Source organism: Neodiprion fabricii, chromosome 2 (genome assembly GCF_021155785.1).
Source record: "Neodiprion fabricii isolate iyNeoFabr1 chromosome 2, iyNeoFabr1.1, whole genome shotgun sequence".
NCBI classification, from domain to species: Eukaryota; Metazoa; Arthropoda; class Insecta; order Hymenoptera; family Diprionidae; genus Neodiprion; species Neodiprion fabricii.
This window is the reverse complement of record NC_060240.1, coordinates 9937160-10048759: the sequence shown is the minus strand read 5'-3', so window position 1 is coordinate 10048759 and position 111600 is coordinate 9937160. Positions and strand designations below refer to the sequence as shown.

Genomic DNA, 111600 nt, shown 5'->3' with positions numbered 1-111600 from the left:
ATAATTATTATTACATACAAACTATTGTTATATTTATATTTTTGCTTGAAGTAAATATTCCATAGCTCTATTATATCTACGTTAAAGTAAAATTTAGTACCTAATTGAAATTCTAGTGACAAAGAGCGTGATAAGGGTTGAAATACATTATATATGGCGCAGTTTTCCTCTAAGTGCGGTTTTCACAAATGGCAATCAATTTTTGAATTTTACATTTGTATTTAATAAAAGAACAAAGCTAAAATAACACAGAATAAAACAGAAAATAACGATTCGGCAGCGGGACAGAAAATAATTAAAAAAAAAAAAAAAAACAGTAAAAATTAATACTAATAATAATGTGTCGAATACCGTCGCGCTTAGTGGTAAAAACTGTTAATCGGCTAATGGTTTAGTCTAAAACATAGGAGCTCAACTACAGGAGCGGTAAATTGCTTTGATATTTTCAAATTCTAATAAAAAGGATAATAAATTGAACAAAAAAAATTTAATCATAACAATATCTACGTAGCATTTTAGTTACGATTGAAATATATTTATAGAGATCCAAGATCTTTTCACGCAGCAGCATGAATAAAAATGAATTAACGATAGCAACAACAACTATAATAATGATAATAAATAATAATAATAATAATAATAATGATAATAATAGGAGCGATGATGAATAATAATGATAATCTTAAAATAAAAACAATAGTATGAAACAAATCAACTATCGTGAGTTGAAATTACGTACCTCCATATATTGATATATATATACATGTATATGTTATATATATTCATATAACATATATGTATGTATGTTATGGTCATTAAATTTTCTAGGGTAGGCGCTTCGAGGTATAATTGTAATACGTACCTTATACATTTTCAAACTTCACTTAAAAAGTGATTATATCTCAAATTTAAATTTAATATTATTAGAAAAGAAAAAACACAAAAAAAAAAAAAAGAAATTGAAACTTCTTGAATCTATATTATATGATAAAGTAGGATAAGAAAGCCAAGAGTCAAAGACGAATAGATAATAGGAGCCGCATGGCCTAACCGCTGCCACTTTCATTAATTACATAAATTTGATGAGAACAGAAAACAAGACAAAATAATTATAAAAAAAAAAAAAAAAATGAATTAGAAGAGAAATAAAGAAGAAGAAAAAGAAAACATTACTACAACGTGTACACGTAAATAATACTTCGAAATCGAACGATACGAGGGGAGAAATGTTATGCCACTTTTAAAACGGTTTTTAGACGCAGTAAATTATTATAGATTAGCGTTATTTAAAAATCTTTCGAATCGATAATGGAATTATATAACCAGTGCTTCGGATCCAGATCCTTGATGCTTCTTATATCCTTCTACTTGCGAGTTGAAACGAATCGTTCATTTAATTCTTCGTTGATATGCATTTATTAACTGTATTATCGTCGTCTGACGGAATAGTGGAACGATAAAGAGTGAAAAAAATCAACGAAACGTAGAAATTTGTGCGAGGAAATAACTTGAAAACTGAAAAGGAATTCGAGTCGGTAAAATTAGCACAGTATTTATATTTCTTATATATATATATATTATTATATATATCAATTGACTCTTCCTATATGGCAACGGTACAGTTGACGTGCAGGGTTTAGAATCTGGATCCGACAATGTGATTCACTTTAAAGCTTATTCAGTCGAGAATCTTTAGCGATCTATCATATGAATTATAAAACAAATTTCTCAATCATTAACATTCAGGCCATTCCCTCCTATTCGATCCTCAGTAGCTTCTGGGGACGGAGCCTTTCGGATATGGCAGAACGGTAGTAATTCTTATTATCATACGGCTAGATCAGCGTGAAATCGCGAAACCTGCTACGGAGCGAAATTTCTGATCACCTATAAAATAAAATGTGCAGTTATTCTTTGACAAATTTAAAAATGACCGTATTTCAGGATTTCATCGTACTTGAAATTACTCGCTTAAAAGCTGATCGTTTTTTCAATCTGTGCTTATTATTATAATTATTCTTCTAGAAGTTGCGCAGGACTTCACAAGCTTTTTAAAAAATTTCAACTTTGCCAATATCGGCGAATATAATTAGCGGAGGTATTTACAATAATCTTGACATAGTTGAAGATGTCCTTTTTTACGAAAATTTTATACATCGTAGTTCTATAAGGAAACCCTTTATTTCCACCGAGTAAATGTATGCTGATTTAAAAAATAAAATACGTGAACATTTCTTTCTAACGAGATCTTCAAACACGGGTCTTTTTAAATTTGCCAACGAATTACTTGTTTTATTTTCAAATGATTTGGGTTTCGGTTCGCGGGAGACTGCATCGTTTCATATCTGAACTCATCCATGCATAGAATACTTGAAAGTATTGAATAAAATTAGCACCAGTCTGCAGGCGCAGTCGCTAGAGATATTTGAACTAAAGAGAGAAAGGAAGAAAGAAATCATTAAACAGGTTCATTAATAATAATTACACGTACTCGATACCTCCTAATAATACTACCTTATTACCATATTATTATACTTGCTACATTAGAGAATATACGAATTACATAAAGATTCAGGCTCGATATCCATTTATTGTAATATTTTTATTATCGCAAACCGTACTAAGTATAATTACAAATTATTCAATTATATTATACAATATATACTGTATATGTATACATATTATATACAATATACATATATGTATACACATGCGTATATATCTATCACTAACTATTATTTATTGACTAACTAAGTAACTAACTAACTAATTAACTAACATTGTAAATAATAATGAAAATATTTTATCTATATATTTCTGGGGGATGGGGGCGAGGTGATTGTCTTTATCTCATGGCAGCGCCGTTATCCCAGTTAAATCGCGACCCCCTCCCCCCCATCATTGTTACACCATTTCATCATTGCATTTAATAAATTATATATTTATTGACTTATTCACTTACTGTGCTTCACCTGCATGTTGAATTGATGATGTGCCACCAAGTTCCCGATTTGCAACCACATGAAACAGTATTATAAAGCTATATATAGATAAAAACAAATTTCAAATTCAATCAATAATTTCTATATATTTTTATATGAAATTAAAAGAGGAGTTTTTGAAAATCGTGGCATACGTTATTTGGTACGCACTGTCGCAAGTTGAACGGATTTTTTAATAACATTTTTCATTTTGCCAATCTACAATTTTCTTGTCTCTGCCAATCCGGATTTCATCATTTTGTATCCTTTTAATTTCTATCGAGCTTTCGTAACTTCGAATTCCACTTTTCAAAGAAACTAACAACGATGCTCTATATTTTCTTGAATTAGCTCACTCACCATTGCCGAGTAATTTCGGATGGTTATTGGTGAACATTAGGGAAAAAAAACTAACCAACTAACACAACAAAATGGGAATAAAAAATAACGAAAACATTGAATTAAATTTCCATGTAGCATTTACTTTCCGCAACAATTTATTCAAAGCATACAAACGGTACAAACAATGGTTCATTCTGAGTACAAATTAAATTATTTCATTTGGGTATAATGCATCTTTCTCTATATATATATAAATATACATATATATATATATACATATATATATATATATACATATATATTATATATATATAATGTATGTTTGTATGAATGACGTGTTATATAGTTGTGTGGTTCATGTGTATATAAGAGCATACTTGTGTGCCTGCTTATGTGTGTAATTTTTTACCTTTCCAATTTCCCCTTTCATGTAGGTATTTAAAGCATATTCATTAATTTTTCCGTCACGAATCGCATATTTTTTTACTCTGTGACGTGTGTTCAGGGATTTTGTGACAACGAATTGCACTCAACGCGGCGGTTTAATTTAAAACTAGTCAAGATATAACACGGCGCGAGTGAATTTGTGTCTGGTAAGTTGGATCGTCGATATACAGATATAACATGCAGGGTCTTCTTCCGGGGCTTCCCCAACAATTTATTTTCTTTTTTACCACACGCAGATAACGTCGGTTTTCCCTTTTTCTTCGCAATTCAACACGAATCTCTGCGCTGTTACACATTAATTGCATCATATAGAGTTATTAGAATTAAACGTTCCGCGGGAACGAAAGCGAGTCTACGTCGATTCTAATCGCATAGCTATCCTTATCGATCCAATTAAAACGAAGAGGAAAATAAAAGAAATACAAGAAAGTTAATGAAAATAACAAAAATCTTAGAGAATTGTAAAAAAGAAGAGAAAAAAATTAATTTCATTGACTAAATATATATATAATATTATCGTATACGAGTATACCTATACGTATCATTTTTTATAAATTATACGACTGAAGAATAGAGTAAAAAGACGCAAAAAAAAAAAGAAAAAAAGAAACTGATGGATAAGTGAACGAAGATTTAGAAAAAAAATTGACAATCAATAGTACCTCGCTGATCGGTATCAAGAAACCTGAATAATATACCTACAGAAACAATATCAACGCAGCGTATTGTACGCGTCGATGTAATTCAAATAAATGAGCATATGTATTTGTTTTATGAATGTAAATGACGATTCGACGGTGAAACGGTATGTATCTAATAATAAGCCTCTTCCTTTTTGATCCTCGTAAAATTGAATTTGCTGGTAATATTACAGAGATAATTGTAAGGAACGGATACGTAATAACGCTCGTCGACTGAAAACTGTAAAACACGGTAACCCTAACAAACTGTTCTGTTTCAGATGTTTTACGGGTTCGAGTCTTAGAATGAAACGGCTCACGTCGATAAAGAAGCTGCCAGATCGCTAGCACGGCTTCACTTACCCGCCGAGTACTGGTAAAGAAAATTTGCCCAGGTGTAACCGTCTTCAAATTCTTCCGTCAACGTAACGCTGTTTAGAAAACCTGTACACGATGATTTTCCCGGTCACAAACGACGATGTTACCGGCCGAGGTGACCGCAACACCCTCGAGTCCTCTGAACTCGCCGTCTCCGCTTCCCCAGCCGCCGAACGCTCTGAGGAAGACGCCCTCCGGGGTGAATATCTGTATCCGGTTGTTCCCCGAGTCGGCGACCACGATGAATCCCTGGTCGTCGACGGCGACGCCCCGAGGGAATTTGAACTGACCATCCTCCGAGCCCTCAGACCCAAATGACGTTAGCACCCGGCCATTCACGTCGAATATCTGCACCCGATGGTTGTTCCCGTCGCTGACGATCACCCGGTTAGTGTTGCTCACCGCGATGTAGTGCGGGTGCTCAAGCTGGCCTCTTCCGCTTCCACACGAACCGAACTTACCCACGAAGGTGCCGTCCGACTGGAACACCTAGTCAAATTGTTCCAAACATTGTTTTAACGGGTGTGTGAATGATGAAATGATGTCCGCGCAAGTTATTGGATGGAGGTAAAAAAAGAAAATGAAACATTTACCAGAATCAGAAAACGGAATGATCACATTTTCGAAATTCCAAAACATCCGAAAGGCTGTTTCATTGGATTTTAAAATGTGGAAACTCGAAGTATTATTTCAAAAGTTAAGATGTAGGTAAGTCAAAATGAAGAATCGTCGGAAAGAATAAATTGGCCTTGAAAATATTTCTGGAAGTTTTTGATTCACGCTTCTCGCAAAGTTCATGTTTGTGAGAATTATCAAACTTTTTACTGGGTTATAAAATTCCAAGTCTAATCCAGGGAAAGGTATGTTAATTTCAGTGATTTTCAGAGAAGTATTTCTTTTTTTCCGAAATCATTCCACTTTCCCTCATTCGTTTACAGTTTTCGATTTGCCTCGAAGGTGAATATTTAATTTTTTAAAGTTTTTAGAGCATTTTTAGAAAAATCTTCCATCAAGCTTTGGAGAAAAAACTTTTACTGAGATTGAATTGTAAGAAACTGACAAGTTTGGAATTGTTTGGTTCAAGTTTGTAGTGCTCAAAAGTGGCAATTACGGGTTTATAATTCTGAATTACATCCATATTTGAATTAGCGGTCTGATGAAATTGGACTCGGAGAGTGTTGATAAGTTGTGTTTCTCGGTGACTGTTCCGCGACTTGCCAACTTGAGTTGCCAGGAAATAATCGTGATACGGATCGTAGCTCCAGAAATAATTTTTCCCATATTGCAAAGAGATAAAAAGAGCCAGTTGTCGAGTTGGATCGTGTAAGACTGTGCGTAAAAAACACTAATGGTCGATTTATCAACAGTTGTAACGTATGCAAAGTTACAAGGTAGATTTTGGTCAACTTATTCGCACCTGAGCAATCTAATAGAAGAGTGATTACTTTTACAAGATTTGGACGGAATTATTCTAAATTGTTTAAAAAGAAGTTACGACAAGCTTAAGTCGTACTTACATACTAACCATTACGCAATGGTACAGAAATGAGCATTGTTCCCTTTCATTACAAATGCAATCACTGTGAACTAAAATATGAGATGTGAACTTGAATTTGGTGTCGACCTGGGTCTATCTGATGTTGAATTTCCAATCAGCTCTTGTCAATTCTAACGTCATCAGTATTTCAATGCACCCATCACCCAGATCAGGCTGCAGAATAAGAAATAAAGGTACCTGTACACGGTGGTTCTCCTTGTCGCAGACGTAGATGAATCCCAAAGCGTCCGTTGTGATGCCCCAGGGGTAATTGAGCCTCCCGTCTGCGCTGCCCTGGGAGCCAAAGGCCCTCAGGAACCTTCCGGAAGGGTCCAGGACTTGAATCCGATGGTTATATCGGTCAGCTATTATGAACTGACCGATCCTGTTGACGGCGACTCCAGCCAGACAGTCGAACTCGCCTTCTCCGCTACCGTACGTTCCAAACTCCTTGACGAAGTTTCCGTTCCCGTCAAACACCTGTGGAGTTTCAAACATCCAATAATTTTTTCAACTGACTTCAAAATATGGAAAGCTATCGCGATTGAATGATAGAGTCTTTCATCGTACTTGAATTCGATGGTTGGAGCTGTCGGCTACGACGATGGAATTGTCAGGGCCGACGGCCAGGCCTCGCGGCCAGGTAAAGCATCCGGCTTCGCTCCCCCGCATCCCAAATTTGAACAGCTGTCGCCGCTTCAGCAGGTACTGACCTCTGAAATAAGAGTAATAGATGATTACGGAAAAGGGAATGTAGGTACGGAATTGAGGAGCAGAGATATTCACGAGTAGTGTGCGGTACTCACCTAGTGGAGGAACCTGCTGCCGCGTGAATAGCGGGAGCTGCTGTAGGGGATGTGGGGGAGCCTGACGGGTTTTTTTGGTCCTCGTCAGAAGATTCGAATGAGGTCTGGCCGGTGTGTCTCAGTGGCAACCCTAGCGAAAGCCTTCGCGAGGCGGCACTCGCACTGCGTTAGGTGAAAAAAAATTGGTGTCAAAGTTTTTAAAAAGACTTTTTCTTGCCCAATGAGCCAACAGGAACTTCGTGCCACGGATCATTTGTGATAATCGTACAAAAACGTCATCTCTGGTGAAGGTTATAGAAAAGCAGCCGAAGAATAAATATTGTTCGTAATGTGCAAGGACCATCATTTGGTTATTAGAAATGTATTGAAACTAGGCACAAGCATCTCACTGTTGCCCTATTTTGAGTTACGGTATTGGGACACGACTTTACCCTTCGACTTTCCGTGAAACATTTGGAAATTTGCGAGAAAATTCGACCAATGATCAAAAAACTGAGCTTGACTCGATCAGACCAATGGCAATGTTCCAGAATACCGGTTTTACGCAACCAAACGGGTCTGTACCATGCAAAAGCTGTTTGAGTTCGCCTGCCTTTCTGTCCTTGAAAATAATTCCCAGCTCATTGTCAGTTAAAACCACACCGTCATAACGGTGATCGAATACGGTGACCCAGTTGCTCCATCTTCCAGGTGAATTGTTCAGCGTAAAACACGTCGAAGATCTGAGCTTCGTACTGAAAATTGGAAGATGGAAACCCTGGAAGATGGAGTCAATTCTGAGCCCGGCTGTGTGTTCCCCAGATACCACAAACCCAATGGTGATCCAGTCGTTCCATCTTCCAAGTAAACTGATCAGCGTGAAACATATCGAAGATCCGAGTGTCGTATTAAAAGTTGTAAGATGAAAACCCTGGAAGATGGAGTCACTTTCGGCTCCGGGTTCTCCAGAGACCACAACACAGCCGGCATTGAAGAACCCTGCGATATTCGAGCGGATGTTGAAAACGGGAAAGTTGAGGAAAGGGTCTGACCTCGAAGAGGCGGCCGCTGCAGAGGCGGAAGGTGGCTCCTTGTCCTTGGTGGTGCGGTTTCCGTACTTGTTCTTGAGGTAGCGAGCCCAGGAGCTAAGGGCAGCGCCATCCTTCTCCGTGGCTCCACGGTCCCGGTCCCGGTCCCTGTGGTCACGGTCGGGACTCGGTTCCCTGGACTTGAGGGCGTGCGTGCTGCGACTTCGCGCCAGCTCGCTACCGGCCCCGTATTTGGCCGCCAGGTAGGCGTTGGGCGACTGGGTTGTGGGCGAGGGCGGGTCGTCGTCCAGGTCCAGGTCGTCGCCCCCGAAGTTGTGGGAGCTTCTCGAGCGCGCCAGACGCTGTCTGCGTTCCTTGAGGGCCGCGTAACGCGACATCGTCGGGTGGGGCTCGGGCTCCGGATCCGGTTCACGCGCTGCCGCCATGGCCGCCTGGCTTCTGCTCTTGTTGAGGAACCTAAAACCGGCGGTAGGCCTTCGATTATTACCAAATTTTCGGAGCCTCGACCTCGAAGCCGGTACGGAAGAATCCGCCTATGCCAACGCCGACGCGGCAGACCTGCAGCCATATCCCTGAACGTTCCCTAAAATCTATCTACTTTTGTCTATTTCTTTTCTTTCTCTTTTTCCGCCGACAGTGCAAGGGCCTCGAGGCGGGTCGGTGACGCTGGCAAGAAGGCTTCTTCCGTAGCTCCTCTATCCGTGCTAACTGAAAATTGCGTTCCTTATATCCTGTCTCTTAGTGGGCTAGAGGTTTTGTGCTCTTTAGACACGGTTCAAATTTCTTTAAAACAATCCCCAACATTTCTTGCGAACTATTTATTATTTGTTCAATGAAAGTCAATAGATACGTATAGGTCAATTATCTCTGTACACTATCATCGTCGATGGTACGTTACGTTGGTTGTTGAATCGTAAGCGTGCCTATCTGCTATAGTTTTGCAAACAGTGAAAAGAATTTACTTCGGCTAGCATGAGTGATAACTCGCTTTTCATTTTGACTGGCAGTGAAACAATACTTTTTACAAATTTCCCTCGAATCGTCATTTATGTACATTTCAAAGTTTAAGTTTTCAATATTCAATTCTCATGTTAATCAATATCGCTATAAGATATGTTAATCGCATAAAGTTAATCGTTATTCGTTAGCTGTGAGTAGAAATTTTTTTTTTTTTTTGTAACATCGGGAAAATCATCCCAAAGAAGTTATGTTTACAAAAACATTTACTTAAAGCTATGCTCATGTTGTAGTGTATGTGTATACTTGTAATGAGCTGCTTTCGTGAATCGTACGAGAAACAATTGTATAGTCGAGACGAAAAGAATGAACATTGAACATTGAGAATATATGTGTAAAATACATGTACAAAAAAAAAAAATTACAGTGATATCAATTGAGAATTAGGTAAAAAGAAAAAAAAATTTCAAAAAAACTGCATCTTTTGTCACATTGTATAAATAATTAGGATATGTACAGTGAAAGGGAAATAAATAATGCGAGTTATCACAAAATGCAGTTTATTTACCACACCAATAACCATTATATCCTATGCAAGTCTATATGTGCGCCTATTATGCGTAGCATATGTATATATATTTTTTTCTACGAAAGTACAAAAAGCAAAGGATTGGAAAAAAAATCATCTCTACGATAGTATAAATGCGGTGTAAAGTAACAGATAAATTGATGTAATTTGCTCGTCGTCTCAACCATCCGTTACATTTGTAAATCTATACAAGAAATACGTGATACGATTACACACTTGCAAGTTGCAGCGATTAAGCGATGAAACAACAGTGAAAAGTAGTGCAATTTGTACATACTGTACTATATTTAAGTACGGACTTGAGCAAAAGAGGTATGTATGCCGATAGGAACGCTTTCGTTTCGAAGTTTATGTATATATAATGTACGGAAACATATATATTACTATATGTGTAATGTATACGTATCGAAATATCACAATGTATATGTATAATATTACACTATGCAAGTACAAAAATACATACGCTGCATAGAATGTTTATACGGACGCGTCTGTACGTCTACAAATTGAACGTATTCATTGGGTTCAACTACATAAGATGATTAGAAAAAAAAATGCGATTTTATCTAGCGAATAGGGATAATTAACATCATCGTATCATCATTTCAATGCCTTTTCGAAGGGAAAAATCTATTTGTAAGCTCCCACCACTGTTTCAACATTCATCCTAATACCGAATCTAATTCGCTATTCTACAGGTGTATAATCTAATTATGAAATGAAACGTTGAAAGATATGGTTCAAGTTAATCGAAGTTGTATTAGATTGCAAAAATGAAGTTGAAAAATCGGGCACTCGCATTGTACAAGCTCAATTAATTACAACTTCAGTGTGATCACGTTGTTCTAATTTCTACCTACTCATGTTGTTGATAAATTAATTTTTCAGGTTTCTCTTTCGATACGTATTTTGTTTGGATAGATTGTTTGACAAAAGAGAGGAAAAATCGTGGCGTATAAAACTATCTCAGGTTTCAAATAGGAAACTTATGGAGTATCCATTTACGAACGCACAATGAGCTGTAATTCATCAGAATGAGACAAATAATAGTTTGTTTTTTGTCTGTTATAAAAAAAAAAAATATTATTTACACTCTAAGTCGATTGAACAGCTTACTGAGTTTACGCAAGCTGTTTCGTGATTTTTAGGTCAATCTTAGGGCGATCAACTCAAGCCATATCTTCCAACAACAATGTATCATTACTATTTGTTCTGCTATTGTTTGGTTAAACTATAAACCGTTGACATTATTAATTAGCGTAACCCGACGCGGTATGCGGCGAAAGCTCATGAGCGGGTGACTTTATTATTATTATTATTATTATTATTATTATTATTATTATTATTATTATTAAGATAGTGTAAAAGTAGAAAAAGAAGTTTAATTAACACGTATTTGCATGGATATATCGTGAACGGTTATACGTGTAATGTGTTATTTTTGTATTTATGGTTGTTAATATTCATTCGTGGCAAATCCGCAGAGTTTACAGACAGGAAGCGAACAATGATGAATTTTAACCGAACGAAAGACAAGGAGGACAGCATCAATGTTTTCCCTCTATAAGGGAGGAACATTTGCATATTTCACGTCTGTAATCTCGATGGATGAAAAACGATATAGTACATAACTCACACGAATAATAAATTAATGAGAACGCTGTAACACAGTACGGACACACAGAAGACGGTGGTTACCATTTGCATTTGCGTACCTATGTCTAGACTTTCGTCACTTTTTTCAGACTTAACGGATTGGTTTGCCCCCGAAGCAACGTTCGGTTTCAAGGAATCGTTTTTTACGACAGCTGCTGCGCCTATCAATAACTCGCCGTCATCGGCACCGGCCTCGTTCGAATCGGGCGCATTTTCCCCATAACGATATTTAGCGATCCTCTTTACGCCGTCGTTATCGTTATCATTAGAGCCGCGATGGCCGTCCGTCAACTCGTCAGCCTCGTCATCCTTATCGTGGACCTCATTGACCGTCGATAATTCACTCTCTAACGTTTCCTCAATTTCGTAACCTTCGTTTCCCCTTACCGACGTCAATTTATCTCCCGTGCCCGAGTCCTTCAAACTTCCGTCACCGCTATCTAGCTCGTTATCATCCCTTATTTTCGAGTCCTCTTTCACATTTTCCAAAACCACATTATCACTCGGACCAACTTCTATCTTCGCGTCAATCGGCGCTTCTCCGGCTGCGACATTACCCTCGGAGTTAGCAGCCGAGTTCGTCGATCCATCCTCGTCCGACGAACTTCCGCTCGAAGTCACCCGGTCCTCTTCTTCCTCCTCGTCGTCTTCGGGATCGTTTCGTTCGTTCATCATCGACACGTTGTCCGCATTGTTGTTGTTGTTGCTGTTATTGTTGTTCTTGTCATCGTTCTCCCCCTTTCCCAAAGCTTCGTCTAGCTCCTCAACTTCCGGTTCACTCTTCTCGGCAGATTCTTCGCCCCCCGAATCTCGCTCGTCGTTGTTCTCGGACTCCGCGCTCTTCTTCCATACTTCCGAGGTCGTTTCCGGTTCCCGTGAACTGACGTTGAATTCCTCGGCGTCGGAACTGTCGATCAGCCATCCGTTGCTGCCCAGGGTCGGTGACTTTTCCCGCTTCTTGTAGGCGATCGTTCGTCCTTTCGGCCGATCGGCCGAAGCTTTCTCCTCTTCGGCGTCCTTCGGCGTGACGTCACTCGCGTCGGAAATAGGGGGGCGGTTTTTTGGCTCCGGGGAATCCACGCGCCATCCGTTCGAGTCGAACTCGTTTTCACCGACGGTATCGCGGCGAACGAGGCGACTTTTCGGGTCGGGCGAAGCGACGGCAGCGCCTCTAATCACGGGGGAAGAGGAATCGACCGAAGACGCGTTCGGATCGGTTGCGACTTTATCGACGCCGTTACTTAATCGTGTCGCAGTGGCAATCGCCAGCTGTTCCTCATTTTCGTCACTCGATTTATTTTCACTAACGTTTACCAGCGAGCTTTTTACGTGTGTAGTAGTAACATTATTATTATCTGAGTTCGATTTCTCGCCGTCGTTAATTGAAGGCGGCGAGTCGTCGCCTACCTCGTCGGGCTCGCATTCAACGATATCGTCGAGAGTGTTATTGGTACAATAATTGAAGTGGTGAATGTCATCGTTTGCTACGAACCTGCTGGTGTAGCCGCCAGAGGTCGCGCTCGGGGTCGGCGCCGCCGATGATGTCGTTGTTGAATGGGCGGGACTTCCCCTTGACGTGTACCTACGACACGAACAACAAACACAGTCTTTAGGCGCTCAACACTCGTTTATTCACCGATTCAACCGGACATTCTCTCAGCTCTTTTTCGCGTCTATCGAGTCGGGACTATCGCCTCATCATTAATCGCGTTTTCCCCGGCCGGACTCTTTATTCTAGTAATTATAACACCATTCGCGTCGAATCCCAAGTATATGAATTATAACGCGTCAACGAACATTGATTTTCAGTTGAATGCTTTCACATCAAATACAGATATGATTACAGCTAGCAATAAACCTTTTAAGCTGTTATAAAACTCTTCTGTAGTTGGGTTAAAGTATAGCCGAGCTGTTTGAAAGCTTGCACTCTATTGACCACCGGTTCCCTTGTCATTTTCAGGAGGTGGAGATGGCGAAAAAAGTCACTCGATACTAATCGTAATACTATGTCTTCTTACGTGGCTTTTGCAGATTAACAATTTCACAAGCTGTTTTAAGCTGGGCTTAATTCTACATCGATTGCAAATTTGTTAAGAGAAACTTAACACCGTGGCAATATTTTGGGAAGATAGAATCTGAATGAGACCAAAATGCCTTTCGAAATTACTTCGGTCTGTCCAAAACTTCCCGACCCGAATATTAATAGATAATCATGGAAGAGCCATTTTTTGTTGAGCATTAAATTTCATCCTGATTATATAAACTACTTCACCATGATTATAGTACTTCAATTTTGCTACGTCAGAAGTATCTTAAAGTGATTACTTCTAGACAGGATAAAGCTTGCTCAATTGACTTGGCAAACAAATTCAAATTAAAGTCAATATTGGAATTATCAATATGTCAATTATTAAAAATATTATGTTCCTCGAATATTTAGAATCGATTGTACTTGAATTGACTAGTTAAAAATGTACCGTATGGACTCGATTTGAACATCGTTTGCTTTCTAGAGCTTTTGAGACAAAATTGTTTTCTACAATTTGAAATTCCACAGAGTTTCTTTTGACAGCTATGCATCGCCAATAGAAATCAAACCCCACACGTTACAGCCATGTTTTTTGACACTGCAGAGTAAGAAGTTTCGTTTTTTTTTTTTTTTTGGTTTTCTTTTCTAGACAGCGAGACGACCATCAAAACACACCGAATTTCAAGTGGAATATATCGAGGTAACAGATCGGATCAAGGTGTACCTGGTGGAAGGTGATTCCTCCTTGCTCCCTCGTCGGGCTTCCGCACTTCGAGCCAGAAGCGCCCCGATGTCGGTCCTTGCCATTGCTGATTCCCCGGATGTCTTTTGACTAGCGGATGGAGCCGAGCTCTGGGTGGGTGTCGAGGGATTTTCCGGCTCGGATTCCTCCTCCGTTTCAGAGTCAGTCTCCTCGGAGGAGCTTGTCGTCTCCTCTTCCTCCTCCTCTTCTTTCTTCGCCGGTTCTTCCCTCGGAGGTGGCGGTGCCGGTGCGGCACGGTTACCTACAGGATGCCAGTCATTAAAACCTTAGTTGTGGGATGGAAACACCTCTGATTAAAGTTATCACTGCCTCAAGAACGCCGTCAGCTTGGGGCCTTCAAACACCTCAGGAGGAGTCTCGGTAGACACTCGCCCAACACCTTGGCAGGTCAGAGAGACACATCGCAAATATTTGCAAATGGGTGTTTGGAAAACCTTTGCACTCGTTTGGACATACTTGACTTTCTTCCACAGATTGTCACGTGATTATATAAAAAACAGGTATACAGTACGAATAGTGAAGAAGTTGATACACATTCAGTATCTAATTTTTCTCCCTAACCAGCTACGTTGATAATGAATATGATATAATTGATATGACAATGAATGAATGCAATATCTAACTGGCAGTGCTGATATTCTGAATATGGTTGAACTCCTGAGAAACGACAAGAAGTCGTAACGTTTTTCAGAGAAAACGGTGAGCTGTTTATACTAGTCGTTGAAATTGAAGCGATCAATTTCAGAGTCTTCGAAATGTGCAGTAGAATACACATCGCGCAGCTGTTGAGCAGAGCCGAATCTAAGTTGCAGAAAAGATTATTTTCACTAGTCTAGAAGGACTACGTTGGACTAACTACTTGAATTCTACAGAAAAACAACAGTTTGTACTACGTGTACACATGGAATTCTTATAATCACATATAACATATTGAATATAAGTAATGAACAAATAAACAAATAAGTAAATAAATAAATAAACAAATATACACAGACTATATATATATGTATATGTATCTATATAGCTATATATATACGTATATATAAAGGTATATATTAACAGGGGGTGAACTATTTGTCAAACACCAGCACCGCAATAATTATATCGCAGCGTGAAATCTGCCTAAAGCGTAAGTAGGGAAGCCGACAAGTTATGTAGCTGCGGTGTCAAGCCTTGGGCACATCGAATTTCCAGCTGATTTAGCGTCGTACATAAATGAAAAAAAAAAAATAAAAAAAATATACCTCCGCCTAAAAAACGACTCTGAAACGGTCTCTGCGGCGTTGTCGTCGTCGTCGTCGTCGTCGTCGTCGGAGCCGCCGCCTCTCGGGGGATGTTCGCCGGCGGATTTGGTGACGCCGATACGGTTGTCGTCGTTCCTGTTGCCGGTGCTCGAGACAAGTACCTCTGCTTCATCTCTTCGGCCGTGAACGGAGCACCGGTGCTTCGGATACCGGAACCCGTCGAGCTTTCCGAACCGGTGCTCGAGTCGGAGGAAGCGCTTCGAGTTGCCGGCGGATGCGCATCCTGCGCTGATGTCCTTCTGGAAGAGTAAATGGATTCTCGAATCAGCGCTGAGCGAGCGTTTCATCTGTATATGGACTGGTTCGTTAAGGGCTGGGTTTGTTTGGAGGTTTGTGACCGATAAATTCAAGGAACAGTGAACCGATTTATGCGAAACTTGCGCTAATGTTTTACCTATGTCTGCAGGAGTCGCATGGACTGTATAAGTTATGCAGCGTCGGTTTATATTTAAATGGAAAAAATCATAAATATATGATAAATATGCAGACATTTTGGGATTTGGGATTCGAATCATGTAACGTATCGGTTCTGCATGTACGATATTTTCTTATAGTGTTGAACACGTGTAACCATGGCTAGAGTTTTAACGGCCCAACTCAAAATCGGATGGTAGTCGATTTTGAAGAATTCTTTTTTAGGCAGTTGATGAAACTGATGCAGAGCCACAGTATGCGGCTACAACTGAGTGTAAAATTTGAAGTGTTTATGGCGACAAGATGTGAAATATAAAAATTACTTTATGGCTAAAAATTTGAAAATCAATTTTTATGCTCTATAATATGTGACAAAAAAAAATAATTATAATACGTTCAGAGAATGTTGCAAATCTATTGACCTGGGATGAGTTTCGTGGTGAAATCTGCAGATGTTTTTTTTTAATTCTCGTCAAATAAATGGCTAGGATAAGGGTTGCAATAAGACAATTCAGACAACTCGTTCTTATCAAAATATCATTTATTTTGAAAACTTTACGGAACCATTTTCTTTTCACTTTTTAACTTCACACTGAGAGAAGTATCTGGTTAAATAAAAACTACATTCTAACTAGAATTTTTTATGAGATCTCGTGATAATTACTTAGTAATAGTATTCGTAACTTTTTGTAGTTACGAGTTACTGAGTTGTTAATTTCAGCGAAAAAAAACCCGTGAAATTGTTTACATTTTTGCGATCCAAAATTTGACTGTATCTGTAAAACGGATGTAAGAAAACCGTTGAAATCGGTACAGTTGAAATACTGCAGATCTGTATTTGCAGCATCGGAAAAATTAATATTTGCCGCGTCTCTGATTCTCAAAACAGAATTAGTGATTCGTACCGAGGGCGGTCTGTGTTGACATTTTTTTTCTACAGTTTTGAACAGGCATAGTTAGCCTGGTTATGTCAGTTTCGATCCAACCACTCTACACATCGGTCGACACAAGTATAAGCCTACAGTGCAAGACATTACTGCTTTAGAATTGGTGATTCGGACACAGTGTTGCAATTAACTATGAAATCGGAGATGGTTTACCGTGTTTAATTTTTATTTTCTTTTAATAATGATCGGTGTTTGTGGCAATTGGTGAGTAATCAATTATTATTGTGTTACCAGTGACGATGGCAGTTGTTGACTGAAATATTGAGTTTCTACTACATCGCAAATCGTTGAGTCCGGCAGAAACGGTTGGACAAGAAAAATGGCTAAACCGATGTTTAAGAAGGTAAATTGCAACAGTTAATTGGCTTTAATTTTATTTATAAATGAAGCGTGAATTTGAAGGAAGTAAATTTGTAATTGCGAATAACTGTGGAGAAATTTCGTGTCTTATTTTTCAATGTTGAGATTGTATTGTTTATACAGCTTTGATTAATCAAGACTCATAACTTTGCGTTTTGTATAATGAACTATGATTTATAAATGTTGAAGAAAAAAAACTTGGCTAGCTTTATTGGCGTGTTAACAATCTGCTTTAATAACTAGAAACTACTGCGCCGAAAGCAATTTCTATTTCTGTTTAACATACGGTATTTAGCTAGTTTTATTTTTCACCCAAAAAGAAAAATATAGTTCTGAGTACAGAATAAAAGTAAGTTTCGTATCTGTAACAAGAAAATTTAGTACGTATTATGATCTTTTTTAATCTACCACACGCAACATGTTTTCTTGTCATTTATTGTTCATGCAAGAATAAATTAATGCCAGAGCTTTGTTCAGCTGAAAAAATTTACTCAACGGAACAAACAGACGGGGCGGGTTTAAAATTCTGTATCTGCAAAGTTCCGAAAGTGCCAAATTCCAAATTTTTTGGTGGCAAAACTTAAAGCAAAGAAATCAAACTTTGACAAAACATCAAAGTGTCGAATGGTCCAAAACCCATCGCTCAAGATTCTAAAAGTGCAAAATTCCGAAAGTGACGAAATGTAAAAATCTGTAACATCGAAACTCCAAATGACCGAAGATTTTCAGTTCTGTGAATTTCTGGCTCGATGAAATTTCACCACTTTGATTTTTCCTTGTTTCGTTTTTGATTTTCGGCTTTTCTAATTTTTTACACCCACTCGTCGAAGTAAACTACGCTTTGTCAGTATACTTTAATTTTCCAAATTTCACCGTATAGAAACTTTATTTTTCGGAACTTTTGAGTCGTTGGGATTCCGGCCGTTCGGAACTTTGTTGATTCTTCAAAATTCGATTTCTCTACTTTAAGTTTCGCTGCCAAATAATTCAGAATTAGGTGCTTTCGGAACATCAGCCTCGCCTCGAACATACAAAAAATTCTACCGCAGCTGTAAGAAAAAAAAGAAAAAAAATCTTTCTCACTGCATAAATGGCAAGTTATCTCCGTTTTTGCAACACGCAAGTAAACTTGTTATTGGATTTACCTAGCGGCCGAAGTTCTCCTGAGCGATTCCTCAGATTCGCGTTCCGCCGGTTCCCTCGGTTGAGGGACTGTCGGAATAGTGACGGAAGTTGGGGGATGGACTTCTGCTAACGCCGTTTCCGAGGAAGACGGTGCGTTTTTGTTCTGCTTTTTGATCCTTGATATCTCGTCGTCCTCGCTTACCTGCCTTGCGGCAGCAGCGGGTGGCGCCTTCCTCACTTGGACCTATTGTTTTTAATCAGACATTGGTTTTTTCGGGTAAAAGGGACGTATGCAAGCGCCGGCTTTAAGCTCGGATTAGGAATATTAATTCGGGATATTATGGGCAATTGGATACCAGGGAAGAATCTGTAACGCTGACCGATCCATTCGATAAGGAATTAGATTTGATGGTTCGAAAAATATTTTGCCGACAAACGATCGAATCCCCTTTTTTTCGGAGCTTGAGGGAGAAATTCCTGTTCGTGGTTTTTATGCATTTCATAAAAAAAAAAAATCAAATGCAGACAAAATTTGAGATTGATTTCTGTTTTTCATCAAAACTTTTAAAACAATCTGATGAGATGTCCTCGATTTCTTCAGGGTGAAAATTCTCACGAAAAATTGAAAGTCACTGTGTATTTGACAAGATAGTTAAAATCGGTGAAACTTTTTATCCGACGGTCAGTTGCGAAACTGTCCAGCTATTTATTCCGTACAGCACTACGTGCTATATTCTTAACGAAAAATTTCCAAAGAAATCGTCACAACTTTTTTTTTCTGTTTTTCTAGTGTATGTGTAGGAGTGAATTTTGCAGACGGGAGCGTGAATGTGAAATTTGATGGAGGAAAAGTGTGTGAAAAATAGTGAAAATCAGAAGAGTATGAGTAAATCTTCTACCAAATATGAAATGCTGTTTGAAATGTAACGATTAAACCTTCTTTATTAGTCAATTCTGTAAACTCAGCCCTAGGCGCGCATGCTTAACACTGCTCCATATTGATATTTTTAATATTAAAAAAATAAACGCTGCTGATTAATAACTGCGATGAAAGAATAAAGAATTTTCAGCATCCTATAATAGCGAGGAAGCCGCACTCTGAATATTTATATCGAAACGAATGAATAAATAAAAACAAACGAAGAAAGTAATAGAAGTGTTTTTTTTTTTTAAAAGAAATAAGTAAATTAATGAACGTAAATAAAATACAACGTGGAAAAAAACACGATTAGATTAACAAACGAGTGGTGAATCTTTTACGTGAATATGTGCAGTATACTTAGGACAAGGTGACGTTTGGTTACTGTTACATGTCGCATTATGCGTTATGATAAACACGGTACATCGCTTCGAACTTATTTTTCGTTGCAGGTAGGCCGAAAGCGGAGGAGCAGCCGCGGCTTCGTTTTGGTCTTAGGCTTATAGGGCGGGCTTATAGGCTCGGCTAGGAATCACTGTCAAACATAAAATTCCGACAGTTTACATATGTCTCGATATTCGCTACTACGGAGGATCTTTTCTTGATCAATGATCGAGATTTTCGAGATGCCAGCTGCGGCAACTCGGTGTTAAGCGTGTTGTGTGCATGAAATATGATGACGTACGTCACTGTCTGAAATAATTTGTAACGATATTTGCAATTACTCCGTCTTCGAAGTTTGTTTCACCGTTTTGTTTGCGTGTTACGTTTAAGTTTTGATAACTGTTACTGAAAGGTGATTTTGCATAGGATCGTGAAGATTTTCGAAATCAAGTTTTAGGCGTGATTCAAAAAGCTTTTAGCAAGTTTGGCAAAAGGTTTCCACGATTTGCAGATTTCAAGAGATTCGAAATGATTTCAAAGACTTGATAACTGTTCTTTAATTTCTGGGTATTCAGTCCTCATTATTTCATCCCTTCGAGCAATCATTTTCAACATATATAACCATCGAAAGTTCAAATTTTGGCAAGAACTCGTTACCACCGTTAAAAATTCGAAAATTAGCGTCTTCGGTACTTTTGAAATTCGGAATTTGAACCCCACCCCCTAGTACGCGTACTTTTTTTTCCAACCCAGTACGCAAAACAGTGAATTCCCGCACAAGTGCGGGAATCTACTGTTTTGCCCACTCATTCGGGTACGCAAAGTAGAAATTTCCCCACTCAGCGAGGAACATGTTCTTGCGGAACGTTCGAAAAGTATAAAATCGTTTCAAACAGCGGTTGGCACGCATTTTTTTTTCAAATTGGGATTCGTGCTAACCTGAGGTTTCGGTGGCTGCGCGGGTTGCGTGGCCGCGGGAACTTCCTCCTTCTTCTTCTTCCCAACGCGCTCGCATTCCTGCAGCTTGAGCATTACACGGGGCGAGTCCGTAAGCCGGAAAATACCAGACAGCGGTCCTTTTCCCGCATCCTCCGTATCCAGGACCTTCTCTCGGGTCGGCGCAGCTCCTCCCGTCAATTCCGTTTGCGCCCCCGTGAACCTGACGGCCCTCGTATCTCCGTCGGAATCCTCCGCGTCTCGTTGGCGCATGAATCGACTCCTGTACCGAGATTTGTTTCGGGGCGGCTCGTAGTCTGGCGTTTCGTACCTACTCCGGAAGATTATGTCGAGATATCGGTTAAACGGAAATAGAAATAACAGGCTTGACGAAAATAAACATGCCGTTTATTAGGGGAGACTTCAATTGGATTGGAATACGAAAAATAGCTCAACAAGTTTTCAGCAATGTTACTTGTGTCATTGAAAGTGAACGCAAATGAAACAACAGTCCATTTTCTGTATAACGGAAATTATTCCACAAAAATTTGAATAACATAAGATATTGTCAATTTGAGAAAAGATTTTGTAATTAAAACGTTCAACATATATCGACCATAGTGTTTTTCATTCGATTGTAACGTTTTTTGCTCAAAAATCGCTTGCATTAATTAGATCTGCAATCACGTTCCGCAAAATGACTATTCAAACACAGAAACAAAGCATCAGTTGTCATAACTGGAAGTTCATGATTCTTTCTCATGGTGTAGATGAGGCTATTTATATCCACTGTGGAGACAACTGTTTGCAAAAATTTTGAGGCCATTTCCGGACATCATTGTAACGAGGAAAACAAGTATAAAAGCTTCAGAATTGGATCAAAAACAGCAGAGTTTAGTAATTGTGAACGACCCTGGAACTCTGTAGCTTTTTCTCAAATTGTCGATACCTGAGCTTGTGTAACTCGAATTTTTTAATATTCATTTTTACTGAATAACAGTAAACAGGTTTCCTCCATTCCTGACCTTCGTTTTGGACGGTTCATCGTAAAACTTGGGAGGAACGTGTATTGAAAACAAATGATTCTGCACCAAATTCCATCACAATTCTCAAAAATCAGTATTTTCCGAGATATTGGTTTCTGAAGGGGAGTGCATGGATTTTTTGGTATCCATGGATTACACGGTTTTTACGAATTACAAAGCTTCAAGGGTGACTTGAAACCAAATATATCACTCAAAAACTGCACAGTCGATGCGCGAAGACTCCGCAGCCGCGTGAAAAAAAATACAAGTCGTTTATTGCAAGAGTCTCGTTCTTCACGCGTAATCTGAGGTTGCACCTCCTTTCAGTAAATCAGCGAGTTCATGGATGGAATCAACGCATTAATGGAATCAATCACAGCTTCCTGCCTATTTTTGTGAATTACCGTGCAGTTTTTTTGAGCCATTTGATTTACTCAAAGTCCCATTGAAGTTCTATAATTAATGAAAATCACGAAATCCACAGATATCAAAAAATCTGGACACGTATCTAGTAAACTACTGATTTTTGGGACTTGAGTCAATTTTTTTTTTTTATGGTGGTGGAATAAAGCTCACTCGTAATCGGGAACGTAGCGGCTCCTCGGGGTGCGTTCATCCTCTTGTTGGCGATACTGAGAGGCGAGGCGGTGATCGCTTTTACTCCTCATAAGACCCTGAGGTCCTCCGGGAGGCGCAAGTCCTCCGGATCCTCCCAGCATGTTGCCACTTCCGGTCTCGGGTTTGATGTTCAATTCACCGTAACCGGCTAGGTGCAGCACCATCTGGTTTGGTTCGTGAGGCAGCATGAAGCGCACCCTTCGACTGTAGTCTCCTGCTTCATACTCGAAGTTTCTGCGGAGAGAAACAAGTTTTCAATTACAAACAAGTTTCATTACAGCGAACTTGCCCGGGTTGATGCAAATCGAATCGTTGAAAACGACGTGTCAATTCAACAATTCACTATCCCTGCGGTATTCTGAGGTTAGATTCGACGGTCGTGGGTTACGTTACGTTTATTGATATTGAGTTGGTTTCGCGCTCGGCCGACTGCGGCGCTGTAGGTTTCTCTGTGTTGCCAACATAACTGTCTAGCGTAAAAAATTAGCCGTCTCATTGTCAGATTCATTGTCCCCAAGTGTACCTGATGAACTCGACGGTGCGTAGAAAGAGTTCCTTGGTGTCAAGCAGCTCAGCGTCATCCCACGGGACGTTTTCGTTTATGTGGGCATCGGCGAGGTCGCAGTTGCTCTGTATGTTCGAAATTTCAAGCTCGAGATTTTCCTTGAGGTGGACGAGCCCTCTGAGCTCCGTGCCCAGATAGCGGTCCACCTCGTTTCTCAGATAGTCGGTGCGGTCTTTCAGCGCCTTGGTGAGACGTCGGTAGAACTCGTCTATCTCCTCCGAAACGGACGTGCAATTTGTTTGGAGACCAAGGGTGTTCTTCTCGACTAGGGCCAGGGCGTCCTGGAGTCTATGCAGGCCCCTCCGCACCTGGAACGATTCAAACGGATTAGGGAAAATTGGTTGAAAGCTCAAGGACGAGGATGCGGGAGGATTGATCGTCAGGTTACGAAAAACAACCGAGCTCCGCACGCAGAGATAAGATCGTTTTTCCTTTACTTCTTCTTATCAGCCCTTTGTCCAAGGAACACAATGCCCGGGCTGATCTATACCCGGTTTTTCACTTCGTCCTCCAATTACTCTCGCTTCGTATGTTCAGGATAATAAAACTTGCCTTTTACCGCGCCCTGTCTCTTTTTAAGAGTGAAAAAATTGACACGCGATTCGCGGCCAATGAGAAACGAAGCGCATGTTTTGTTCGCCAATTTGACGCGCGGCTTTCGCTTAACCAAATTAACGGGAAGTCTTTCGATTATCGTCAACTCGTCGCATCGTCAATTCAGTAATGCTAAATTCATAACCCCTACGTTTTATCGCGCAATTTACACGCGGTATTTCCACTCTTACTTTTCTGTCCTATATACGAATCGCCATGGCATCGAACGTCAGAATGAAAAGGCTAATGATGAAATTGAAGAGGCAAAAGTGAGACGCTTTATCGACTTTAATTTTAGGGCACAAGTGGAGGCTGGAAAGCGGTAAGCTTCGCAAAATATTTTGGTGTCAAGTGACGAGGGGTTTTATTCTGCACAAAGGGGCTTACCGTTCATCAAGGAATGTCTGAGGGTCCACAACAAGTACAGAGCGATACACGGATCGACCCCACTTCGACTAAATTCCGAGGTGTGAAGTAACTATAGCGTGACGATAATACGCTACCTTAATTCCTCATCTCGAATATCGTCATTTCGCAGATCACAAGCTACGCGCAAGAGTGGGCAAACAGTTTGGCGAAAAGAGAAGCTTTCGAGCATAGACCCGACTGCCTGTACGGGGAAAATTTATTCTCTGCATTCGACGACAACGACGAATGGCTTATCCTTGCAAGCGATCCCGTCCGATGCTGGTGATCTTATATTCGTGACGACGAATGATCGGACTGTCTGAATAAAGAGTTCGAAGGGAATTAAAAATCTCTAGTAATGTTATCTGTGACAATGTTGGTGAACGTAAACGAAACAATATCCTAACCGCATAACCAATATTTTCTGATCGCGAGAGTTCAATTATTTCGAACGTTTTCATTGAACAACCCTTTTCTGAAATTGTTAAATTCTTAGCTTGCGGTATTCGAATTTCGTGAAATGGATAATTTTATTACATGGTAAGGATATTGTTCGCTTGTGTTTACGATTATTGGCGGAACTAACGATACTGGAGATTTTTCAAACTGTTTCTATCTTTTTTTCTAACTTTTGATACAGACGCTACGATCTATTCATTCTTAAGCTGGGGTAGAGTTGAAATTCCGAATTTGCAAAGTTCCAAAAGCGCCAAATACCGAATTTCTTGGTGGCGAAACTTGAAGTGACGAAATCAAAGCTTGACGAAGTGTCTAAAGTTTCGAATGGTCCGAAATCCGACGCTCAAAGTTCCGAAAGTGCAAAATGCCGGAAGGGCATAACTCCGACGAGTCAAAGTTCCAAAAGTGCGAAAGAGACAAATTTTTAAAATTTAAAACATGGAAATTTCGAGTGATCGAAGATTTTCAGTTCCGCGAATTTCTGGCTTGGTGAAATTTCACCACTTTGATCTTTCTGTTTCGTTTTCGATATCAGGTTTTTCTGATTTTTCCACCCACTCGTTGAGTAAACTACGCTGTGTGACTATAATTTTATTTTAAGCATTTAACCTTATCCGTACGTTATTTTTCGGAATTTTTCCGCTATCGCAATTTCGCTTTTCGCAACGGAACTTTGCTCTATCTTTACTTGAATTTTCGGAAACTTGCATTTCGGAAATTTGAGCTGTCGGGTTTCCGATCATTCGAAACTTTTTTTGTTTAGCAAAATTTTGATTTCTTTCCTTAAAGCTTCGCCACCAAATAATTGGAATTAAGCGCTTTCGGAACTTTTCGAGTTCGGAACTCAAACCCCACTCCAATGAGTAAAAGCTTTTAGGAACAATATATCCCGACTAGTCGAATTCATTAATCTTCGAAAACCGTTTTCGAATCCTGAAGATACCCTGTCTAAAAGTTTCTCTCGGTAGTCCAGGTACTCTGAGATCGAGCTTTACACTTTCGACGAGTTTTTAGTCCAGCCAAAGACCTCGAGCACGGGCCGCTTCACGCAGATGATTTGGAAAAGCACGTTGGAATTAGGGGTGGGGATATCGCTGCACTTCTCAGGCCGCGTCTACATCGTGTGCTGCTATGATCCGGTTGGAAACATCTCCGGAAATTACAACGCGAACGTTTTGCCACCAGCGAAAGCTGCCAAGTACAAAGACAAGGTACGTGCAGTCAGCTTCAGCTCCGCGCCGCATCAAGCACAAAGGCGAAAACAAAGCTCGCTATAAGCTTGCGGCCAGTGGTCACGAACCGTGCCAGAAAATATTTGCGTGGCAGTATCTACTGCGCCGAAGTTCGTCTATTTTGCCACAGTACCCCTTCTCTCTTTACGTAGGACACGTTTTTGTGCTTTTCGTGGATCCGCGGTCGCGCAGCTTGCGGAACTGAAACTCATGCTGCGGAGCTTTTGATGCTATTTTTCGGACATCGACAGTAATGGAAAAGATTCCAATGTTTACTAATTTTCCCGAGTTGTTGATAGAATTATTATTTCCCTGTTTGTTGCAAGTGCCTGAATACATTTTTTGATCCGAACGCAGAAAACCAAAATAATTTTCTTACAGTATTTTAGAGTCTTGGCAATGAATGAAAAAGATTTTCCGGGTAAAAATTGACTGTGAAATATTTGTATATATACTTTTTATTTATTCCCAAAAAATTTTCATCTTACTGCGGACTTCTTCTTCTTCATTTACTGACTAATATTAAACACATATCACACAGTCATTTGACTTTGGTTTTCGTATCGGATCGCTTACGGATAGCGCAAAACTGCACAAACAGGAGAAATTCAGTGAAATCGGTTAAAAACTTGTTCCATCGAAACAAGTCTAATGCCATTGTTTCCCAAAACAAATAACCGAGCGCGGTGAGTCAAAAGTTCTGCATTCAGCATTTTTTTTCAAGTACCGCGACAACGTCTCGACTGAGTAGAATTCGGGTTCTCACAGGTTTGTCTTCGCCGTTACGAGGGGCAGTCGTAATTCGTAGGAGAGTTAATTCGGCTGCTTTCGATCGGCACGTAGGCTGGTCGAAGAAAGAAAAGAAGGGACAGAAAAAAAAGGTCGCTATAAAACCCTCTTGCGATAAAACAACCCGGCGAGAGAAAACGTGCAAGAGTGGACGGGGAAGGCCGAAAGCTAAAGCGCTGCGCCAGCTACGGAGCTTTCTACGTGCCGAAAAGCTCCCGTCGATCCTCGTGATTTTTTCTCCGCGTCTTAGGCCACCGAGTTCTCCGCATCATCTCGCTACGGGACAAAGAAACACGACGCGATTCGAAACTTGTGACTTACGTATATGTATATATAAGCCGGTCCACTTGTTGATAGAAATAATATTAAGTCAAGTGGACAAAGCACATTCAGCACGCGTCATGTTTACCGAAGAATTTGACCCCCGCGACAGAGCCGGTAGTTGGGGATTATTTTAGACAAAAAATATTTTCTCCTTGCTATTGTCTTGCGCATTTTATATCGCGTCAGCTGTTCGACCATTTCGGTCACACATTTTTCAACTCAATATTTTGGCCCGAATTTTCTCACTCGGGGGTTTTTGGGGTCGCTGATCACGAATCTGAAGTCAAAATTTCGCACATTCTAAATCCAAGATGGCGGTGGTTTTTTTGGGTTATACGAAGTAACAAAGATCATTTGAAGTTGTAAATAAACTGCGATAAGGCTAGGAAATGGAAATTTTTGAGGTGGAACGCTGACGCTAATTTGTTTGGAGACTTCGATTCTCTGTTGTTAGTTCTTTGTCTTCGTTATTTACGCTGATCGATTTTATCATTTGGTTGCCAGTTTTTGTGGGAAAGAAGATTTCCCTCTACTCGAAATTTCAAGACTTTGTGACGAGGAATTAATTGATGCGAAAATGCCAGACAGCCGGAATAAGGTGTTCTGAAGATGTACCAACGATGATCTAAGATTCTACAAGTTTTGCAAGCAATTAAAGTTTCTTCTCCCAATCAACAAAAACTGTTGTAATGCATAGAATTTGGTAAATTTTTACGGAATTCGATTGACACCCAAATGAGTTCTGTATATTTGGAGAAAAACGTGCAACTGAAATTCCAACAGAATGACGAATTGTGAATAAAGAAAATTAAAAGTCTTCCGTTTTGTTGTAGCATACGTTAAAAGATTCGTGCATTTTTATAGAACTTTTTGAAAATCAGACTATCGTGTCATTCATCTGATATTGATCGAAAGAAAACAAGAAGAAAAAAAATTTTAATTTGAATTCAAATAAATTCCGAACCAGTTTGCTTTAATTTTTAAAAAAGGACAATTTGTTTCGAACAGTTAAAACACTCGTCTAAAAGCTTTCGAATTGGATATTCGAAGATTTCGGCAATACGTTCAGATTCCCTAACTCGCTTCTACCCGTATCTCAGTTTACAGTCTAAATCCTCGCAGAATTAGCGATTCGTGAAATAACACGATTCGGAATTATCTCCCGAGGCTGAAGAACTCTCGTATCCAAAAAAAGTTGACCCTGTTAACGGCAATAAAACAATTCGCCATCCCCAAAAGCATGTAGCGAAATTTATTATCTCGCTCTTTCGCGTTATAATTCCGCCGTTCGCAACTGAATGCTTTCGCTAGGTTGGAACGGGTCTTCGAAAGCTCGTCCCTGGTCCCCTCGACCTTCCTCATTACCCCTGTACTTAATGTACCCGCCGTAGGGGTTCGGCACCAGCGTTTCCGATTACGCGATATCATCCTCTCCGAGCTTAATGGGACGTTATGACTCCCAGGATTTTGAACTACCCCATTTTCATCGCTTTTCCCCGGAAGATAAGGCCCGAGGAATATTCCGACGCGTCTTGTTCGCAAAATGGAAAAAAAAACATTGCGATCTACGCAAGTTGCAAGAAAATCGTCGTAGCGAAGGTCAATCTTTCGGGCATTCGATTTGCATCGTTAATTTTTTTTCCCTTACATTTTTTTCTTTTTCGATTCCCTCTCTCAATTGTATCACGCCTCACTCACTCGCTCACCTGTGAATTAATCCGAGTTATCTCACGCCTCAAGATGTCCATGTGGGCGTCCTTGCATTCGGAGCAACATTTTTTGTCGCAGTGAACGCAGTGAGAGCAGTAACTCTTTTCGGAACAGACACCGCATCTTTCCATCGTCTGACCGCTCGTCGGATCCGGAAGTTCGCCTGTGATCTCGATGTGCAGCTCGAGGAATCGCTGGAGCGTCACGTTCGTTGGGAAGGCTTGAACGCCCTGCGAAAAGTGTTGAAGAAGAGAAAAAACAAAAAAAAAAATATAATAAAATAAAAGAAAAACGAGTAATCGCCGTTTTTCGAAATGCGCGGTTTTTGAGGCATTGAAAAAAAATTGCCCGTTTCGAAAGTCACGCTTGTCGCTGATACCTGGTATGGGATGCGATGCTCTGCTCGGCACTCCGGGCATTTCACTTGTCGTCGAACGTAGTCGACCAGCCCATCCATGCAGGGTTCCATGCAAAAACTGTGCTGGCATGGTAGCAGCTTTGGATTTCTGTACCGGTCAAGGCAAATCGCGCACGTTAGCAGCTGCTCGAACTGCTCCATGCTTCCTGTAATTTAATTTGTTGATGAGTTTTACCGCGTGAAAGTTTTAGGGGTTTTCAATTCGATAACAAAGAGATATATTCCGAAGATGACAAGTGATTTAGCTAATCAATTTACGGGGCGAGGCTGAGGTTCCGAATTTGAAAAGCTCCGAAAGCATCTAATTTCGAAAAATAAAGTTTCGGTATAGCAGAAGTCCAAAAATTTAAATATACTCACACAGCGTAGTTTACTCAACGAGTGGGTTTCAAAAATCAGAAAAATCGGAAATCAGAATTATCAGGATTACGAATGTAAAAATATCGAAAATCCGAAACAGAAAGATCAAAATGGTGAAATTTCACCAAGCCAGAAATTCACGGAACTGAAAATCTTCTGTCATTTACAACTTGGATGTTTCAGATTTTTCAATATTCTCACTTTTGCACTTTCCGAACTTCAACTTGTCAGTATTACGCCCTTTCGGAATTTTGAGCGTCGGGTTTTGGACCATTCAAAACTTTGATATTTCGTCAACGATTGATTTCTTTACTTTAAGTTTCGCCACAAAAAAATTCGGAATTAGGTACTCTCGGAACTTTTCAACTTCGGAATTTCAATCCTGCCCCGACTTTGAGGAATCGGAACTAAGTCTGGCCTAATTTTTTTTGGAACGATGAGAGTTAAGCAACAGCTTAACAGCGGTTCTCTGAATTGCATATCACGGCAAAAAAAAATGCTCTATGAATATTTAAGGACTAGAATCCGATGTCAGTCTAACAACATCCGACGTTAAATTTCCGTATTGTTTTGAAAAATTGTTCTACAACAGTCGACATCGATTCAATTTCAACACCGTCATTTTTCACAGTACCTTCGTAAAGCTTAACCTAATTATCTAGATAAAGCTCAAACCTCAGTTTGCACCAGCGTTTCTTTCGTCTGGTTTAACGACCGTCGAGCTTTCTCGAGCTTCGAAATCACCAAAGACGGTAACTGTATTTTCTCTTTTCCACCTCCGCGAACACTAGACGGTTGATTTCCCCGTTACAATGAAATTAACCCAAGTTTCACGCGGTGAGCTTGTTTTCTCGATCAGAGTTCGAGAAGATTTTCACTTTCTTTTCTACCTCGCAACTTCGCCGCAACGAAATCTCCCGACCCTGGATTCCGATGAATTTCGAACAGTGCTGTTTAACCGAGGAATAGAATTTATACAGCACTAACATCTGGTCGTCTTCCTGCCGCGAGTTAAACTGAAAACTAAATGCCGGCAATCGTGTTGCGCGCGAATGGTCTATGAGTGTAAATATAATTCGGGAATGCAACATATTCGAGAAGATCGGTGCCCTCTCTCTCTCTCTCTCTCTCTCTCTCTCTCTCTCTTTCTATATATACACGTTTTTTTTCCTCTCTTTCTCTCCTTTGCTTTTTCCGCGATACGTTTCAACCACCGAAACGCCGCGTTTCTCACGCAGCCTCTGATCTCTAGCTTAAGTGTGCGTGTGCGTATCGACAGCAGGGGTATTCCACGTAGTAAATTAGGGAGTCTTATTTCAGGCTTGACCTCACGTCTCTCGACGTCCGACGTCGCGACGCCCACCGTTCGCCCGTACACACAGACGAAGCTTTCGCCCATTCGTGTTGAACCACCTTCGAGACCAGAAACACACGCTTCTTCGTACGTGTTTCCGACATTCGCACCGTTCGGTTAAACCTCGTCTTTGACGTCACGCGCCCTCGTTAATTTTCGCAAAAATTTTCACGCTTACCTTACTTATTTCCACGTACAACGTGCATACCTCAACCTTACTCCTTCTCGCTCCCCGATTTCAACCACAAAGTGCAAGCACGGTTATATTCGCGGAAGAGTTGAAACGGAATGTTTTCAACGAGTCTCTTAACCCACTCTTTCAGGAGCTTGGCAAAAACGAAAAACTCTTTGTTCGGTCTTCAGAAAATCGCGGTGGGATTATAAACTCCAAAGCAAGTTGGGTTCGCGAATTAATGAATCGTATGATTAAAAGTTCTCTCAGCGATGACTGCGGAAGTAAAACTATTCACTGCGTCTTTACAGTTCTCGCAATTTATAGGCACCGGTACCGGATTGATCGAGCGATGATCGATCGGATCCTGATGCGATTGGTGGGATCGATTCAGCCATCAGGAAACGTTCGCCAATTCACTTGAGGTGTAGCGCTACTTCTTGAATTAGAGGGGGATTGCGGTATGTATCGAGACTAGTTGACTGGCTTAACCGAGGATGTTGATTCGCTTCTGTTTATCATCATTGGCTGAATTTCTTCCGCTTCCACTTCTTCTTGTTCTTATTCTTTTTATTTATCGTCTCGGGTTTATTTTAAGATCCTATAAATACGACGTAAGGTTTATTTTCGCACGTGTATGCCGCGTATATTTCGCATCTTTTGTTCCATTCACAAGAATTTCGTCCAACAAGTATACATCGCATTTATTTACACATGTGTTTTGCCAAGTTAGTTGACCCGACTTGAAAATAGCCGCAAGGGTACTTTGCGGTTTGTAGAACGAGTACTCGCTGCTAAATTACGAACCCTCCACGACGAAGGACAATAAAGCCGTGCAGCAAAGCGTCGCGATCGAAACGAGAAGGAAAATCAACTGCAAGCTCGGGATAAAGGGTGGATGAAATCATGACTGCGGATCGTAAGGCGTGATTCAGCCTATTCCTTTGTTTAAACAACGCTGCCGCAGCCTCGGTGAAAGGAGGATAAAATTTGGGCAACGATTCAAAGTCGTGGGAAGGTGGGATAGCGGCGAAACTGAGTAAAAGCTCGCGGCTTTCCTGGACTCTGTTAGCCGTTCGTCCTACAGATACGTGCTTACAAAAATTTGACTAAGTATACGTGTTTTATGATTTACCGCCTTTGTCGCCGATCCGAACTCGGTGAAAATCGCCGCAGCCTTGTGTTCTTCAATGCGCGAGCTTTCTCATCGGCGGGAAACTTTCGGACGGTGATCCTGGAGGATTTTTTTTTTTAAATCCTTGGGGGCTGCAGGTGGGCGGCAGAGCTTGCGGAGAGGATATCCTCGGGTTGCAGGTACACGTTTGGTGGATTGGTTACTTGGCACTACTGGCCGGTGCTTCGGCTAAACTTAGGTACCTTACATTTCCAGTTTCTTATTTTAAACATGGCCGCCCTCTTAGAATAGAAACCCGCTATGCAGCGTCCGCGACGAAAAGCTCCAGAACCACGTGAAACTCGACGTACCGGCAATCCGGAACACGCCGCAAGCTTTTCCACCCGTTTCGTCGGCAAGCCCGATCTCTGTCTTACCGACTCAGGCCGCAACGGGACTGCGAAAACGCTGCCGCGAGATGGCGTCTAGTGCACATAAAGCTCTTTAAAAGCTCACTGCTCAAGACACGCGGAATGCGGACGCGGTAAGATTTGGAGGTTGGATTGAATGAGTGTGTGAAGAGAATGGAATAAAATGAGACTTGAATCAATCGAAGCTTAATTGCAGGAAAATTTTAACAACTACCGGTATGTTGTTTGAAAAACCATGATTGTTTACGAATTCGTGAGGAGATTATTCGTGATATTATTGTTTTATTAAAGTAAATTGCGCAGAATCATTGGAAGAGGAAAAATAATGATAAACGATGTTTGTACCGGTTAATAATTTTGAAGAATACTGAAAGTTTTCGCAAAATTCTAATCGGATGTTAATTTAGTGGTGGACTTGACTAATCTATTCGAATTCGTATAGTCCAGTCGAATTGGATTAAAATGAGGCAAGTAGAAAAATTAACCGGTGAAAAGATATAAATTGAAGACCTTTATTTTGGTATACTTTTGAGGATAGTAAAAGTCCTGAAAATATCATTCCCTGCTGCCACAAGAAAGACAGCGCTTATGATGTGACGTTTTTTCAATTGATATTTGTAACCCAACGCGCCCGTCCCGCCGAATCAATTATCAGAGATGTTAAAAGAGTATGATAAGATGGAAAATTTTGTGTACGAAATGACGTAACTAAAATGGTCACCGGCTCTTAGATTACAGCAGGTCTAAATCAGAGACTATTGTAAGACACTATTTCGTAGACATTATTATATCGATATTTAGTATGAAGAATTTTAAAATGTTGCTAATAATAGGTTTAAGAACACAGCGTGTAAGTAAAAATTGTGTCTGTGTTTACCGACGTAATACAGAGAAAGTATTGAAAATATGAAGAAAACGGAGTTGTACCTGTTTTATAGAAAACTTAATGAGCTTTAATTTTTATAATAACCTTCATCGCGATCGGACCAACGATTATCGGATTGGAGAACTTTTTTCAAGACGACGGATCGAGTTTCGGAGGTAAAGGTCGGAACTTATATTATCTTCGAAAGTATGCCAAAATAAAGATCTCCACTAATTTATAGCTTTCTATCGGTTAATTTTTCTACTTTTGTTAACTTGACTGGACTTACAGGCGATGTGAAAGTTGTGGAATCATGCACGTATCTGATCTACGTTCCGTCAACTCATCTTATTTGAAAATGAATCTTCTGTCTATTAATATATTATTTATAAAAATAAAAGTATTCGAGGACTGACCGGTAACCGAAACTAAAAATTTATGTCAGTGTAGAAAATTTATCTGCCAACAAATTGAGTTACGATTCGTCGGCATTACTCCAACTCCAACGATATCCTTAATGTGGTGTTAAACCGAAGTATAGTAGAATAATAATGCAATCTCTAATCTCTGTATAATCGTAGCTGGCAATCTGGTCTCCCCGATTGAAATTCATGGTTCTGAAACGTTTTTGCGTGGAGGAGACGATGTTCCAATTGAACTTGGCTTAATTATACAGTTTCGCTGTCTGCTGACGTCTAAGTAGTATTTTTGATCCAGCGATTATACGAACGATACAATCTTTATGCACGAAGAATTTTCTTTTCTCCGCCTTTTTTTTTTTTTTTCACCGACTTTGAAAACTCAATTTTAATTTCTATATTAACTTCTCATGAATTTATCTTCTTGGCATGAAATTGTAAATCTCTTTGAACCCGGCCTCGTTGAATTCAAACATTCAAATGGTAATTCGTTCGGTTTATCCGATGCCGAAATTGCAACAAATGCGTCAGTAGCAACTCGCCATTATTCTTGTCTCGGGTTATCTTTTCATTTTCGTAACTTACGGATGTGAAATCAGATTTCCTCGAAGCTCTCACTACTCGGCTTTTAATATGTTCCACAGAAAGTGATCGAAATCGAGTCGGAGAGTAACTAAAGGCGGATTACATATCATTAGAGAATAACAAAAATGATTCACGGTCACAACTTCCTGTTCCGAAATAGTTTCTCATGCACGATTATTCTTAAAGCGAATAAATACGACTCGTATTTGGCGACATAACAAATACCCTCGAATCGAATCATCATTATTATTGTACACAATTTCTTTCCAGAAATAAGCATTTCCATTACCTTGAATCTTTTTTTTTTTGTCGTTTTAGGAATTTGATAAACGCTGAAATTGGAATGGAATTTCTCGTAATGTTTTCATCGATTTTTTTCTTCGAAAGAAAGAATGTCTCGCGTAATAATGCAGAAAATTTCTTAAGACTTGTATTTTTGACTTCGAAAATTTCTAGACCGGAAAAAAAACAGGCATAAATCGCTTCGTAATGGAACTGATCTAAAAATTTTGCAAGTGAAGAATAGAAGTTTCGAGAATTTTTGGGAAATCTTCAAACCGTTCAAACAATGCTTTAGTTGGCCAAAAAAATGTAAGCGCTGAAAAAAATTATTAAAAATAGACCCGTTGAAATATTTGGAATAGAAGATACAGTTTTTGAGACTTTTAAAAAAGGTCCTTTTTAAAACCATTTTGAATAATGATAAATAATTGAGCGGTTGAATCAAAAATCTGAGAAAAAATTCGAGTTACTGCTTCAAAGTTGGGATGATTGCAGAAAATTATTTACACAAAATGAAATGTTCGTATGGAATTGCCCATATATAGATATATATGGTGTACGTATAACGTGGTTAACTCGTAACTCAACCTGCAGCAGAATCGCTTCACAGAGTTAAGAATTAACGGAGATAAAGCCTATGAATAACGGCCAGTAGAAAGCAGACAATAGCTTTTCACGATTTGTATTTGTATTATTATCAGGCATTATATAATTCAAGTTTGTCGAGTCGTCGCTGCAACCGCGCTTCGCGGATAATATCTCTTCATGAGTAATTAATTTCTGGATATAAATTATCGCCTACCATTGCGGAAATTGTGATTATTAATCCGCACATCGGCTCGCTAAAAGTTCATCCAATTATTATTATTACTACTATCATTGTTATTATCATTCTCATGATATCCCAATTATTTCCCGTGTTATTTCATAATTTAGATTTTGTTAGGAATTTTGGGGACAGGTGCATCACTGCGTTGAAATTACGGAGTAAAACTTTAGGACAACGTTAACTAAATTCCGTTAAAAATTCCTGACTCACTCGAAAGCGTGACGTGTAAATCTGGCAACGAGCCATTGAGAGGATTGGAACTAACTAGTGATAGAAGAATCGAGAGACGAGTTGTTAGCGTTTTAACGATGTCATCGGGAAAGCGCGGGAAGAGTTCAAAAATTTAATATTTTAGCAAACACCAAAATTAACGAACTTGTCATCAAAAGTACAATACGCTGTGAATAAAGAAACACGCAGTTTCGCAATAATTTTATCTGTCAATATTTTCTAAAAACTCAACGTATCATCCAAGTATAAATAAACGATTTAAGAGAAGGTTCAGGAATTTTGAAAACCAGATTCGGTTCATCATTGATAATTGTGAATCAATGTTATACGTTAACAAATGACGCAAGTTATATTATATCTAGAGGAAAAAACACAAATGTGGGACGATATAAACGAAGCAGAAAATTTTGGAAAACTTTCCGTCGAAGCGTTTTTGCAACGAGAGAAATTTCTAATTATCGTTAATCAACTGTAATTACGCTAAATATTCAATAGTAACATTTTTTTTTTCTTTCAAAGTGCAGTAACATTCAAACCTTCAGCAAGTATAATAAATGAATTTTCTCCCAGTGCGATCGAATTGATCAATAGGAATGAAAAATCAAATGACATTGACTTACTTGTGATTCACTTCGCCTTTCGGCGAGCTCTTTGCGTTGGGGGCCCACTTAACAGGGCCCCAATGATGGCACTTTTCTACCACCAAAACCGAGCGCTGTACCAGCTGCAATAACGAAACACTTTTTTATAATTTTACCCTTTCTCTCGTGCCGAACGCGGCCCGGTAAAAATTCGAAGCCTTTCATTCATTGAACCCGATAAATAACAACTGGTTAATTATGAAACCGTGCAATAATACATCGATTAAACCAAAGGATAACGTTGCTCAGAGGGATAATTGAAAATCCTTAGATTCGGATGAAGGGAGGGGGGATGATTCAAGCACCGTGTTATATCTTGAGGCATTTTCAGCCCCATTCAGGCGGTTGGATTAAAGTAAGGTGAAGGATATTAATAAGGACAATAAGAGAAACGCATTAAAACAAATTCCATAAGCGTTATATAACAATGTAGTCGGTATCACTGCGTACGGTAAACGTATATTAACAAGCGTATATACATCTACGTGTATAACGTATACACGTCTATGTATAGGTATATTTTACACGGGTCTCGAATTTAGTCAGGGAGAGTCGATCCTTGAACAGGGTCGCGAGTATTAACCAACCGGTGAGCGTGATTAATTACTGATTAAATCATTACATATTTCTCACTTTATTTTCACGTCTTTTCACGATTTATTTATTTTTCTTTACGTTTCTCTTCCTACGACTTGAATACACCGCATAAATTTTCTCCTTTAAACTCTCGAGTATTTCCGTCACCGGTCACCGGTCACCGAGATATTTTAACGTCGTACCGCACGGTGTAGACTTATTACATTTTTTTATTTATTTTATTTTTTCCGTCTCTTCTTCGCCGTTGACGTGGGATTTTTTTTTAATTTCTCTGTTAAACTTATCTTCCCGGTTTAGACACGGTTCAGGGGTAAGTTCTAGGAGAACGATTTGAGGGAGGAATCCAAAAACGGGGATTCAAAAAAAAAAAAAAACACAAAGTGCAAAAAAAAAAAAATAATAAAAACGAGACGAATAAAAAAGGAAAAAAATATATATATGAGATACGAGTAAAGGAATGGGAACGGTCAAGTAATTGGACACCGGGACGCAGAAGTAGCGGAGGATTCGGCAGGCTATATTAGAGCACGATACTTGCGACCGAGAGACGAGACGAGACGAGACGAGATGAGACGAGAGTTGCACGAGCCATTTTCGTACAGATTGCCTTGGTGGTGTAGGTAAGTGTAACGTGGAAGATGCCGATGCAGATTACGATTATCTAACACTTAAAATTATACCTACTGACCCGCAAGGAGGGGGAGTGAAAAAGAGTTGAAAAAACAAATTTCATGATAGCTGAATACACCAAATGGTAGCGTCTTTTACGATCTTGATTAGATGTAAAGAAAATTGGATTTAAATTTTATTATACGTCAATTTTTCGCTGAAAGCGAATTTTTCGGCAGAGATCAAATAACAAAAACTAAAAAATAAATAAAGAAAGCATTGATAACAAACACCGCAGCTGTCGCACGATTTCACTGTGATATCCACGTGTATCCTTGACGCAGAAGGTCCTGAAGATAAATCCTTGAGCCTTGGGTTGTTCGTTTAGCAATCGCGGTTGCCGATTCGGATTATTACCGATTATTAGTCGACGGTGCCGATGACGTTTGTGTTTTTTTTTTTTTTTTCTTATTTTCTTATTTTCGGTAGATCGTATATATTAGCACTTGTTAGAGACACAAACCATACTGGGATAATTTAACGAACGATAAGCGAACACAATAATATGAAAAATGGATAGAATGAACGATGAGAAGGGGGAATTAGAAGGCCAGTGCGTTGTGAGATAATCGAAGAAATTTTGCGACGAAAAAAAAGGAGAAGAAGAAGAAAAAAAAAAAATTTGAACGAGACGAAAGAATACCAAAGAACGAAACGGAGGAAAACGGTTATTCAAATTTGATTTCCAGGGTGGGACGCACCGCGTTTCGTCCGGGCCGGTTGGCCGCCCGTCCCAGAGTGAATGTCTCGACCCCTTGGTTATTTCTGGCCTCCTAGACCGGTTTCCATTCTCGTTTTTCACTAGGTATCTACTAAGACGATCCCCTGCCCTCCAACCCCCGCGCTTTTCCCGCTCGCGCTTTATCTTCTTCTTTTCTTTTTATTCTTCTTATTCTACTGTCTCGCTCATTTCGAGAAAAATGGTCTAGCCGGATAAAAACGGCGAATCTACCTCCGCCGAATTTTTTTCAACAGCTTCAAATCAAAAAATTATATAAAAAATGTCTGCAAAATTACAGCTTTCTGCGTCGATTTCGAGGAGACGTTTTTTCGATTTCTGCGGTTTTTAAACCCAGCAGGCGACCAAAAAATTTGAAAAAATTCTGGAAAATCAAATACATCACAATATACGTGGAAGAATTTTCGCCAATTTTATAATACTAAACTCTGTTTTTAATCATCGATTCTTTCTTTAAAAAAAAAGTCATTTTTTAGTGTATAAATTTTTCTACAGTTATGAAAAAATTGACACGATTCTAACTCTTCGTTCTCTGGTTATTGAAAAAAAGTTTCAAAATTCGACCTGAAATACATTTGAAAAACAGTTTCATAATTCATCCTGAAACACATTTTTTTTAAAACGATAAACTTTCACATTTTCGTCGAAAATTCATACATAATTCATTCTTTAGTTGTAGCTCTGAGACATGACAAATAGATGTAAACAATAGGATTTTATTGCTGATTTTAGACAGACCCTTTCCTTTTTTACAGTTGTCACCTAAAAATTTTAAAAAGTGGAGCACCATTACGAAAACGGTTTGAATATCGCTACGATTACAAGAAAATATGACGTAAGTGTACTCGATGAAAAGTCTTATCGATCGAAATAAAATTAGTTGGGAATAACAAAATTTTTGCATTGTTATACAGTTGAAAAAATTCGGATTCAATATAAAATAATTATACCTTGTTTGATCTCTAAATTGATTTTAAACGTTTTAGAACTGAATCAGCTACGTTTAGCTAAGTAAAAAAAAGTTTCTTCAACATATTTCGATGATTGATTGACACGATTCTCTATCTTTGAACTATTTGTAAGATATCTGACACTTTCCCGAATTTTTCTGAACTTATATCAAAAGTTACACGCATGTCAGTTACAGTGAATAAGTAATGTTTTTCGAGCTTGCAACTTTGCGTTGATAGGTGCGGAGCTTTTATATTTCTTTTCACGACATTTAAGACCATTTTAGAAACATGAATATTTATTTCACCAGACAGAAAAATAATCTTAAATAGCTTATGAAATTAGAAATTAGAATGAAACTGTCACGCATCTTTTTTCGACTACTTTAGCTGCACTTTTTGGTCTAGAAAATGTACGTAAATGAAAAGAAAGTCTTCGATGTATTTTTTCAGGTTGGTATTGAAACTGTCGACAAAACACGTCCCTTAAAAAAAATCTGATCAGTCGAACTTCAGTTGTGAATTTTTGAAATTTATGTCGACTGGAATACACAACTGTTCGTAAAGGGTTGACATAAAAAAATCAGTTTTGCGTTTCAGCAATACAACTAATTGTAACTGTATACATTCAAGAAAGTATTTTTTCTTGGAGGTGAGTCTACTTTTTCGAATCTGAATCAACCCTTTTTTCAAATTGATAAAATTCCATGAATTCCTTAGAAAAAAACAAACTTTTGTCTTGAATGAAGAAAACGGTTTTGTTGCATTTTTCGAAATCAAACCAAAACTTTACTTACTTTGAACGCGTTCTTGCTTTAGATTGAACGAAGGAATTTGAAAGGAATGCTTTTGTGCTACAAACAACTGTCTTTTTTTTCTCCAAGTGTAATTATTCAGGGTAATTAAATTCGCCGCCTCAACGTTTCTTCAATTAGATAGGGTCTTAATAACATCGATTTATTACTTCAACAACATTTAATTATCACAATAGTTACAAGAAAATATAGTACAAGTTACCACAGTCATAAAGAATATTAATACGTGCCTGATTTTCCCGTCACAGTTATAGAAATTAGTTATTATTTTTCACCCAAGACTATATTTTTCCGCAGTTATCGCAATGAATGATAATATAGTCGTATGTTTCGCATGAAGGATGATCTCTAGTTTTTAATAAAATGTACAATATAACATACACGGATATTTTTAATTTTCCCGAGGAGAAGGTATACGGTGAACTGGGGTGAAGGAAAACCGAGCCCACCTACCATCGATTCGGTGGTGGTCAAACGATTTTTGTCATTTTTAAGGGTATTTTGACTTGAATCGCGTCTCATGATTTACCAATTAATTTTAGAGGAAAAAAAGTCGAATAATTTTTTGCGCGTTTGAAAACTTTTTTCATATTTTCATCCATTACCGATTTATCGCAAGTTTTACACTCAATCAATTGTTTCAACCCTTTTCCTATGGGCATAAAACTTTCTAACATACATATTCGTGTTCGCCAGGTCAAAATCTATGATTTCCGCATACCTCACTTTGCCTCTACGTAAATTTGCCCATTTTCGACTTTTCGCTTGGACCAAAGCGCCGCAACATGCGTCTCTAATCGCATGGAAAAAGCTCGCAAGCTCTAGCCAGGGAAACACTTTTGCCCGAATCTCAATGCCTCCGGAGTTCTGAGATCTTGAGTTTGCAAAAAAACAAAAAATGTAAAAAAGAAATGTAGATACGAGTTAGTTTCGGTACTAATAACGCTTCATTTTCTCCTCTTTATCATTCCAGTATTCCACGAAATTGCAATTTTTGCTTCTACATTGTCTCCTTTTTTTCATAATTGTACCTTTAATTATTCCCTAAAGTTTAACACCGAGTCTAATTGAAATTTGCTCTCGTCGTGACAGTATCCATCGTCTCGTACGTGCGGCTTTACGGGACTCAGCAGCTGTCTTCAGACGCCACTTTTGAGGGTGTAATAATATTCATCCTTGCCTGGTGGTTTGTACATGACGAGACGAAGCGAACTCACAAGACTTCCCGGAATACCGTAATTTCGCTCTTCAATGTTAACTTGGAAAAGTACACACAATTACGCTTGCGCACCTTTCCGTTTCTCATTTAACATTCACCGTATCGAACACGGTTATATATTAGCGAGTGCTATATTAATTTATTCTCCGTCTTTCGTTTTAGCTCACATTTGCAACCTTTCGTGCAAGATGCGCATCCGCTACTAAAAAGGTCCACATAAATTTCCCTTGTTTGAAGTGAAATTTGGGCAAACTATCCTTATTTTTAAGTCAGAAACTCTTATAAATCTCTCTTGTTTCAAGTCTGATTCCTGCGATTTGCTTTTGCTACGAACATAATTTGGACAAATTCTTTTATAAACTTGATGCAGCACGATTCAGAACACACGATTATTATCAATAGAACTACATTTCTCACGTTATTGTCGATATCGTAAATCAAAATGACAAAAATTAGAAAGAAACCATTACGACGAAGTCTATATTTTTTTTAAACTTCTTTCGTTGCATTAAAATCGCACAAGAAAGATTCTTTATTTTCTTTCTCTCCGTGTCTCTTATTCTCAAACAATTCCAGCTAAAAACTTTGCACTTCGTGACTTGACGGTGGCAGAGCTGAGACATTTCGACAAAGAGAGAAACAAAGAGAGAGAGAGAGAATGGCGAAAATGAGAAAGAAAAACGAGGGAGAAAATAGGAACGGAAACTTTTAAGCAGAAGAAAAAAGTGTGCCGTCTAGCCTCGGAGAGTTGAAGAGAAAGAGAAAAAAAAGAGGGAGGCAAATAGAGAGAGAGAGTCCTGCAGTCTCAAAATCCGGTTAATTTTCGCGAACCGAAAGAGCGACAGAAATCAATCCCTCGCGGCACTCAGCAAACCTCGAAGCTCGGCGGGAGGTAAAGAAACGCTCTACAAGCTTCAACACTTTGAGTCGGATCGAAGACTCCGTAAAGAACTAGGAGCTTGCGGTAGCTGGGAAAGGACGAGGGTTGTAAATAATTGCAAACGATTTGCGGGAATCAGGGTGAAAATTGCGCAGGTGATTTTCCGCCGGGATACAGCCCTGTCGGTTATTTTCACTGTTGGCTATTATTACGCTCATCACGGTGAGTAAGATGCCCGCGGTGTCTAAGTGATTCTTTCTGCTCTTGGCTCTTCTGCATAGTGTACTCATATTATATACAACATGCCTTGGATAGGAGGATAGTTTATAATTGCGAAGAGTAGTGCCCGAAGCCAGCTCTCGAGAACCCTCGCAAGCTAAAACTCGGAGAGGAAAGAGCGGGAGATTTGAAAGCTAACGGCCGATCGACGCGGAGTTGCGTCGCCGGTTTATCAACGAATTTGTAACAAGATTGTATTCTGTGGTTTTTGGGGACGCTGATTACGAGTGTGAAGTCAGGTTTAAAAAATTCAAGACGGCGGATCCAACATGGCGGACAAAAATTTCAAATTTAATCAAATCCGGTCACAAAAACTTTATGCAGTGGATTTCGGGGTCGCTGATTACAAAGCTGAGATATCAGACTTCAAAAATTCAAGATATTAGATCCAATATGGTGGGTAAAAATTTCAAAGATCGAATACGGTCGAAAAACTCTTGCAGGGATTTTTTGGGTTACTGATGGAGTTCACCGTACTGAATTTTCAAAATCTGATTTCAGATTCGTAAACAACGACCCCAAAAACTTGTGATTTATGTAAAACATGTACACGTGTAAAGAGGTAACTTTCTCAGGATTGCACCATTTTTTCAATTTTCACGATTTTTTTCAATCAATTTTTTTCTAACAACAATAATTTACATTATATCGGAATAATTACTCCGAAAAAATCCGCAAAGAAACATGTTGAAAATTGCTCTGAATAAACATGAAAAAAAAGTATATAAAATAGGTGTTGAGCAATACTTACTATCATGACTCGAAGGGTTAATATATGTAAGATAAAAGTTGATCAGTACTTCGATGTACGTATGTAAGAATGTACGTGAATAGATGCGAGAGTCAGAGATGGCGAAGAAAACGCGGTTCGTTTATTTCGCTCGACAAAATTTTCAGCAGGAAATTCTCGACGGTCTAAATTTAAAAAGTTTCCAAATTCAAAATCAAATAAACCGCAAGAGACAGATTGAGTTTTGGCGATGTCAAAGGAAGAAAAATAAATTTGAAAATTTTTACAAATCCATCGTAACGATACCAACTGTCTTGATATTTCTCGGAGGTGTAAGAAAGTTTCGCAACTCGATGCAAGGTAACCTGCAACGATTGTTCGAGTGAGGGAAAACGGCGAAAAGGTGAGCTTTTCTATGCTCCGCACGTAACCTCGTTGCCCATTCTTCGTTTCAGGGATATTATATATTTAGAGAAAGAAAAAAAATAGACGGCAACAGCAGCGCAACAACAAAGCTGACCGCCTCAAAGAACATCTCTGACAGGGGTCGGTATGCTATGCTCAGCGTTAAACGTTACACGGTGCCTATATTCACCTTTCTCGAGGTTCTCCGTCTGCATGCCGAAAACTTTTCGGGGTTAGAATAAGCGCCGAGCCACCGTAAACCGAGGGTCGCGACCCATAAAGTATCTTCTGTTCTGGCGATTCCCTCGTTTTTTTTTTTTTTTTTTTTTTTTTTTTGCAGCATTGCAATATCGCAAGCAGTTTACGCCATCGTTTTGCACCGCATCGTCAGATAGAACCTTGAAATATTACGAATGAAATTCTGTTGTCGTTCCAATTGCAGGGTAGAAAACCTATCTCGGATCCGGATTTCCAGAAATTGAAAAATGTCATCGACTGATCGAAAAAGGTTTTCGGAATCGAACCGTGTGAACGTGGAATGTTAACATCGCCTGAAAAAATTCGGATGCACCGTTTGACCCAAAAAACTTTTCAAAAATTTTAACCATATAGGCATATAGACAAATACGTGAGAGATGTTTTGATTCATTGGTTATACGAAGCCCTTAATTATCAGTGCGAAAGCGGAATGTTTTTACATGAGCAAATCGAGATGGAAAGTTAGTTACGGTGATAAATTTTTTCTGCTTCATCGGAGATAAAGTCATCACTCTTTGATGGTAGTCGGTATACTTGAAAATGTAGGTATGTTTTGAAAATTGTAAAGCTCGCACTCAAGAAATAATAATATTGCGATACATACGTCGAAAATGAGTTACGTATTATTACGTCTCAAGTCTGTGGTATATTACATATATACATATGTTGCGAAAACCACTCGCGAAAACTAACAGCAAGTACTTTGAGCATACTCACAGTTGTATATGCACGAATCGAGTGTAGAAATAAGTTTTACAATCCTATAAACGACGTCTAAAAATTCCGAAACTCATCCCGGTGGTTCAGAATCATCGGCTCGGCACATTTTTGCAATAAAGAACGTTTACTCACACGTTGACACTCGACTTGGCCATCGTTTTTATTTATAAAAATTGTAAAACCGAATTGAAATTGCACACGATGCGTCTAATTTTGCACCCGATACTTTTTTCCAGGCAGCTGAAACAGCAGCGAGAGAAATCAGACTTGCAAAATGGGGGACGCGAAGGGAAAAGCTAAGAAGTCGTCGAAAGCGAAGGAGAAGACGGAAAAGAATTCAAGGGCGCAAAATACGAAGCTGGTTTTAACGGAGTCGGAAAAGGAACTGGGAATCAGAATTATTCAGCCAGATCAGTAAGCCCGTTTTCGCCAGGCCTCTGTGCTCCGGAATTCAGGATATTTTGATTATACCGTGGCAACGTAGCTATTCGGAATACGGTGCGTAGGAATTAGGCAAATTGACGAGATGATGCGAGGCTCTGTTAAGCCTGCGTAATGACAACAGACGCAGGGCCAAGTAAACTGAGGGGCTTGAAAGCGAGACCCGCGAAACGAACAGACAGACGGACAGGCGGCCCTGGGCTAAATGCAGTTTTAGAATTCTTTCCGAAGGTAAAGGACGATTGGAAAAAGTTGGGCTTGACGTGTAGAGAAAACGTAGGGATGGAGAAACGGAGAATCTCGTGGCTTTTCACGAACCTTTGGCGAAGGAAAGAACGCCGCTTCTTTCATATATGTACCTTCGATCGAAGTAATCGGTGATTTGTTTCCCTGCTTGCGACATTAAAAATAGAGAAAGAGGAATACGTATATTTTCACATTTTTCTTTAAGCTCCCGCGAGTGTTTTTCCCCCGCCCCGATACGTGCTTCTCAAATTCTATTCTCTATTTCTAGATGGACGAAAAATATACGGTGAAATGAAAAAGTTGATATTTTATATCGCACTTGTATACTTTTTACATTCTATGTATATACACCGGATTCGCGTAGGTGTTTATTTTCTCGCAATATTCTCACGCGTATTTTTAGACGACGCGTCCGCAGAAGTCTCGAATCGACCGTTTACTCAACCCTGGAAATTAAATTCCGACTTCCGCAGGGTTGTAATAATAATATTAACAACAGCGATGCTCACGAATGTCATTGCTGCACTCACGTTCGATAGATTCAAGAGCTCCGGTTCGTTTGAAATAGTCTTCGTGTTTAGTTAATCGGTAAATTTAGACCGAAACTGTACGTGTATAACCAGTCATGCTTAAAACCCACGTAGGTGGGTCTGTAGGTCGAATGACGCAAGTCCCGCCCGCCTTAAAACAGGAAAATGCTTCAACTGTCGTCATTTTTTACGTCTCATGTAGGTGCGGATACTCTCAGCGTTCGCGTAACCGCAAGACCGATAATGGAAAAATATGTCTGAATACCGAAGTATTGCAAGCCCGCAGTGCTTGTCTCGATACTGTGCAGTACGGAATATCAAGCACATAGGTATTCAGGCGCTACAACAGAATCCTCGAAAGCTTGCGGAGGAAAAAAAAGGCCGCCAGAAAATATCTGTAAACGTTCAAAGTTCTGATCTCCAACTTTGTCGAGAAATTCATCGCCAGATTTTTCTCCAACTTGGAGAAAATTAGTGATGGATCGATTTTTCTACCGCGATAATTGAACGAGGAGACGTATAACAGCGTTCGCGGTTGATTGGATTGAAATTGAGTTCAAGATCGATGGCTCTCTTCTTTTTAAAATTCTTTTTTCACCAAAGTACGAGTTGATTCTTCTCAGGTTAAAGGTTTTTGCTTGTAAATGTATAAGTGACTGTCTTGCAGGCGTTGGAAATATGCGATATTATATCGGTACGTTGGCGTTATCTTACTCGTCTCTCTATCTCTCTCTTCTGTCAATCTTTTACGTAAGCTCGTCAAGTCTTATAAAATGGAAGATTTCGCAGCTTGATGTAATAAAGGTGGAAAATTGTTAAACGTAACTAGTCCTGCTAGTATAGTGATGTGCAAACGTCACGTGGAGTGGCTCGATGCCAGAGTATCTAATCTTGAAATCTTGAATCCAGAGTTGAGAGATCCAACCTTGGCTTATGTAGGCTGACGAAATTTCCGTCAGCCGGTGCATTCTATAAATATATGATCTTGTGCGTACGCCTATCTATACAGTAACGCGTTTCTCGTTCAACCTTCGCCGATATTTTCACAAGAATATTACCATACGTACCTATGTTTAACACGCTCCGGCCACGCCGTTAATTCAGCCTAAGTTTCCATCTCGCGCTGCCTCGATGTACTAAAAAAAAAGTTTCAACCAACGTACGTCGAATTCATCGACTGTGCAACGTTTTTTCGTCTGATTGATAAGAGGACGATCTGTATGATCGGTAACTCGTTCAGAGGCCTCACCGGCGAGGTGAATGACAGTCAAACGAACTTAATATGAACTTTCAACTTGTCCAGGAAGGCCATTGACGCCATGACGCGCTTGTACGCCGTACCATCCGAAAAGCTCCGGGTGTGGACCGCCTGGCTAACGAAAGTTGGTGAAAAAGCCGAGGACTGGCAATGGTGGTTACGGGCCCAGATTCGACTCACAGCGAGGATCAGCAAGGGTCTTCAACGCGCCACTGCCGCTTTGGAGGGGGATGAAAATGGGACATTGGATCACGGAGATGATCTCTTTGAAGAATCTGAGGTATCGTTAGCAAATAAGCGGTGACAGTACCGGATACAGATTCGTTATCGACGCTTCACTTATTATTAGCCAAGACACAAACCTTTTTATGGAATGTTCTAGGATGAGGAGATATCCCCTCTCTGATCGACTGATTATATCGATCGTCGGATCATTTCGTCGCTCTATCCTAATAGCAATTCAACCTGCCTTACCATAGTTTCAATCTTTATCGGGCAAAATCCATCGATCTTGTTTGGTGAAGGATTCATGTCGCCAATGCAGTTGCGGGATTTTACCCGATGATCGTCGAAACTATGGTAAGGCAGAGCACAATGCCGAGCGATTTTTCCTGATAAGAGTGAAAATTGTGGCATGGAAGAGCAAATTGCCAGTAAGGTAGAGCAACGAAATAATCCGATGATCGATAAGGTCAGTCAATCAGAGTGGAGATGTCCATCCACCTACAAAAATTGTAGGGAAAAGTTCGTATCTTGGATAAGCGAAGTGTTGGTAACGGATCTGTATTCAAAACAACCTGTTTCGAGAATATAGTATGTAGGTAGTTGGAAACACCGTTATGGAATCCCAGATGTGCTCCATAGTCATGTAAAGCAACAGAAGCGCCGGAGGGAATGTACGAAATTCCAACCCTCTGCTGATTATGTACATGATTTGTTTTTTCCCGTAGAACCTTTGTCACATTTTCTAATTATACTCAAATGACGCTGTTCCAATTGGAATTTGAGTAATAATTAGTTGACCTCACTACGTCACAGTCTCAATTGATGAACAAGAGATGCATTTGCCAATGTTTTGGTCTGGCGTTTGTGTTGTGTTTGTGTGTTGTAAAACTGTATGTAATACGGAAGATTTATAGTTTGTATCGGCTGGTTAAATCGAGACATTGAACCGGATTGAAACGCGTCACAGCTTCTCGCGGAGTTTATTTAGAATTCGAGTAAAATCTTCCGACATCTTATACCGACCGCCGACGCCGATTCAAAACTAGACAACAACTTACGCAAGGCAATATTTTACGCGAGAGTAGCTGTCCAGGAAAGATTCCTGAAATAAAGTTGGAGAACGAGAAGTAATAATAATAACAATAATAATAATAATAACGAAAAAGAATAACGTAGAGATATATCTGGACTCGTAAACATAACGTTTAACTGTTTGACTTGCCTCTTGACACGGCCAAACGACAGGATCTTAACACTTTCGACCAAGGATTATACAAGCTTAAAAGTGACGATGGATCCACCGTTGCTGCGGCATAACTGTTTCAACAATCAAATTGTAATTGTTTGTATTTCGAAAGGAAGAAGATACCGTGGCGGTCGATGATGGCCAAGGTGAGCCGGAGAACCCATCAAAAGTCAGCTCCATTCCACCTGAACCAGAATCGACTCCGATAGTAGAAGAGGCGCCAAGTACGGAAGAGACACCAAAAGACACCGAGAAAGCAGCGGAAAATCCAGGTGAAGGTGCAATTTTGCGAGAAAAATAGCAACTGTAGACGGTCGAGTGACTGGAACCGTTTCGAATCCGAGGAGAAGATGTAGAGAGCGCAGAGATGGGGTTTCTGTTTCGTTTTCCAAAGTTTGTACATATCGTGGAACTGTTCGAAGCATATTCTTTGTGTTGGGGAAAAAAGAGAGCTGTCACCTCCCGAATAATCCGTTCTCGAGACGTGACTCCACGAAATACGAAATATGAAATATTCGAGTTTGCGTTTCCTTACTCAGAGTTTTTACCACTTTTCTATTGTAGGCATGTGCATGGATGTGTTTTCTTTCGTTGTACCTAAAAGCGGTGAACAGAAACAGGAAAAATGACTTCGGAAAAAGACGTTTCGGCTTTATCATATTCGGAGAAGTGCCGAACAAAAAACGACTTCCGCACATGACACGGATATCTGAAATTTTCATCTCAGCTTTTTTGGTTCTTCTTGGAATCGGGATTCTTGCAACGGCCCATCAGCTCGGTCGTATCTGATATGCATATAGCACAACCATTTCGCAGAACGTGCTGGGGATTTTAGACAATGTTCAAGGTTTCGGTCCGTACGTTGAATTGGTTTTGAGCGTTATTTAAATGTTCGACATCTTTTATGTATTCGGCGTTTCTTTTGTTATGATTACGAAGAACAAACATGAATTCATTGTACGAACAGTTCCTGCGAAAGCTTTCGCCCTGTGATTTCCGATATGCTTCACACATTCGTGACACTATCGAGCTGCCGAAGGAGGTTGGCTAGCCTGCGAGAATCGGTACTTTTTGGTAATTTCATTGGAATATAGCCGTGCATTGAGTATTAACAAATTATCATATTCTCAAGCTTCCTTTTTAGAAAGACGGAAATAGAAAATACTAAAATTATAAACAAGAGCTCAGATACCCAAGCTTCGTTTCAAATCGACTCGGAATTGTTAAAAATCCGACAGATATTCAATAATTCAGAAACGATTTTAAATGAAGCAATTATATAATTCCAGTATTTTCAAAGATATATTGATCACAGATTACGAATATAATAATTCCAATAAATACTAGATGCACGACAATGTAAAATCGATAAAAATGATCGATATTCAGTCCACCAACCTTTTCCTCGAATAATCGGCAATACATTAGAGAAATCGACTCGATTATCGTTAATGAAAATTAAACAACGGAAAGAAGCATGATTTTCTTCACTCACAGAACAACGTCGTGATATTATTCCGTAAAATTTCCTCACGTTCCCTAACCTTTCACCGAGAATGTTGGCTCTATCCGTGATTTACAGATTACCTCAGGCTGCAGGTGTTAATATCCCAGATCCTCGGTCTGCCATATATATCCGTAGGTCAAATGAACCCAGAAATTTGTTCTATTTTTCTATATATTCTTTTTCCCCAGAAGGTGAGTCCGGAGACACGGTGACGAAAAAGGGCGCAAAAGGGAAAAAGGCGAAGGTGAAAAAGCAGGGTAAACTGGAACGGAAAATGGAGTACAAGGAAGGGTTTTGGCCGCTCGGGGTTCGCTGGGAGCCCTTCTCCCATGCCGGAAAGTGGAAACCACCCCCTAAACGACAACCCGACGTAAGTGTCTCGTCCCTGTTCAATCCTCCTCCCGTTCCCTCGCTCCTACGCATTCCATCTACATCGAAGCCCGAAGGGACGCGGAGCTCCTTGGCCCGTCTGGTTTATTGGTTCGAAGACGGTCCTCCGTCACGCTCCCACCCTCCGGAGATCTAAACAAAGTCTCATTCCCGAAGAGCCGTTGCCGGATTCTCTACCGGTCCGGTGAACCCTGCCCGTCGCTTCCGTCCGGCAATCAGGATGATCCTTCGCATTTATTTTAGAAATTTATTGAGGGATCTTCACGTGAAAAAGTCGCATGTGTGTAATATTCGAGAGTTGGTGACTCAAATTTTAAAGAACATTAATTTGTAATAAGCGAATGGAAGGTTCTTTGGTATTACCAGGAATTTATCGAAGTCACTGAAATCGTATTGGAATTACTTAAAAAATTCGGAAATCATGGTAATCGTTCTCATCTTTGTGGGAAACGGCAAATGGTTTCGATTCCTCAACGCTGCATGTATAGGCGATACTATCTTACAATTAGCACCTGCTTTCGTTGATTTTCAGTAAATCTGTACGATCGACAGTAAATGAGAATGCTCTGGAACGTTTGGAAATCATTTGGAATCAGTTTTAATGTGCGAAATGAGTGGAAATCAATGAAAGTTACTTGATGAGATAAAAGAATTCAAGAAAATTCACTGGTAGTCAATGTCAATGAATTATGATCATATGTTCGATATTCAACCGAATGGTCTCTTCGTTATGAGAAATATGGGTCAGAGCGTTTAAGCTTTCGATTGGAAAATTAAACCTCTATAACTGTAGGAATATATTCAACCTTCGGATTCCATGTTTTAGAAAATTCCATTTATCTGATTTAATATCTTTTTTCCTCCCTTGTTGTTATTGTACAGGAAATACCGATACCCAGAACCGAGGTGGAGATGATTGATTTGATCAGAAAAATCAGACATCAAGGAGTGGTTTATCGGAGCTTGTACAAACACTGGTCTCAAACTGCCGATCAAGTAATTTAAGTTCTACGTTTACACTCGGAAACCGAAATTATTGACCGGAGAAATTCGAGTTGAACAGAGATGGGCGATGTTGGTAGAAAACATTTTTGGTGAAAAGAAGCGCGAAAATGTAAAAAATTGTAGCTACAATTGTAGTAAGAAAAATGAGCGCGAAAATTTCAGATTCCAAATTATCATCACTGTTAAAAGTGAGTAGAAAATATGAGAATTTGACGCAAATTGAATCAGTTAAATGTTCCAACTGACAGCGAGAAATTTAGTAGAGAATACAGATATATTATCAAACTTAGAAACGTTTATTTACTTTTTACACATAATAAGGTATCGACGGATGTTTATGCAGAAATTTAATTTATTACCGACTTGACGATCGATCGACTTTGAAAAACGTCGATCGGAAAAATCGATGTTCTCGTAAAAAAAAAAAAAACATCGATCTACATCGCCCATCCCTAGCGTTAAAGCTTCCACTCGCGTTCGCGGCTCAAAGAGGGTGTAGAAGTAAAAATCTCGAGTCGTAAGTCTGCTGTTTCTGGTTCAATATTGAGTCTTACATCGAGGCGGCCTCCCCTCGTAAGCTTGCAAGCTGTTATTCAATCGACTATTATTATTTTCTCATTTAAATAACGGAAGCAGCTATACGAGGAACCGACGCACGAAAAATTTATACGTCCCGTTTTATCCCCTCTCTTTATATCATCTACGTCATGTGCTTGCATAAATTTTTATCAACGGGAAATTCTTTCGTTCAAATTGTCTATTCACGAGCTGAAAGGATGTGTACGTCGAAGGGTTCGAAGTTTTCGCTTTGTAAATTTATACCGTTTCTCTCTTATCGGTATACATTCGTATGTATAATATTCGCGTCTCTGTGTGCTACAGTAAGTGTTTCTTTTTAATAATTTAGAATGAGCGAGAGTCCCCGTGCGACTATTTTCGAATTTGTATGCACTTACATCTTTACTCGGAGTATCATCTTTGCTCAATTTTTCAGAGATCCAAGTTACAGATGAACAAACGGTATGGAAACTCGACGGTTGCTTCTCGGACAATCGTTTTTCCCCTCCTTCGTTCTTTGACCCTAAATTTTTTCTTGACGTAAATAACAGACGATGAAAGATTCAAAACCGGCTCTTCAACTCGTTGTATTTGCATATTATTTTTCATCTAGTGTTATTCAACTAACTTGTTGTTGATTTGTGAATGTCTCATATCACAAGGAATAACTCAAATCTATTTCACAATTTTCTGATTGTTAAATCGTCAGAATCATAGCACCGATCTTTTTGTTGATGAAAATAAGACCATTCTTTTCGGAATTCTTAGAGACTTGGATTTTTTTTTTTTTTTTTTTGTGAAAATCAGAATTCTGAAAAATATATCAATCTTGACATTGAACTGTGTAAAAATTTTTTTAATGTACCTTCAAAAAGTTGTTTTTCGTTATATTGTGTGGACCAATTTTTATCTCAATTTAATACGTTCTTCGGAAAATTTGCAGATTCTTACGTCAAAGTACTTACGTCTTCCATGAGTTTGGAAATTTACGGTATCCCATTGAAAAAAAAAAAGAATAACGAGTCTTGATTTCAGTAAGTGTGTAAATTTAGCAATTAATCCGTCGACTGTTGAATTACCTTCACGTTCATTGATTTCGTATGCTTAACTCTGTTAAGCTCTACCGAATATTTCAGCGTATCTGTACCAGTAAAATTGCTGTAAAAGCTACCGCCGTGAATTTTCAGGTTTTTACCCCTTCCCTCAACGTCACCAGAGCATGCATGGCTTTGCTTTATGCCGGTAACGTGGGAGGGGAAAATCGACAATTCGCGAAGGTAATTCAATAGTCGGTTGATTAATTCCTAAATATGCAGGGAGGGGGGTCGAGACAAAGTTGCGCAGATGACAAAAAGTTAGTTGAAGACAATTTTTGTTGGCGACATTTTTGAAAGGTCACCCGGTCGACTCCAAGGATCAAAGAAGCAAGTCTTTTTCTCTGTAACAAAAATCACTTTTCATTCGTAAACGCCAATTTTATCCGCTTTCTTGACGTTCAGTATGAAAATTGATTCGCTATGCTTTAGAAAAACGGGCACATAAGTGCTGAAATGGTTTCTTTTATCCATTTTGAATTGACATTGTGCTCTTATTTAACTCCCGAAATAAACTGTAGTAGCGTTCTCAAACTGTTTGAACCCCTTTTACAGATTTGCATAAAAAATTGATACAAATTTAGAAGGAAAACAAAATATAATAACTAACTATAGCGACTTGGAGAAAAAAATAAAAAACCACAAATGAAAAAATATGTAAATGAAAATCGATCTGGCTTTTCGAATTAAATTTCGCTGTTACTATAGTGTATTATGTAACAAGGGAATAAAGTCGAGGTTTATTCCCGCGGATGGGTTTACTGCCCAGTATTTTATTTCCGATTCAACTCTGGCCGCAATATTTATTTGAAAATTGGGACTTTTAAATTGGTCTTATATTTCCGGAACATCCAAATCAGCGGGAAAAAACGACTCTTAAATAAATATTGCGGCCAGAGTTGAATTGGCAATAAAATCCTGGGTAGTAAATCCACTTGCGGGAATAATCTTCGATTTTATTCCCTTGTTACAATGATAAATTGATCATATTTCCCGCAAAACGTGTTTTAGTGAAAAACATGCCACTTTCGTGCCGTTTTTGAGTTTAAAATAAAGTTAACTTTATGATTGAGTCGGGAATAAAAATTCTTACTCTGTCCAAATCTCTAATTATACCAAACCCTCTAAATATTGTGAGAAAAATAAAACTCTCGGAGCTTTAAAGGCTGATACGACGCGACGTTTTTCATCGATTCTGTTGTACAGACGTTGAGAGAAATCCTCGGAAGAACCGTGTTGCCAACTAAGCTCGTCCACCCGAATGGCGAAGAGGTTCCGTACAGTTTCAGCCTCGAAACTGATCCGGACATCGACTACGCGATCGAGCACGAGGACGAGGAAGTCCTGCCGGCAGATCCTGGGAGGGAGAGGATCACCCACGATTTTGTACACCTGTACTTCAACCTGTCGGACAAACCGGGGAAAGGATGAAAGTCCTGGCTGTGACGTAAATCCGGTTCGACGTGACGTCGAGCATCAAACGATTGGCTGACGGGTGTAGGGCGGCTTTTTTTTTTTTTTTCTTTCTTTTTTTTTTTATATACCTTTTTTTCCCGCCCGCGAGGATCCTGCAGGACTGCGATCCTAATTCGGTTGATTTTCTCGGCAGCTTTAGCTTCACCGTGGGGAGAGTGTCGGTCTCTTGATAGACGCGCTTCTTGGTTACAAGCCGCAGTTACACCGACAAAACCCCCGATAAAACGGAGCTTAAAGGAGGGAAGATGAAGAATACTGGTAGAAATTTTTCTCGTGAAATTTTCTGCATAGTTTCGTGAAAAACTTTCAATATACCGACCATATTATGTTGCAGATTAATTTTTTCTGATAAACGCTGTCCGACGAAAAAAATTAATATTAGAAAAAAAAAAAAAACTCGGTTATTGCACACGTAGAAATAAATTTATCTTGTGAATTTTTTCAGAGAGCATTCGAGTATTTTTTGCGTTATGATTGAAATTAACTGCAGGATTTGCGGAGAATTTCTTTTGTTTCTTTCATCAAAAGTATTGTATTCCGTTGAAATATTTCGACACGATTAATACCGTAATTTTCTTCCAGCCCATAAATTTTCTCTGAATAATAAACTTGAAAATTCAGTGTAACAAGGTTTGAGTGATGATTGCGGCGTTTATCTTGAAATAAAGTTCAAATATCTATAAATTTCTCACCCAATATGCAAGCGAAGAATAATGAGGAAGAAAAAGGAGGGGGCAAAAAAAAAACAAAAAAAAAACAGAGGTTAGAATTCAAATGGAGAAGCGTAGAGATAAGAACGTGACTGCTGGATGGTCGTTGCCGATTACGCGCGTTTTTCTGCCTCCTCGAATATAGCCAGTGGTCTGAATTCACCCCGAGAGTTCGGCGTCCTATAGCCCAACATCCGGAGATCAACGCGGCGATCATTAAGCTTCGAAAAACTGCCGCCACGGCGTCCCTTGAGGCTTGGAATAAAAAAAAAAAAAAGAAAAAAAAAACAACGCGTTGGATTTAAATTTCGGATCGTTCCGACAGCCTCCTTTGTCATTTCGCTGCTCGCGCAGTTCCGATTCCATTTACTAGTTGTAGGTACAAGCTCCTCGCACGCTCGATGACCGTCCACGAATTCGTCGGATAGAATCGAGACACCCACGCGAGATTTTATCACGACAGAAAGTGATCGTACTTTCGTACTTAGCAAAAGAGACGTTGAACCGAAGAACAAACGGCTTTAGGCTGGCCATGAGCCAACTCTCGAATTTCCCGTTCTCACACTGCATGTTCCCCAAGTTCATGGAGACAAAAAGGAATAACGTTCAATTCGAATTTCGAACTATAAATTTAGATTTTTGATCAACGATTTTAAAACTCTCGAACACCGTATTACGTGATAATACGATGATTTTTTTTTTACTTTGAACCACTGTAATCGATCCACTGTTAAAAATTTTGGAAGTCTGACCTTGGACTTGTTATCTGTGACCCCAAAAACTTCTGCTAACAAATTTATACCAAAATCGGAATATTTGCAGATTTTTTTCAACGCCACATGGCATCGCCATTTTGGATTTTGAAATCTGACTTCGGATTCGTGAATAGCTAACTAACAAACCGACCAGTAAAAATTTTCATCAAGATCCAAATTTTTTTAGTTGTTTTTTTTCAGCCTATCGAATAAGCCAAATTTAAATTTTGCAAATCCAACCTTAGATTCGTGATTAGCGACCCAAAAAAGCTTACTGTACCAAGTTTCATTAAAATCCATCGTCTGTTTTCAGGATATCGAACATTTTCATTTGATATTTTGGAATTTTGTTACTTGAATAGCTGAAAAAGTACCAAATCGATCAAAGCCAAAATCTAATGTGCTCTAAATTTGGAAAAGCCACTTTAAAAAATTGATCACACATGTATACATACATGTACACACGCACAGACATCCATCTGAAAATGATTGGAAGTGATTGTATAAACTTCAAACCGTGGAGATCTAAAGAAAACTCTATTTCTCATTCCCGGGGTGATTACAACAATTTTCCTGTTACTCTGAAAACAGAGAATTGAGGGAAGTTACAAAAAGTGGAGGCGTAAAAGAAGGACTCGATTGCACGGGTGAATGATTGAAGACAAGAAATTGAAATCAAAAAACACTTCATTTTTTGTGTATTGAAAATTTTCCATACCTGCGAACTGAATTTATTTTCGGCTGTTGTCGGGAAAAAATTTATTTTTTCAAACTCAGCTACGAGTTAATCGTACTCGATTACTCGTCATCTTGTTGATACAAAAGATGCGCAATTTTCGTGATACTTCCTGATTTAGAATTCAGTGTCGTTGAATGTCAAGGCTAATCGATAATGTTCGGTTTAAATTCTTTATCGCGCTAAATTTACCAGCGAATTCGAATCTCAGTGACCGAATGAAAATATAATCTCGCGTCTATGCGAGAAATGTTAAAACGAGGGCAACCGTGTGAAATAAAAAATTAAGATTATCGTTACTTTTGATACATGTTTTCTTCCTCTGTCCCTGTAATCTCTCAAAATTCATACGTATAGATAAATATTACGAGGTCTTTCAACAGCTTTGCGTAAGATTAATTCGGTTCCCTGTAACTTAAAACTGGTAAAATTTGAATAAGAATCGCGAAAGCAAAAAATGCGGCTTCAATTTTCTCACGTCTGGTTCTGCTTTGAGGAAATCGAATGACACTAACGTCCTGATGAATTTTTCTACAGTACTAATCGTCGAGTGTTTTCGAAAGGTTGCTTAATTTTTGATTCGGAGCGATTAAGACAGCACGAAAAAAACATGGAGGGGTCAAAAATTCAGGCGGTTGATTTTTCGCGACGAACGAAAGGAGAAAGGAGAAATATAAAAGAACATCGAGGCGTAAAATTGAAATGATAGAGGACTCGGGGGAACTTCCGGTGAGACATGGTGTACATTTATTCGGGGATCATGGGCAAAGTGGCACGATGTGACGATTATGTCCGGAGTTTCGGAGTAATTTAGGACGGAGGTTGAAGGGTGGGCTGCTAACGAGGGTGAGAGAGTGTCCGCCTATACATTGAAACTTGTGTTCGGGAAATCAGGGGCCCTTTTTCCCACGGATTCTCTACTTCGGGCGTGAATTAACGTCTCCGTGGAATGTTCCTTCCTCATAACCGTGACAACAAGTATCATACAAGGAGAGCCGACAAGCGGGGAAAAGATCGAAGCGCCGGCATAGATCGCGTAGGTATATTTTACTCGATGTGTTCGCCAAATTCACTCCCGCGAAACTTTTGCTCCTCTATTGGAACTCCTTCGAGTGGATATCCTTGGAGGCTGTTCCAACGAGTCTTGCCACCCTCTCGCCTAAATATTATACATACACTCGGAGGCCTGTGAATAAAAAGAAACAAAGTAATGTGAAAAAAATTGAAATATCAAACGGTAACAGAAATTCCAATCCCACCTGATCAAAGCCTGTCAACGAATTCCGTAAATATTATCTACGACTGCCTAGTTTCACTCGTCACGCTCAGCTGCGCTCCAAAATCCATCTATGTATTATTGGAATCAACTCTTGATGTCTGTAACGAAAATCTCGATCATAGTAATGACGCAACAATGAATGGGAATAATTTGAGTCTCTATAAAACGGATCAATCGCTTCCACTTTGGTCGCTATTTTTTATCGAACCGAAAATGTGGAAAGTTTCAAACGCGTATAAGTAGGTAGAAAAGTTGATGCTATATGATGAGCATGTTGCAATATTATGAAAATATTATGAAAGCCTTTTGTTTTTACTCACCTTTTACGTTTATTTATCGCTGTCCAAGCAGGTATCGTAGTTTGTTGCTGAATAAATAGATGGATATCTAATAACGGATTTTGTCACGCCGTTGCGCCATTTTTTCGTTATTACACAGATTTCCATTACGGAGACAGCTTTTCACTTTTAATTATTATAAACTTCTTGAAATTGTTATGTTTTCATTTGTAGTCTTAGACAAAACGCGACTAGACTTTGTTCAACAAAAAAATGTAGATTCTGAAATTTTAGTACAAAGAATAAAAATCTGCAAGCTGAGCGTCCCAACATTCACGAAAGGGTTAAACTGTCACAATTATTTTTGTCGTGGAAAATTACGAATTTCGATTATCAGTTTACACGTGCTGTATTTGAAATCATTAAGTGAGCAAATAAATTTGATATTTTTTAAAAACTTAGAAACACTTCAGAGACCACGTGGCACGAAAAAGCTCTGCAGTCGTTACCGAAAAATTTATTTAAACGAACAAAAATCTGCACAGAAGAGGTGAAAGGAAAAGAGTTGATCTGTCACAATGCTTTTTGTCGTGAAAAAGTACGAATTTCGATTATCAGTTTACACGTGCTATGTTTTAAATAACCAAATAGCAAATAAATTTGACATTTTTTAAAAACTTAGATATACCTCAGAGACCACGTGGCGCGAAAAAGCTCTGCAGTCGTTACCGAAAAATTTATTTAAACGAACAAAAATCTGCAAAGAAAAGGTGAAAGGGGAAAGGAAAAGGGTTAAACCGTTGCAATCAGTCGGAACGATCGGCTCGATCAGTGGCTCGTAGATCGACGCGAGAGCGCATCGAGATCATAGATCACGGGTGGAACACGCGACGAGCTTCTATGGCGCAGGCGCCCCCTTTCCGCCTCCCTTTCTCATCCACCCCCACCGGTTGGTCGACGGTTCGCCAGCGTGACTAGGCAGCAGGGTTCGGGGGATTCGGCAGACAGTGCCACTCCAGGACTCCGGTGCTCTGGTCCAGTTGGCTCCGCAGACGTCGGCTGCACCCCCGACTAGCCCTGAGCGGCGACGCCTCGACTCGACGGAAACCGGAAACCCTCGAACCGCCTCAATTAGACTTCCCACCAACGACAAAAGTTCCGCGCTAAAATCCTCGCCCGGTATTTAAACCGCCGTCACGTCACCTTTGGATAAATTGATTTTCTACAGGCAATTGGACTTTACTTTTTTGTTTTGTACTTCTTTTTCTTTTTTTTTTTTTTTTTTTTTTTTTTAAATTTTATTCTTCTTTGCTCGATTATTTTCTTGCAAGAAAACAAAGCTCGGTTGATACGCGCGATGCCCTCGGGACACGCGGGAACTTGTTGTTTCGCTACTCTTCTCCTTCTACGCACTTTCAATCTTCTCTTATTACTTCAAACTTCAGTTTGGCTCGGCTTAAAGCGAACCCGCTCACCCCAAAGTCGACGAGAGCTTGCGGGAAAAGAGGGAATTTAAAACATACTTCAAGTTCAACGATTTTAATCTCTCTCTCTCTCTCTCTCTCTCTCTCTCTCTCTAGCTCTCTTTGTCTCTCATTTGTTTCTATCTTCTACTCCTCGTTTGCAAAGTTACTCAAAACTTTTCAAAGTTATTCTTTTTCCGATCGCTTTCTTCTTTACGTTCGTTCCATCACTCGAGATAAGAAAAAATTTTTCGACGAAGATAAGAGGGGAAAAAAAGAAGAAAAAAAAAAAACAAAACTCGTCAACCGGTTCACCGCCTGTGTTTCGATCCTTTTCGCACTTCTATTATACCATTTCCTTTTCCATGCCTCTTTTCCGTTTCTTTTGTCTTTATAATTTCCCCGCACCCGATCGTCGCTAGGATTTTATTGCGACGCTCGTCCATTTCTGAGTGGAGTTCACTTCTTTATTCTTTCTTCTCGCCGATTATTTATTCCGTGCCGAAAATCTCCTTCGGCTTTGAATTATAGAAATATATTACCAGTTGGAAAGTTTTCTCAGCTTTTTTATCACTAGCCTCAACTTTCGATCGTTTTGAGCTTGATGGAAATGACGAAAAGAAAAGTCGATCTCGGCTGTGGATGAACGCTTCGATGATGGATATTGACTCTAAAACTCTGAGACGATAAGACGTTTCGAAAATTATACTTTAATAAAACGGTGTGCAAAATCAACGTGGAATAAATTATCACTTCAAAAATGTCATGACGAAAGTTTGTACGCTTATGGAAACATCAGGAATGATTTTAAACGGTTTTAACACAGTCTAAAACTTCACAGATAAATAAACGCGAGAGCATAAATTTCAAATAAAGAAGATAAACAATAGTGTCAATTCGTGATAAGTGATCGAAAAGTGAGTTTGAAAACTGTTTCTCAAAACTGTGTTTATTACAATTTAAAAAAATAAAAGTTGCGTAATCGTCGTTGATAAACTTTCGACGAATGAAACTACAAAACCACCACGATCTGAAAAAAAGACAACAAATAACGTACAAACATTGTGAAAATTTAAAACGAGTGAATATAAATAGGTTTCACCTAATTTTTTCTTGCCATTTTTTTTTTTTCTGTTTTTTTTCGCTCCCCTCTAATCTCACGCAACGTCAAGCTATTTGCCTAATGTTGATTGACTCATGTATCTTCCAGCCACCTTTGCAACGCTGTTTCAACTCGCACGGCGCTAATCCCGGTCCCTCGGGAAAAGAGCTCACGCGGGATTATCCCGATCTCATAGCGGTCCCATAATCGCCGACCGTAAAAGAGGCGAGCCCCTAATTATGATTAATAAAATAAGAAAAAATGAAATATAATGATACTGAAAACAGTGCCGGAGTTGTGAAAATTTTTGACATTTTTCCAAATACCGTACTCATCGCGTAGTAAATAACGTTCGATCACTGTGCGAAACAAACCAATTATCGAGGTTAATAACTTAGAGTGACGAAACGCACTGCGAATGAACCAGATTACGGACTGTGATGGTGTGAAATTGTCTGAAAAAGGAAGGAATAAAGTAAAAAAAAACGGAAGAGAGATAAAAGGGAAACAAGTTTGTGCGGTGGGATTGGATTCGATTGAAAAATGAAGGGGCTAAACGGAGGATTTATGGGGAATGAAGTGGACTCGTGTAGATGACGAACTGCAATCTGATGGTGTAATTTTTTGAGGTTCGTATGTAATACTCGGTGCTGGGAACGTTGCTGGGAAATAGTAAGAACAGTGTATTTTTCAACGTTGAGAAAAATGGAAGGTAAAAGAAAGAAAGAAAAAAATGAAGTAAGAAAGGAGTAGGAGAAGGGAAGAGAAATGGTTAAATTATATGTTCTGCAATGATTACACAAGGGATCTTATGCATCGCCGGTAAAATTGCGTAGGGAAAGAAACTGCGGTGGATAAATCTTGTTTATAACCAGAGTTCGTGCGGAATCTTTCGCAGAGAATCTTAATCAATCATAACGCGGGTTGTTTTATTTCACATTATCCTGTAACGCAGTTACGACTGTTTTCTTTTATGTCATTTACTCGGAATAACGGTCACCATCTATTGCTTGGAGAAAAACGAAAAAAGAGAAAGGAAAAAAGTAAAAAAAAAAAAGTAAATAAATAAAAAATTGATGGTGAAATAACGACGATGAACGGAAAAAAATACTCCATGCGCGCATTTGTGTGCAGAATGGGTTTGCGCATATTTCAAAACGAATGCCTTTCCTCGAAAATTTGCATAAAGAAACTGCGAGATATTAGATTTATGCGAAGGGGAAACATTCTCTAATTTCCCTTGCTCTCGGATAATTTGAATTATCTATGTTTTATATACCTTAAAAATTTACCGCTTGTTCTTTGTTATTTTCGTTTTCATCATTCGACTCCTTATACCAACCATACGTCATTATTTGATGTTATGGGTAAGAGGGGTAAAAAAGCGAATTGTTACACCCGTTAATAATTTGAAAATAAAATAATTCTATTCTCGAGTTTATATGCTCTGCTTACTGTTCGGAGTGAAGTACGTTGCTTCAGAATTTGGCAAAGAGAATTCAAATCGCGAAAATATCTTCAAAGCTTTTGACTGAGGGGTGAATTCGCACCATCAACTTTTTTCATATCGGAGTATGGCGTTATCTGAGCGAGTTGAGGGAACGAATTCACCCCCAAGTTGTGGGCTTCGAGGGTTTTCCGTCGCAAGGGAATATTCACCCGTTCATTTTTACTCTTCAAGTGTTACTGCGTACGATACAAAAGTAAAACTGATTAGCAGGATCGAGTCAGGAAAAAAACTGCGTCACATTTATTTGCTTTGAAATTATCTATCTTCTGCGGTTTTTTTTTCGTAAATTACATAATTGATGAGCTTTAGGAGGCAAGCGGGCATCGATATCAAAATTTCTAAGATTTGTTTTTTGTTTTAACTATGAAAATTACCCTGAATTGAACACGTTTGAAACGCACCTTGATTTTTCAAGGAAAAGAATGTTATATAATCCTGCTGAAATTCGAGTCTCCATTTCATCCTTTTTCCCCTATCCAATATCCATTTTTCGTAACCGAAGATCGATGAGAATATGTTTGGAATAAATCGAGGTAGTTTAAAATTTCAAACAATAATTCGTCATTTGTGAATATACGTTAGGGTGGTCCTTATTTAGGGTGGTGACGAATTTTTACTACCTCACCCCCCCAAATCAACTTCAAGTAATTCAAAAACAATTGCCTAATTTTTTCAGATTCTTACCTCGCGTTAAAAATAGTCTGCTTTGTGATCGAAGTGTCTTATAACATGAGAAATACTTTTTTCGCAGTATATATTTTATTCCGAGAGTAATAATGTTTCAAAAAATCTGTAACCGCGAGGTTTTATTGGACATTAGTATTACTAACTGAAAAAAAAAAATACATCATCGTTTCAGGCAATCTCGACGAATTGCACACCTTTGAAATCTGACTGTTTTTTCTTCATTTAGAGAAAGTACAATTAGTCGAGATTGCCTGAAACGATAATGTGTATTTTTTCTCAGATAACAGAACTAAAACTTCGGAGTTACAAATTTTTCGGAACATTATTACTCGTACAATAAAATATACGCTGAGAAAATAGTTTTCTCTCGCGTTATTTTCATAAAAAACTTCGATCACAAAGCGGACTATCTTAGAGTTGAGGTAAAAATTTGAAAAAATCGAGCAATCGTTTTTGAATTATTTGAAGTCGATTTCGGGGGTTGGGTGAAAGGAATTCGTCTCTAATACTCTAAATATGGATCACCCTAATATACGTATATTTATGACTAAATCCGTGTAAATGGAGAAAAAAAAATCCTGTTTCACCCTTGATTCCTCATCCCTTTACCTCGCTTCCCATTCTTTCCACTCTTTTGCTACCCGTTTCGCGTTCTTATGGTTCATCAGCCACATCCTTATGATAATTTCAGGAGGGTTGTAGAGCATTGCCTTTCCATGAGGCTTTCAATTTAAGGGCGAGATGGATGGACGTTGAATATATGCCGTGCAGGGTTGCGGTTCTCTTCGTCGGCGGTGGTTTTAAGGTTATAGCAGGTCCGTCGTTACCTCCAAGCCGCGAACTGTGGGATGCGGCTTTTCCGGGTTACCATGTGTCATGAATTTGAATCAAATTAGCGCCAATGGCGGCCGCTGCCATCGCCATCGCCATAGCGAATTGCCCAAGCCGATATATTACCGATGCCGGAATCAATATGTCGGTCTTACATCCTCACCACGCGCGGAGAAAACTTTTTGCTTTTTTACAAAAATCTATTCGTAGACACAGTTTGTAAAAAATTTTCTCGCGGGCACGCAATATTTTCTTGTTGAGTACACTGGAGTACGTTTGTACCTTATGGTGATTTCAAATCTTGCCGAATTTTGCCAATTTTCATGTTTTTTTCACTCCTCTAGGTCAAATTTTGACATTGAAAAACGAAGGAAACGAAAAAACAATTTCCTCGTTTATAACAATGATCGTCGTCGTCAAACGCGCGAGATACAATTATGTCCCAGTGTATAGTTAGGCGATAGAAAGAAATATACCATTCTGTAGTTAATGAAATAATTGATTCAAAATTGGAAAAAAATATTGATCGAATAAAATATACTTATAAATACGAAATATCGATTTTAATTTATTCAATTGGTTAAAATAAAACATTTTTCGTGGTATTATGTAAATGTTCAATACCCTCTGGCAGATTAAAGTAAATAGCTTCATACAGTTCACTAAATCTATACGGTGGATTAAAGATTAGTAAAATTTCCGAAACCATGAGAGCTGGAAATCGATTACCGCTATCAAATGATATGTTACATTGCAAATCAACAATGTTTTTTTGTTAAAGTGGCAAAATAATTTCTGCGACGCGTTAAAAATTCTTTCTCGTAGGAGAAGTAAGACGAGATCTGTTACCAAAATCGGTAGAACTAAATCATTGGTGGTTTGATGCCATTGAATCAGCCATTCATAATCAGAATAATTTTGGAACAATATTAACTATCTAGGATGACGATGGCTGTCACTGTTATTTCTTCTGGTTATTGCAACATTAAAACTGATGGATTAGTCGACTAAGTTTTTTCAGCTACGCAAGTCATCAACGTCGATCGATATATTGTAGCTCCAACATGAAATTATGACAATAGTTACGAGAAAATATAGAGCCAGTGACCATAATTGAAAAGAATAACAACGTAGAATAAATTTATGCTTAAAGTTACAAAACTAATTTTCATTTTGCACCCAGAACTACAATATTTTTCGGTTATGGAGAAACAATGAAAAATAGTTCAGAACTTTGTAATAGAACCATAAACAGAAATTTTTAAATACTGCCTCAGAATAAAAATACCTGCAATCGATTCAAACAGATTCAAATTTATGAAACAAAGCAAGTTTGTTACTGAACAAACAGGCATAAAAATTTCTTGCAAGTCGAATTTGTCATAAAAATTTGTTCGTTGTATTCGAATAAATTTTTCAAGGCTGAATTCTAATGTCACGTAAAGCTCGAGGAGAATTTCTAATTATATATTGTTCTCGTTCAATTTCACAACTGAATTACAGCCCCCAGTGTATTAAATGATTAAACATGCACAGTTCTATATCTGCAACGTTTATGGGTCTGCATTGTGAATCGCATAATACGTGGTTTGAGTGCGGCACCACGTTTTGAAAGTTACTTCACAGTTGTAATCAGGCTTAATTGTGCCTGCAAAGGAACGGTTGCACAAGACTTTGTAGAACGTAGAATAGAAAGAGGGGTTGAACTGGGGGTTGTTTTAATTACATGTTACGTAATTAGTATAGCAATAACAAGAATTCTTATCCCGTCTTTATTACGCTTTTTGCGATTCAATTTGTACAGAGGTATGAACAGTTATGAACTCGCACGTGTTTCTGATGTAATGATTCAGGCGAGAAAGAATTGCGTTTATTTTGAGACACAAAGCTGACATATCTTCTCCAAAAATTAGGGTAAAATCAACTGCAGTTAGACGTCATCGCAAAATCGACGTTTTTCTTTGAATGAACTTTACATAAATATAAAAAAAATCAATTCACCTCCGTCTATTTGTAATTTTATTTCAGCAGATACCATTTTTGATTGTTGACATTACCGACTCACTGTTCAAATAACAATTTACTTCGTTTTGTAATACTTGGCAGGCTTTTTTTTCTCGTCTGATGATCAGCTGGTGTTATTCGAATTTGCTCAGAATCATTTCGATAGTTGTTTTATTTGTGATGCAAATAATATTTCCGGAGATTTTTCCAACAGTTTTTAAATCCAATATATGGTTATTTTTTTTTTTCATTCCATTCGGGTTCGTGCGGTTAACTTTTATCAATATTTTATCACGATACTGGTTACTTTGTTACATTGGCTGTGCGAAATATCGAAGAAGATATTCAACTGACTTTATCGAAATGAACATTGGACTTTCAAGCTATATCGACAAATTCAATAAATTGTATTTTGAAGTGATTGTTGATTCCAGTTTTCTGGGCAATAACCGTATTAACTATAAGTGGAGCTCGGAAAATTGATGAAGCAATAAATAAAATACCGGATTTAGCTACAAGTTAATAGAAACACAAGCTTGATCAGAAACCCTGTCGTGCTTCAAAGTTTCAAGAAACTTCATTGCACCAAAGGTGTTTTGACTTTAATGACATGTGCGATAGAAATCCGTAAAAAAATTGTTCCATCTCAGTAAATGTTATTTTGTTTTACTCATCAGTATAACAAAACGAATAATCGAAGTGATTGATACCAAATTTACCAAATGGATGAGATATTACTCTAAACAGTTTTAGATAACGAAATCAAATCAATTTAAACTTTTGGAAATGGCTGATAATATTTTATATATGAAAATTTCGTAATAATAATAATTATAAGAACATTGAAACAGTCGTGAATCCTCAGGTAATTGATAAATAAATAACGGCGGGTAAGAAAAAGTTGTGAACAAAAAACGCAAGTGCGTTTAAGAGTTAGGAGAATGGAGGTGAAGGGGGGGACTTCGACAGGGAATGGCCCATAGACATTAAGCAGTTTGCAGAGCGAATCGAATCACGTACAAACCGGATCTTTTGAGTATAATAAATTTGAATATCGGCAAACAGGGCTGGAAAGAAAGAGGAGAAAGAGAGAGAAAGAGAGAGGTAGAAAATGCAGCAACTCGAGATTCTGAAGGATCCTTATTTTATACAGCCGATATTGTTACCCGAGGGTGAAAGTTTTATAACCACGTCCGCCTGTGCCCGCGGCTTAATCCGAGCTATATCTTAGGCATATATCTTCGGGGGTGTGATGAATGGCTCGTCGACTAGTCCCCCAGCTTCATGTTATACCCTGCACCTTCCGAAAGATCCATACCCAGCTTCCCCCTCGGGGTTCACTATAAATTTTATCACAACCAGTTCAGGTGAATTAAACACCTTCGATTAATACGTTCCACACGCTTGTCTAACCAGCTTTCCACGTTCTTATTGGAAAATGTCCTCGTGACGTCAGAGCCTGGTTGTCGGCGACATTTTATCACGACATAACCTGAGCTTTTAATTTTAATGGTGGAAAATCGGAATTCTTGGGATTTTAAATTACTCATGACGCATAAATTATTGAAACATAATCGATAATCTACATGTTCCACGATCCACACGCGAAAAAATACGGTCGACGGTCAGCTGTGAGCTGTCAGCCTGGTTGCATCAGTTTCATATTCTTCCACCAGGTGACGCATTAAAAAGTGACAACCTCGGTACAGATAAAATAAGATAAGTTGGATAAACGGAGGCTGCAGAGTCTCAAACTTTACATTTCGACGTGCAAAACTAACCTCTACATCCAAACCAAGTGCCATAAGCATAACACGTGGAGGATTTTTTTATTAAGGTTAGATACAAGCCAGCAGCAAATATACTGCGACAATTTTTGTTCGTACGTGTTTATAAAAGTGTTTTTCGTACTTGATTTTACTCCGTATTCACTCAAGTTAACATAACGCACGGAGCATAATTCAATGCCTTTGAATTCTCTCAATTAAGCGAAAACGATCGGCTGATCGCTGATCTCGGCGCCATGTTCAGTCAGCCACTCCCACGCTGCGCGGGATCTCGGAACTTGAAACGAGAACGAAATCTTTGCCGAAACTGAACACCCGAAGTACATAATTTAATTTGTCCCAGGAAAACCGGGTCAGGGTCTGAGTTGGTGTCGCATGAATAATTGTTGAACCAGAATTCAGGATCAGGCCATATTACATATGTATAATACATACGTACAGTCGTCGCTCGCTATAATTGTAGGAAAGAGGTTCAATCATTAAATAGTTTATTTCATTAATGAATCGTCGCCTGAGTTTCGCATATAGTGTAACTTTGGTTAATTAGCGAGTAACCTGACGTCACAGTCGTTAACCGAACGTAATACGCCAGCATCTGGGTGTGTGTGTGTGTGTGTGTGTATGTGTATGGTCGAGTGGGGGACTGCAGGCTTTCACTGTAGAAATTTTTTAACTTTAGTAATATTGCCCCTGGGATACAACAGCGCCTCTGATAATTACGGAGATTATAATAACTGATGGTAACGTGTTTCTAAACTTCCGCTTAGGTTACGTTGCGTCGTGAGCTTTCTATGAAACTCAACGCTCGACTACAATGTTTCAGCAGCCTAGGTTACGATTTGTGTTGCTACGTATTCAAAATGTTGTCTATTTATTGGAACTGAGCGGTGACGTTCACAGAAAACTCCCGCCTCAGCAACAAAATTTCACAAAGGCAGCTTACGTCCTGCTCTGTAGCTTTCGTTCAGAAGCAAAGTGCTGTTTTGTTGTACGGCAAAATTTCGAGAATATTCCTGATCTTGGATTCCTGAGCTGCGAATTCTCGTAGACGTCCGATTGAATGAAATTGAAACGTGACCAGTTTTCAACTTCACGATACATCGAATGTGAATAAATTGCTGCCGATTCGACGCGAACAGTGTTCCAAGTCGATGTTTCTTATCCTTTGGTATCGCATGACAGAGAAATATTTTAATTCCGAAAGCACGAAGTACGAACACTGTATACATATACAGTGTGAATTGCTTACGACAGAATTGTCCGTAATCTGCTATAGCTTAATGCGCATAAGCTGCAATCCAAGAGCACTTATATGACAGGGTAATCAACCGTCATGAACGTAACCTCAAATTTTTTGACAGTAGACGCTGGCAATTGTGTTTAGCACCGAAAACCGTAAAAAATTTTTCAGGTTATGTACATCGCGGTGAACTGATGTCTAAATTTTAGATGGTTGGTGGCCCTGGCGAAGAACTGTTCTCGGGTTGCAGCGCATGCGCGTTAAACTATAGCAGACGATGGACTATTCTGTGGTTAGAAATTCACGCTGTATACATCTTCGAATATACAAGGAAAAGTACCATCAAAAATGAGGAAAGGTAAGACAGAAAACGGGAGAGAGTATGGAAGTGTAAAGCTTTCGGTCGAATCATTACATTATAACCTCAGTCGCTGAGCTCGCTTTACTCGGTCTTCAACCCTCGGCTGAGAGGCTGCCGGGGATATTGAAATTCATTATTAACCCGGAAGCGAAAGCTCGCGGTAGCTCAATTGCATTATGCATTATATTTACTTGTGTATATCCGCAGTTTGTTATGAATCTGCAGACCTCCGTGTCTCTATCTATTCAGCTACATCAATATACTATACATGAAAGCTAAAACCGTGCAAAATGCGTTACCGTAATCCACCCACGCTAAAGTTTCAACGTTATCATTTATAGAGCTTTCATGACGTCATTTTTATCACAAAGAGTTAAAATCTTGGCTATTTTTCAAATAATGCAAAATTACAATTCGTTGGAATCATGTTGAACTCTTGTTGTATCAACATATATTTAGAATTCCGAATATGTTTTTTTGATACTACGTGAAAGTACGGAAGTAACGTACTCAATTTTTGAGAATATGAAGGCAAAGAGATTTCTTTGACGTCTCAACGTCTCTTTCGGTAAATTTGATATTTGTGGTGCACAAGCTGGTTCGATAATAAAAACCTCACCGGCGATTTTGTCGGACAAGATTGATATGTTTATTATAGAAGTTCCGCGACTTGACACCGAGAAGAAAAATGTTGTCACGACCGACTAGATTTTTGCACATCGATGTAGAAGCAGCCGTGTCGATGGTCCAAAGTTGCCTGTGATTCAACGAAAAAACTTTCCTTTCGACTAAAACTTGGATCATCGCATCGTCGACTGTTATATCACGACCAAAAAATAGTTAGGAAAAGTTGCGTGAATTCAATGTACGAAATTTTGGTTTCTGTGAGTTTGGTTTTATTATTCCTACCATCGTTATTACTATATTATGTTACCCTCAAACTTGGAGAAAACTTTCTTTTCATCGCTGCAGGAAAGAAAGCGCGAGTAAAGAATTGATATTCTCTTCCTAGGTGTATTTTTATTCTCACCTCGTGTTCGAAGAATAACGTCATCCGTAAATTCAAATAACTTTCGTATTGTATTACTTCCACTTCTCCATCGTAAAAAGTATTCCATATTGAGTTCTCCCCATCTTATATATTGAGACAGAAAATTTATACGTAGCGTGGTGATTCGGATATTTAAGAATCAATGAGATTATTTCCTGCGTAATGGTTAACCACACTTGAGTTTGAGAAGTCCTTGAAATTCTTTTGAAGTTGTGAGTAGGGTGTCTTTTGGATCCATGTCATCGATTGATTTGAAGTCAACTAGAATAATTTCAAGTTCCGTGAAATCTTACTTAGACGTCTCTTCAGGTCTATTTAATTCATTCGAAGTCCTTCGAATTTCCATAAAATCTTAACAAATCAAACAATCTAATCCAAATCTGTTCAAGTGGTACGTCTCAGAGTCTCACAGTTTCGAAATTTCATTGTCATCCTCGATACGTTGCCTGTAGTTTTTCCTCTCCCAAGTGTTTCAATTCGAATCCATTCCTTTTCTATCTGCTCAATCGTCCAACACAGTGTTCGGTACACCTAAAAACTACCAGCGAAAATCAACCCGACCTTCAGAAAACAACTGGAGTGATTACCCAGTGGTGCATTTATCATACCACCTTAGCCTAGCTTCCTGACTATGAGTGACGTACGACACTTCCGGCCTCCGGAATGTTTCGCTGTGCTTTCAAATACCTGCCTTATATCCACCGACATATCCTCGCACAAACAAAGGTTGTGGTACCATAATCACGGCAGCATATCTTCATTACCATAACGTTTATACGCGCTGTTGGTGCCACGCTTCACTGCCGGGACGTGAGCTGGTGTACTTCTCCGTTGTGTGTACAACCTGACAAAACAAAGTGGTAACTGGTAATTACCGTGCAATATGCCTCTGAATAATAGTTGTAAGCCCGGCTCCTGTACAGCCTGTAATTGAAGTAAAACGAACAGATAAGCGACGTGCACGCAACCTCAGGGGCATCGCAATCGGGTCAAAGGCCATGGGTATTATACCTTATACTCTACATGATTGAACGGCAGATATTTCTGTTTTAATACCCTGTTGCATTTTTTTTTCTCACACCTTGGCGCGGTATCCAAAATTTTGTGGACGAAGAGGCGTTCAATGAACTCAAATTCCAAAAAGTATTATTTGGTAAAATTTGCTCTGTGACGATAGTATATAGGATGTAAGAGTACGAGACTGCAACTGCATTACCGACCATCTCAGCTCTGTCAGTTCTTCAATTCCTACCTTACCAGCCGACGGTCGGTAATGCAGTTCTGGTCCCATATTTTTCTATTTGTCTTACTGGGGATTTTCGTAAAAACCATTCTACCAATTATGCAAAAATTTCCACTTTGGTACGTTTTTATCCTATTCGCCTCGACAGGAATTTCTATGCTGATAATAGATCAACGAATACAGTTCACTTGCACGAAACAGCACATGTTGTGAACCGGCCTCGACTGAAAACAATGATTCTCAATAAAGAAGTCGAACAAATTACAGTGAGAAAAAAAAAAAAGAACATGTCCACTGCTGAGTCGGTAGTTCAGGTAGTTTTCAAAAGATTACCGATCATCATACCGACAGATCAGTGCTGCAGGCTGTTGGTGTGTCATGTCGCGTTGAGTATTTCCCGAGCATTTTCAAGGGTGGTCGGGGGTTGTACGAGTTGGCAGATTGCCAGAACCAACAAGTGTTTCATTTGGCTATAGAATGCGGTTCTATATATCGAATCACCGATTCGCCGGATGAGCTGCTGCTGGTTACAACGGTCTGTACCTACAAAATGAAATTCGAATAACGGAGATTCTCGCCCTTGATTAACAAGCCATTTGAAACTCTTGCAGCGCGATGCTCGACTAATGTTAAACAATGTTTCCCCCGTTATTCGATGTCAGTTCAAATATTGACTGACTATACATACTTGTGTATTCATACGCGAGCCGGAGCTTTCATGGTCGAAATTTTTTCATCAAAATTTCAGCGATTAATTTGAAAATTGAGTATTTATAGATATAAAACTCATCGGCGGTAATTTCCTCGTTTTATCTGATGAAATTTTTCGAGTTTTTCGTTTGAGGCAAGAGTTTTTTTTCTCCAATAGCAGTGCCGAATCAGGGTGAAATTGATGGTAAATTTGAATTCAGAAATTGTGTAATGAAAAAAGAAATAAATACTTATGCACAATTATTTGATCATTTTTTCAGGAAATAAATTAACAAACGAAATTTACTCAGTCCCTACTATCATTTACTTAGTTTATTTACGAACGTTGACTAAATGAATTTTTACTTGTACATAGTTTTCTTGTTACGTCACATTTCAAAAATTTCCTCTTTGTCGTGCAATTCTCTAAAATCTTTCGAACAATTGGACGATTTCTTAACTTTTCGAACACATCTTTAAATACTCGTTTATATTGTATAAGAATAAAAACTAAGAATGTATTGAATTTATTTTCTTACGACTCACTGAGTCTAATTGTTACATGAATGTTTGTAGTTCTTGCTAAGATTACGCTGCAGAATAAAGCGTGTGTCCAATTTCACGAAAATCGTTGCAGCAGCTTCGCTCTCACCGCGTAGACAGTATTGAAAAACTTCGTTTCAAATAAAATTAGTTCAATTGAACAATTATGGGTCATTTTTTATTCAAAATATTTCGCCGTGTAATCGTTACCTATTTGTAAATCTTCCTGTAACAATAGCAGTTATTCAAATTTTATTTGAAGTTCAAGCAAAAAAAGGCTGACAAATCCCCTTAACGCAGATGCAAAGCTAGACATATAGAGGGTACAGTTAAGTTGTAAAGCTTAATAATCGGGGATTCTCAGGATCACGAAGAATTTTTACTACTTTGAGATTAAGAATTATTATACCGAGGGGAAAATTAAGCTCGAAAGAAATTGTCCGCAGATATACATGTGTTTGAGAACGGTTAACTTGAATGTGATGAAACTATAATTTAGAAGTTGAATTAGAATTTACGTTGAAACTTACTTGTGGCGTTTCTCGTCCGAGCGGAGCGAGGAAAAGCTAGGAATGATAACCACGTCTTCATACATCTTTTTAAACTTTCGTATTTACCTCACGTATCCAGGCGCGTAATGCTATTCAAAAGCCCGAAAGAGAGAGAAAGATAGAGAGAGAGAGAGAGAGAGACAGAGAGAGAATTACGTGTGCTTTTTCTGAATTTCTTTTACTCGTCCCCCGATTAACTTGAAACTTGAAATTTATTCGTTGTACAATTTTTAACGACCCGATGGTGTAATTAGTTCAATATTACGCACTCGCGCTTCGATACTCATTAGTTCAGTTTATTATTCTATTTCTTAAATTATGGCGATAATACAAGTAAACGATCGTAAATATTTTACAGTCGTGAAAACGTGCCTCCGGAAATTCTACAGAGCTGCTGCTCATTACCTAATTACGCGTCAGGAGAAACGGGAGCAGACACACACACACACACACACAATCATATACTACGGGTAAGAAAATATCGCGAGAGCGGAAATTAATTTTTCGATAATCGCAGCTGTTCTCGAAATTATATCCATCTGTTCTGGAAGTTTACGGGTCGGTGGAGAAAATTATACCATATTATTAATCGGCAGAAAACAACATTTTTTATTACTGATTTTCATTTCGTGCAATAACTGAGTGCTCGTTATCGCAATATATCCATATGTAAATATTAAAAATAACTACTTTCATTAGTTTAAAACTAAAACTATAGTTGATGCGAGAAACAAAGTGACATAAAGTTATTTTTCCATTCTTGTGCATCGATGTGAATTTTTCATGCAATTATAAACTTAGGTCATTAACAGTGAAAGGCATTTAACACTTTCACACCTTACGCTGATTCGATGAACAATTCTGTACATTGACAAATATGTTTGTTCATTTGTTCTTCCCATCAGGAGAATTTTCCCATTTTTCACTCGATTTTTCTGCAAACTGATTCAGGTCTGAATTTACTGCCTATCATTTGCGTGACGTTGCTTTGCATTCAGTGATTCTGCATTTTATCCCCCGATCAGAAATAACATATCTACGTTGTATAACGTTATGAAAAGTGGTAGCGATTGGTATACGTCTGATACACGACTCGCTGCAGTGCGGGTAAAAAATGTTGATCGTAAAAATTTATCGTTTCTCCAGCTGCCAGCTCTTGTTCAACGATTTTCCGCAGCCTTGCCGTTTTGCCTAGGTATTATCGGGAATCGCTGCAGTTTCGCCTGGGTACGCGGAAAGATATTTCATTGCGGAAACACGATTCAACGAGCCGAAAACGAGAACGAAAAGAAAAAATTCTCTCCTTCTAAAATCCAGTGTCAAATTATGCATGCAACAGAAACTTTGATTTCGTTATTTTCATTTTTAAAATCAGAGCAACTGTATACTTTTATAATTTTAATGTCGAATCGAAAATACACGTAGTTACCCAGTTTTACTACTAATCGAATGTACAGAGCTCGGAACTTATCGTATTGTTTGTACTATAGAATTAGCGATCAATTTCCCTTTCCTTATCGAAACAGAAAAAATAAACATAAAAATTATTCTTGCTGTTATCTGAATGTGGATTGTATGTGTAATAAATAAGGGCGATCGGCACATTCTATAGGAAAACAATTTTATAGGGACACAATGTGTTGTTTTTTAGAATATTTAGAATCGCGTGAAATGCTATCGAGAAATCAACGAAAAATATTTCTTACACGAGCCTATAATTTTCTACTGGACGATATTTCATTCCGAAATCGTCAATATCTGTACGTCAAATGAGCATATTCGAATTCGTTGGATTTGGAACTCAATCCTAATCGGTGGAAAATCATAATAAATATTTAAATGGTGCGTGATTTACGTCCGAAAATATGAGATGTGTATACCAGTATTTTCCAAACTTCCCTGCATACACGTAATTAGTCTTGATACGTCCATCGGTTCCCATTGCATGTGGATAATTCTCGTTATAATAACTAGCTGACGGTGTTTTGAATTTGCGGTATCATTAAAAGTCTCTTATCGTCTGTCGGATCTCGTAGTGTCAGCGTTTTCTTGTGTCAAATATTAATTTCGTTCGGGGGTTTGTCTGTTTATACCGCATATATTCACAGGACCTCTGCACAAATAAATATATTCCAGTCACGTGCTCCTCAATTTTATGACGACAATACACGAGGTGTTTCGAGGTTACGTGACCGATTTAACAGTTTTTACGAAACATCGAGTAGATTTGATATTTTTCTCGCAACACCATAATCTAAATTTCCTGAAGAAGAATTTTTAGTTGCGTGTTTTTTAGTCATTGCAGAAACAAAAAAGTCGTTTTTATTAAAATATCAACGAATTTCATTATTAAACGAGAAAATTCTGCGTTCTGGAAGCGACCTCTTGATATTGGATTCTCTTCTTGCTATTTACTTTTAATTCCTGCTGAAATTGAACAGCATCGCAGCCTTTATAAATCGTAGCAGCTTCTCTTCTCTTTTCCGTTTTTCATCCTTTCCGTTTTTATCATTGTTACAAAGGCAACGCAAGGACGCCAGATGTCTCACTCATATTGTAAACTAAAAAATGACGTTGCAGGTTGGCAGTTTGTCAGTTCCTGTCGGCACCAGAGGGACCTGCTGCAGACCATCAATTTCGACGATTTGGTGCTGGGATAACGCGATCGAACTACGAGAAAGAGGACGAGGTCAAGGCGAAATTTTCGGAACAATATAAGAGGGGCGAATTGGAAAAGAAAGAAGAAAATCGCAATGACGGTCGAAAGAAAATAGCGACAATTGCAGAAGGAAGCGAGTGATCCAACCTTCGACCGGATGCTGCACAGCAACGATCATGGAGAGCAATCTTAGCACCGACGGCAACGCTTCGACCACGTCGACGGAGAATGCGGCCAGTAATCTCGCGGCGATATTTACGGCCGTCGTTTTGGGCCTGATGATCCTGACGACTGTGATCGGTGAGTAACGACGAAAATTGCATCACGAATGAATAATTAAGAAACTTTTATCCATGCAAAGGTCGGAAAACTTGTCGGTATACATGGCTACAACGATTCTGAGAAGAATCATTTTTTCGAGGAGTCGGTTAGGTTGGCAATGCAGAATCAGACCGCAGCGCCACCGCCGGCCGGTCGCGGAACTAGCTCAATCTTTGTGAACATAACATAATCCATAACCGTCGAATCTGACCTGCAAATATGAGATTTGACGATAAAAAACATGACGTAACCTATGATCGTTGAATTTGATCTACAAACACGAAGTTTGACAGTACGAAATACAATGTGACCCATGACGGTCGAATTTTACCCAAAAATACGAAATTTGACAGTCCGGAACATAATATAACCAACAATCGTTGTATCTAACCTAAAAATATGACATTTGACGATAAGAAACACAACGTAACCTATGATCGTCGAATCTGAACCAAAAACACGAAATTTGACAGTCCGAAACATAATATAACCCATGGCCGTCGAATCTAACCTAAAAACACAAAATTTGACAGTAAGAAATATAATACAACACATGATCGTCGAATCTAACCCAAAAGTACCAAATTCGACGTTCATGGTTATGTTACGTTTACAGAGACTGAGCTTAGTCCGCAACCGACCGGCGATGGCGCTGCGGTCTGATTTTGCATTGCCAACGTAACCGACTCGTGGAAAAAGTTGAACCTGTGATTGTCAGAATCACCGCGGCCAAACGTACGTCCGTTTCATTTATTTCCACTGATCGGTTATAGCGGGCCGAACGAATTGAGTAGTATTATGAACGCGTGATCGGAGCTGGAAATGGAGCATGTGTTCAAAATTCACGTTAAAAAACAATGGAAATAACAATCGGGAAAAAGGTGACCGTTTTCATCGGATATTCGAGAGGGAGAAGATGAACTGCACAGCTGAAGAGCATCGTAGGGTGTGTTATTTGAAACCATGTAGTTTTCGTATCTGTCAAGAAATTTTCTACAATAAATTGTAAAATTAAAGAAGGATGAGACGAAGAAGAAAAAAATAGGATTAAACGTAAAATTCCCGACCAACTGGACCTGAATTTGACGTTTGATAACGCTGAGTAGAAAATCCGCACGTTGTTTCACACTGGGCGTATTTATATATATTATATCCCCTTGATGCAGGAAAAGAAAGGGATGCCCGCTTATCTCGGATGAAACAAATTTGACGGGAAGATAAAAGAAGGCAGTGCGTTATAATATTGTACGTGATTTTTGACAAGAATTTTACGATTATATAAATATTTGGCATCTTCAAAGAGATTCCTGGCGGAACTTTCAGGAATTTTATACCGCGATGAATTGATAGCAGTTTCCGAATATCTTCACATGCCTTGTGATTCTAAATCGTCGATTATGTGATCGATTGTGCGAAATTTTTATCGACATTAATGCACGGAGTAAGATTTTTCAAAGTTCGTTTCAACTCGAAGGTTAGACTCGATTTAAAACAACTTTGAATGCACTTTTAACGAAAAAAAGTCACATGTTAAAAAGGTGGCGTGATCGCAGGAGCGATAATCCGGATTCGATAATAGCGAAAAATAGGTGCATTGGAACAAAAAATCACCACGTACAATGATAGTTGACAAAATCCATTCGATAACTGAAAATTGAAGATTGGACGGATTTTTTTTAATGAAAAATGAAATCATAATATGCCAAATCTAAACAATAACACATAACATTATTGATTGGGATTGGGGTGATTAATAATTCAACTGATCAACTCACGAGAAAGTAAAAAATTTACAAGTTAATTCAATCGAATATTATATATCTGATAATTGAGAATGTAAAAGCCAGAATATTAACAATATAATAAAAATGGTTTATAACAGAAAAATAATTACGTATTCAAGTCACGATGTTCAACTTCCACTTTGAGCGAATCGATTTTTTTCTGCTTGTGATTCCATATTTTGATATTTAGTCCATATTTTCACTTTTCGACACTTTAATTGATTCGCTTTTTTCCACTTACCAGCTTTTCGCTCATTGTTACTGCCGATGCAACGTGCGTGGTATACTTTCTGGGTGAAGATGTTCTCAATGATAGTTGTGTGTGTACGTATACATAGGAACCTCTCATCGGATTGAGTGCTCGGCTATCATAGGTGTACCATTAGCCTTCGGTTAGAGGGGTAATTTTCTTTTATACGTTTCTCCAATCACTTTGCTCTTATGCGTTACTTTACCTTGTCACGCAATTTCTTACTTCAGTCCATATTATACCTTACATATACATTTATTGTATAGATGTGAAAATGCCTGGGGCGATTTTCTGTCTGCGTGTTTGGTTTCTTCTATACAGCCGGACGAATTATCGTCGTTTCGAGTGGCTGATTCGCGTCTGATTCAGCGATAAAAGAAGAAAGTTATTCGATTGGTGATACCGAAACCGCAAAAATTCCAATTTATTTTTTCGTACGTTATCTGAAATTTTCGTGAGCGGTGAAAGCATTTCTGTTCTTCTTGTTCCTTACGGAAAATATTTCCCTTCCGAAATTGTACCTAAAAATTAATGATACGTAAATTATGACGATTACAAGATTAAAAAATTAAGATGTTGTCTTCGCGATCGAATTCAACGCCGAAGAAAAATTTTAGCTGACTTGAGTTCGTTTGATTTAATGAAATGGTCGACTTTCAACTGAATTTCATTCGAACGAAAAGAAATATTTGCATGCAAGTGTGAAATGAAAAATTGTTTATTGTTAGTTGAATAAAGAAAAATTTAGTTGATGTAGTAAAATGAATCGATTTTGCTTTGTAATATTATATCAAATCTTTAAATCTTCAGACTCTTTTATTAGTTTTGTGAATTGGATTGTTTTGAAAAAAAAAGAAGAAAAATGTTGTAACGTTGCGTTAGCAGCAACATATTATTTGTCTGTCGGAAATTCGAAAATGGTTGCCATTGAATGATCCATATGAGCTTTTACCCGGATATTGAAGGGGCGTAAAGAGGGACAAGGATAATGATAAAGGTATTTGAAACATGCCGAGACCGTTTAGAACCTTCGAAGAAATTCGCGACCTTGGGAAAAATACTACGCGAAGTACAGTCGGTCACATTCAGACGCGTAATTGTGAGCTTTCCTTCAAATCCGACTAATTCACGTCAGTGTAAATCCGAATTTATTTATGTCCACCATCCCTTGGAAATATGCTAGTCCTTGCAATATAAAAAGGCTGAACCACGTTCACATAAATTTCCCACATTTTTTTTTTATTACCGTACGAAGAAGAATAAATGCTTGAATACGAAAATGAGAAAATGTTTGAGCAACCTTTATCGTTTCATTGGTAGAAAAATATTTGAAACAGGTATGTGGTAAAACTGAAATATTGTTCGGTTTTTGAGTTATGTTAGTCTTTGAGTAGAGAAAGTTTGAGAATCGCTTCGACGGAATCTTATACATTTTTCGAGAGTACTATTCAAAAATCATCAATATATCCAAAGTTTGCGAAATTATGTAGTACGTGAAGTAATGAATGACACAAGTACAAGAAAAAAAAATAAAAAAAATTAATTCATGTGTACAATAATCGTTCCGCGTCCCTGAAACCGAATCGTAGTCGGTTTCAAACTGACTGTTCAAAACTATCCTCACGAAGTACAGAATATTTGTGAAAAAATTTTTAGAACGAACAAAATAACTGCGGAGTTCCAAGGTTCGGAAAAAAAATTCAGGAGCTTTATAGGTGGAAAAACAATGTCAAAAAGTAGGAATAAAAATTAGAGTTGGTCAATTCAGCCCTGAAATGTGAATTTCAGGCTTGGTGAAATTTCACCACTTTGATCTTACTTTGTTTTAGATTTTCGATATTTTCACGTTCGGGATCCTAGTCGTTCTCATTTTCTCATTTTTTATACCCACTCGTCGAGTAAACTGTGCTACGTGAGTATGTTTTAACTTTTGAACTTTAACTTTGCCGGAACTTCACTTTTCGGAATCTTATATTTTGGAACTTTAAACCTTCTGGTTTCCGATCATTCGAAACTTCGTTGTTTTGTAAAAGTTTGATATTTTCACTTAAAGTTTCCCGACCAAATAATTCGAAATTAGTGGCGCTTTCGAAACTTTAAAATTCGCAACTTGAACTCCACCCGATCATAAGTAAAATTTGAATAAATTCTGCAAAACGTTAGCGAACAAAAGCAGGATGAGTAACTCCTTAAAAATGTCCAAATTGGTTCACATTTTATCCGCAATATGGCGGACTCTCCCTCTCACCCTCTTACAACTGACACCGGTCTACTTTACAAGACTAAAAGCTGATGAAAAACCACCCAACCAAGCATATTTTAAATAAAATTCAAAGCAAACTTCAGAGACCTGTGCTTTTGAGGAGATTTTCATCGATCCACTTCGAACCAAAGTGTCAAATTTAGGTATCGAGGCCTTTTTGCAACAGCGCCGAAATTTCCCAAATTCAAGTTTCATCCTCGCAAGTGTCGTTGTGACATTTCCCGAGCCGCCGTAACGGCTTCACGTCCAAGACGATACCTCTTCGTGCAACATTGATACAGACACCGCACTGATGGCTGTACCCACACATTATATACGGTTACATAGGTGCCTATACGGTTACCAACCAGTCAGCCATCCTGTTAGCTGTGGTATATGCTGCATCTGACGGGACACGATACTCGGTTTATCTCCAAAGCACGCTGCCCACAGACCTAGAATATCCAAGTTATAACCGACCCGTGTAACTTTGCAGGCCCTACCAACGTCACTTGCACGACATATGCCGACATGCGCTCGGGACGGAGAGATTTCGTCGGATCAGCCGCGTATCGAACACGAAGAAAGGATTTTTCGTATTCACCGATCGACGTACAGCGGTAAAAAATACGAAAGAATTTTTTCCGGATGTATAACTTCTGTCGTTTGGTGAAACTGCGCTGATTTCATCGAATTAACGCAAAGTGCGACTGGATAAGATGCTGTTCCGAATTTTTTTTTTTTTGTTTTTACCGGAAATTACGCCATATCAGAAACGGAATTTCATGGAGTTTATTCCTTTGAGTTAAACGTTATTGTGCCGAGGCAATTTTCATGAGAACATAGTAGTCTGTGATATTTGACATCTGCGGTGATTACGAATCTGGAATCAGATTTAAAAAAATCAAAGCGGTGGATCCAATATGGCGGAGAAAAATTTGAAATTCAACTAAATCCGATCAAGAAACTCTGTGCAGAAATTTTCAGGGTCGTTGATTACAGTCGCCGTATTGAATTTTCGAAATCTTACTTCAGATTCGTCATCAGTGACCCGAAAAACTCCCGGACAGAGTTTTTTCTCCTGATTCTATGGAATTTGAAATTTTCGCGCAGACATATTTGACCCGCCATCTTGAATTTTCGAAATCCGATTACAGATTCGTAATCAGCGACCCGCAAAACTTATAATTTATGTAAAACATGTGTACGTGTATATGGGTAACTTTTTCGAAAATCAATTATCCCTTCAATTTTCACGATATTTTTCAGTCAATTTGTTTCTGAGAACAATAATTTACGTTATATTACAATGACTAATCTCAAGTGTTAGAAACCCACTAGTATATTATCAGAAATAGCAGAAAAAAGCGAGAAGATATGTTGAAAAGTTCTCTGAATGTACAAAAAATGGATATGAAATAGCTGGTAGAAATACTCATTTATTTACGACTCAAAGATTTAAAGGATTTTCAATTCAGCCTAAAGAAAACGATAAAAAACTGACACTGTGAAGAATTGCAATTATCATCGGTTCGAATATCAATTCTTTAGTAGCAATTAATCCGCGTGAAAAAACGTGCTAAATTCAAGGAGTTTGTTTTAAAAACGATCAGAAAACATGCATTCAAAGTTTCTTTGTAACAAACATTCATATTGATATACCTTCGCAAATAATCGTTACGTAAGATGATTGATTATACAGATACTTGCAAATGAAAATGAGGAAGAAAAACAAAAAAAATGAAAAAAAAAATAAAAAAATAAACAACGCTGCGATCGCTTTTCCTATAATTAGCTAGCCGTTGGGAAATATAAACTGACAATACGCAAACTGTAATAAATATATCAGATCGCGTGCCGATGGGTAACCACTGTGCAAATTAGCACGTTCGGCTGCACGCGTGTATCCGCATATAAATTTACAAGAATTTCACGTGCGTTTCGTATTCAAATGTTGCCTATATATATATGGGGAATTCCATGACACCTCGACCAATTATTCCCCCACACCATTTTCGATTCGCTTCACGATTTTTCATACGATTTTACGGTATCAAAAAAGAACTCCTGAATTTTTTCAGTTTCTTTTTTTCCCCCCAAACGTTAATTTTCTACGATTATTCAAGCCCGTTTGAAAATTGGCATTTTTTAAAAATCTCAAAAATGTTATTTTTCATCCCGATTATTCTGACACCCGTCCCATGTTTCAACGTTTGGAAAATTCTCGAAAAATTCTAAAAAATCGTGCGCCTCCTTGCGTACAATGATTTTGAGAATTTTCGAAACATTGGAACATGGTGTTTCGTTTGTTCAAAACGTTAAAAGTGCCGAAAGAAGATGAAAGAAAAAATAGTCCCATCGTGGAACGGGTGTCAGAATAATGGGAATGAAAAATAAGAATTTTGAAATTTAAAAAAAAAAAATGGCAATTTCTAAATAGATTTGAATAATCACAGAAAATTAACGATTGGAGGGAAATATCTGAAAAAATTCAGGAGCGTTTTTTTGAGACCGTAAAAGAGATTAAAAAAAAGTAATGCCACTTTTGTATTTAATTGATTAATCATAGAAAATTAAAGGCTGGAGGGAAAAATTTGAAAAAATTCCGTAGACCTTTTTTGAATCCGTAAAATCGTATGAAAAATCGTTCCAGCGAGTCGAAAATGTTGAGGGAAAATCTTTGGTGTCGATTTGACACGGAATTTTCCCTATAAATATATGTAATGTAAATAGAACGGACGAAATGATATATTGCAATCGTACGTGTATTGAAATTACCCTCCAGTGCTGAACTGGTTCCATTTGAGCTACCAATCATTCGGTTGGGTTGGGTTGGGTAATTTGATCGGAACTCTTTGGACAAGCCGCATGTCGCGATCAGGTCGATCAGTGCATCCTGGTATTTACAATGCCCGCCGGTTGACCGTCGGATGAAAAATGTTAAATTCACCCGAACGAGTCTAATCTAACAAAGTGATGTATTCGAATCGATTTCGTTCGGGTGTTATTTATTTTTACATTTTCTTTTGCTTTTTTTTTTTTTTTTTCTTTTGATTTATTTATTCACATTTTCCTCGTTACAAGCCGGCGGGAATTTCTGCTGATATCGCTGCAACGTTTTACCTTTCAACATTTCACTCACACGTATCTACGTACCTGCACCGCAGGGGGTGCGGAATAATTCCCAAAAGCAAAGCTGTGCCCCACGTGTCGAACCGAATGAAAGGAAACTAATAAAACCAAGATTAGCCTGCATGCGGAGCCGGAGGTGCGTTGTTTAATCTCTTCAATCCCATGGAATTGCTTCAATCCCTGTCACCCTGACCATTTTCTCCCTTTTACCACGTCATTGCAAATCTCCCGCAACGTTGATGATGTACAACGCAATTTTCAAGGCTGTAAAAAAAAATCTATACCATTTATGGATCGCGCTTCGTACAGGTTATTCATTTTTTCAAAACTGTCTAGTTTGGTCAAGCAGGTATCGCAAGTTTCAAATCGAAAGTGACGAAATTTGATGAAATATCTAAAGTAATAGATTAATTGCAAATAGTTCAGAGAGAAATTTTCTCTTCGCTTACTTGGTAATTGGTAGAATAAATCAGAATTGTAAAATCTTTTTAATTTATCGATGGTGAATCTTGTAATTTAGCAACACGCAAATACATTACTCGGACGATTTTTGGAGAATTTTTCCACAAATAAAACGAGCCGTTGTTTAACGGAATCCGAAAACGCGTGCGTATTTTTCGGTAATAAATGCTCTAAAAATGTTGTTCTTCAGGAATATCGTCATAATGCAGATTATTTCAGATATGTGTAACAGTGAGATAAATTTTTAGTTCAGCTAAAACGTGATCAAGATTATACTCGACACGTGGGTGGTAAAAATGTACTCCAGTGTAAAAAAATAGTAATAATAGCAGCAATAATAATTATTACGATTATATCTGACCTTTCATGACAAAAGTTGAAATCACAGCGTAAATTGATCAAGTGGAGAAAAATTATTTCTGATTGTAATGAAACGACTTCACGAACAGACAGAATTATATTGTTGCTTTTTTTCAAATCCCAAAATTGCACCGTTTAGCCAATTTTAACGTGGATCAGCTGGATTTTCTAATTCTCTACTACTATACGAATTATATGTATATAGATTTATAAATAGAGCTGTACGCATGCGACGAATCTTTTGAAATGAATTTCTAATGACGTGTAATATACCGTCAAATATACATAATGGATGTAACGATACTTGATTCAAGCGTAGAAAGCTACGTCAGAAAAGTATATATTTTTGAATGAAATTGGATTTCACCCGTAGGCAATCTTTCGACGTGCGGCGAGGGTGAAGCGGAACAATCTCTTTGTAGAAAGATATAACGGAATACGATAACGAGTCGGTATGCATGTATATATATATATATATATACATGCATATATATATATATATATATATATATATATATATATATATATATATATATATATACATGTATAACATACAGCGAGTTACATATGATGTGATAATAAACGTACCTATGGCGACGTTTATGGAATTGATTTTCGGGATGGATGTGAAGAAATTTTTTTGAAAAATTCCTATCATCCTCCAGACATGCCTTGTTTTAAAAAGCTTGCCGAGTATCTTTATCTTTATCCCTTCCAGGCGTAATTTATCTTATCTATATCGGTTGAAAAATTTAGTATTATGGTACGTAGCTGTGACGATACTTTCTGGGGTTCGTATTTTGCATATACAAATCTTAAACTCAATTTATGGACGTTTAGATAAACACAGAGAAATCAAACGATTCAATGAATAAGGGACACAAGTTATGCGAAAAATGTTCAAATATGTTTATTCAAACTATCTCAGAAAAGATCAATTGAATTGTAAAACGTGAAAAAAAAAATTATACATCCACATTCACATCTTATTTGAAACACGACTTATGGACAAAGGTTATTAATGGTTATGAGAATAAGCTTGCTGATTCGATTGATTCCAAAACAAATGACTTTATCACTACGAATTTAGTGATTCTAAATTGTAGCAATGCTTAAACTTTATACAGTAAAACAATGACAAAATACGTGACTCGGCTGGGGCGGGGTTGAAGTTCCGATTTTGAAAAGTTTCGAAAACGCTCAATTTTGAATTATTTCGTAGCGAAACTTCGACCAATGAAACAAAGCTTTTATTTTTGTTTGTAGAATGATCGGAAATCCGACGTTTCAAACTTCCGAAATGTAAGATCCCGAAAATTCAAGTTACGATAGAACGAAGTTTAGAAAAGTAAAGTTCCGATCGAGCAAAGTTCCGAAAGTTAAAACATACTCGCACAGCGTAGTTTACACAACGAGTGGGTGTGAAAAATCAGAAAAACCGAAAATCAGGATGACCAGAATTTCGAAAATAAAAATATCGTAAATCCAAAACGAAGAAAGATCAAAGCGGTGAAATTTCACCAAGCCAGAAATCCACAGAACTGAAATTCAGATTTCAAATTTATCTCACTTTCGCACTTTCGGAACTTTGACTTTTCGAAGTTAAGCCTTTTCGGAATTTTGCGCTTTTGGAAGTTTGAGCGCCGGATTTCGGACCATTCGCAACTTTACCGTTTCGTCAAAGTTTGGTTTCTTTACTTCAAGTTTCGCTGCAAGAGAATTCGTCATTCGGCGCTTTCGAAACGTTTCAAATTGAAAATTTCAACCCCGCTCCACAGTCGTTACATTCATTGTACCGTAAATGTGATATTGATGATTGCAACAACTTTGAAACTTTGCTGTATCGAAACTTGAATTTTCGGAATTTCTCAATCCAAAACTTTGAGCCGTCGTGTTACCGACCATTCGAAACCACGTTTCGTTAAACGTTTACTCAATGCGCGTAAATCTAAGTTACATTTTACACAATATCTTTACACACCGTGTAAAATACACACATTACGCCACATCGAAATACATAGGCGAATATTCTGCCATCTGTTTCAGGCAATGTCTTCGTTATCGCCGCCATATTTCTCGAGAAGAATCTTCAGTCGGTTGCAAACTATCTTATCGTCAGCCTCGCAGTGGCGGACCTTATGGTGGCGTGTCTCGTCATGCCTCTGGGTGCCGTTTACGAGGTGAGTTAACAGGATTAAACTCAGAAATTCGCTGCACCCCCCGGGGAGGCAATCTTCCTTCGTCTTGGGAAAGAATATAAAAATGATAATAAAAACGATAATAAACATAAATATAATCAGAGGCAGAAGTATCGAGTGTTTCGTCGACGTTGAATTTCACAAACATTTCAAAATTAATTTCTTACCCCAGCTATGCTAATTGTTATAACTAAGATAAACGGGCACATCGACGATTTACAAAATTCACAAATTTCACTGAGATTCGATGATCTTTCAAGAAACTTATCAATGAAAAATACTTCAATTATAAACTATAGAGCTTTGTGAAAGTTAAATTTTCATGTCGTCATTTTCGAGTTGTTTAAAATCCATAAATTGATTTTCTACCGTGTTCACCAAGACACTTTGTTTTATCGTAAATTTTTTTTTTTAAATAACACCCTTACTTTCGTTAGAAAAAAAAAAAAAAAAAAAACTCGCAGTGAATTTGCAAAAAGTATATTGGAACAAATATACAGGTTTGAAATAAAAAAGCAATATCCAAGCTCTTGTTCGCCGTATCGATATTTCTCTCTTATAATTTTAACGATTGTACAAATTTGTTGAATTCTCAACCTAGTCAAATAAAGGAAAGGTGTTGAATTTGGCCACAGCAGCTTTAGTAAAACAAGCGGATAAAAATAAAGAAAACGAAAAAAACAGCTTGGGTCCCAAGTCCAAACGTACAGCATATTCGTTTACGTTGATTCATTTCAATGATTTTACAAGGCAGGGATTCGCCGTATATATATATATATACAACATCGTGTTTGTTACAATGGAAATTTGACTACTCGGTGTCCTAAGGTAGGTTACATAATAATGCGTACTACACGCGAAATAGGTACAACGACGGAACGAACGTCTCTAAATAATTCAGATCGTCGACGTGTTTCGGCCGGAGTGAATTATACGAAAATGTCGCCACCGTGTAAATCCGCGTCAATTTACCTTACACCTTAATCGCGAACGGTTCGCCACGATATTATTCCACCTCACATTTATACGTATGTAATTATGTATCCGTCGTTAAGCCTTGTCTATAAGTTATAGACAAAAGTAAGAAAAAAAGACCATGCGTGTAAAAAATTACCGATAATTGCTTGTACTAACTATTCAATTGTTTTTTTTTTTAAGACTATTTCCAGACGTCAAATTTTGATTTCTTCGACGTAACTGATGAAAGAAAAAATTATTTTATTAGGTACAAAGTTTGATTTCGGTGTTTAAGAAAAACTACCTATTTTCTCAAACATTTGTTGTAAATATCAATTGAACAAACTTCAGTTTCGCATTTAAATCACTTTCATTCAAAAGCAATATTGTTTCGGTTTTTTATTAGCCGAATAATTGAAATCAGATTTTTTTCAATCTTCAAACAGCATTCTCCTTGCAGCAAAGTCAAAATTTTTCGAAAAATAGTAATTTTCATCCGTTTAAACTCGTTTAACCTACAATAATGAGAAAATTATTGAATCGACATTATTTCTCCCAAGACTACAAAAGCAAAATTTAAGGGAGGTGTGTATATTCGTCCATTGTTTTGACGCAAGGCGAATAAAAAAATAATTACCTCAACCCGGGCACAGATTCAAAAAAAAATTCGTTCAGCGGTGTAATATGCTTGTCATTTTTCATCACGAGTATCCGCAACTTCAAATTAATATTTTTCGTTACTCTCATCGTAGTTGGAAGTGAAAAACTCACCATTTCATGTATAACCACGAAACAGAGACTAAAATAAGAATAATTTTCTCACCGTCCTCGCAAAAGACAAAAAGCAATTTTTTCAACCATCGATAAAAAGAAAACCTCGCGTTAAACGTTTTTATGTTTTACGGCCATGTTCGTATCGTACTTCTGGTCGTAGGTTGAACAGTAGCTCAGGACGACTAGAGGCGTAGATAAAATCGAAGTAATATCGAAGGTTGTATATTTCACGTGACACCATCGGGATTGAGATAGGCGATCGAGCCACGGTGGATGCACTGTTGTTATTACAGTTTCGGATTACCCGGCCAATCCTTGGGCAAAGACGATGCATCACAAATTATTTGCCCCGTCCACCTCGCATGAATTACGCTTTCTATGGAACCTTGGCTAATTCAACTGCATGCCATATTATTAATGGCTCGTGAATATATTGAGCTATCGCTTCAATTCCACGTATAATGGATTTAGGACGAGTACGTTGCGTAGTTTCGATGCTTTGAGAAAATGACACGTTTCATACTTGCTCGCCTTTCGTTTTTCACGATTTTTATTCCATTTTTTAATTAATTCATTCAACCCTGTGAGAGTTTTTCAAGTTTACATTACGGTGGAAATTAAAAAAATAATACAGTTACGTTTGCTGTTGGGTTGCATTTCATTTCGTTCGGAACGTAATTATTAATTACTTTATTCGTTGATATCACAGAGGACGACCTTTTCCGGACAATTATGAATATTGATTGACTACAGTTTTTTGCCAAACTTTATAATAAAATAAAGAACAAAAATTTGTCACCACGACAAGGGGTTTATAAAATTCTTGTCTCGACTTGGAAAATGTTCGAAAATAGTAAACATCGAACAAACCGTCACAGAATTTTTATTTCGTATTCGAAAATTCATTGTAATGAAAATTTTTAAAATAAAAAATATTAGAAAAAACCTCGAACGTTTTTGAAATGAGAAAATATCCCTCGAAAAATCTAAAAAAAAAAAAAAAGTAATACGATTTCAGACGCCCAACAGAATGCAAATTACGAAAACACGACAGGATTTATCGAAGTTAATTTTATATTTCAAATACGACTGGAAATTTTCTTTCACATTTTTCTTTACCTCGATTCCTAACGATCCACAAGGTATAGAAATAATTCAATCTCGGCAATTTATTCGATCGGTCTAACCGAAAAATATTTTTGATCACAATTCTCGTCAGTTCCTTTTTCGATCAAATGTTTTTTTTTTTTTTTTTTTCTCACAAGGTTTTATTTCTTTAACGTAATAACTTTAATGCTTCAAAATTTCTTAGAGAAATATTCGAGAGAGAGATAGAGAGATACGTAAAGTCTGTTGCATCGGTGAAATAAAATTTCTCAGTTGCAAGCTGCTGCTTCTTAGAACTTTCTTCTTTTATTTGTTTTTTATTTTTTTTTTTTTGTAATTTTATTTTCACTTCTTCATTTTATTTCAACTCTTCCCAGCCAGACTTCACTGATGTTTTATAGTTCTGCTTGTGGAGTTTCTTTGTCAGCTGGCGAGTCCTGCTTGGTTCTCTCATCGTTGCGCGCACCAAGCTCTCGCGATTCCTTGTTATATCCGGTAGCGCTTCCGGTGCCGACGTACACCACGTACCTGCACATATTTCTGTGTTCCTATAAAAGTTCCCCGCGCCTCTTCTTCGCCCATTATTACACACGTTTAATAAAACACGTCAGTGACACAGATGCGTGTACAATTCCACAGATTCTCATACGATAAACAATTTCTCATACGCATGTATGTGTAATATACGAAAGTTATGCAGGTACACCAAAGAGACGCAGCTTCCGGGCGTTTCTTTATCGTTTCCGCACAAGCTGACGGTCCATTTAGTTGTAAATATCTTCGTTTCCTTCATCATGAAGTAAACTTCAATTGGTCTCGAATTCACGGTGTTATCAAATTTTTTACGGAGGCGTGATGTTCTCGGAATAATGTAAGACTCAAACCCGTTAAGCAGCATTGTTTCTTCGTTAAATCCGTGTTTTCACCCGTTCTCTACCGTCTCTTGAAACATTATGTGAATATCAGTTTTTGCTCGAGTATCAGAAGCGAGGTCTGAACGAGCTTGCGACATATTCACATGTAAATGACACGCGAAACGAGGCGCTTTTCTTCGTTGATTTAGCGGTATATTATAATCTACGTTTGCATTATACGGGAGAAGGAAAATCGCCTTGATGTTATTGTCGGCTACGACGTTGTAGGGAGAACATACAAAAGAAGAAAGTTTCAAGGATTCGATAGAGAACTGCGCGAAGAAGATATTAATGGAAAGTTAACAGCCGACGATGAGAGACATTTCAGATTCATTCAACGGTGAGGCCTCGTTTTTAAGTCAAAACAATTTCTACACCGTTTTTGACTGATCTGAATTAAAACTTGAGACCAAGGTAACCGATGGTATAATCAATGTTAACAAAGTAAATGTGTGAATCAGAGCACGGATCGGAATTTCTTTCACTTCGAGGGAGAATCCATCTCTATGATTCATCCTTCAGCTTGATTTTTTCAGACACTTGACTTTAAGTCTCAATCTTCAGTTAACGCCCCTCTCTAAGATAGCCTTCGCGTAACAATTTACTTTAGTAATGGCCTGAAGGATATCACTTAGCTAGGTGTGTAGGTACATCTGCAAGTCATCAGCGGATATTATGTTATTGGGGAATGTTAGGCCCGGTAACCATTCCGTTTACGAAGGTGTATGAGAAAGGCCAACGGCCCACTATCAGAGCCCTGGAGGACCCCAGGAAGATTGCAACGACATTTGGAAGGATCATTCGAGAGATCCTGCACAGTCAAACACGAGTGAAAACACTTGACCGCCTCGTTTTGAAAAGCAGCAACGCTTGAGCTTGATCAAGATTAATTTGTGATTGAAACTGTCGAATGCTTTGTGATTGGAGCTGAATAGTATCAGAATGGTTACACGCCTGTTATCAATTCGGTTTACAAAATCATCGAGCAATCTAAAAACAACACTCAGAGTACGGCGATATTTTCGAAAGCCAACTCGAGTGGGATCCAAGATGATGTTTTGCGATTATATTCGCTATGTAATTGGTAATTATTTAAATACTTTGACGATGTGGTAGCATTCAGTTATAAGTTTAGTGTTTGGCTCAGTAATAGGCGGCTAAGAAATCAGTTCAAATCCGGATTCTGTCCACCGGATTTTGCAATGTTGGACGAAAGGATGTTCCAAATTGACAGTCGTGACGTGTCACCGTAATTTTGAATTAGAACAGTTAATCCAAGATATGTTCCGGTGGTATATACTACAAATAAAACCGTTCAGAATCCGCTAAAAACAGATCGAAAGATCAAGAGAGAGAAAACGAAAGATTTGCAATACGGATAGTGCGAGATATTAATGGGTGTGAGTAAAAAAAAAAAAAAAATTGAACTTCTAGTGGAAGAACTTCAATTTTTGATAGTATGATTGAAATTTTCTTGAGGAATTTCTATTTCTTCTCCGTTGCGAAGTTACGTGGGATAGTAAAAGGGAGCGAAAGCTTATCTTTTCACGCGTGGCGTGCAAAATCGTGAAACGGTAAATCGATCGAAGCGTCTATTGGAAAATGTCCGGCTTGTAGAAAACGCAGAGAGAATACGGCTCGACCTTGGATCAGGCAAAAATTTTTTATCGGTGAAAATTTCGATCCCCTTTTCCCAAGTGGTGACTTAAATCCAAGAAACATCAGCTAGATTCCGTATATCAATCACAGCATTATTTCAGCGATCCATCCAAGGTCTCGTCATAATTTTCATCTGTAAAGTTGACGTTGATAAAAACGAGGTCACATGTCACAGGGTTTCGAATTACGAAAGTACGTCAGCTTATATTTTTCACCCAAGTTATTCCATTCATTCGTACCAAGTCACAGACGTATATTTGATACGTTATTGTAATCTCCAAGTATGCGAGGAGAGAAGAGCGACGATATGTTCGCTTAGAGAGAATCTCCAAGAAGGAGTGGAAAAATCTCATCTTACTCGCTCGGCACCCTTGGGAATTCCTTGCTTCGCTTCTTTATCTCCTTCACTACCTTCGCTCTCTGTGTGTGTGTGTGTACGTCTGTGTCTTTGTGTTTTTCTCCTTTTTTGCATGTTTTTTTCTTTTTTTCTAAATACTTTGTCCTTTTCTTTTCATTCCCGCCGCAAAGGGTTCGGCTCACTGAGGATATTTCAAGCCCTCTTCCCTTTCCACATCCAGCGAGGTATTCTCGCAGGTTCGGTGTAATACCATCATCTCGAGCGGTATTTTTCCTCTTTATTTTTCCCGCGACTGACATTTTTCATACATGGGTACCATAGTGGGTCTGTTACTCCCTCGTACTGACCGACTCGAGTGCAGTTCGTATATCCATATATATATATATAGTAACTCCGTAACTGCTATCGATCAACGACTCGTTTTACTCCCTCAATACGAGTTCCGTTGAAGGCTCACTTAATCATGTTATTTTGTTTATGGCGTATGTAAACAGTACCATACCATCATTGGCCACTGTGTTCACGAGGTTAATGAAATATTGAGCCCTTATTTGAAACAGGCTAAAAAACGACCGTACCTTCCGTTCGTCTGCTCTTTAAGGGCGAATCTACAACCTGTTACTTTCCCTTCAACACATCGACACGTCATGACTCCCAAGTATCAAATTTCGGTACCGGCATTGTGACTTGACGGTGAAAAGGACGATTTGTTTGAATATGTGAAAATAGTTTGACGCGCGGCATCAGGAGGCGGGTCAAAAAAAAAAAAAAAAAAATGTCCACTCGAGGTGGGTAGATTGAAAAAAAGAAGGATCGAAGTAGCGTCACCCTATTTTTTATACCCACACGGCATATTGTCCGTATAAAGTTGGCCGTCGGACACGCAAAGAGGTTCGACGGGATGAGGGGTATCACCCTGAGAATGAAGCGCATTCTTGAGATATTTTTTTCCCTTCATCCCCAGCAAGGTCCCTGATCAATGTGGTAAGGATTGCGCATATATTTTCACCACGGCCACTGTGGGTATGCCTGTGGCGGGGCGAGGAGGGGCTGATGTATGCCTGCTTGAAAGTCCATTCGTGTTATTGGAGTTTTCTCCTCGAGAAGAGCCGAAGCGTCTGCTTGTCGTCGAGGATTCACCGAAACGCCGCCCTGAGAATCAAGCGAATCAAGAATCAAGAGTCAGGAATCAAGAATCAAGGATGCATTAGGTTTCTTCTCGAATCAGGAAATGAAAACAGCGAATCTCTGAACGCACGTACGCGTTTTACTTCTCTGCGTTTATCTCCTTCATTTCAAAAACAATCAGACAGGATTCTTTCATCCCGTATCATACCGCCTTCTTTTCATTCGGTCATGTTAACTTGCCACTCTCGAAATCTCCGCTGTCGCAAAAAAAAATTTCTTGCCAAATTAGAACCTTGCAAGTAATTCCACAGGTTAAATTAACTATTTTCAAACAGAGCTTTTTCATTTTTGAAGAAAAATTATTTGTGGCTCTGAGATTGTAGATTGGGAGAGTATTTAAAGTAATTGTGCCGAATGGTCTGCGGTAGAAATCTGTCTAACCTTAAACTGTTTTAAAATTCGTAATGTTTCGTCGGTATAATAATCGTGACACTGTAACAGAAGGTGAAGAGACGGAAGCGTAGAGGAAAAGTATCGAAACCGAATCAGACTTTTTTTTAAATTAATTATTCAAAACCAATATTTTAAATAAGTTAATAAAATTATTCAGAGCGAGTGAATAATTGATCGAAGCCGAGAGTTGGCTGATTGAAATTGGCTTGCGTCGATAAAAATTAATTAATCATATGCAGCCGGTAAAAATTGACAAGCCAATTAAATTTTTGTTGTTTTTTTTTTTTTACCCCCTCGCTCGCGAAGATGCCGAGGCAAGAAAAAATCGGTATTCCAAAGAATTCGCGATTCGCCGGCGGTATGGAATTCGGTATGGCTGTAACCATAACCTGGCTAAAAGATCAGAGGATATACTGATTACACCGAGGGTGGGTGTCGTCGATTGGCGTAAAGGGTTCAGGGGAGCGAAAATTTTCCCAATCAGAATTAGACTCGGCGTGAATATGCAATTGACACGGTTTCAGTCGGAGGGATTGTTTATCAATTTGGGGTCCCGGTCGGCTAGGTGGAAATAACAGCGGAGGGTGAATTCAGGGTGAATCAAACATCAAATAGAAGCGGGTCGGCGGTGGAGGCAGCGATGTTCCTACACGCTCATCACGATCGTACGTAGCTCTGCGGAGTTGTGTCAAAAGCAAGAGAGCCGGTGAAGAAAGTTCAAAGTTCTCTTTGCCCGTAGGTATAAACGCGGAGAGAAGGGTAGCTGAACTATAGGAGAACTTGGCGAAAGTTAGCGCCGAGTGAAGCTGGCGAAGTTTAAGTATCAGGTACACCCGGCCGGAGTCAGACTACGCTCTCTAACAATCTAACGGTGGTCTAATCTAATAGGTGTGTGCACCCAGTGCCAGGTGACCATGACGACCAAGTCCAAGACGAAGAGAGCAAAGGGTCGAACTTGGATCTTGGCGATATTCGCTGCGAAGATGGTCGAAGGACGAAGGGGTGGTCGGACGTGATCAACAGCGCGGAATATGAAGTGGTTAGAAACGAAACAGCCGACAAGCTCGATTAAACGAATAGCCGGGATTGGTACGAACGAATTTACCGTTCATAGTAATCACTGACTACCACTTCGTTGGAAAAAACCGAGTAATTGCTCTCGTATCGGGGTTAATAACATCCTGGATGATTAATTTTCGAACCTCCGGTACGTCGGGTAACTCTCAGTTAATTAATTGGCTCGCGGTTATTTGTAGTATATGCATAGATCGGTGGTAGGAGAAACTAACGCGAAAGTAACAATGTGACATCCGTTTGACGTGATATGAACACAACTTCAGCGTTTATTTTTATTTATTTAAATATTCAAATTATTTGCTTGTCAATGAATCATTTTTTCTTTCTTTTTTTTTTTTTTTTTCATTTCAGCATGTACATCGGGGTGAGCCAAAATAACCAACCTATCGAATCTGTGGTCTTGAAAGAACCTGTTTACCGAGAAAAAAATTCTCCCGTTTGAAAAAATTTTTAGTTCAATTTTTAAAAGGTGTCGCTGGGCATTTGAGATTTCCCATTTGAATAACGCACGGCAAATTTTTTTTTTTTCATCACTTATCTATATTCTGTAATTTGACAAACCATCAGGGTGGTTTCACTGAAATCCAAAAGTCGCTGCCACAGCAGATTATACAGGTGGTTTCAATTCGAAAATAGATTCGTGATCAAGTAGTCCATCCGCATCCAGAACTTGAGATGACTTATACTGAACGAAAACAATGAAATTTAGCTAAGTGAGCGTCTGACCGCGCATGCGCAAAGTTTGTAGGATTTTCATGCAGGCTGACCACCTTCAGCTTCAGTTGTCAAACTTAGCTTACGAAGGTTACGTGAGCGATGCGAAGTTCCTCAGGATAATCATACGTCAATGACTCGCCGCAGTGATTCGGAAGGGTTTTGCAGGCTTTTATTGTTAACCGACCGATAACCGATGACTGCGACGAGTCGCGATAAACAATTTAACTTCAACTCGGCAGACTTATACATTTTGTTTTTCGGTTCGAGTAAGTTGGCCAACCTGCGTTGCAAGCGACAATATTTCCGCGATGCGATCTCACCCACCAATAGATTTCGGTTATCTCGCGCATGCGCAGTCGGTAAAACAGTCTGCCAAGTTTCACCGTTTCCTCTCGGTAGGTAGGTACGGATGATCATCGTGAAACGAAGGCTTTCAGAACGTGGAATGCACAGGGTGAGCCCTCGCAAGATAGAGCACATCCAACGAACGTGCAAACGATGGTCGCCGGATGGTGAGACGCATAAAGGTCGGGGGGAGGCTTAAGCTTGCGGGGGTAAAGGGTGTTGCGTTACAGCCAGAGGCTGCATGTGTAGGTGACAAGCTGGTGGGTACAAAATGCCATGGAAGCATCCGCAGCGTGGCGGGGATCAGGAAACGGCGGTCCTTCCGGCTCCTCTCGCATCGGATATTGCATACCTGTATATTGTGATCGCTATTTTCCACCGACGTTCTAGCCGCCCCATCGTCTTTTGCACCCTTTGGAAAAGTCGTCGTGCTAACGACGCTGCGTGCGAGAATAACGCCGTCTTTTAAGGATGTAAGGGAATATACAGTCAGGTTGAAAAAGCTTTAGGGTAAAATCGTGATGGAACATTATTTTCCTTCGAATAGAATAATCTGCACTAATCTATGAGTATAAGTTACATTTAACTAGAAAATTGAGACGAAAAAGGTACAGAGAATAATTTCATTTAATATCAGTGAAATTGCATTATTCTATGATTTTTTAAGTCGTTGAAATTTGAGATCGCAAGAAAAAAATATCAAAGATATGATCGATAAACTTTTATTACTTGAGATTCCAATTTTTGACGATCGTTTCTTGCAAATTCCTTCATTCTTATTTTCCCGAATCTCATTTTGAACTGATTATTCGATCTATTTACGACAAAATATGATGAGAAAATGAAATCTTTACTGATACATAAACACACAGCTCAAATATGTGTGATCAAAGACCTGGGTGGAAGAACAATTGAACAGGATTAAGGCTGGCAGCGGTTTGTTAGAATAAAAATTTGAGCACTGGTTGGAAATTTTTTTTTTTAATCAATCAACGGAAGAATTTTTCACCTCATTTTCCTTCATAAAAATATGTTACTTGCCCCAAAAGTTAAGTTCGCGGCTTTGTAATAAATTTGAAGTAACAAAATGAAAGTGTGATTATGCCGACGTATTTTCAAGGGGTTCCGCAAATACGTCAAGGGTGAAAAGTTTTTTTTTTTTGTTCTTGGTTTTGCAGACCGCAAGGTATATATCATACCTATATAATATAATAACGGCGTCGCAAGCATATTTCTCCGAATGAATAATGGATACGGAACGCTTATTTGTAAAGCCTTTCGGAGTGCGTATACACGTGGGCGTTACTTTCCCGTTGTCTGCAGCGCCCTCGACATTTGGACCTGCGAATGAATGCAATGGTCGATTGGTTTATATCTCTGTACCATTTCTTGATCGTACAATTGACGGCATTGAAGAATTGGGCATAAATCGGCATAACGGTGTTGCCTGAGCGAAGTTTTTTTCAAAATAATTTCTCAAATTTGGGGTATTTAAAAAGTGGTATTTTCAGTTTTAATAATAACAATATAATCACTTACCGGGGTCAACAAGTTAAATAATTGCGACAAGCTAAATGGTCTGTACAAACATCGAGAGAGAAATGTTTTCAAATTCGAGTCGAGTATAAATGTAACTTGACCAACGTGAATGCATTAGCGAAAGTTGACAAGTTCTTGAAATTCATGCGCGTATCAAGCGATATAGTTATGAATATTCACTCGTCACCGTAATATTCGAATTCATCTAAACGCGTTAAATTTCTACTTAAAATTCACTCGCAATGTGCTTATACCGGAAGGATTCCTTGAAAGTGAACGACGCGAGCCACGCTTCGCCGTCGGATAGGCAACCGAAGTTACATCTAGAGTACTTGCCGTGTGTAAAATGTACCTTCGGTTGCCTATCTGACGGCGAAGCGTGGCTCGCGTCGTTCACTTTCAAGGAATCCTTTCGGTACAAAACGGTTTCAATACCGTTGAAACGAGCAGCATTCGAGTTGTGTTTGAACAAATTCGCCAAAAGGGTTGGTTTACACACCTATACGGATAATGAAAAATTAAATAACTCCGGCATCTGTTTCGCGCCGTTTCAGGGGATAGAGTTGAGTAATTGAGGTGGGGAAAAAAAAAAAGAATAAAACAAAGTGGCGACGGTCTCGAGGTCGTCCAACGCCGTGAAAAATGACCGGGACAGATCTGATGTGGATCGTCAATGAAGGTAGCCCCGTATGAATGTTTGATCTGAATACGATTACTCGGAAGTGAAGTAAAGTGAAGCTGCCCAAGTGGCATCGCCCGAAGTTCAACCCTGGCCCTTTGATGATGGCCGCCAAAAGCTGCAGGCCATTGGTGAACACCGCGCGTTCGGGATAATTCAACGTTAAATGCGTGTCTGCCTCTCGGAAAGGCTTAATTACAAGAGTGCTGTGCAGCAGCCCCTCTTTGCTGCTTTTTAAATTCATTTCGCCACTGTGACAATCCGAAAACCGTACCGTGTCCGTGACGTAGATTAATGCTGTAAGTAAAAGCTCCGTGAAATGAAAAAAGATATTAATAAAAGAAAAAAAAAAAGAAATCCTCTCACCGTTATACTGACAACATTATTCTTCTCGGTACAACGCATTATAAACAGAGGTTTTGAAGGTCCGAATACCTCGAGTTAATAATATCGAACCCGGTAAAAACAACTTTCCCCGCACCTACTAAAATTAGTATTTGCGAATTTTCCGGCTCAGTATTTCGCAATTATGGACTGATCGGATCCCATGAAAAGCTTTTTCCGGTAATTACGGTAAATGATTTACGCAGAATACAATTTTCACATCAAGATAATCGTTGAATACCTTAGTTTCGATAAAGTTATGGATTTCTGGTCACTGTACATAATACATTAGCTAAGTTTACGATCTACCAAACCGTCTTTGACCGACTCGAATTCCAGATTTGAATGTATACACAATATACATGGAAAACTTTTGTGTTCCACGTTTTTTTTTTTTTTTTTTTTTTTCATACCACTTATCATACATTTCCAAGTCTCGCGTACTTCTGGCGATAAAAAAAAAAAAAATTAAAAAAAAAAAAAAAACAAACAACCGACCTATTTCCCAACGATTGCGTTCCCGCATGGATGACGAGAGCTTATGCATACCTCCTAACTAGTGAACAGACACGCGTGTAATGCATCGAAGTAACATTGCGGTGCATAAACGCTAACCGTACACAAGCGAGCGAGGAAGCTACGCTACTAATTAACATGTCGACTGGTAAACATTGACTGTTGCAGCGTAGAAGGATGGCGCAATGCTCATTGTTGGATGGGAACACTGCACCTGCATACGTACACACCCTGTATATCCGGACAATGAGGAATAGCGAGCGAGAGAGAGAGAGATAGAGGAAGAGGAAGAGAGATAACCGGAGCTTGCACCGGAGGGCTCAAAACTTCCGCCCCCATAAATCCATGGGGAATGCTTACCGGCAAAGCAAACAGACTCGTTTCCCTAAGGGTTAGAGCTAGACGGGTAGTCCTAGTTGCCGGGAAACGAAACCGTCAGAGACAGCCGATATCATTGTGCACGAGTGATTATTCGCGACGGGGTGAAACTGCGCGTTAGGCACTATAGGCTGACAATGAAAAGTATTTTCCCCAAGGGAGACCGCGTGGACGGGGTATGGGGGTGGGGGTGGGGGATGGTAATCGTTTAATCGATATTAGTGGTCCATGGGGTAAATGCCGTGTCGTGTGGGGAATGGAATTTGGCGACACCTTAGCTCCGCGTAGTGCGTAGTGGGAAATTCCGTCCGTTTTCACCCCGCATAGCCGTTCCTAATTTTCTTGTAACTTTGATGTATGGCACAGTAGGGTGGACCTTGTTTGGAATTTTTAGCAATTTGACCTGAATACCCTCGAAATTTCTTGCAAATAACGATACGGAAGTCTTCTCAAAGGCACAGGGATCTGTATCAATCCTAAACCCTATCGCCAGTTTTCTGAAGTTTTTCATTTAACCCTTTCAGTCGCAGCGAGATACTCTGCCTCCAACATCGAAATATTTCCATCTTCTTGTCTTATCACAGTTTATTTACAACTTCTAATGATCTTTGTTACTTCGTATATTTCGATTTTAAATCCGACATATCGGATCCGCCATTTTGGATTAAAAAATAATAAAATTCTGACGTCAGATACTCCCGAGTAATAAAATTTAGGCCCAAATATCGTGTTGAAAATTGTGCGATTGAAAGGGTTAAACATATGCAGGTTTTTACCGAAATTCTGTTATACGTATATTTGATCGTGAGATCAATTTTCTAAAAGTCTGTAAGTGTAAGAAATCAATCAGCACTGCTGATGCTGTTTGATAAAAATATCAGCATCGTAAACGAAGCATTTTAGGTCGATTGTCCACTGATATCAAACTCACAAAAAAGTTAAATTCTAGTAGCGTACAGCTGAGATAGAATGCTCCATAGACGATGCTGATATTTTTATTTAATATTACAATCAATGCTCACTGATTTCTCACACTAACAGATTTTTTTTTTTCTCTTTTGTTCGCAAGGATTCAGTTTTGCTACGAATATATACTGAAACGTGTGTATTGTCTGTAGCCGACTTCACGCAGCAATTGGTTTAAGCGAAGGTTTGAGGGTTGAGATATAAATCTGTGCTTTAGAAGAAATTTTTATCAATTTATTTAAAACCGATCTGGTGGGCGATCGAGTTAAAATTATTGATGTAGTAATCTCGACCGTCATCGAGGTCAATTTTGAATTGCATGTGCGGATCAGCGTACAGTCCAACCATTTTCATTTCTTACCATTATTGAAAAATGTAATCAACGATGCAAGATGAAAATGAGTCCAATTTTTTTTTCTTTCACCATGGTCACACGTATAACTAAATTTTCTTTCAAGTGCCGCGATAATTTGATGTTGTTGAAACAACAAATTGGCGTTAAGGTCTCGGTTAACTGAAAAAAAAAAAAAAAAATTTCAACCATAAGTTTCTATACAACTATAATAACACACACACTGACGATGAAATGAAAACTCGTGCCACATTTTCTTGTGTCTGTAATAACGGTAAAATCGGTATTGTTACGATAAACGTTTTCCCTGAATTTCCTCGTAACTATGCGTACATGCATGTACAAAATTGTAGTAGAAATTTGTTTGCCGGTGACCCTTCGGTAATTAATTTCTTGCCGGTATTTGCGGCACATAACGTGTTCTATGCATAGCCTTTTAATTACACCGGAGTCAGTCGAGGGTTGTACATTCTTCTCTTGAGCCGTTACGTTGCATGCGGTTGAGAATAATTAATAGATTTGAATAACCGAATTCCGGGTTGCGAGCAAAAAATTTCGACTTCTTTTTGTCTTGGATTCCATATTTCTTGGTCGGGTTTAAATGCCTGGTGAAGATCAGAGATCGAAACGATTAAACGACAAAACAGGGGAGAAAATTTGATATTTTACCCACCTACCGATGTATTGGCAATTCATTTAAAAATAATAAGTAAGTAACGAATCAATAATCACTGAATAAATAAATTCTTGCAAGCTACGTGTTCATCGATTAAAAAATTGTGATCGGTCACATAATTGCAATGATTATAGGTATAGGGCTGTATCGAATCGCAAAAGTTATACAGATTAAAGTGAAATAATTATAAGATCTTCCTGAATTTGTTGGTCATGATAATTTGTGCGACAAGATATGGTTTCATTGAATTAAATTTGATAGTATTAACTCGAAATCTTGCCGAAAGAAATTTCTCATCGCGTTCTGTAATTTGTATAACTTTCAGATTGCATAATAAATTATATACAACCGATTGAGTTTACAAATTTGGAATTCAAAGTCGGCAATGATAGTAATATTGACAATAACGAGGGAAGATGACTAGATTAAGAGCGGTGTGTTAATATTTGACGAGTCTTCCAGTAATTCGATAAGGTGCGGACGCTTTTCAATACACTCGAAAGGGTTGGCCAAGAAAATTTAATTTTCTAATTGCTCCCTTCGGATTAAAACTCGTAGGTTGGGACGGGAGAGAATAACAAAGGGTTATAAACAGAGAGTGAAAACTTCATGAATAGAGGAAACAAAATTACAATTATAATTCCCACCATATTAAATATGCGACCTTCGTTCGGGACGTGATTTGTATGATGGGCTACCTTGCCCTGCAGGGTAGAAATTAACCCGCGGAGTAATGAAGCTAGAATCTACGAATTAGGCTCGTATTTCTTGGGTTCCAATTTTCGCACTACGTCGCTTCATTATGTAACGTACGGTATATATTGAAACGGTGAAAATGTATGTGTGCTTACAGCTTCAACTGCGTGATAACAATAAAGAAACAAACACACGCGTTGGATCCTTCTATGATCACACTGAAACCAAAAGTCGTGGATCATAAGGCAAGGTGACAGTATATACCTCTATAGTGAATTTTCGACACAGCAAAATAAGGACTTTGATTCAAGTTCGCCCGTTTTTCAACCTTGTGATCGAAATCAATTTTATCCACAGGATAGGGAAGTATCGCTGTGTGACAACAGGCTTCGGATCTGATAGGAGAAGTAAATCCCATTCGTGTGCGTATATCAGTTTAACGACGTAAACAAACGGAACAAGTACTCGGCACGTCCAGCTGTGCTCTGGTCGATGGTATTTGTGTTCGGCTCAAAAGTTAAACCGTCCGGAAGCCGGTCACAGGTTGTTCATTTCGCTCCCTTCACATTTTTAATCCCGGTGAACACCGCGTTGCGAAACTCTTTTTTCCCCTGGAACGACGCACGTGTGAATTGCTAATGGCGATCATGGATGGATAACACGCGAATTGAACGGAGAGACAGAGTGTTTTTCTTACACGGAGACACTATCCGTCAAGTTTGAACTCCAACTTTAAGTGGAATTGAAGCAGCTGTTTCAAAAACTCGTCTGCAAGAACCCAAATTTTATTACTAATTTCTTCTGTGAGTTTAGTTTAATCTTAATTTCTGTTATTAGTTCGTAATTTTATTCGTAACTACGACATTCCAGAGAAATGCTTACTTTGATGATGATAAAACAGCAGTTTTGTTCTTTGTCACTTACCGACGGAAAACGAAAAATCCTCCGTCGATAAGATTGATCATGAGGAATATAAATTAACCTGAACAGTATGTTTCTGGTAAGAAATCTAATTCTAGTTGTGATTTTTGAGAATAAATAATCGGAAATTCTAGAAACTTCTGTTCAATCACGCAAATTTCCAAAAAAAAGAATATCTTGTAAGGGGACTTTCTGATTTGGTGATCACTTGGAATCGTGCCTCAACAAGTTTTCTCATTCGCCGAGAGAATGAAAGTCAGAGACGGAAATGTTTGAAGGAACTTGAAAACTTGGTGAGCAGCCAAGCCATTCACCGACTATTAGACAGTGGTCTTTTTGATGTTCCAGATTAATTCTGCAGGATGGTCGCTGGGTCCGGAACTGTGCGACATGTGGACGAGCAGCGACGTCCTCTGTTGCACCGCTTCGATTTTGCACCTCGTTGCCATCGCCGTGGACAGATACTGGGCGGTGACTGACCTCAATTACATTCAGGTAAGACAATTAAACGGCACTCGACCCTGATCTCGGTGCTTTTGCTCCTTGGAGTCCTTCCTTGGTCCCCTCGAAGCTGTTTTGTCGACCTCGACGACCACCCCGCTCTTTGAGGATCACAAAGGAAAGGTCAAAAGTCTATCCTGGCGTTACTCGACCGATTCCCCGAGCTTCCACAGGTCTTGAATGACCATTTCCCAGCCCCAAGCCCATCGAATCCTCTTCTTTCGCTTGGAGAGAATGGCGGGATAGAAGCTAGTGGGCGTGTTTCAAAAGATTGATGAATCCGATGTGATGCTCGTGTGGTATGCAAAATCGATTACATTCAATTGATACTTCTTGGTGATTGCGAAGGTAAAGTTGTACAGGTTGAACATCTTCTTAAAGACCATTGAAATGACACGTGCGCGATAATTTTCGAAACGATCATTCTGCGTAATTTCAAGTGGATAACTTTACAAGTGCATCGATCGTTAGATACTTGTACGAACAGACTTTTTTTCCTACGTTTGCACGGATATCTACGTGACACTTTGGTGAAATACGGAGAGGGGACTATTTCTGTGGTAATCAAAGGCCACCCTTCGCGTCAGATATACGGGTAAATTCGACGAGCCATTTCAAGACGTCAATTACTTGCGATTGGGTTTCAGGCCCGAAATCCACGGAGAATCGGGATGCTGGTAGTGGCAGTCTGGGTTGTATCTTTGGGGGTCTCTTTGGCGCCTCAACTGGGGTGGAAGGATCCTGGCTACCTGGACCGCATCGCCGATGGCAAATGCGTCGTTTCCCAAGATGCGGCGTATCAAGTAAGTTCACCAAACCATTGGCCCGTAGCCTACCGATCCCTTCCGCAAACGCAAAGGTTGGATGTACAGAATTGCGATCATTTTGTTACCGACAAGACAATTGCGAGAACTGATCAACGGAGGGAGTTGGTAACCATAAAGACCCCGCATCCGACCTCTGTGAATTTCAATCCTCTGGTTCCCTCTTTAAAAGCAGTACCTGGAGCAAAGTTTCGGTTGAACACGATTAGCATCCCCCGAACTGCAGGGCACGATCAGTTAACAGCTAAGTAAGAAGAGCGGGTTACTTTCGGTTCTCAGTTTCGAGCTTCAACATTCAAAATGACAAAGCAGACTGTACAGTGAGGTTTCGGTTACGCCGCGGGATTATAACGTCGGCTTAAAACTTCTCATTTATTATCCCGACCTTCTCATCTTCTTATCTCATAAAGTCACCGAACTATAATGAGCTCGACAATAAGGGGCGTAGGAAATATTACGGTGCTAAAGCAAAAAAAAAAAAAAAAAAAAAAACTCTTCAAAGAAAATTTTCGCTGACGCGGCAAATTATCTCAAAGCCTTCAGGGTGATATTCAAGAAAAGCGAGCCTGTTTTCGAAGCTCGACATCGGGGTGTCGGTTTAATAACAACAACTACATATACATCGGAAAGAATTTCCGCTACCATGCGGAATTCAGTGGGTAGTATAACGCACGGTTGGGCTGAAATTTTTAGAAAATAAAACAAAACGATCACTTCGGAAAGGAAAGTTTTTCCTCATCCCGGCGTCCAAAATGCGGGGTGAAATCCACCGCTGTGGCTGTTTTTGCTGTTATTACGAAGACGCCGCGGGTGGATTTGGAAAAGAGTATAAGGTATGTGCTTTATCAGGGGCTGTTAGGTCGGTCGCCTCTCGAGGACCGGGGAGTTTTCGAGTGGATGAACGTGTAGTTTTAGACGAACAAAACAACACCGGTAAGGAAGGAAGGAAGGAAGGAAGGCGGGGAGTCGGGAACTAAACACGGAGCATCGCGTGTGCCGGCAGTGACTGATCGAATTATGGCTTCCCTGGAGCGTTCCCCGTCGCTCATTCCTCGCTCCCCGTTCCCCGTTTTCTCACCAAGAACGTACCCTGCTGGATCGTTTGGATCCCGCCTCACGAGCCAAGAGTCAACTTGAAATTGGATTTTTCCCCCGATGTATTCCGCGCAATAGAATTAAAGATCACTGGGAATTACAGAGCCTGTCTCCTCTCTGGCTTTTGGTTAAGAGGCGGTGGCGGGGGCGGGGGGTGCTAAACGCTGAAAAGTATCCCTTTACTTTAGCAATTTCCGGTCCCTTCCGCGCTTTTTTATTATCTATCGTCGGCCCTGGTCAACCGCTTTGTTAAATCTCGAGGCCGCGGTTAACGAGGATGGTGTCGAGGTCGAACCCCGTCCGAGTTCTCATGGGCAGAGTTCCCCGCCGGTCCATCCCCCCCCCCTCCCCCTCCACCTCGCCCCATTAATCCTCTTGTCGAATTCTCCAGGTATTGAGCCCCTATCGATCCGCCCAACTGCAGGGGTAATAAATACCATTGCCCCGCATACGCCATTCGGTATCCTTCGCTTTCTATCTACTCTCATATCAAATAAATCTACCCCCAGATTTCTCGGTATTCTATCGCTGTGTATTGGCCGTGTAATATTCACGACCCAGGGCTATCATCCCCGCGTCACGTCGACATCGTCACACTGTGCTATCCGCACCTGATTTCGAGACCTTGTGCTATTTGCTCAGTCCAATCAAGCGTGCAAGCTGCATTTGAGGGTGATCGAATTTGGGTAACTGTACTGCACACTGATCATTGTGTGTCCAGGATACATCCTCAATCTCTCTCAAACAACACTGAGAGGAATTTTTAGTTCCGGTTACCGCTCGGTTACCTTAACTATTTTCATTTTTTACCACAATTGAAAAATATAGTTCTAGGTAGAAAATGAAAATTAGTTTTCTAGCCGTTACCGGAAAGTCTAGTATCCGTTACTAATCTTTCTCATTACGATCATTGTTACTATATTTTCTTGTGAGTTTTGCGACAATTTAATGCTTGTGCAATAATAAATTGATGTTAAAGCCTTGTTTAACTGAAAAACTTTCGAAAGGTTTTTCCCTTCTCTCGAATAATTTTCTTTCAGATGAATCAGTTGGTCACTTTATTCGCAATGCCAACATTAATTCTAAACAATTCGTGTGTTTGAAACTGAAACACACAAAAATTATACGCAACAATTTTTTGTACTCTTTTTATGGGAAGAATTTCGCGAATTTTAACAATCACAGGAATCTTTTATCATTACATCAAAAAGCCAACTAAATATTATTTCATTCCCAGTTAGAACTCGCACCGAACGCATGTAATACCGGTGGAATATCAAAAAATACTAAACAGTAAAGTCAAGTCATGCTATTTCAACCGATGTTGAATTTTCTAAGTCAGACAAAGTTGAATTCGATCCAGGAAACAATTTCAAATCATCTACTTTCATTCGATTTCTTGTAAATTTGTGAATTTATTTCAAGCGTTGCCGTTCTTGGTTCGTTGGTACTTGTAAATTGTAAAAATAAAAAAATCGGTAATTCCTTATTTGATTTTCATTTTTTCACTTTCGTCTTTATATGTATATAGAAAGGCAAAAAAGTTTACCTGACAACTGACTGTCAGTCAGATAGCTTTTGAAATGAAAAGTTATGCGTATTGTATTGTTTTCAGCTAAAAAAAATCGTCGTAACGAGTAATTGTTTTTTCTCAGCCAATGATTAGATACCCTTTGTAAAAAGAATTCTTCCAATTATTCGTATCAGATATTCGCTACCTGCGCTACGTTCTACGTACCTCTTTTGGTCATCTTGTTCCTCTATTGGAGGATATTCCAAGCTGCGAGAAGACGGATCCGGAAAAGGCCAGGAGCGGCTATTCAGCCGCCCCGAGAACGAAGAGGGATCCTTCGGCTGGTCAGCAAAAGGTAAAATGCTCTGGGCTATTATCATGCAATTAGATTGCTTTAGTACGTCGCGAAATATTGCGTCAGCTGAAAATGGCGGAGAAATTCTCCGAGCAATATTGATCTGGTAATTCGACAAATGGTGAATAAAGTTGAAAGTAAGGCTGGGCATTTTTCTTTGACGATTTACTTTTCTCAAAGGTTTCCCGCTTCGCGTGAACGGTTTACTCAATGACTTGAATCTTCTCACGCCCACGAGCCGCGTATTTTATAAAAAGTTCAAACGCGGATGAAAGGGAGCGAACTGGCCGTAATATAATGAGGTTCAATTTTCGCGTGGTGATCGGAAGCTCGTATCGTATTTTATAAACCTTACGAAAGCTGCGCGTGACGCTGAATTGCCAATGACATCAATCGACTCTCGCAGTGGGAGCTTACGGCTAATTAACTTCGAGAGGGAGTAGGTGCCCTGTAATCGTCTTATTGGAATTCAACTTTGCTTCGGGCTTTGGTTGACTTATTTCATTCGGTAATCACTCCGATTCGATACAAGGCTAAATAATATACGCGCGATGCATACTTGTGGCGGAAGAGATCGATCAGAGAAAAAGTAAAAGAACGTAAAACGTTTACATTTTCTTTCGTTCTTTTCATTTTCTTTTTTCCATTATTTTCTCAACAAAACCGAGTTGCGGCGAACCGAATTTTTCCGTAATTATACGATTCAATGCCTGGCCAATTACCGAGGTAAAAGTTTTGCGCGGTTCGCTCACCCCGCTTAGTTCTGAAATTAAAATTTTGGCAAGGCAAAGGAAAATGCAAATCAACGCGTCGCTCCGTTTCTACGCCATTCGCCGTAATTATTTGGATTTCATCCCGTGAATATCAATGCACAAAAACATTAATATTACACATAGACACGAATATTTATACGTGGTATTCGGTCAGATGTCATCGCTAATCCGTTCCCCAGCATGAAAATCGTAACTACGCGTTTCGGTAAATGAATTCTCACCCAACCGAGCTCTCTTGTAATTAATTCACTCCTAAATGTCATCAGCCAACCAAAGCTCCAGCTATATTTCACGCGTATTGTATCGCGATGGTATATATTTGTTTACGTAACAGTATGATTAGAAGCCTAAGATTTTGAAATAAATTTCACGTTCCGTTCAGAAATTGAACGATATTGACAGGATAATATGATAATTACATTGAAGTGATAAAAACCGTGACTGCGTTGAGACTTTTAAATTTAACTCAATGTGATTGATTTCGGTAACTGTTTGATGACTTTTGTTTCTTTAGCTTTCACATTTGATCACGTTTATATTCGGATCAATAAAATAGAACCGCAGCTGAAATCGAAGCGAATTGTTTCGGTCCGACTCGACACTGACTCCGACTACTGGCAATTGATACAAACGAGCGGTGAACGACGCTTCTAAATTACGACTCTCCGATTTTGCTCTCGACTTGCTCTTACAATTAATCTCCGTCCATTAATGGTGTAGGTATTTCGGAGCAGGAGAGGAAAGAAATTAGAGAAAGAACTAAAGAAAACAAAAAAAAAAAAACGATCACCGGTACTTAAGCTGTGCCGACAGTCGATTCTTTTTCCGATAACCGTGTGAAAATCGAACCCGAATTGAGTTGTGAGTTTGTTCTTGGCCGTATATATTTGCCGATTACAGGCAAGTTCTTCATCATCAGACTTCAGGAGAGCATAAATTCCTCGGCACAGAACTAATTGCTTTTTTGTAGAGCGATCTGCAGATCTTGATAAGACAAAGTATTTTTCGTTTGTATATTGACAGATCACAAACTGTGAATAGCGTTTGTAAGAATACAAATTATAGCAAATGTAACTTTTAACGTGTAAAAATTGGTGTTCTTAGGCTTCGAAATTCTTTTGCACCAAAAAGAAGTAAATAGTTTTTGCCACGCCTGAAAAATCAGAACCTTCAATTCACAAGAAAATAAAAAATCAATTAGTTAATTAAGATCGATCTTCTTTTTGCAGAGATAAAACATGTGTGATCGTAACTTTGAGACAAACTAACGATCAAGATTCCGTTAAGATTATTTTGATAGATTTTGAATTTATAAAACAAACTGCAAGAAATTTCGTTCAACCTCGATTTTATGTAAATTCACGTCATGCTTACCGAAGTTTTGATGCTCACCGAACCGTGGATATCTGTATAAAGTTTCTCATTAGACTTTTGACTTTTTTACGATGCGATGCCGTGCGAAATCTGCTCAACTCGATCTACGGCTGGGCTTTTGAGTTTGATCCGATAGCACCTACAACTTTTGTCAAGGAAAGGGAAAATAAATGGATTTCTTGATATGTATTTCTGAGCAACGTGCGACCCGTGAAAAAACTTCTTATCGTCACTCAACGCTCAATATTAGAAAAGGAATTTGCCAAGTTCTATGTTTCTGAGCTGTTGCCGGAAATAGAAACAACTTATCACTTGGTCAACTGATAATTCCGAAAGATGGAATTTGTATAATTTCTCAAATTTGAATTTTGTACAAAATTATGCATCAAAAAATTGACCACTAAAACTTGTCAATTACTGTACATTTTTTTTGTATTCAATAATATACTAGTTCACATATCAATTGAAACAAGTCTTTTCTTATTGCTTTCGTTATTATTTGAAGATGAATTTGAGGGGTGATTCTTACAATCGATTAGCACATATGTACAAAAACACCGGATCTGGCATATTTCGAAACAGTACAACGTACGGTTGAACTAAACGTCGGGTGCTTTCGTCGTTACCACCAGTGATATTCAATACACCAGGTTATTTCATCGAACTGTCATACGGGAAATTTCACATAGAATACAGACTAAATTCGCCTGCATTTATGCAGTTCTGGTGTAATTTTACCAAAATCCGCCTGCATTTATGCAGCCCAAAATAAAACTTGCACACGTATACCACCGATTGTCAAAACAAAATCGCCTGCATCTATGCAATCAAAAATAAATTTTACAAAAATGTATCACCGGTTGTCGAACCACAGGCGGTATTCGACATGATATTGTTTCGAATTGCATAGCTGCAGGCGTATTTACGCCGTACGTACGTTAAATCGTCCGTGCGGGGCAGTTCGTTATTTGAACACACGTTGAAAAAGTTGGGAACTCGCAGGCCGAGGGAAGAGTCGACAACGGCGTTCACAATAACGCGATCGACCCCGGACAACTCTTCGGCGTCACCAGAAAAGACGTCTTCGTACAACGGTGCGAATCCACCGGCAACGCCGGCTCCGAGTCATTCGGCAACGAGTTCCTCGGGCTCGAAGAAGACCCGGGAAACCATCGAGGCGAAGAGGGAACGGAAGGCCGCGAAGACCCTAGCGATAATAACCGGAGCGTTCGTCGCCTGCTGGCTGCCCTTCTTCCTCGTCGCCCTGCTTCAGGCACTCTGCGAGCCCTGCGCACCCCCCGATTTAGTAGCGAGCGTCTTTCTGTGGCTCGGATACTTCAACAGCACCCTCAACCCCCTGATATACACTATATTCTCACCGGAATTTCGACAGGCCTTCAAGCGGATGCTCTGCGGCACTCGGGGAGGTCGTGGCTGACACTGGGTTTAACTGCCTGCCGGGGTGACGGCTGATCCACCCTCGCGGATTACGCGGACCGGGGGAACTTAGCGACGACTACGCCTTGCGCATTTTCGATTCTCGATTTTCAATTACTCTCGATCGAATTCAACGAGTTTTGTTCGCAAATTTTTAATTCATCAATTTTGGTCTTCTTCTTTCCCCGTCGGACACTCGTTTTAAGGGGTGACTGACCTTGATCGTTTCACTGGTAACGGATCATATTGTGTACAAAAAAGAAAAGTGCTCAAACTGGCAATGGATCATACATATACATTTTTGAATAACTCTGGTGTTTCTTGAAGGATTTGGATGAAAATTGAAACAGAATTGAAAAAATTCGATGTCAGGGATTCAGAATGGTGACTTCAAATACTGGTAATTTCTACTCGGACTCAGCACCCTTGTACCATAGTGTCAAGAAATGGAATAAGTCTTTTGAAACTTGTTACTCGGGGGTTTTAGGGTCGCTGATAGTGGATTCATCATCAGAATTTAAGAATTGCAAAATGGACGATCCAAAATGGCGACATCGATACTTCAAATCCCTACAGGTACACCAAACTTTGAATTTGAATGTGACGAAACTTAAAATATACTCACACAGTATAGTTTACTCACGAGTGGGTGTAAAAAA

At 39.0% G+C, this 111600-nt stretch overlaps 3 protein-coding genes across 13 annotated transcripts; 2 read left to right on the top strand and 1 right to left on the bottom strand.

Moving 5' to 3' along the window:
• Positions 1–3442: 3442 nt before the first annotated feature.
• LOC124175964 (RING finger protein nhl-1) lies at positions 3443–38063 on the bottom strand. 9 transcript variants are annotated; one of them, XM_046556661.1, is made up of 17 exons: positions 37975–38062; positions 35987–36090; positions 28686–28870; positions 28303–28536; positions 22749–23098; positions 22184–22459; positions 20586–20913; positions 18364–18587; positions 15438–15736; positions 14147–14434; positions 12894–12978; positions 8203–8655; positions 7172–7333; positions 6936–7080; positions 6564–6845; positions 3600–5317; positions 3443–3561 (listed from the first exon to the last, which is right to left on the bottom strand). In XM_046556661.1, exons 3-16 carry the CDS (start codon positions 28863–28865, stop codon positions 4886–4888), a joined length of 3738 nt encoding a protein of 1245 aa, XP_046412617.1. In that variant the 5' UTR covers positions 28866–28870; positions 35987–36090; positions 37975–38062; the 3' UTR covers positions 3443–3561; positions 3600–4885. The 9 variants fall into 9 exon arrangements, with proteins under 9 accessions (XP_046412617.1, XP_046412615.1, XP_046412616.1 ...); XM_046556659.1 differs by having other exon boundaries at positions 3443–3557; XM_046556660.1 differs by having other exon boundaries at positions 3618–5317.
• LOC124175968 lies at positions 36243–55272 on the top strand. The gene is made up of 7 exons (XM_046556673.1): positions 36243–37224; positions 44505–44682; positions 46789–47023; positions 48327–48492; positions 49910–50091; positions 50994–51107; positions 53975–55272. Exons 2-7 carry the CDS (start codon positions 44543–44545, stop codon positions 54197–54199), a joined length of 1062 nt encoding a protein of 353 aa, XP_046412629.1. The 5' UTR covers positions 36243–37224; positions 44505–44542; the 3' UTR covers positions 54200–55272.
• Positions 55273–59028: 3756 nt separating this feature from the next.
• On the top strand, positions 59029–111278 carry LOC124175967 (5-hydroxytryptamine receptor-like). Of its 3 annotated transcripts, XM_046556670.1 has the most exons (9): positions 59029–59181; positions 59997–60518; positions 60676–61196; positions 75646–76024; positions 86322–86455; positions 103418–103564; positions 104218–104373; positions 107197–107357; positions 110507–111278. In XM_046556670.1, the coding sequence occupies exons 4-9, from the start codon at positions 75901–75903 to the stop codon at positions 110940–110942; spliced, it is 1158 nt and encodes a 385-aa protein (XP_046412626.1). In that variant the 5' UTR covers positions 59029–59181; positions 59997–60518; positions 60676–61196; positions 75646–75900; the 3' UTR covers positions 110943–111278. The 3 variants fall into 3 exon arrangements, with proteins under 3 accessions (XP_046412626.1, XP_046412627.1, XP_046412628.1); XM_046556671.1 differs by lacking the exons at positions 59029–59181; positions 59997–60518 and adding an exon at positions 60531–60546; XM_046556672.1 differs by lacking the exons at positions 59029–59181; positions 59997–60518 and having other exon boundaries at positions 60626–61196.
• The last annotated feature ends 322 nt before the right edge of the window (positions 111279–111600 follow it).

Bases quoted from the DNA above. Each gene is read 5' to 3' on its own strand.
- LOC124175964 (XM_046556655.1), bottom strand. From the start codon at position 28,865: ATGGAGCAGTTCGAGCAGCTGCTAACGTGCGCGATTTGCCTTGACCGG. The intron at 23,099-28,302 runs GTGAGCGAGTGA...GAATCGTTCCAG, and splicing joins TAACTCGGATTAATTCACAG to GTGCGGAGGGGCCTGCATAG. The intron at 8,656-11,460 runs GTACGCAAATGC...CGCCGGTTTTAG, and splicing joins TGACGAAAGTCTAGACATAG to GTTCCTCAACAAGAGCAGAA.
- LOC124175968 (XM_046556673.1), top strand. From the start codon at position 44,543: ATGGGGGACGCGAAGGGAAAAGCTAAGAAGTCGTCGAAAGCGAAGGAG. The intron at 47,024-48,326 runs GTATCGTTAGCA...GTATTTCGAAAG, and splicing joins ATCTCTTTGAAGAATCTGAG to GAAGAAGATACCGTGGCGGT. The intron at 48,493-49,909 runs GTGCAATTTTGC...CTTTTTCCCCAG, and splicing joins AGCGGAAAATCCAGGTGAAG to AAGGTGAGTCCGGAGACACG.
- LOC124175967 (XM_046556670.1), top strand. From the start codon at position 75,901: ATGGAGAGCAATCTTAGCACCGACGGCAACGCTTCGACCACGTCGACG. The intron at 103,565-104,217 runs GTAAGACAATTA...ATTGGGTTTCAG, and splicing joins CTGACCTCAATTACATTCAG to GCCCGAAATCCACGGAGAAT. The intron at 104,374-107,196 runs GTAAGTTCACCA...TATTCGTATCAG, and splicing joins CCCAAGATGCGGCGTATCAA to ATATTCGCTACCTGCGCTAC.